Here is a 137785-nt window from a genome sequence, read left to right on the forward strand (position 1 = left end):
AGAAGAGCTTAAAACATTTTTAAAAAAGCAATTTAGAGAAACAGAAAAAAAAATTTTGGAAAAAGAAATGAGAGTAATGCATGAGGCTTATGAAAAAAGAGTCAATTGCATGAGAAAAGATATACAAAAAATTTACTAAGAAAAATAACTCCCTAACAAATAGAATTGGCCAAATGGAAAAGAAAGTAAAAAAGTTCAGTAAAGAAAATAATTCCTTCCAAATTTGAATTGAACAAGTGGAAACTAATGACTATGAGACATCAAGATATGATAAAACAAAATTTAAAAAAATAAAAAAATAGAAGAAAATGTGAAATTTCTCATTGGAAAAACAATTGACCTAGAAAACAGATCCAGGTGAGATAACATAAGAATTATTGAACTACCTGAAAACCATGATTAAAAATAAAAATAAAAACAAACAAAAACAAAAACAAAACAAAACAAAACAAAATTAAAAAAAAAAAAACTTGGACAATGTCTTTCAAGAAATTATCAAAGAAAACTGCCCAGATATATTAGAACCAGAAGGCAAATTAATTCAAAGATGAGAGATGAATAAAAAATCTGACCTCCAAAAACAAGACTTAAGAGAAACATAGAAAGATAGAAAAGAAACAAAAGAAAACATAAGAAATTCAATAAGGTTAAATCTTTATATTTCTCTTTGGCAAGATAATATTTGTAAGTCTTAACAACTTTATAAGAGCAATAAGGAGCATATATACTTTTTTTTTGTGAGGCAATTAGGGTTAAGTGACTTGCCCAGAGTCACACAGCTAGTAAGTGTTATGTGTCTGAGTCTGGATTTGAACTCAAGTCATCCTGACTCCAGGGCCAGTGCTCTATCCACTGCACCACCTAGCTGCCCCTAATAAGGAGTATATATAGACAGAGGGTGAGGATACAAGGTGACTTTGATTGGATGATCCCCCAAAAAACAAAATAAAGGGTCAGAAAGAAAATTGCAGTGGAAGAAAAATGAGGGGGAAGATTGAATGGGGCAAATTATACCACATAAAAGAGTCATGAAAGAGCTATTGTAATGGAGGTGAAGATTGGGTGGCAGGCAAAACTTAAACCTTAGTCTCATCAAAATTGACTCAAAGAGGGAATAACATATACACTTGGATATAAAAATCTGTATTGCCCTATCAGGAACTAAAAAGGGATGGGGATAATAGAAAGGGGAGGAAGGACTGATGAAAGGCAATATGGGGAAGGCAGTGATAAGAAGTAAAACACTTGTAAGGAGGGGAAGAGTTGGGGTAAGGGTGGGAGATAAACAAGCAAAAAATAGCATAGATGGAAATACATAGTTAGTTATCAGAACTATTAATGTGAATGGGATAAACTGACCCATAAAATGGAAGTAGATAACAGAATGACTTAAAAACCACAATCCTACAAAATGTTGTTTACAAAAAACACATTTGAAGCAGAGAGACACATACAAGGTACAGAGAAGGGGCTAGAGCACAATCAATTATGCTTCAGCTGAAGCAAAGAAAGCAGAGGTAACAATCACGGTCTCAGACAAAGCAAAAGCAAAAATAGATCTAATTAAAAGAGATAAAGAAGGAAACTATATCTTGCTGCAAGGTATCATAGACAATGAAGTCATGTCAATACTAAATATATATGAATCAAATGGTATAGTGTCTTAATTTTTGAAAGAGAAGTTGCATGAGTTGCAGGAGGAAATAGATACTAAAACTATGCTAATGGGGGATGTCAACTTTCCCCTCTCAAAATTAGATAAATCTAACCAAAAAATAAACAAGAAGTTAAGGATGTGAATAAAATTCTGGAAAAGTTAAATATGATAGATCTCTGGAGAAAATTGAATGGGAATAAAAAGGAATATATCTTTTTTTTAGCAGTATATGACACCTATGCAAAAACTGACCATGTATCAGGACATAAAAACCTTACAACCAAATGCAGAAAAGCAGAAAAAGTAAACTCATCCTTTTCAGATCATAATGCAATAAAAATTACATTCAATAATGGACAATAGAAAGAGACATTAAAAATTAATTGGAAATTAAATAATCTAATAAAAAAACAAGTGAGTCAAAGAACAAATCATAGAAACAATTGATAATTTCATTAAAGGAAATGACAACAATTACACAAACATACCAAAATTTATGAGATGCAACCAAAAAGGTACTGAGTGGAAATTTTACATCTCTAATTGCTTACATCAATAAAATAGAGAAAAAGCAGATCAATTAATTGAGCATGCAACTAAAAGAAAACTAGAAAAAGAACAAATTAAAAATTCCCAATTAAACATCAAATTGGAAATCCTGAAAATCATAAGAAAATTGAAAGTAAGAAAGCCATTGAACTAATAAAAGTAGAAGCTGATTTTATGGGGGAAAAAACAACAAAATAGATAAACCATTGGTTAATTTGGTTTTAAAAAAGAAAGAAGAAAATCAAATGAAGAGGAAATGAAGACAATTGTTAGGAGCTATTTTGCCCAATTATATGCCAATAAATTTGACAATCCAAATGAAATGGATGAATATCTACCAAAAAAAAATTACTCAAATTAACAGAAGAAATAAAATACTTAAATAGATCTTAGAAAAAGAAATTGAACAAGTCATCAATGAACTTCCCAAGAAAAAAACTCCCGAGGACCAAAGAGATTCACAAGGGCTTTCTATCAAACATTTAAAGAACAATTAATCCCAATACTATACAAAGTATTTGGAAAAATAGGCAAAGAAGGAGTATTACCAAATTCCTTTTAGGACATAAATATGGTTCTGATACCCAAACCAGGAAGAGCCAAAACAGAGAAAGTAAATTATAGAACAATTTCCCTAATAAATATTGATGCAAAAATTTTAAAATAAAATACAAGCAGAGATTACAGCAATGTATCACAAGGATCATACACTATGACCAGGTGAGATTTATACCAGGACTGGTTCAATATTAAGAGAACTATCAACATAATTGACCATATCAACAACAAAACTAACAGAAATCATATGATTATCTCAGCAGATGCAGAAAAAGCCTTTGACCAAATAGAGCACCCATTCCTATTAAAAACACTGGAGAACCTAGAAATAAATGGAGCTTACCTTAAAATGATGAGTAATATTTATCTAAATCGATCAGCAAGCATTATCCATAATGGGGATAAGCTAAATGCCTTTCCAATACAATCAGGGGTGAAGCCAGGATGCCAATTATCACCTCTATTATTTAATATTACGCCAGAAATGTTAGTTATAGCAATAAGAGAAAAAAATTAAAGGAATTAGAATAGGCAATGCGGAAACAAAACTATCATTCTTTGTAGATGATATGATGTTACAATTAGAAAATCCTAGAAAATCAACTAAAAAACTACTTGAAATTATTAACAACTTTAGCAAAGTTGCAGAATACAAAATAAATGCACATAAGTCATCAGCATTTCTATATATTACCAACAAAGTCCAGAAGCAAGAGAAAGAGAAATTTCAATTAAAATAACTGTAGACAATGTAAAATACATGTGAGTCTACCTGCCAAGATAAACCCAGGAATTATATGAACACAACTATGAAACACTTCACACAAATAAAGTCAAATCTAAATAATTGGAAAAAATTTAATTGGTCATGGGTAGGCTGAGCCAATATAATAAAAAAGACAATTCTACCTAAATTAAAATATTTATTCAATGCCATAGTAATAAAACTATCGAAAATTATTTTATAAAGCTAGAAAAAAATAATAAAATTCACCTGGAAGAATAAAAGTTCAAGGATATCAAGGAAATCAATGAAAAAAAAAGTGAAAAAAGGTGGTCTAGCCATACCAGATCTCAAAATGAATTATAAAAATTATCAAAACAATCTGATACTGGCTAAGAAATAGAGTGTTGGGCCAGTGGAATAGATTAGGCATAAATTACATTATATAAGCATAGTAATCTAGCATATGATAAACTCAAAGATCCAAGCTTTTGGAACAAAAGCTCATTATTTGACAAAAACTGCTGGGAAAACTGGAAAACAGTATGGCAGAAATGAGGCGTAGCCCAACATCTCACACCATATACCAAGATAAGGTCAAAATGGGTACATGATCTACACATAAAGGGTGATGCCATATCTAAATTAAGAGAGCATGGAATAGTTTATGTCAGATTTATAAATAAGGGAAGCATTTAGAACCAAAGAAGGTACAGATAGCTTTATAAAATATAAAATAGATAATTTTGATGACATAAAATTAAAGTTTTTGCACAAATAAAACCAAATGCAACCAAAATCATAAGGGAAGCAGAAAACTGGGAGGAAATTTTGTAAAAAGTATCTCTGATAAAGGCCTCATTTCTCAAATAAATAGAGAACTGAGTCAAATTTATAAAAATACAAGTCATTGTGGTATATGGTTGTAATGGAATTATTGAGCTATAAGAAATGACAAGCAGCATAATTTCAGAAAAATATGGAAAGATTTACATGAACTGATGCATAGTGAAGTGAACAGAACCAGGAGAATGTTGTACACAGCAACAATATTGTTTGATGAAGAACTGTGAATGACTTAGCTATTCTCAGCAATACAATGATCCAAGACAATTCCAAAGGACTAATGATGAAGCATACTATTCACTTCCAGAGAAAGAACTGATACTGACTGAATACAGACTGAAGCATGCTATTTTTCCCTTCCATTCTTCCTTTCTTCCTTCCTTCCTTCCTCCCTTTTTTTCTTTCTTTCTTACTTTCTTTCTTCCTCAATTGGGGAGGGGAGACAGAGAGACAGAGAAAAGTAGAGAGAGAGAAACACAGAAAGCAAAGGAAGCAGAAAAGAGAAAAAGAGAGAGATCAATCAAACTTGTAAATAAACTTTCTCTACAGAAAAAAAAAATAACCTAGTGACATTTTGGTTAAAATGTTCATTCAATTCAATATTCCTCTCTCTTTCTCTCTCCCTCCCTCTCTCTCTCTCTCTTTCTCTGTCTCTGTCTCTCTCTCTGTCTCTCTGTCTCTCTCTCTCTCTCTCTCTCTCTGTTTCTCTGTCTCTATCTCTCCCTCCCTCCCTTCTTTGCTCTTTCCCTCTCTTTCTCTGTCTTCTCTCCTCTCTCCATCTCCTTCTCTTTGTCTCTGTCTCTCCCTCTTTCTTCCTCCCTCCCTTCTTCACCCAGTCTTAATTTCTTCATTGCATAGAACTGAGGCCCAGAAAAGTGAAATGAATTGCCTATGTCCACACACTCAGTTACAAAGCCAGGAAAGCCTGCTTCTGACATATACTAGCTGTGTGACCTGGAAACATTGCTTAACATCTCAATGCACAACTCTCTAAAGGTATAAGTTTCAGAGAAGATACTGACCTATACAGGTAGAGAGAGTTTCCCCACCTTGGACTTTCTTATATCATTGAAATCACACATCCAGTTCCTATCCCTATCCCCTAATTCTTCAATAGCTTAATTCTTCAAAAAAGTAGTAGGTTCATCTATGTGGATACGCACTCCACTGAAGCAGATCTTACCCCTCTATACCTTAATAGATGATTTTCATGAGTAGGTGTGCTCAAAAGTCTTTATCATCTTGGAGCCAGTCTTCTGAATTTAATTAGGCTGATCTTTGGATAACGTGTTTTCAGCCCATACCAGTAGCTTTTCTGGGTTTGTATAACCTACCATATTTTATACTTTGCTGGACTGGCCTGCAATTGTGCACCATGATGAAGCAATAGAGTAAGGCCTTAGTAGATGAAGTGATATCATTAGATGTACTTATTCTTTCAAAGTTCTATGCTTTCATCTGCATTGGTACTCCCTTCACTGACCTAGATTGTAGCTCTTCTAACATCTTAGTGCTATATTCAAAGTATTTGCTACCTGATGTATAACCACTGAGTTGGGATGCAACGTGGAATGGTTGTAGGCAGCTACGATAGTATACTAGATGGAGTGCTGGACCCGGAGGGCCCTGGAGGGGCCGGGAAGACCTAAGGTCAAATCTGGCCCCTGATGCTGTATGACACTGGGCAAGTCACTTATCCTCTAGTTACCTGTTTCCTCAACTGTAAAATGGAGACCTATCTCACAGGGCTGTTGTAAGGATCAAATGAGATAATTTTTTTTGTTAATGAATTGCCTACTTTTATTATCTCTCTATGACATAGAGTCAACTTGCACCTTAAGGATGTCACTCAATTTTTTGCAAAGATAAAAGCAACCTCATTTAGCTGCAATTAAAGTGCTTTCAAGGAGAGTTTAAAAAAATACAATACCCAATTAGAAAAAAACCATATTTTTAATATTTGTACAAGAATAAGCTGCTGAAACTTGTGTGTAATTGGAAATATGACATCTGTACAACAATTTACAATAGAACTTAAAGGGATCATTTGATCATTATCCTGTTATCCTGCATAGAACTGGTCTGCATTTGGTTACATACTATCATTTACTTTTTATCACAAGGCCAGGAAATGAATTATAAAATACTTGTTCAAATTCTAACATTTTGGCAGAGCCAAAAGAACATTGTACAAGGTAACAGCCACACTGTGCTATGACTGACTTTGATAGACTTGGCTCTTCTCAGAAATGCAAGAATCTCCAAAAGATTCATGATAGAAAATGCTATCCACATCCAGAAAAAGAATTATGGGGTCTGAATGTAATATTATTTGTTTTCCTTTTCCTTTGTTGTTTTGTTTAATGGTTCCTCCCATTAGTTCTAATTGTTCTTTACATCATGACTAATGGGAAAATATGCTTAAAATGAATTTATAAGTAGAGCCTTTAGCACACTGTCTTTAGGGAGGGAGAGGAGAGGGAGGGGGAGAAAATTTAAAACTCAAAATCTTATGGAAGTGAACATTGAAAACTAAAAATAAATAATTATTTTTTAAACAATTCTAACATTTTGGAAACACAGCAAATATAATTTAGCTAATTCAACAAGATTTCAAAATACACAGCTCATTTACTGAAGGGTTAAGTTACCTATGAATAGCTCACCATTCAAAATGATTACCAGTAAGGGGGAATGTGGTTTTGAGTTATAACTCTGCAAAAGTCCAAAGAGGCAAAAAAAAGTTTAACTCTGTCTGAAAAGTCTATGATATTCTATTATTCCATAACGTAAGGTGACTATCACTCACTTTTAGTTTGTTGTCAACAGAATTCCTGCTGAATGCCTAATGCATAGACACAGGCACTGCAGTTCTTGTGTTTAGAATTTCTCTGATATTTCCTTCACAAGGATATCTCATTGAGATATCTTAGTGCATTTATGATTTGCATAAAAATGGACCTTTCTTCCTTCTCTGACATTAATTTATGTTGTTTGAGATAGAAATCCAAGTCATTGCCTTCACAGTATTCTAATACTGTACAAATGTGTTTGGATTCAAGGAGTAATAATCGTATGGTTTAACTATCCTGGGGTGGTCCAGTTCTTTGTGTAGTCTATGCTCTCTACAGACATATTTGTGGTAGTTTTCCTTCTCATCTTTTCAGCTCTTATTAAACTGGTGAATCTTCCCAGCAACATATCTTTGTTCATAAAGGTCAAAAGTCTTATCTACTTCACTAACACCACCTCTACCAAGCAGATGAAGTAACAAATATCGTTCCTTTTTTGTGGGATGATCTTTAAACTGTGAATTATCTTCATTGTTTATCCTTTTGAATTCCCCTACGTGAAGATTTCTGACTCGTTCCAAACATTCAAGTTCTGCCTGGATTTCTGATTCTTCCTTTTTGAGATGTCCTAGTCAAAGTTTGAAAATTTCTTCTTGTTCATGGTATTCTGCTAAAGTCAGCAGTTGTGATAAATTAGGTCTAACAAAAGGATCATTTTCTGCTCCACTGACAACTTTGATTTTTCTTTGTTTTGGTTCAGAATTGGTAGAAGGTGCCTGAGAATTATTAGTAGTCGGTGGTTTTCCAGGTCCCAGGAGCTTTCTTTGCCTTTCAATATCCTTTCTTTGATGATTCACCCATTCCTGTTGTTTCACAAGATTCTGAAAGGCAAAACCACCTGTCCGTTGTTCAGTAAATGAAGCGCTGTGTCTAACTGCTGCAAAATGGCCAATGTAGTCTGTCTTGCATATACTCTTCTCTCAGCTTGCCAGTTTTTTTCTTGTGTGCTGTTTTCTATTTTCTTACTCATTGAAATGCATTTATTTAATTTTTCTTTGTATTTTTCAAATAGTTTATGCTGTTCATCTGTTTGAGGTCTAAGATCACAGTTAGCCCTAAGCAAAAAAATCTATAGTCTATACCACCTTCTTTCTTTTTCAGGTCCTAGTTTTTATTACTTTCTAGTACAGCTGATTTCAGCATTGTGAGATCAGTCTGAATATTTTTCAAAGAGAACTGCTTTGGCTGTGTAATAGGGTGGTCTCCAAAAGCTAATGTAGTAAAGGGCTATTTGGCTACACACAGGAGGAAGGAGTGGACTATGAATGTGAATTCTGAGGCAATTGGATTGCAGGAGGTATTCGCCTTACTGGACTGGAGCCATTCCCGCCTTGATATTCAAAATAGTCACTAATTTTGTGGCCACATCCCTGCTACTTTTCCCCTGACCGCTTTCACTTGGGTATTTTGCTTTCCTTTTTCTTCCTCTGAATGGCTCTGTTTCTTCTCTGGAGTCTCAAGGGAGCCTACTGCAAATAACGTCCCATTCACTTGTACAGTGTCCTTTCAGCTGCCTGCCAATTGTCTCTCTGATTCTCTATCACTTAGAGATCCCAAGCTTCCAAAACTGTGATTAGAACCTTCATTATTTGTTGAGACTTTAGATCCAACACTGCAACTTTCTGTGTTTCCACTCACAACTCCTATAAATCCAACTTCCAATAATTCTTGTCTTCTTGGATCTAAGCTGTAAAGCTCATCTATTGCACCTTCTTTGAGCCTCCTGGATGGTAGCAGGGTCCCTGATTCAGGAGGGACCTAGCTGCCAACACTAAGCCAGGGATTGGAGACATGGAGAGCTAAGAGCAAGAGAGAGGCCTCTCCAAACTTCCACTGTTACTTTGGAGACTCATCAAGCTACTTTCTGGGAAGCAGATACCCCCAGAGGCAGTAACAATGGCACCAGCATCCACCTCAGTCCAAAGGAGAGAGAGGGCACAGAGAAGATGAGATAATATTTGTAAAGCACTTGGCACAGTTCCTAGCAAATAAGAGGCACTAAATAAACCCTTATTCCTTTCTCTCTCTTCCCCCCCTATAGCTGAAAAAGAACTGGATTTGAAATGTCAAGGCATGGATTTTAATCATAGTGTAGTGGATAAAAATCTCTCCTCTAAGCCAAGAAGATTTGGGTTCATATGTTGCCTCTGACACATCCTGGCACTTAAGCGATCACTTGGTCTTTCTGGGCTTCAGTATCTTCATCTATGGGATTAGGGGGATGAACCAGATGGCCTCTGTGGTCATCTGCCAGGTCTAAATCAATTATCCTATCTAGCAAGCCTGCCCCAAATTGCTTAGCCCATTGTCTAACAACAGATCTTTGTTCTAGCCATACTACACATTGACAGGACTTCTCAAGCTCTGCTCCAGTAGTTTAGCCTTTATATACCAGTCTGAAATTACAATTAAATAATTACATAAAAGATTAACTAGAAAGAAAATCCCTAAAGGCATAATGGAATACACACTACAAAAATCTATCCATTTTGAAATTTCTTACAGGCAAGCATGTTACACTGTGGAGTACATAGGCTGTCAAGTCAGAGAACCTGTGTTCAAATCTTGGCTCTTCCACTGTCGTACATTGGGGTCTATGGGGTATTCAAGGAGAACTAGCACCTCTTGTGTGAGCGCTTGCCAAGCCCTTTTCAGGGCTGCTCATCCACCTTTGGTGTCTACTTGGCACTAATTTCTCACCTGTGGCTCCAAGAAGCTGTAGCAGGCACGTGGCCATAGCTCAGTAAACCATCTTACCAGACAGGATAAACAAGGTTGAGGGTAACCAATAGATGACAAACCTGTCGGTGAATTAAGGGGGTGATGAAAATAATTGTTCCAATAGCCATGAAGGCAGCTGAAGAAGGTGTTGTGGAGCACTTAGAGCTTGGTCAGACAATGAAGACGCCAAGATCATTCATTGCAACTTGGGCAATTGCCGGTCATCCTGACATTTGTCTTACCACTGGATTTCGATGACTGGAACAGTGAAGCTAATGTTTCTGTGCAACTCTACCTCACTTAAATCCAATTCACTCACAAGTCAAGACATCACCTGTGATATCATTGGTCCTCTTCAAAAACAAAGGACAAACAACAACACAACATGCTAAATAAATTGTTTAACTTTTCTGGCCCTTAGTTTCTTTGTCTGCAACTTCATCCCACCACTATGGTCTCTCCCAGCTCTGATCCTATGAATTTAATGTATTTGTGCTTTCTTAATATTCATCATGTTCAGATCGTTTAAATAATTGAACCAAATTTTCTAATCCTCCCCCTGTTTTCTTTAGGTACAATTATCTATTCGATTGATATACTTTCCTGTAAATTCAATTCTAATATAACAAGTTACTTTATCAGAAAAGTCTAAGGTTTAATCAAGAGTCTTCTATGCCTATGGAAACATTTTAATAATCCAAATTAAAATCATCTAAAATAATGCATTCAGTGTTGCTATCATATTTAACAACTCTAGAAGGGGTACGTGCCATGGCATTCGCATTGATCATATTTGTATTATAGGATCCCAAAGTAATTTTCTTTAACTGCAACTTAAATTATCATTTTAATACTTTCATAGAGTTGTACATAGGCAAGGGGAAAATATAAATGATCAACCAACTATATTTGGTGTTTTGAAAAAGAATATAGAAATATCTTCCAGATAAGGGAGAAGACAACTGCATTCATTTAAAAGTACTTATTAACCATCTCATGTTAAAGGATACTGTATTAAGTGCTGGGAGATATTCAAAGTTTAGACAAGACATAGTTCTTTTGTTCATGGAACTTAGATTCTAATTGGATGGAGGGGAAGAGTCTAAGTATATGATGAGTAGGAAGAATTGCACTAAGAAGATGGCATTTCAAATAGATTTTAAATCATAGGAAGGATTTGGTGGGGGATTCTCTTAATCAAGAGAAATGGGACCTCTTGGGAAAGGCACACATGTCACTGAGTGTTCAATGACTTTAGGTAAAAGTTAGGAGGCCAAACTGAAAGCAAAGAAATTTATTAAAATGCTTCCTAGGGTACAAATTTGGTTTATATACTCTTTCAGACCTACTTGGAGTACACAGACAATCATCGGTATTCTACAGTAACTTAGGATAGATACATAAAGCATTTCACAGAGAAGGAGAGAAAGAGGGGGATCATCTGAGGGAGAAAATGAGAGTATATGGAAGGTCCCTGGTAAGATTTATTGTGAGAAACCATTCCCTGTTCAAGGACAGGAGACAAGAGAATTAAACAAATACTTTTACAATTGAAAGAAGTGCTTTTAGACAAAATTACAGGATCTCTTGTCCAAAGACAACAAACAGTTGTAACATCAGTGGATGTTAGCATCCATTTTACCATACCCTTTCATAGTTTGTTGTATTTGGGAAACTATGTGTATTCTACCTTGACTGGAGCACAAAGTGTCTGAGAGGGGGTAAATAGGCGATCTGGCTGGTAAGGTAAATGGAATCTTACTGTCAAGGCCCAGGAAATCCAGGCAAATGAGTCTGATTTTTATTCAGCAGGCACTAGGGAAAAAACTAAGATTTTTTTGAGAAGAGGAATGATAGAACCAGATCTATGCTTTAGAGAGATTATTCTTGCAGTAGAACAAAGGAGGAATTGGAGAGGAAAAAATAAAGTCTGAAAGATCAATTAAGAAAATGATGCAAAAATCAATGAGAGTAGCCACTGGTGGTATTTAGATTAGAAAGGGAAAAGATATGAGTTGTTTGTGATGTGTAATCAAGAATAGTTATTAACTGCATAGACATTATAGAAAGTATAGACAATAACGGCCAAATAACCTCAAGGTTTAAAACCTGGGAGAATGAATGAGAAAACTTGGTAGAGATACTGATAGAAATAGCTAAGTCAAGACAAAAAGGTTTAGAACTAAAGACAGTAAGCTCAGTTTTAGAAAAGTTGAGTATGTGGTTTTGGTATGCTGATGGAACAACTGGAAATGTGGGTCTAGGTCTCATACGAGAGATTCAGACTAGAAATACAGATTTGGGAGTAGTAGTCAGAGAGGTAGTAGCTGAAGCAGGCTAACCAACTGAGATTGCCCAGGTAGAGATCATAGAGTCTTTTTCTCTAGAATCAAATACTGAAAACCATTTACGTTAGAGTGTTAAGAGAAAGAGAAGGGACAGGAAGTGAAGTAGCAGTGGGTAAGATGGGAGGAATAGTAACAAGAGAATGTGGTGATCAGAGCTGTAACTAGGAATTCTGGTGCCCAGTACAAATTCAGAGGGGGAAAGATTTTAGGATGCAAAGTGAGAGGCAAAATTTGGGACACAAGGCCTAGTTGGCAGAAAAGTCTCAGGGCATTGCCCGTGGTGAAGGAAACATACACCTCAAAGACCATCTCTGTGAGTGGGAAGGCTGTTATGGATGTCATCTGTAGCACCCCTTCCAGGCTCCCTCTCTCCAAACTCCCATTCTTACTGGCTGGCTAGGTCCCTAGAAGAGAGTTGGCTACTTCTCTTAGGGTTCTAGGGGTAACCCCACAGGGGATGACGTTTCTAAGACTGTTGCTGATGATCTCCATACAGTGTGCCCACACAAAATCAATTAACCAGTTGATGTCAATTTCCTTTTATAAAAGACTATTTAATGAGAAAGTATAGCAAGGACAGAAATTACTGAAAGGAAAAAAAAATCCCTCACACCCCCAGTCAAATCCTTCCCCTAGGAAAAGATGTGGTGAACTTGAACTTAGAGTGGTGGTATGAAACATCCCCCCCTCAACCTAGGGGTCTACTCTCCCTCCCATACAGACATACAAGGTTCCTGTGGAGCCTCCTAATGTATCTTCTTACACTTCCTTTCAGGATTACCAGCAGTATAAAAGAGCTAGTCTTCTCTCCGCTTTTGACTTTAGGGAGTATGATAAGAACCAGAGAGAATCTAGAAGAACAAAGAGAGAGGTGAAATATCAACAATCTCAGATATGTAAACATACTACTCTGAAGGCAGAAAGTGAAGAGGGATTAAGAAACCCCTTGATGAGGGTGAAAGAGGAGAGTGTAAAAGCTGGCTTGAAGACTAAAATTAAAAAACTAAGGTCATGGCACCTGGTACCATGACTTCCTGGCAAATAGAGGGAAAAGAAATGCAAACAGTGTCAGATTTTACATTTTTGGACTCAAAGATCACCATAGATGGCAACTGCAGCCATGAAATTAAAAGATGCTTGCTCCTTGGAAGGAACCCTATGGCAAAATTGGACAGAATACTAAAAAGCAGAGACATCATCTTGCTGACAAAGGTCCATATAGTCAAAGCTATGGTTTTTCCAGTAACAATGTATGACTGTGAGGGTTGGACCATAAGGAAAGCTGAGCACAGCAGAATCAATACTTTTGAATTGTGGTGCTAGAGAGGACTTTTGAGAGTCCCTTGGAAAGCAAGGAGGTCAAATCAATGAGTACTTAAGGAAATTAATTCAGTCTATTCACTGGAAGGTCAAATACTGAAGCTGAAGATTAAATACTTTGGCCACATAATGAGAAGAAGGGACTCATTGGAAAAGACTCTGATGTTGGGAAAGATTGAAGGAAAAAGGGACAGTGGAGGATGAGATGGATAGACAGTATCATGGAAACATCATGAACTTGGACAGACTTTGAGAGATAGTGAAAGATGCAAACATACCACTTTGCCAAGGGCTTGGCATGCTATGGTCCCAGGGGTCACCAAGAGTTGTGAATGAATGACTGAATAACAAGAAAGTACTATCACTTCATTTGCCAGGGGCCAAAGTTTCATTGGCCCCTTTGGCAGTCTTCCAAAGCCTAGGGAGCTCTAATCAGAATAATGTTTTTAAATAATTAAAGGAAAATGCTGTTTTATTTAGAGATTATTGAAAGTAATAGTGTATATTTTTTAGCCTTTCCAAGTTTATAGTTTCCCTGAAATCCACACCTTACTTCTAAAGAAGTAAAAACTAGTAGCAAGATGTCTAGATCAGCTACCTTGTCTAGAGTCCACGCAATAAATAATTACTCATATGGGCAGCCTTCTATCACCCTTCCTGAGAGAGGTGCAGGATCCTAGAGTGCAGTACAAGAAGGAAGCAGCACTCTCCCTTACGTGCCACTTTTGTTGCCAGTGAAAGGACCTGAGGAGTATGTGGTTCAGGGAAGATCCCTCATCACAACCATAGTGTCACACAGAATAGGGAAGTCTTCCTGTTGGGGAAAAGGGCTCATGGTTACAACTCTTGCTTTCTACATTCTCTAAATCGTAGTTTAGGAAGTAGGAGTGGTTACCAGCCCTGGTCAATGGTTCATGTTTCTAAAGGAGAAATCTGGCTCAAGATGGAACCCAGAAGATGGAAAATGAAGAGAACAGGCTTTATTAAGAGGAAATTGTTACAATACAAAGGGGCAATAAGGGAGGGTAGAACTGTCAGTTCCACCATGGTGTCCAATGGGTGCTAATGGGTGCTAAAACTAGTAAAAGGAGGGGGTTTTCCAAGACCAGACATTGGAGGGAAGGAGTTGGGAACCTGGACCTCATGCAAAGGTCATAGTTTGGGGACTGATGCTGACTCAGCTGGGGGATACCCTGGAGAATTAGCAGGCTAGTTTATAAATAAACTTCCCATTAGTGGAAAAAAGGGGCTTTTAACCAGGAGCCTTACTTGGGCAGTATTGATTGGGAGGATTTCAACTTACCTGGCTTCCTTATTTGGCAAGATGGGAATACTATTTAGATTTGTACAGGCAAGTACCACTGTATTGCAATGGGAGTGATTATTGCTACCAGTGTGGAATTTGGGGACATTTAGCTTATGGATTGCATTTAGATCTAGTTTCCTGACAGGAGATGGCAGTGGTGAAAATGGCTGGCAATTATTAGATCTAGGTTTCAAATCCCCAGCACAAATCCATTTTGAACAGGACCCAAGTTGCAGTTTTCACTAGGAGGTCCAAGTCTTTTAAGATGTTGGTGTGAGTAGCTATTCCAATGAAAGCAATTCAGGACCCCAAAAGAATTGGGGCTGAGAGGAGTCACAAGGCAAGGCTAAGGTAGTGATCAGCCCCTTGGAGGTAAAGCATTACAGAGAAAAATAGATGAGAAATTTGAGTATGGGTCTCCAATAGAAAAGAATAAGACACATTGAGTCAGAGGTGGGAACAGAAATAGAAGGGGAGCTGTGAGGAGAATATTAGGATTATATGAGTTGAAAATAGCTGTATGTGGAAGTTCATAGAGCAAGGGTTCTTAACCTTTTTGTATCATGGGTCCCTTTGGCAGTCTTCCAAAGCCTAGAGAACCCTTATCAGAATAATATTTTTAAACAATTGAAGGAAATGCTAAGTTTCATTTAGCCATTAGTGAAAATAATGAAGCATTTTTTATCCTTTCCAAATTTGTGGTTTCCCTGAAATTTAACCATGCACTCCATGGAACCCAAGATAAGAATCCTTACTTAGAGGCACATGGCCGCCCACAGCTGTTACAAATATTCCAGCTATTTAAGAAATATAAGTACGCTCCTTCGACCATGGTGATCAAGCATCTTGGTTTGGTGTTAGCCCGATTCAGATCCTGACTCTATTGGTGATGGAACTTGGAGCAATTATAGAAAGAATCAGGTATAGATGCTGTATTTGTATTAAACAATTGGCTGGTTTCTGAGTGAGCAAAATAGAACGGTGGAGACAAAGCAAGAAGGAGAGAAAATTATGTGAATCCATTTGAGTGAACATAGAGAAGTAAAGTGTTGTGACTAATGTGAAATCCAACAGTTTGGAAACCTCTAGAGAAGAAAGATGAATTTATGGGAGTATGGAAAGAGTGGGCACTGGGGCTAGCAGAGTTTGGCATGCTCAGTTGATTCTTTGAATCTTGAAGTTATTGTGTGCTTTGGGTTCCATCCCTTTTCCTATAGAGCAATGCCAGCATTAGAAGAGTAATGAGGAGAAAGATTTGACAGATATAAGTACCTGTCTGTCATATTCTAAAAATCTTCATATAGAAAAAAATAGAACCTTCATGAAAAAGTCAATGGATCCAGTAATTGTATGTGAGAGTAGGCATAACTGTGTTGAGTGGGAGATAGATATTCCATATCATATGACATGGTATACTGGCCAACCTTTACTAGCCTGCCAGGGTTCTTCTTCAAATGTGGTTCCTAGAACATAATGTTCTGGATTTGGTCTCACCAGACCAGAGTACAATGGGACTCTAAAGTTCTTCATTTTAGATGACACTATTAGCCAATGGAATCACAGGTATAATCCCTATCCTATCTTTATGCTCCTAGACTAAAATCTCTTTGGTTGTTGGTTGGTTGGGATTTTTTATTTGTTGATCTGTTCATTTGTTTGTTTTTGTTTTGGTAGGCATTCCTACCAAATTCCTACCATATTTAATAGTTCATTGCCTCAGAGGTATATGATTTTTGCAACCCCTCTATAATTTACTTACTAGACAGTCTTTGAGAAGTTCTACAACTGAAAATTTCACTAACCTACAACCTAACCAAAGAGGAGTCTCTTTGAACTTGGTTAGGTTGGTCCTCAGATGACAGGCACAGTGACCTTCCATCACTCGGGCCCTAGTAAAAATTTTTCCCTTGGCAAGACTGACTAGGGCTTTCACTCTGAGGTTACAGCCTTTGGGAACTCAGGTCACCTCCATGCCATGATGAGACATCAGAGGAGGATTTTCTTCCTCACCAATGTTAACATTTTTAGATATCTTTTTTCTTCATTGTTGTGTTACACTTTAAGAGATATCTGATTTGTATTGTCCTTGATGAACACCCCCACCCCCCATCCCCATCCCTACCACCAGATGTTTAAGCTTCGTAAGGGCAGGAATTACACCTCAGTTTATCTTTATATCCAATTCTCATTCTTTATCTGAGGGTATACCAATGCTTTGCCCATAGTAGGTACTTTTGAAAAATTGCACCGTTAGATGAATTAATAAATACATGAGAGATCTTAAGCCTCATTGGGAGAACTCACTAGTCTAAATGCCTGCTTTGCCAGGATTCAGGATGCATCTTTGAGGGTTTATGATCATTGACACCTATTTTTTTTTTTTTTGTAGTCTAAGAAATGGATTAACAACAAATTGGCCGATTTTTCTCTCAATTGATTCAGCCAAAGAAATCTTAAAACCTTGGAAATAGGCTTAAAAGCACATAATATAAACCTTACTGCAAGGTAACTTGTGAGAACCCTGTGAGTAAATGACTTAATGGGTAACCTTTTATTCTGAAAGAGATGCATCAGGTGTTAAGTATAGCTCAGTTCTTAATATAATATCACCTTTTCAATGAAAAGCCATTTATGAAAGGGCTAGCATGATTACAGTGGTGACTCTAAATATTAGTCATTGTACTTACATCTCTGTGATCTTAGAACTATGAAAACCCCCTCCCACTTCCCAGTGGATCTATACCAATAAAGCAAGACGGAAACCTTAAGCCATTACCTCCAACATTCAGACAAAACCCCTGTGGATCCTAACTAATGGGCCCCCATTCAGTTTTTCCTGAAGGAGCTGGAGAATGTCCTTAGGGTTTTGCTCCAAGATTGGCAGAAGAAAAGAGACAAATCCCACGCTGTTCAAAATGGCTTTGATTAGGAGTCGCCTCCAAAACCTGCTCTTTGCTGCGGGGGCCTCTGGTGAATCTGTGCTCAGCTCGACAAAAAGCTCGGGCCCTCCCGTAGTCAAAGCAGAGAGCCTACACAGCAACAGATGGCTGTCTTATTGGCTCCTGCTTTTGACATTTAGGACATCAATTTAGTTTTCATTCTTGTACTTTAATGCAAATCGATGACTCAATTGCAACCTCCTGCTAAGATTCTAAGTTTCATGAGAGCAGGCACCAAGTTTGATGGAGGCCCTCATTACCACTTTTCTGAAACATTGCAACAGTCTATTAGCATGTCTTCTCATTTCTATCCCCCCCCTCCAAACACTATTAACCCTTGAAACTATTTTTCAGACATGAACTCTCTCTAGTATGTGCCACAGAAGGTGATAATCACAGAGCAATAAAGGAATCAAGATTTTGACTTTTTCTTTTTAACATAAGTTTTCATTCATATTTTCTGCTTCTCACATTACCAAAAAATAGCAACGCTTCATGAATTTGCATGTCATCCTTGCACAGGGGCCATGATAATCTTCTCTGTATTATTCCAAATTTACCATATGTGCTGCTAAAGTGAGCACAGATCAAAGCTTTCAAAGATGTGTCTATAGAGCTTTATTGTCTCATGTGATTTGGCCTAGTCACAGAGGCAGAGAGCACCAGATGCTTACCACCCAACAGAACTTTCCAGAGGCCACAAAGAATTCTCGTGACCTCCTTTCTTATGGTGAACACAGGAATTATTCAATACTGCCCCTCATTGCATTGGCCCTCCATCCTGTCCCCCCACCCCAACATCACTTACTACAATGGTAGAGGGATCTTATCTTACTGCACATCATAAGCTTTAAGACATTATACATTCCCCAATACCTATCCATTCCTTCTCCAAGTTTATCTCATTTCTATTGAGGACACCGCCACCATCTCAACTACCCAAATTTACAAAGTTGGAATCATTCATAACTACTCCCTTTCCCTCAACCTCCATGTGTAACAGTTGTCTAATCTTATTGATTCTATGTCCACAGTATCTCTTGCATTCTTTCCCTTCACTCCACTCAAATGGCCTCCATCTTAATTTCTACTGTTATCAGACTTATGTCCTTCGATCTGAACCAAATTTTCCTCAGTCCTACTTTGCTCACCTTTAGCTAGCTTAACCCCTGGACAACCACAATGGAAACTACTGCCTGATTTATCTTCCTGATGCATATGTTAGGGTAGAAGGATCACAGTTGACCATACCTCCTGCCTCATTTCTCCATTTCCCCCTCCCCAGGATTATAAGCAGAGCTTCAAGATCTTTTCTGAGCCCAGGTTCAGAGTAGAAAGAGTTATTATTAAGCTAGACTTCAGGTAGTTGAGTAGAGTTGCAATGCTCAAATTTGAAAGAGTGGTTTACCTGGTCATGAGTTGTACTCGAGTTGTACCCCTCTGGAGTTACTTCCCCAGTGCCCATTCATGTTGGCAGAGAGTCCCCAGAGAAAGGTGACTATTATTATCAATCAATCAGCATTTATTAAGCACCTGTTATGTGCCAGGCACTGGTGCTAAGTACTAGGGATACAAAAAGAGGTAAAAAGCAGTCTCTGCCCTCAAGAAGCTTACAATCTAAGGAGAAAGACAACATGTAAACAAATACATACAAAGCAACCTCTATACCGGATAAATAGGAAATAATTAACAGAGGGAAGGCACTAGAATTAAGAGAGTTAAGAAAGACTTCCTGTAGAAGTAGGATTTCAGTTGGGACTTAAAGGAAGCCAAGAAGGTCAATAGTCAGAACAGAGGAGGGAGAGCATTCCAGGCATAGGGTACAGTCAAAGAGAATGCCCCAGAGCCAAGAGATAGAATGTCTTTTTTTTTTTTTAGTCAACTGAGGTTAAGTGACTTGCCCAGGGTCACACAGCTAGTAAGTGTCAAGTGTTTGGCCTGAGGTCAGATTTGAACTCAGGTCCTTCTGACTTCAGGGCTGGTGCTCTATCCACTAGCCACCTAGCTGCCCCAAGATAGAATGTCTTGTTCTTGGAACAGCCAGGAGGCCAGTGTCACTGGATCAAAGAATTCATGTTGGGGAGTAAGGTATAAGAAAACTGGAAAGGTAGGAGAGGACTAGGTTGTGAAGGGCTTTGAACGCCAAATAGCATTTTGTATTTGCTCCTGGAGGCAATAGGAAGCCACTGGAGTTTGTCGAGTGTGTGTGTGTGTGTGTGTGTGTGTGTGTGTGTGTGTGTGTGTATGGTGGGGGGGTGATATTATTGGACCTACATTTTTAGTGGCTGAAGGATGCATTGGAGTGGGCAGAGACTTGAGGCAGCAGACCTACTAGCAAACTATTGCAATAATCAAGGCATCAAATCATGAGTGCCGGCAGTGTCAGAGGAGAGAAGAGGATATATTCAAGAAATGTTTCAAAGGTGAGATCAACAGGCCTTGACAACAGCTTGAAAAGGAGGATAGTGAGGGAGTGGTGAGAGACAGTGAGCAATCCTGGATAACTCCTAGGTTGTGATCCTGAGGGACTAGGAGGATGGTGTTGCCCTCTACAGTAACAGGGAAGGTAGCAGGCAGGGAAGGTTTAGGGGGAAAAATATTGAGTTCTGTTTTTAACTTACTGAGTTTAATATGTCTAATGGACATCCAGTTTGAGATATCTGAAACACAGTTAGAGATGTGAGATTGGATCTTTCAGGGTATATAGGGTTGGATTTGGATGTAGCATAATTGCCTTCCTATAACAAATACCAGGCCCCTACATTTAATAAATGTATTTCATATAATTTGCTCCCAGACTGAGCTGACAGAGTCTGGGTTAGATAAAGTTTATACAGGTCAAGGTGACCCACCCTACTCTCAGGTAAAAGTTGGTTAGGGCTAGGTAAAGTATCTTTGGTAATAAAACACCAGTGAAGAATCCCAAAGGGGCCTGTGCATAAGTTATCCACATGGAGCAAAGCAGTAAACTCACAACTCTTGTACTGGAAGTCCTTTTCTCTCTTCATAGATATTCCCCTTAGGCGTAGTTCTTTGCTGCATTCTGAACAGGGTCCATACCTGCTACTTTTCTCCATGATGATGAGTCCCAATTCCTAAAGATGCTGCTGTCCTCAAGTGAATACCTTTCCACATATGTCTGTGGTCATTTCCTCTATCATTGGCACACATTTAGGGTTCACTGTGGGTTCAAAGAGGTGGGGCAGGGAGAAAGATTGATCTCTTCTCAAGGGCTTGGTTGGAGCTCCTCTACCATTTGGTTTGCTGAACTTTTTAATCGAAAACTGGCTTCCTATTATATCCATTGACCCATAAGAGTATCTGAATCATTCAGCCAATTACAAGGTATTTCCTGTGTGACATATTTCATGTTTTTATCTAAAGATACTTTATTCCTCTCAAATTGATTAAGAACTTGTTCATATCTAGTTTATACTTTTGTCTAACTGATTGACTGAATCAGGTGCCTCACCTTTTGTGATTATATTAACTGGAGTGGGGTTATGTTTGTATAGATTTAAACAGTACGTGTATCTTTGATGTGATCAGTGAATGGATTTGTTTGTCAGTATAAGCTATGAGTTAGTGCATATGTCTGAAAGTATCTCATTAGAAGTTGTTTGTAAGTGCATATTTATGGACACATGCCTAGGTGTAGTCAGCTAGGTAAAGTTAGGAGGTTATTGGTTCTTCAATCACCCTACTGGGTTAGGGATACTGTATGTTTGAAGTGTGAAGTTTGAAGTCTCAGGTGTAGACCCCTAAGCCAGTAACCAACAGAGAGCCCAGCAGTATGGGAGTTCCCAGAGTTGGGTGTTGAGTCTAATTCTGGAGGACAGTCATTGTGAGTGTACATCAAGGCAGTTCCAGGGACAGGACAACCATTACAGTACATCTGCCAGAATAATTCATAGGATCATAGATTTAGAGGGACCCTAGAGGCCAAATTATATGGGTCAGAAACCAGTCCCTATGGTAGCAACATTTGAAACCAGGCTGATAAGCTCTGGACAGGCTTGATATCTGAGGTGACAAGCTTCTGAGTCCCCAGTAGAAGATTATGAGATAAAGCCTAATAAGAAGGTGATAGATAGACACAGGGTCTAGATATGGGAAAGCATGCATGTGGATTCATTTAGCAGTGTAGATCTGAACATCTCATTCTTTTGTTAAAATCTTTCACTGGCTCCCTGTTGCTGGTAAGTTAAAACTCTTTAAATTGGCTTTTAAAGTCACTAGTAATCTAGTACCACTCTCTATTTCCATCCTTATCTCATGCTACTCTCTTCCATGTCCTCTTGGCTATAACCAAACTGTGACCTATATATGTCCTGGGCTTTCCTACATCCATGCCTTTGCACTTACAAATGAGCCTTGTTCATTGATCATTTTATTCCTAGAAGATGCCCTAGTCCATACTTCCTCTACTTGTTGAACTACTATTCATTCCTTGAAACCCACCTCAAATGCCACCGGCTTTATACTATTCCTGATACTGCAAGTCAATAATAAGTGGCCTTTCCTTTACTCATTAGGAGGACCTGAGACTTGACACTTACTGTCTCTGTGACCCTGGGCAAATCACTTTACCATGATTGTCTCACCAAAAAGCAAAAAAAAAATTATATATTATTTATATATTATATTATATATTATTTGGTATTACAGTTATTTGTATAAATGTTGTATGTTCCCACTATACTGGAAGTTCCTTGAGAGTAGGGACCATGGCTTGTCTATACTTGTACTTCCCCCATTGTCAAAGGGTCTCCTGGCAGGATTCTATAACTTCTAGGAGGTCATATTGAGGTTCAAAATTCTCTCAGCAGTAGTGGTCTTTCTAAACACAGAATCCCTGCAGATTGTACCCTTTATAAGGTCCCCATCTCCTGTTATAGATTATCTCTTTCCATCCAAGATTAAATGGAACCCCTTCTCACCACTAAACTGAGGTTTCCCTCTTTCTTTTCCCATGTCAGTCTCTCCTTTTGTCACCTCTACCTATTCTTCCACAGCCTCTCTTCTTCCTGAGAGACTATAGGATATTTTCCCTTCATTGTTTTCCATTAACTTCTTCCTCCCTTTTGCCCTTGTATGTATCCTCCCATTCTGCAATTTAATCTCACAAAACATTGATTCACCTGCAAGTGAAACATCCTAAGGTTTCAGGATTGTTCCTCTACCTTCACTTCTACATAAATTACACTTTCACCCATGTCTCCTTACTCACTTTTAGAAAGAAATCTCCTAATGGCCCCTCTGTTATTTTGTTGTTCTTGCTATTGTTGAACCCCAGATTTGTCTTTCTATAATTCTTTTCTTCCCTTTTTTGTTAGGGGATAATTAATTTCATTAATTATCTCTTCTTTGGTTGCTATAATTGCTTACCTTTTTTTTTTTCGGCCTCTTGTCTGAGATGTTTGCAAAGCAAACTTACGTGTTTTGTTTTGTTTTTGGTACTTTTGTCCTATTGAATGTCCATCTTTTTTTCATTAATGATTGGGCTTGGGTGTGCAGAGTATATACCACATTGGATTGTACCTTGGTTTCTATGTTCTTAGGAATATATTTTTATTTCTTTCTGTATTTTTTTTTGTGAGTACGGAACAACCTTGTGTTATTCAAATTTTTTCTCCTTTATGTTTGAAGATCTTTTTTCCTGGTCATTTGCTGAATGTATTATTTGCTAATGGAATTGTTAAATTTATACACTTTGTGTCTTGAAGTTTGCAACATAGACTTTGTTTGTTCATTTGTTTCTTAACGCAATCTGTGGAGTCTTTTGATAGGTTCTTTGTTTTCTGTGTTCAGAAGTACCAGGCAGTTTTCTTGTATTATTTCAAAGATTATAGTGTTCAGCTGTTTTTATTTGTTATGTTCATCTGGAAGATCTACAAACCTTAAGTTCTCTCTCTGCATTCTGTCTCAGAGATCAATAGCTTTTATTTGTATAGAGATTGTGTTTTCTTTTAATGTTATTGCTTTTTGCTTCTTATCTTACAAATTGTCCTTCATTTTAGTGCATTTGCATTTACAATCAGTTGAACTCTCTTTGGTCTCTTTGGTGAGATTTGCCACTGTAAACTAAATTTTTTTCTATTCTCCCAATTATTTCTGTTTTCACAATTCTTATTTCCCTTTGAAGCTATCTGGGAATATCCTGCTGTGGTTCTGTGCTTTTTTGGAAATCCAAAAACGTCCTCTGCCTTTTCCTTTTTTCCTTTGCCTTAAAATAATTATTCAGTAATTTTCCTTTGCCTTAAAATAATTATTCAGTGATGTTTGGGATCATTTACATGTCCTGGAGGTCATGCTTCTGCTTTTTATATCTGGGTTATTTATTTGTGTTCAAAGTTCTTAACTGAGTTTTCTTCCTCCTGAGATCTTTGGAAATGTCAGTTCTTACATTGCCCTATCACTCATTTTCTGACTCCTTCCTCTTGGATGGTAGATCACCTGAGGGCTGGACCTCAAAGCTGTTTCAGCTTCTTCCATACTGGGGATTTTCTAGTCATATATTCCTGGGTTCTCTGACTGATTGCTGCCACCCCAGGCAAACACCCACATACCTATACGTCAACGTCTTCTGAGTAGGGGAGTGGGAAGGAGGGTGGGAAGTTGGGAGGGAACAGAATTGAGTTGTTCTGGAAAAGATTACAACAGCAGAAAGGAAATTGTTGAGTGAATTCCAAACCACAAGCCTGTGGGTCTCATTGGGCAACCCTGTCAGAGCATGGAGAAGGGTGTAAAAAAGGTTGCTGAGTGAACATTTTAGGTATTAGGGATTAGCTTCTTCTGCTGTTAATTCAACAGGTTGTTGCCTTCTTAGGGTTCTTGGTGTCTTGGCCTGTGAAGACAGCTAGAGTTCACCTCTTACACATAATTATTATTTTGTAGAGGTTTGAGAGGTCATGAGTTTCAAAGAATATGTCTAGTCTTCCACTCTGTTGGTCACATGATCTAGAAGTCTCATTTTAGAAGTCTTAATGTTCTTTTTAAAGCCTAAATAAACAGTATCTGCGCAACTCCCCTGTTTCACACAAGACTTTGATCAATTGACTCAAACTTCTTAATTCTGGAAAACATTCTGCTTATGGTCAAAACTTCAGTGCTCACAGCAGCCCCAATTCTTAGTCTGCCCTACATTCTTGCAAAGCTATTCTGATGATGAATCCCCTTTGTAATCATTAGCAGCTCTGTGGTGCAGTGGCTTTATTAGGGACTCCCTCATGGGGTCTTATCCATTTTTTCTGCTCCTACTTGAGAATGAGATAGCAAAAAAAAAAAAAGTTAGACTGGACTTAGACTAGAATCCTTGGAGAAAACCCCTAACAGCTGCAAGGAGCAATGGATCTTTGGAGAAATAATCTTTTTCTTCAAAGCTCACTAGACTTGGAGTCAGAAGGGACATGTAATAATGGTTGAAGAGTTTCTGATGATGTGGCTCTTTGTTGAACCAATGATAACAGCAGGTTTACTGTCTTCCAAGGACATAATAGATGACTTCCAAGGACTTTTCAAACCAAAATCATTACCAAGAATTTTTGGTGATCCATGTGGACCCAAATGATACTGCCAGATTAGGAAGCATTGGACAATAGTCTAAAATCTTTATGTTGCATAGGTAGTACTTTCATTCTTCTGCTAATTAAAGGCAAGGGTTTCAGAAGAGAAATGCAGACTTGGTAAGTGAAAAAGTAGTCAAGAAGATGGTGTCTGAGACTGGAATTTAGATTTCTGGGCCCTGGCTAAGGATGAAACATGCCCAGCAAGAGCTAGAAAGAATTCATTTGCTCAAAGTTTTACAAATATAATTAAATACATTTATAATATAATTAAATATAATTATAATACAAATATAATTAAAAGTGGAAAAGAAAGGGTGAGGGAGAAAAATGTTTATGGATATCCACTAAGATGGCTTTCCCTTCTCTTATCCCCTTCCCCTTCTATTTTCCTGTAGTGCAGGATAGATTTCTATACCCTATTGCCTGTGTATCTTATTTCCCAGTTGGATGTAAAAATAATTTTTAACATTTCTTTTAAAACTTTGAGTTTCAAATTCTCTTCCCTTCTTCCTCCTCACCCACCCTCATTGAGAAGGAAAGCAATTCAATATAGGTTATATATGTGTAGTCTATCAAAGAGAGTAACTAGAACAGTAGAACCTGTCAATGAGTACATAGAGACTAAAAGTAAGGGAAGGTAATGAGGGATAAAAGCAGAAGAGTAGCATGGCCCTATAAAAATAGTGTTCAAAGTACTAAAAGGCTCAGAAAGCTAAGGCTAACCCAATGGAAATTTTTAATATAATATTGGAAAAGAGAGGAGGATCAAAGATTGCTGCATGGATGAATGGGACAGTGATAAATGTCAGAAGGAAAGCAGAACTGCTTAATTTTTATTTTCCTTGTCTTCCCTCCAGAGCAGAGTGATCTTTGGGAGAAGAGAACAAAAATAGCTAATTAAGGGTTGATGTATATGGTAAGAGGATAGTAAGAAGGTATCCTTCTGACCTGCTTTAGGTGAAAAGATCTAAACGTTTAATTGGGTCAATCCACTATAAATGGAGGGATGGTAATAGTTAATTAAGTTTCTAGTTCGTCATAAACTTCAGCTGTAAAATATGCATATGTACCTTCTAATGAATTAGGAACCTTATACAAAGTCAGCACCAGTCATGTTCACTGGCTAATATCCAAAGTATTCAGAAAATCATCATTTCTGTATTTTGCTGAGTAAGTCTGCTTCAGCTACCTGGCTATAATTCCCATTATTGAGTTAGATCTTAGAACAGAGCTTTTTATGTATTGTTACAGGTCTTAGCTGGCCATTTTGGCCATTGATGTTAACTGATTTATATGGAGAATCACTCGGTAATGTAAAAGATGAATCACTTCCGGACATTAGTCCATATATATGTGTGTATAGATACACACATATATATATGTGTGTGTGTAGACACACATATGTGTATATATGTATCCATACACATATTCATACATATATATACATATACATACATACATACATGCACACACACACATGATTAAATCTTGATTCTTGGCTTCTTTGCACCAGGCTAAAGCAGGGCCCTAAGGATAGCAGCAAGTTAAAAAGAATATACATTGTGTATGTTTTTTTCACTGTGTGTTTTTCATATGAGAATGTCCACAAAATTGATTTGTATGCCATAACAAACCTAATAGTAAGATCAATTTAGTGTGAAGCTTCAATATATGTTCCCTGAAATCCCAGACCCTGACTACAACAGTTGGAAACAGTAGGGAATCAGTGAGAATGTGTCTGTGTGTATTTTCCCTGAGAATATTCTGCAATTAAATATAAATTATTCAAAGACCATTCTTTGTATTGTATACTCTTTTCCTCCTCATTAGCATAGATAAATGAGAGTTGACTAGGTATATGATAAAAAGTTCAATTAAGCAGAATACTTAGGGAATATTATACTCTGGAAATGACCTATCTCCTCCCACCCCTGCATTGTGGAAATGACCCAGAATCCCTACAGAGGGCCGTGTTCTGATGTCCAAGGTTTCCTCCAACCCCCGAATTAAACATGTCTTACTAGTTGGCCTAGATGCATTATGTGTTTCTCCCGGCTACCTGAATGTCTAGTTGTGGCTCTGTCAGTGACAGGCAGCATTTCTGTTCTCTGAGGACCAGCATAGCTGGAGAAGTCAGTTACCAGGTTGGCCACAGGGCATTAAATTTTGGGTCACAACAACTTGCAAAGACCAACAATGAAGAAGAAGTGGAGTTGCCATCTATATTGGTAGAGTGAATACCTAGACCAATGAAATCACTGATCCTTTAAGTAATGAAATAACTAAAATGTAGTGTTCCCATTTCCTGCCTTATTAAATGTCATGTAATGCTCATAGAGAGACAGTGAAGCGTAATGGATAGAATACTGGACCTGAAATCCAGAAGACCTGGGTTCAAATTCTACCTCTGATACTTACTTGCTGTATAACCATTGGCAAATCACTTAACCTGTCTGACCCTCAAGCAGTACTCTAAGTCTATCCACTAAGTTATAGCCAAGCTGGGACCTGTGTTGGTGGAGAGAGTTCCCACACTGACAAAAATCAAATAACTTTGATATGTAGTGAATTCAATTTGAACTTTACGTGATAACTAGAAAACCTTCAGTACCACCAAGTCATCCTTTAGGACACCAATTATCATAACGTTAGAAAGGCTCACCCTCCTTACCTCCTAGGATTATTATTAGAAAAAACATCCTGCAAACATTAAAATGATGTGTCAATGTGAGTCATCATTATTACCATTATCTCTATGGGTGATCATGATGTAGGAGAATAGACCAAAGGATTTCAACCCAGGTCTTCCAAGTCCAAGCTCCAGTCTGGGGCCTTTTCCCTTACGTCACTCCTCCGAGGTGAAATATTCACAGTGACTACCCTAATCCCTGGCTGATTCACCCCTGATATCCTGCACCCTCTGCTTCCAAGTCATCTCTCTCTACTTGGCAGACGTCAGCCTTCCAGCTGGGGTATGAGGCGAGGGCTTAGCCAGCCTATGGAGGGGTGCATGTACACATGGAGCCTGACAGTGAAGCCAAGGACAATCGTGGGGATGAGGGAGGCTAGCTGAGTCTATGACAGCTCTGAAAGCTTCAGTAAATTCCCTTTTAGTTAAACCAAAAATATTAAGAAATAAACATTTCTCCAGCCTAAAATCCTTTCCAGACAGACCTGAACTGAAGGAAATCTTATCAGTGTCTAATCAAATTTCTTAGAAAACAATGCTCTCCACTAAAATCCTTGAGTCCCACCCCCTTTCTTTCAGGAGTGTATAAAAGGAGAAGAATGAAAGTGAAAGCCCCAGAAAATGGATTCATGACGGTAATTAAACACACTAAGAAATACCCCGTGCTTAATTAAGTTCTCCTAGACTCAGAAGAGCAACATCTTTCACATCTTTGGGCCTCTCTACAAGTCAGGTAAAGCCTGTGGATCCTTTCTCAAAATAATGATTTTTTTAAAAAAAAATTCATAATTGAAGGAAATGCTAGATTTTAGTTAGAATTAGTAAAAATGAAGATGTCCTTTTTTCCCCCATCCAAATGAATGTGGTCCCTGTAACCAGGTTACAAACTTCTGGATTAGAATAGTAACCAACCTAAGAGCAGTCCATTCTTTCCCCATTTCCTGACTTGATTAAGCAGTGAAGGCAAAAAGTTCAAATGGATCCCCCTCCCCCTAGCCCACACATTGACTTAGAAAACCACAAATTAACATTATCTGTGTTGTATTATATTTTTTTATTAATTTTGTTAAATGTATCCTAATTACATTTTAATCTAATTTAGGCTGCACTTGGGAGTTGCTCCTCAGGAGATCTCTGGAATTCTGGAGAACCCAGACAGGGGTATTCAGAGTGAGATTGAATGGTTTTGGGAGAATGATTCTCCAGAGGCATTTCAGAAAAATTAAAGTAACTAATGTTCTATGTGTTGAAGCAAAATGTGAACCTTGAGTTTTGTAACTGTATTTTATAGCATATGTGAGATTGTCCTTGCTGCAGGACACTCTGGCACACACCTGTAATTAGGAGGCTGAGGCTGGTGACTAGCTTGAGCAAAGTAGAGATCTGAGCTGCACTATGACCAGAATCAATCAGGTGTCCGTACTAAGTCTGGCATCAGTATGGTCAGTCCCCTATAGAGGAGAGGGAACCAGGATACCTAAGGAGGAAAAAACTGGTCCAAGTTGGAATCAGAGCAGGTCAAAACTCCCTATGATCAATAGCTGGACTATGCCTGTAAGTGGCCATTGTATGCCTAGTCTGGGCAAGATAAGGAGACCTAATCTCAAAATAAATAAATAAACAAACAAAAATTCTTTTTATCCAAGATTCCTATAAATGTTACTCCAAAAATGTCCTAGGTTAGAGAGGTGTTTGAGGGCAGGATGAGACTGTCAGTTTGGACATTTCTCTCTATAAACTAGAAATGCTAGAATAAATTAAATTAATTAATAAATTAATTAATTAATGAATTAAATTAATAAAAACTATTTCAGAAATAGTTGTGCCTACAATGCAAAATATAATATTTACATATGTGTGTATCTAGATGTAAATATACATACATGTGCACACACATAAATATAGGTTTGTGTGTGTAGACCCATAAACACAATGTACATATGTGTGTGCATGGGTATGTACACATACGAACATACATGCAGACATACATATAGATACATCCATCCATCCATCCATCTATGGAATCTAGCTATCTGTGTATTCTCTGCACAGCCCAGATGGGTTTTGACAAGGCTACTGTTCCTCCTGAATCAAGGAAGTGAGTCCAGTGTCTTAGGAAGCTGAGGGTTCCCTTTTTCATGTACAAGAACTCTGTGTCTCTGACAGTCTCCCTCTGAGTTGCCAGGAACATGTCAGCATCGGTGGAAAGTAGCAGCAGGGTCCATCGCCGATCCTAACCATCTAGGTCTGTAGAACAGTCAGCAAACACAGCTAGAGGCATAAGGGTAAAGCTGCCCAACTATTTGTAGGATTCACAGATCTAATGCTGGCTGAGACCTCAGAGGCCACCTAGTACAGGGATGGGGAACCTGCAGCCTCGAGGACACACATGCCCTACTCCAACTCTCCCATTTTACAGACTGAAAAACTGAGGCCCAGGGAGGTGAGATGATAGCTCCCCCAAAGTTCTTCAAGTATTAAAGCCCAAAGCCAGCCTTTTTTCCACTATACCTGCTCCCTCTACTTACCTGTCACCTACAACCTGAGTCCTTCTTACCCGACCCCAGGGCAGCAGCAGCAGCAGTCCTAGTACCACTCCCCACCCCACCTTGCCCCAGAATATTAGTTACCATATGTTCAGCGAATGAAAAATAAATTTAAAATAAGCCTAAGCAAAGCCCAAGTGAGAAAACCAATCCTTCACCAAACCATCATGCATTGTGAAGATAATGGAGAAATCAATACGTTCACCACAGATTAAGCTATGCTGTTTTTTCTTGGGGTTGTCAAAATGGGGTTTGTTCAGAGATGCAGTCACAGAAACTGCTTGGGAACCTGCTGTGCTTAAGGGTTGTGTTTCTCCGGGGTTTTAGCACCTCTCTCTCTAGGAACCACATTTAGAGATGCCTCAGTTGCTTCAGGGTAGTTCTTTTGAAGCCTAAAGTCACAAGAATTTGTGCTTCTGGAGCGATCTGTACTTTGCAAAGAGCTCTCCTCCCCACGTGCCTGTGAGTGAAGTGGAGTGGGCTACCAGCAAGGATTTGCCCAACATCTAGTCACTACTAAGTGGTAGAGTGGGAGCAAAAATGGGAGTCTGCAGCCGCCCCTTGCGGTGCTCTATCCCCTGTAACACGCTGTATAGACTCCTTGGTGACTGCAGGAAATGGAACATTGGCTGCATTTTTGGTCTGAGTGTCCCCCTGCGGAGAGGCAGTGTGCTGGAAGGAAAAGAACACGGGACTCCAGAGTCAAAAGATCTGGGCTCTATTCCTCCTCATCTCTGCTCATAATAGCCGTGTGACCTTAGGCAAGTCTCTTGGCTGGAGCAATATTGGATATCAGTTCCCTCACCTGTAAAAGGAGGAGGTTGGATGGAAAGAGACCCTTTCCAGCTCCATCTATGAGATGAGCTCATCGATTCCTATGGTTTTATGATATATGAACCCTAACAATTCAGTCACTCAGATTCAATCTACAATTCAAAAAGTGGAAAGAAAAAGTCTTCTTATTTTCAAATGTTGATTTACCACTCAAATTGTGAATTTCATATGTGGGGGCAGGGCAAGATTATCACTATATCTGTCTGTCTGCCTCACTGTGTATCTATCTATATCATAGGTATGATTGGTTTTTCAGTGCCTGGAATAATAATAATAATTACAATAGTTCACATTAGACTGTGAGCTCCCTATTAGGCTGTGAGATCCTAGAGAACAGAGACTATCATCTTTCTTTGCATCCCCAGCACTTAGCACAGTGCTTGAGATGTAGTAGGCGCTTAAGCGTCAGCAAGGTGGCACAGTGGATAGAATGCTGGGCCTGGAGTCAGAAGGATTTGAGTTCAAATCCAGCCTCATATACTAACTAGCTGTGTGACCCTGGGCAAGTCACTTAAACCCGTTTACTTCAGTTTCCTCATCTATAAAATGAACTGGAGAAGGTAATGGCAAACCCCTCCAGTATCTTTACCAAGAAAACCCCAAAATGGGTCACAAAAAATCAGACATAACTGAACAACAACACAAATGTTTATTGACTGACTGATATTTAGAGAGTGATTTAAAATTACAAAATGTCTGAGAAGGCCCAAGAAAAAGATCTTTCTTTAAAGCAACCTAAAGCCTTTGAGATCATCTAGGCTATGTGTGTTTAACCTTTCATGTGTCATGGACCCATTGGAAGTCTGCTGAAACCTATAGACCTCTTTTTGGAATAATGCACAAAATAAAATTAATCGAGTTCCAAAGAAAACCAATCATGTTGACATATGATTATCAAAATAAATCTACTTTTTTAAAAGATGAGATCATAGACCCAGGTTGAGAACCTTTGATCTAGCCCAACCCCTTCATTTTACAAATGAGGAAACTGAAGCCCAGAGAAGGGAAACCAAGTTGATGTAGCCAGTAAACAATAGAACTGGAATTCATAGCCAGGTCTCCTGTGTTCTCACACAGTATCTCAAGGCAGATCAGCCTCATTGTGTGAAAGGGATAGAAAGATCACTCCAATATCAATGTAGGATGAAAATGTACCATTCACATCTAACTTAAGGTTGTCCTTCTGAAGCTCTTTAGAATCTTCCTAGAGGGGTGCTCCCCTAAATACTTGGCAAGTCAGGGAACACTTTGATCAAATAATAAATATAATAATCATTCCTTGATTGAAACTATGCTCTACTCTCATACTGGAGCATGGCTTCAAAAAACTGTTCAATAATGTTTGGTAAGGTCAATATATAATTCCATCACTGGTCCTACTCACAAAATACGTATGTAGCCGTGGGTAGTGGGGCATCATAATAACCTGTCCTTACTTACCTACCTAATTGACCACTATCTGCTTGCTAAGTATGTATGGGCACTGCTACCATGAAAAAAATGTCATTCAAAAAATGTTATTGGCTGAATCTAGGTAAAAAAATTAAATTATGAGCCTGCCGTTGGGACTTGTTGTCCATTTAGGAGACCTGTTCAGTCTGTTGTTGGGAGCCCTCCAATTCTGCCATTCTGCTTGCGAAACCATTTTCCTCTCTGAGATAACATTTTGTCTGCTCTGGATAGATCTCATATGTACCTGGCTATGTTCATGTTTTTCTCCCCCACAGAATGTGAGCTCCTTGAGGGCAGGGTCTGTTTTTTACCTCTCCCTAGAACTTAGCACAGTGTCTGCCCCATAGTAGGAGCTTAATAAATACTCGTTGACTGATTGAATGATTTCTACCTCTTTGGCCCTTTAAATTAAAAAAAAAATCATTTACTTTATTGCAGCTATAAATAAACTTTATTCGATTTAATGTAATAAAACATTTGCAAATGGAACACAACATTTATCTTACTATAGTTAATCCTTTAAATTATGAATATAATTATGTACAGTCACTCTATGAAGCCTGCAGTTAAGATATTGATACAGCTTCGTCTAGAAGGTAAGCACCCATCTCCTCTTTGTCTGAGATGAAGGTGCTTCTCTGGTTCTGGTAAGAGTCAAAGCCGAAGCAAAGTCATGCACATCTGGTCTGGGGCCTCTATTAGAAAGCCGCAAAGTCCTGGGGTTGCATCATCTCCTGTACTGTGGGGAAAATCCATCTGCTGGTAGGATTCTCCATCCATCACCTGGGCTCAAGGCTTCCTCCTCTCAGGCCTGCTGTCTCAGGATTACTACCATTTTTGTAGCCTGTATTTATTGAACCTCATAGTTTGACAAGTCAGATCAATGACAGGTTCATTTCTGTTCAGCAGCCTGCTCTGATTGTTGACCTTACACAAGATAGAATTGCATCACTCAAGGCACACATTTGCTTTAAGATGCAGGCATCACAGTGAATTAGTCTAATGGCCTTCTCAGGAGCTTTCAGCCAAGGTTCTAGGGCACTCCAGCTCTTCCTCACTGCTTTTTCCATCAAACTCATATCACAAAGTTGGGCACAATTATGCTCAAAGGAAGTAGGTCTTCCCACTGAACATTCAGAAGCATGCAGGGGACAAGCATACCAGCCTTGAAGTGCAATCCCACTGGTCACAAAATGGCATCTACCAGTTATTGGAACACAAAGCATTTCAAGGTTTGGAAAACCCATTCTGTTCTTTCTTCTCTTAGTATCCCCAGCACTTACGTACACAGTAAGTGCTTAATGAATGCTTGTTGACTGACAGATTGCTCCCAGTGTAGCCTTTTCTCCCCCCTTGGATTGCCAAGAACCTTGGGAAATTAATTACCCTAATCTCTCAGCACCCTGAGGAAGAACTGTTAGCAAAGGGAAATCTATAGCCAAGCTTTCTGGCCCTTTCCAGCCTTAGATCCATTCATGAGTCCTACAGGAACAATAAGTAGATCAAGACATAAAGTACTTTTGTGGGAAAGACACAGGGGCCTCTGTAAAAAAGCCAAACTACCTGACAGGGGCTTTAAATAAACAATGCCTTGGGACTAGGTTTGTATTAGCGGACTACAGTAGTTTTGTTTTCTAACACGAGCATGCAACATTTTCAACACTTGACTTACCAGCGTTTGCTCAAAAAATATCTATTTGTTATACAACAAAATACAGCTCTTTTTTTCACCAATGATCCCTGAATTTTCATAATAACATCTTGCCTCAGAAGCATGGGGACAGTGAATTAGGACTTCCTTTCACTTATACATATTTAGACAGATGTGAAGCACTAGAAACTGTGTTTCCATCTTCTATGGAACTCAGTTTTGTCGATGTGCTTATTGCTAAAACATGATCTTGCTGTCATACGCAGACATTGATTTTCATTTGTACACAAGAGCATTGATTTACAAATGGAGAGCAAGCAAGAGAGAGTGAGAGATCATCCCGCTCCAGATCAGCGCATGTCATACAATGGATCATCCATGTTGATGTCACATTTGAATGGTTCCTCCCACAGGAGAAGCTGCGTTTTGAAAGCCAGAAACTTCTTCACCAGGAGTGAGTCACCTCTTTCACCCCTTGTTGATTTCAGGCTCCATCATTCTGCTCTGCATCATGAATCATGACTTTTTTTCCGACTGTAGTCAGAGTTTTGTCTACAAAAAAAAAAAAAATAGGAGACAGGAAAATAATTTAGCAGAACCATAAACCTGATTTTTCATTTTTTGGTAGATGGATTTAATTCCTATGGAATCAAAGCAGTTGACTCAATTGTGGCTTCTAAAGAGGTTAGAAGTGCTTCTAAGAAAAAAAAAGTGTGCCCTTTTTCATCTTCTTCCCGATTTTCGTAAGCTGCCAAGCACTCAGCATATTTATGAAGCAGCCCTGAATAACAATCTAGAAACTCACTTTTGTGATAGATCTGTAGCAAAAAAGAAAAAAAAAAGAACACTTAAAATTGCCTACAAAATGGAATGGTATTTACCTTGTTTGAAAAGAAAAATGATGAATAATAACAAGCCTGGCACATAAAAGAGGCATTGTGGAACAGCAGAAAGAATACAGAATTCAGAGTTTGAGGACCCAATTTTTCAATGTAGTAAAACCTCTCTGCAACTCATAGCACTGTTGATTTAGAGTTGGAAGGGATCTCAGACAAGCTAGTTCATATAAGATATATGGACTATATGAGAAATTTTTTATTTTTATTTTATATTATTTATTTTATATGAGATATATGGACTATATGAGAAAATATTTATATATGAGAAAACTGAGGCTCAGAGGAGTTGTTTCTATATTCTTTCTCAGTCAGTTAACAAGTATTTATTAAGCACCTACTGTATTCCAGGCACTGTGCTAAGTGCTGAGGAGACAAAAAAATAAAGCAGAAGACAACCCTTGGTCTCTAGGAGTTCACAATTTCATGAGGAAGCCAGTTTAGCCTGCTGTTATTTATCTTTGCATTTCCAAAATTAAGAGGCAGTATGACCTAGTGGGTAGAAGTCCAGCTTCAAAGCCAGAAAGATGAGTAGAAGTCCAGCTTTTGAAACATACTGGCTTTGTGACACTGGGCAATTCATTTAGCCTCCAGTGTTCTAAGAATGCACTAATTCATATTGGTAAAGGGAGTTTCCCTACCTGGGAGTTCGCTATACCAATGAAATCACAGGTGTACTCTCTATCCCTGGCTCTAAAACTAACTAGCCCTAGGGCCAACATAGAATAAGTATATAATCAATATTTGCTGAGTTAATGCTAAGTTGAAAGAATGTTTCCAAAAATGCCTTTATTCCTCTACTTTGTCTTTTGTTGTTGCTGTTATTGTTTTTAGAGAGAAAAATGTATCATGAAAGCCTAATTTTCTGGAACGAGGCCACACATCCTACCAATAATTCTACTATAAAATGGCCTCCAAAAAGAGCAGAAAATCTAAGGAAAGCTAAGACTGAAAACAAATATTTATAAATTCGGGATCAGAAGGCATTGGAGCGAGGTTTGAGGACTAGACCTGTGATTAAATTCTTTCTGGATCTTGGAGTCCCTGAGTAACAGCTTAGAAATGGGGTCTGGAAACAGATAACTGCCATAGGTCTTCAGCAGCATGAACAGACTTCTTTCACCTACCTCCAGACCACATTTTTATGAACCAAAATTAAGTGTGTAGGGAATAACTTTTCCTGACTGTTTTATAACCAGAAATGTGACTGCTTTGAAACCTCAGGAATTCGCTGGAATGGAAAAGATGCGCCACATAATCATAGAGTGGCACATAGGAAGTATTACCAGCTCTCTGTGCCCGAGATAATGCCTGCTAAGCTTCTCCAAAATAGAAGGGCCGCATTATTCCTATTCATTCAAATCCGCTATGGAAGCCAAAAGTTGCGGAGGCTTATGTCTTCCTTCCTTTTTTCATTCTCACTTCCTTCCACATAAATTTCATCTTGCATAACCTCAGGATTCATAAGCTCAGAAACACAAGCTTTCAAGACAGAAGGAAATTTGCAAGTTATGAAGTACACCACTTCATTTTACTGATGAGGAAACTGAGGCCAACAGTGGCAAAGTGATTTATCCATGATGGCACAGGTTGTAAGTAAGTGGCAGAGTCACACATCTGAATGAAGTTCCTCTGACTCCAAATACAGTGAGTGCTCATTCCTCTACACCATGATGCCAACTCAGGTCTAGATAATTATGATAACATAAGTGCTGCCCAGCATTCCTCCTTCCAACAGGCCTTCCATACCACTACGAGATTAATCTTCCTAAAATACTCCTCATCATACTACTCTTCAACTCATAACTTTCCAATGGTTTCCTACTACCTACAGAACAAGGTCCAAACTTCTTAGATTTTTCATCATCTGGGCTCCAACCTATCTTTATATCCATGTCTCTTATTGTTCTCCACTAAAAAAAACCCTGTTCCATCCAGGATTTTCTCAAAAACAAACCTTGGCCATGTCCATCTCCATACATGAAAAGGCCATGCTTTTCCCTCTAGCCGGAATTATCATCCCCTCTCCTTTCTGTCTATCCAAATGCCACCCATTCTTCAAAGCCCAGCTCAAGCCACACCTCCTCTGTGAAGCCTTTAACTATCTCTCTCTCTCTTTCTCGTGAATTCTTATTGCACTTACTATCTATCCTACCATCTAGCACTTTTTTTGTCTTTTACTGTCTTTTTAGCATGATTTAAATGTTCTTCTGAGTGTCTCATATAGACAAAGAGATTGCAAACTTCTGGAAGGCACAGAGTATGCCTTAGACTTCTTTTTTTATCTTCTGCAGTGTCTAAAACAATGACAAGCACATAAAAGGTACTCCACAAATATTGCTTGAACGAATGATTTTTTTTCTCAACGAGGCCAACCTTACAAATTGCATATATATGCATATATATATACACATATATATATATACATATATACACAGAGAGAGAGAGAGAGAGAGAGAGAGAGAGAGAGAGATTATCCAGAGCTGCTACTCTTTCATCTTCCATGACCACACATTTTTCAAAGATGATAGATATTTTAGGTCAATCATCCCAAAATTACTTTCAATAACATGAAATATAAGATGTAAAGAAAGGGGAATCAGAAGAATATGTATCAAAAACCCAACAAGTTTAAATTAAAGAATTAATTAACTAAGGAATTAAATTAAGCTTTAAATTAAAGGATGACCTACGTGATCCCTTATAACCCTAAAATTCTCTTATTTTCTCAGTCTTGCCAAGTCAAAAAGACAAATGTTGGTGGACTTCTTTAATTTGTTATCCTATCTATGAGTTTTATAAACTTAAAATCCTGTTAATTTTATGTTTAGGAAAAATATCAAGATTTGAGAAGAGTCCCAACCTTTGGCAAGCAAGAATTATTAAATATCTTCAATGACACTTAAAAGTGATTACCAAGTACTTTGAAAATATAAGTTGCAAATTAATGCAATTGAATTTGCTTCAAATGGTGCCTGCCCACACACAATACAATGCAGGGAGAATATTGCTCACATTACAGCTTAATGCTGTTGCTCCTTAAAGTGAATACATTCCCAAAAGACAAATGTATCCAAGAATATTATGTTATTGAGTACAAAGTGTCTTCTCCTCATCCCACTTCCAATTCATTTCATGTATTCTCCTAACACCAAATAACAATGAAAAGGTAGTAAATGGGTAGAGGAATGTGTTGGACACCATGAGAAGCCATTGCAGAGTTTGATATGAAAAGTCATTTCCAGACTACAGTGATAAGGTGATTTGCAATGCAGAAACATGTATGCCAGTCACAACGACCCAAGAGTCAGCTCAGTATAGAAACTCCTGAAATCAGTAAGGGTACAAAATGAACAGGGAGTGCCTAATGTCTGGTCACATTTTTAAGAAATGCCTCAGAGGGTTTGCTTCTCAGGACTGCTAAGGTCTAAGAGTCCCCCAAAAGATATAATAAAGCCTAAGAGTCTTTCTTCCTGGAATCATAAATAACTAAGTTCAAACCAGGCTTAAGGTACTTACCACTGGGGTGACCCTGGGCAAATCACTTAACTCTTATTTGTCTCAGGTTCCTCATCTGTAAAATGAGGATTAATAATAGCATCTACTTTGCAGAGTTGTTGGAATGATCAAATAAGATAATATTTGGAAAGTGAAGTGCCTGGCACATAGTAGGTGCTATGTAAGTTCATATGCCCTTCCCTCCCTTGACCCCCAAGATAGTGCCAGAGTTCAGAGTCAGTCCCTGAGTTTGTGGCAGATATAACAACCCCATACCTAATTAATCCCCCCCCTTTTTAATTTACATATAGCACTTTGGACCTCTACTTTATAGAGGTAATATAATTTGTAATATAGTTGTTTGTGTATGACTTATCTTCCTTGCTAGATTATCAAGGACTACATCTTAAACTTTTGGGTATCCCTCCCTCCCTAAGCACTGTGCTTGTACACAGCACATGATCACCATATGTCTGTAGTACTGAATTTGTTGAACAGGCATTCGTAAGAACCAAGTTTCCCTTTATGGAGATTGGCTTCCTCAAACCCCAGAAGAATCTAGATTAGGAAAATGTAAAGCCATTTCACTGAATACAAGCTAGACCAAAAGAGGTGTTAATACAGAGGCTCCCAAAGTGGACGATACTGCCCCCGGGAAGTAGGGGAGGGTGCTGGAACAATCCAGGGGAGTGGCAATAGCTTCTCGTACAATTAGTAGGCATTGAATAAAAATAAGGGGGCAGTAGACACATAAGGAAAGAAAAGAAGGTAAGAAAATTATGAAAAACCATTGGTACATGTTTCATCTGTTGTGTAACAGTTAAAGTCATAATGATTACATTATTTTCCAAATAAACACACAAAAGGCAAGTTATAACATATCAGTGGTCAAGTCTGCTGACAAGTCTTAGCAAGCAAGTATTGGCAGGTGAACATGTTGTGCATTGTCGGGAAGACCAGCATGCATCAGCAGGAATATATGTGAGTAATGACTTGTTTACAATCCTATACTATGTGGTTACATGATGCTACATTGTGTCATCAAAATTTCAATGCAGGAAAAACCCCACAAATTTACAATAAATTCTTAAATTAAAGATGTCATGTTTTTAAATTCATATATTTTCTTGAAATGATACAAATTTCAAAAAAATTAAAAGGTTAAAGGAAATAGATTTCCAGAAGGGTGCTGAGTAATTTTTTTTTTGAAAAGGGGGTGGTAGGCCAAATAAGTTTGAGAGCTTCTGTGTTAATGTTTAACAAAATGGTGCAGTATTGGTATTAGCCTAGATTCCCTTTGGCATGTCAGCATGAAAATTCCCTTTAATTGGTGTCCAAGATTCTGGGATTGTATGGGCTCCTTGACCTTCATCAGAACCACCACCAACGGCTACCTTTATTAGCATTTGAGCCAGAGTAAAAGATGAGAATTGGAATCTGTATTCTTTCCTACAATGAGAAAAGTGTACCATTATTAGAACTTGAGAGCAGAGTCCAAAATATTAATTGATAAATTTATAGTTCAAAATGTGAATTGATATATTTATGATATCCATAACTATTAATACAAAAATTATAAACATAAATATTTATATATTTATCAATTGACATCTTGTAACTTACTCAGTGCAAGAATTTCAACTACTATATTCCTGACAGGTTATTACCTGTTAAAACATTACAGTCCCTACCTAGCAAGTCAGCCTGATCCATTTTTTTTAGCAGCTATAATACTTACAAAATGTTTCTTTATATGTGGAGATGAAAATATCATATTTTATATAATATTTTCATTGCCACCTTCATTTTTTTCTTTTTATATTTGACTTTTCAATTGTAAACATCACTGTCATTTCCCAATTGCTCACCAACTCCCCCCTCCTCACTGAATCTGCCTTGTAATAAATAAGTAAAGTCAAAAGAAAAAAAACAGCCCATTGGCCGCGTCTGGAAATGGATGCCTTATTCTACTTTATAGTTCCCTAGTTTCCAACTTTCTGCCTAGAGGCTATGTTACATTTTTTTCTTGAGTAATAAAGTAGCATGAGGGGGTGACGGGAGGACGAAGAGGATAAAGGGCCAAAAGCTTACTTCCTCGTTTTGCCCAAGCTTAGCCCTGCCTACCATATCTCCCTGAGAGGGATAATACCAGAGCATTATCCACTTTGCTGCCAACTATGGCAAAGAAGGTTCAGAGAAGCCCCTAGTTCTGCTGCTACAGAATCACAGGGTTCTAAGACCTATGCAAACAAGGGAGGGGCCCTATGGTGTGGCTCTTTCCCCCCGGGCTCGGAAGCTTCCTGGGGTGACTCTAAAGTTATGTCCCTTCATGGTACACCTAGTCATTAGCCTGCCACTGGGGTGAGGAAGGAATAAAGGAAGGGGAGGTAACAAAGAAATGAGGCAGTAAGCTCTAGGTCAATGCTCTAAGCACCCTGCTTTCCATTCCACCAAGATTGCTTGTTTTTTCTCTGGGAAAATTGCTGCTGTATCCTTTGGAGCTCCAAGAAAGAGGGCAAGGATAATCCTGAAATACTGCTTAGGAAGAAAAGGGCAGGGAAAAAAAAAAAAGGCAAACAGAAGAGGGCTAAAGAAGAAAAAGAAGCGGTAAGGACTTGCGTGCTTAACCTGATACATTTTCAGATGCAGAGATGCAAGTTCCCATGATGCAGTCTGTCCTGAATGTTTGATTCTGGGCATGTTCTCTGACCAGTTTGGTAAAATCTCATTAATTTGCTTTCCACTAATTGGAAATTAGTGGTGCTCCAGATGTAGGGCTAGGCTGAAGATTACCTTTGTGCTATGAAAGATTTACTAAGCAGAATAACCATGTAAGCAAGATTGCATAAGGAAATGCTAACCTTCTTAAGGAAATTCTTTTGGGTACATTTTAAGCACAGATCTGCATATTTTTCCTCCTCCTCCATTTTCATTTTCATCTCAGCTACTCACTACCTGTGGTATCACTAAAAGAGCTCTGAATTTGAAGAGTGAGAAGATATGAATTTGAATCCCAAATCTAACATTGATAACAAGACCCAAGCAGATCAATTCACTTCTTTAAGATTCAATTTTCCTATCTGTAAACTAGGGAAAATAAGATTACCAGCACTAACTTCTCAAGGATGTGAACTTACAAGGAAAGCCCACTATAAGTCTTGGAGCATCCTGTCAATGTGAGCCTCTGCCTAGGTCATTTCCTACTGCAGTTATTCCAACCCTCGCTACTGTATTCAGACTCTAATCCTGCTCTCCCCTTTCAACAAAGTTCTATGGCTTTATCTGCTCCTGCCATGCACAAAGCAATAATGTTGAATGGCTCATCCACCCCCATCTTCATTTCCTCATATCTCTATTTATATATGTAGAAGGCAGCATGATGTCGTGGAAACAATCAAGGCACTACTCTTGGATCTTCCAGTAATTAACTATGTGAAGTTGGACAAGTCTTTTTAACTCTCTTGGTCTCAGTCTACTCATCTGTAAAAATGAAAGAGTTGGGCCAGATTATTGCTAAGATCTTTTCCAGTTCTAACAGCTTATAATTACATTCTTTATCTTCTTTATCTTCTTTTCCCTTCTTGTCATTCTCAGAAGAAGTCATCCACACAATTTAAAGGCATTTTCTCCACCCAGCTTCTTGGCCCAAGTCCTTCTGACATTATGGAGAGGGGAGGGGGCAGAGAAGGGAAATTATTTCATTATTTTCCCCCTTCTCAAATATCTTCAATCTCTCTGACATCAGTGGCCCCGTAGCTTCTGCTTTCAAACATACTCAGGCCTTCCCAATCTTGGGGAAAAAAAAAACAAACAAACCATTTCAATGATCCTCCTGAACTTTCTAGTCACTTACAGAAGCATTTTTCTTCCACATACTGTCTTCTCTATCTCCTATTCCCTACCAAACTTCTTAAACTAGTGAACCATATTTGAAGCTTCAGTTCCCTCACCACTCATTCCCTCTACCTTGTTACTCTAAAGTTCCTACCACAAGCCAGGTATTATAGAGCTGGAAGAAACTTCAGGTCATCAAGCTCAATGCCCTCATTTTACCAAGGAAGAAACTGAGGCCCAGTAAGGTTAACTTGTGCCTTGCACACAGTCAGTGCTTAGTAAGTGCTTGCAGATTGTCCAAGGTCATACAGATAAAAAGTGGCAGAGGCGGGAGGAGAACTCCATCCTCTGACTCCAATGCAACGTTCTTTCCATTGTCCTATTCTGCTCCTCTACTACTGACCACCTTCTCCTTGAAACTGTCATCTGTATGTTTACATGACACCAAAGACTCCTTGTCTGCTTTTCTTTTGATTTCTCAGATTTTTCCTTTTTAACTCCCATACTATAGGCATCCCCTACAGCTCAGTCTTTAGACCTCTGCTCTCTCAAGTCCTTGAGGTATCATCCTCTATCATACCTTCTACTTTCACCTCTAGCCTCATGACTCTCAATTCTGCTTTTTTCAGCTCAAATTCCAAACCCATATTTCCAAATGTCTGGGGCAGCTAGGTGGTCCAGTGGATGGAGGGCTGGACCTGGAGTAAGGAAGATCTGAGTTCAAATCCAGCCTCAGACACTTGCTGGGCAAGTCACTTAACCCCTATTTGCCTCAGTTCCTCATCTGTAAAATGGGAACATACTGGAGAAGGAAATGACAAATCACTTCAACATCTTTGCCAAGAAAACCCCAAGTAGGGTCACGAAGAGTCAGTCATGACTCAACAACAACAAGAACATTTCCAAATCCCTGATGGACATTTCCACACAGATGACTTCATTATCAACGTGTCTAAAATGGAAGTCATTACCTTCTTCCCTAAACCAGCTTTCCTTTCCACTTTCCTCACATCCACTGGTGGTATTGCCATTCTTCTAGAATCAAAATCTTGGAGTTACTTTCTATTCCTCTTTTTCTCCATGTTTCTCTACCAGTCACCAAGTCCTATCATTTCTCCTTCACAGTCTCTCTTATTCACCACTTTTCAAGCCATTTCTCCAGCTACCACCCTAGAATAGACCTCTCTCCCCCATCTAGGAATATGACAGGTCTCCTAATCTTGAGTCTCTGCTCCTCAAACAATCCTCTACTTCTAGGTTAATCATCTGGGAAAAAAAATGTCCATCATAATCCCCTCTCAGAATCCTACAATGACCAAATCCCTCAGTCTACCCTTTAAAAGTCTCCATAATCTGGCTCCACCTTAAATCCTGCTTTTCCTCAATACAAACCTTTTCCACAAGAGCCAGTACTAGTTACTTAATATTTACCACCAACCTACACACCACATTAATCATTGCTTCCATGCTTTTGCAAATGCTATTCATGTTTGCTAAAATACTCTGTTCTATCAAACTTCTACCTGTCCTTTCAGATTCAGCAAAAGTACCACTTCTACCAAGAAGCCTTCCCTGACTCCTCCAACTAATGGTGATCTTCACCTCTAAATCCTGATCCATTTCACCTCTAGCACACAACTAACTTTATTATATGTTGTCTCCTTCCCTAACTGTCTATCTGATGTTCTCCCAACTAGAGAATGAGTTCCTTATCACCAAGGATCATCTTTATTTCTGGTCTATCTCTACGTGGTTAGTAAATGCTCAATACCTGCTGACTGATTGCAAGAGTTAATAAGCATTTACAAATTATTCTCCTCTATTTTTAAATTCTGCTGCTGAAAAATGTCTGCTCCTCTTGTCAGCTTGGTTGGAGTTATTATATGCCATTGAAAGAGTAAAAATTGTATTTCTTCTAAAATATTCCATGAGTCAGACTTTTTACTGCTATAATTCACTTGAATTAGTAGAGCTTTATACTCAGTACTTAACCTCATCCTTCATTTTTGATACAGCATTCAAAGTACATGTTAACCTACATTTTTGGACATAGTCAAAGAAGAAATTTATTTTTGCTTGACTATATATATATATATATATATACCTATATATGTATACATATATATGTATATACACATTATGTAAATTTGATTTTTTGTTGTTTTTTTTCAGTAGGGGTGGGAGAAAGATAATCTTTTGCTAACTGAAAATGATACATTATATACACATGTGTATATACATACACACACATATATATGTGTATATACACACATGTACATGTCTGTGTGTGTGTGTGTATGGTTTTGGAGGAATTGGGGTTAAATGACTTACCCAGGGTCACACAACTAGTAAGTGTCTGAGACCAGATTTGAACTCTGGTCCTCCTTACATTAGGGGCAGTGCCCTATCCACTGTACCACCTAGCTACCCCAGCATACATACATTTTTTTAAAGTACATATTAACTACCTTCAGTTATAAAAATGGCATAAGGGGCTGGGGAGGGGTGAGGTCCTAGCAATAGGGGGCTTATAAATAATTCACTTTCTGGCTTATAGTCCTCGGAGGCCACATACACAAAGATTGACCCAAAGACACTTAAAGAAACCCTGTATTTCCCTACCTCATGGAAAATTTGGGCTGATACAGATATGGTCCTCGAATATAGAACGTTGTAAACAGAGGGGAGTGACAACTAAAGCCTGAAGCACCATCTCTTGGTCACAGGGTGATAAGGGGAAACATTCATTAAAATTCCTTGTCTTATTCATGTGGGTGGCAACTTTCCTCTTTGGTTTATCAGCTCTGCAAGCTATTAGAAAATTAAACTGCTACCTTTCATAAAGCATGGTATCATAGAGCAACAGACTAGAATGAGTATTAGAGATTGTCTAGCCCATCTCTCATTTTTCAGATTAGGAAACTGAGACCCAGAAAGTTTAGGTGACTTATCCCAGGTGAGAGTTAGGGTTAGGTTAAGTTGCAGAATCAAGATTTGAATCCAAGTCCAGCACTCCTTTCACACTGCTTCAGAAATTTATCCAATTTCTTTAGTCTAACTTGGCCTTTGAAGATACATTGAAATTTGAACATGATAGGGGCAGGGATGGGGATGGCAGATGAGATCTGAAACACTTAGAAGATAATAAAAGGGCATGAAGGATGTCAACAACGACAAATGACCTTACAGCACAAATTCAGGTCTCTCGGCCAGCTTCAGAGCTTCGTGCATCCCTGCAGCTGAAAGTTTCCGGTTGATATTCCTGTATCGGCACTGCAGCAGGTTGCGATAGGTGGTCCTCAGGTCTCGATTGAAGAAGGCATATATAAAAGGGTTAATGAGGGAGTTTGCATAGCCTAGCCACAGGAATGTTCTCTCCATCCACAAGGGGATGCAGCTACAGGAAGTCCCACAGATAAATGGTCTTGCTGTCGAGAGGATGAAAAACGGTAGCCAACATATAGTAAAGGCCCCGACAATAATCCCAAGGGTGGTGGCTGCTTTCTGCTCCCTTTTAAAGATGGAGATGTTTTTCCTCTCCTGTTTAAGGAGTCTGGAAAAATTGGCACACTCTTCGGGATCCTTGTGGAGCTTCACCATGCCATTGACTGAAATGACACCTTCGTTGTTTTCTTCAACCCGGGGAAACCCGGTAAATTTATGTTTAGCAGCACTTCTCTTGGCAGCCTTGTAAATCTGGTAGTACATGAAAAGCATCACAGACATGGGGATGTAAAATGCAACTGCAGTGGAATAAATTGTGTAGCCAAAATCCTGGCTGATTAAGCAAACTTTATCGTCATTAACATTCTGAGCCCAGCCAAAGAGAGGAGGTAAAGTGATCGAAGCAGAGAGAAGCCACACGGAAAGGATCATTTTGGCCATACATTTGCCATTCTGTCTCACCGGATATGTCAGGGGTCTTGTTATCCCTAGATACCTGGAAAAAAAAAATGCAAAGTTACTGTGTGAATGAATGGGTGCAGAAAGGAGAAATAAACATTATCCATTTCACATTATCTGTAAGACTCATACTCAACCAAACCAAATCCATTGGGCTCAAGGGTTTTCCCTTCATGCAGTATATGGGTCAGTCATGCTCTACAGTATCATTGTTATTGTCATTCGGTTGTTTTCAGTTGTGTACAACTCGTTGTGACTCCATTTGGAATTTTCTTGGCAGAGATAATGGAGCAGTTTGCCATTTCCTTCTCCAGCCCATTTTACAGATAAGAAAACCAAGGTAAATAGGATTGAGTGACTTGCCCAGAGTCACACAGCTAGTAAGTGTCTGAGGCCAGATTTGAACTCAGGATGATGAGTCTTTCTGACTCTAGGTCTGGCACTCTATCCACTGTGCCACCTAGTCTCTAAAAACACAGTAGAGTCTAATATAATTCTCTTTAAAACCTTAGTTTATATTGAATACATATGTTCTCTATATAGTTCTACGGTTCATATAGAGAGGTCTCTAGAGTTGATCTATGTGCACCAAGGTTTTCAAGATGATCATATTAAACCTTCACTTATTTCTTCAGTAGTTATATTGTCAGCTGCAGTGAATTCATTTTAACATCTTCATCTTTGGGGGTGAGATGAAAGCAATTTTGTTATCAGACCATATCAAACTTTCAAAACAGGAAAGAATAATAACTTGGAATTTCAGAAGATTCAGATCACAATGCTTAAGTCACACATGACAGTATATGTCAAATGGAACCTCTGAGGGTTACCCTAAGTTCTGAGGCTACCAATACAAAGGACACATCTCCAAAAATCTACTTTAAAAAAAAATCTTTATCAACTCTAACTGGATACTAAGTAAAATTTTAAAAAAAACTGCCGTCTCTGTCCTTAGGGATTTTATAGATTGCTAAAATAAAATAAAATAAACCTTCAGAAAATAAAAATGAATAAATATATACAATAATTCACCTTTGCCCAATTCAATTCCTTTATAGGTGTCTGGGTTTTGTTTTTTTTTTTTCCATCTTCCCTTGTATTAGTATTAGACATGGTAAGCTCCAATAATGCCACAACTGGTTTGAGAGTTGATTTGTTATTATGCTTCATTTCAAAATAAGGCAGAAGGAAAGCAGAGATAGTCCCCAACTTACAAACAGGTTAAATTCCCAAAGTTCACTTGTAAGATCTTATTTGGAACCTGGAACGTATTTTTCCCTAGAAACAATGGTATAAAAAGTGTCCCAGGTCAGCAGGGATTCTTAAACCATTTTTGTGTCATGAACCCCTTTAGAGCTATGATAAAGCTTGGATACCCCTTCTCAGAATAATGCTTATAAATACATAAAACAAAATACATGAAATACCAAAGAAAACCAATTCTATTGAAATACAGTTATAAGAATTTTTAAAAAGTAAGTTCCCAAACCCCAGGTTAAGAATCCCCAATTTAAACCCTAACATAGCTGAAATAACACACGTTTTCCATCACCCTCCCTGCCCCACACACAATAGGAGAAAATTTACTGTTGCAATACTAGTAAACAAAAGAGAAAACCAATAAAATTGCATAAATATTTTCATTTATCTTGAAATCTGTTACTCCAGGAAAATAAGATTTCATTAAATCCAATTAAAGGAGGATGAGGAGGTAGATGGAAGCTTACTTAAGTGGCAGTTCTGAAGGAGCCTTCTAGAAGCTTTCAAGGATGATGGCCCTGGTTCTGTTATATCTAATTTCAATTGAAAACTTATGACTTCCCTTTTCTTTGATACAGATGCATCACTAGATCTCTTTTCAAGCTTGCCAGCTATAGTTTGTGTCATTCTTGGCTCCTGAATGGAACAGGGGAAAGAACTGAAAAGGCAGAAAGATTTTCCTGAGGTAACAATGAAGACCGAGAAATAGAGGGGAAGGCAGAAGTTGGTTCCAGAGGATGGGTGTGCATGTGTGAAAAGAGATTACTGGAGGTGGAATTAACATGAGTTACGAGAGGTACAAGGCAGGGGAAAAAGAGAGTGTGCCTAACGCAAGAGCTCTCTGTGAGAAAGTAAAAACGGTGATGAAGATACAACAATCACTTCCCTGCACCAACCTCCAAACAATGCTATCAGCTCCCCAGGACAATTTGGTTGGTGGATCAGCACAAGCACTGAGAAGGAAAAGGAATCCACAGTCAGTTTTGTACCTTCCCAGAACTGAGTTCAAATGTGAGGACTTTAAATGGTTTCTTCTCTCTTTGGTTCTCTTGCCTAAACCCAGTTAAAAAAAAAAAAAGCTGAGGATATCTGAAGTTGTTAGATCTAGATGTTTAGTAGTTCCCTATGCTATAGACCCAGGTCACCCATAGTATTTAAATGATAATAGAGTTAATCAAAATGGAAATGAATATAATTAAAAAAAAATCCAGCAAAGTATATCAGCATACATTTCCAAAAACATACAAATTCACCCCCCTTCATTCCCAGGGTAGCTTGAGAAACAAGTTCTTCCAAGACTCACAGATCAGAAAGATGGAAGGCAGAGGGGGTGGGGGTTGGGGGTTGAAATCTCCAGTGAGACAGCCTTGATATTATTGATTGAAAACTGATCCTACTAGTATTTGCTACCCATCTCTCAGATTCTTAAGTCTCATATGGTTCCCAACTAAATTGGAATCAGACACTATTCATCCTCCTAGTCCTGGTCACCTCCATGCTGCCCCAAGTCTTTCCCTCCTCCTGGTCACAATTCTCAGAAGAGATCACCATTCTTCCTCTTCTTCTCAAGAAGTCTTCTACCAATGTAATCAACTTGCACCATTGATCAGTGGAACAGATTAAGTACCTAAGAGCCAGAAGCAATGTACATGATATTCAACAAATCCAAGGACAAGAACTATTTGGTGGAGAAGGGGGCAGCGGGGGGCTTACAATTTGACAAAACTCCTAGAAATTAATTAGCAAAGTAGCCTGGTAGAAATCAAATTTAGATTAATATTTCACATAGATACCATAACAAATTCCAAATGGATATACAACTTAAATATAAAATGTCATATCAATAAACAAAATAGATGAGGAGATACCCTTCACTACATTTCCATATCAAATGATAGTGGTGATAATGGATAATCTTTCTTTATTCCTGATCTTACTAGAAAGACCTCTAGTATTTCTCCATTAAAGATAAAGCTATAATTATCATTAAGATAGCTAATCATGCTTTATTCACATAATAGATTTAGATCCTACTTTGAGAGACTTTATATTGGGAAAAGTGTAACACCAGAATGACATTTCTTTTATTCCCTTGATGGAATTTACTAAGGTAGAATAAGTTATACTTTAAAAAATGAAGATAATGCTATATCTTGGTTTTAGATAGACATTTTTACCACTTACAAAATAGGCTTCATTTATTTCTATATCTTAAATTTTTTACATAAATAGATGCTGTATTTTATCAAGTTTTTTAATCTACATCTGTTGATATAATTTTGTGATTTTTAAAATTTTTGTTATTAATACAGTCTATTATATTTATCATTTTCTTGAAATTGAACCAAACCTATGTTCCCAGTATAACTCGAACCTAACATATACCACATACTATACAACTTAATATCTACTATATACTAATCACATATAACCAATTTAAACATGTAGTTGTTGCATCTTTGCTCATTTTTAATTCAATTGTTGCATGAATATTGATAAAGATATCGGTCAATAGTTTCCGTCTTTTCTCTATCTCCCCCTGGTTTAAATATCAAGACCATATTTTCTTTATAGAAGTTTAGTAGGGTGTCTTCTTTCTCTATTTTTAAAAGCAATGATGCAATTTCAGAGGTAATTGTTCTTTCAATTTTGGCAAGATTCACTTGTAAATCCATCTGGTCTTAGTCTTACTGAGTTTACTTTAGTTCATTTTTTTTTTCCTGAGACTGAGCTATTTAAATTCTCCATTTTTTTGTTTTACAATTTTGAGTGTTTAATATTTTTGTAAATAATTATTCATAACATTTGTTATCAACTCTTGGCACGTTCAACAAAATAGTTTCATATAATTTCCATGATTTCTTCTTCATATGTCATAAATTTTCATTTTATTTTTGAGTATGGTAATTTGGTTTTCCTTTCTTTTTATCAGATTGCTTAAGGTTTATCTATTTTATTAGTTTTTTTATGTTCTTGATTTATTTATCACTTCAATTTTTTTGCTTCATTTTTGTTTCTCTCTAATTTGATTTTCAGAATTTCTATTTTTGTGTGTAGTTGTAGATTTTTTTACTTGTTTTCTTATTCTTTTTTGCCCAATTCAATGCTCTGTTCTTTATCTCTAGAAAGCATTTGATAAGAATAGACATTTTTTCCCTAATAACTGCTTTGACTGCATCCCAAAAGTTTTAGTGTGTTTCATCATTAATAGTTTCTTCAATAAAATTATGTTACTTCTATAATTTGTTCTTTGACTTACAGTATCCTTTAGAATTATATTATTTAGCCTCTCTTTAAATTTGGATTTTTTGTTCAATTCCCATTATTGATTAAAATTTCTATTTCATTGCCTTTTAGTCAATAAAGAATATGTTTAATATTTCTACTCTACTACATTTAATGGGGCGTTTATGCCCTAACACATATTCAGTTTTTAACAGTAATGTGCATAGATGAGAAATATGAATATTCTTTGATTCCAATTCATTATTCACCAGAGATCTTGCACATCTAGCTTTTCTAAAATTCTATTCAATGTCTTAACTTCTCTCTTCATTTATCTTCTCAGTTACATTTATTTAGGTCTGTAAGGTGCTCATAGAAGTTCCCAACTATTTGAGTTTTCTGTCAATTTCTCACAGTAATTTAATTGGTTTTTCCATTCAGTACTTAGAAGCTATGTATGCCATTTGGAGCCTATATGTTAAGGATGATTTTATTTCATTATCAACAGTGACTTTAAACACAATCTAGTGCCCTGCTTATTTCTTTTAACCATGTATTTTTAAAATTTGTTTTATCTAAGATTATAATTGTCATTCCTGCTTTTTTAAAAATTCTCCTGAGACATGATAAATTCTGCTCCAACCTCTCATTTCACCTCTGAGTCAACCTTTATTTTTCAAGTTTATTTCTTGAATAATATAGTTATCTCTTCCACATTGCAGGGGTTAGGGGCATGGCACCCCCATGATCTGGAAAATCTGCGTAAAATTTTTTGACCCTCTTTTTGTACCAGAGAAAAAGTCTGAATTAATATGGGATTAAAAGATAAAATATGTTGATATTATATAATACTATACATATATTTTATGTATTTTTGAGTTTCTAAACTTTTTCTGTGTTGTCTGCTGGCCTTCGCATGTTGTCTGAGGCTTCCAAAAAACTCCCATTTAATTCCTGTTTAATTTTTTATGCTGACCCACAATATATAGAAACCACAACGGGGAAAGTCATGATGTGGAAGAGATAACTGTATATTGTTGGATTCTGCTTTCTAATCCATTCAGCTACTTTCCACCACTTCATGAGTAAGTTCATTTCATACACATTCAGTTACAATTGTTGATTTTGTTTATTCCTCCATCATATCTTTTTATAATATTCCCTCTCTTTATCTCCTACACTCCCCTCTTTACACAGAGGTATGTAGGGAAAGAAGGAATGTTAATATTAATAATCTTATTATTTTATCAGAAATGCTAGAAGATCCTCTATTCCATTAAAGACCTATTTTTCTCATGTATAAGTATATTAAATTTTGCAGGGAATTTATTCTTGGTTATAATTTTTTTCTTTTACATTTTAGAATATCATATTGTGGTAGAGTAATGACACCCAGTCCATTAGGATAGATATTACAAAATAATATTAGGACAGTACTTTGTTTGAAGTCCTTGGTCCCACTTAAATGGAAAACCTTATCAATTCTCAATCAACATCCTATCCTGAAATCTTTTTTATATCCTTTTCAAAGCCTAACCTGTATCTATTAATAAATCAAAGTTCAAGGAAAAAAATCTGCTCTCACTCAGAATGGAATTAGGTCAATGACTAAACAAAGACAAAGGGGTCTTGATTTATCCACTGGAGAGTAGTCCATGCTTTGATTGGATTAAAGTAATGATTAGACTAACAGAAGGAAGAAGTCTTTGGCTAATTCAAATTAATTGATATATCTCTTGAATTCATTTTGACTAGGTCCCACTCCCAATAAAAGGAACAGCCTTAGCAAGAGAGGTTAAAAACAGATTCAAGGGTTTTAGAAAATTGATCCTCCAAGATATCCCACAAGTTAACTACTGCTCTATCTAATGAATCAGATTATTACTTGAACTTCATTGCTATGCTTCATCTTATTGTGGAATTCTTTTTCTTTTATTTGGGAATCTACAAATTGTGAATGGAAATAGCATATGTCAGAAAGAGATTTTCAAAAGCATGGAAAATCCCTGTCCTTTTTGAATTCCCCTTTCTCTTTCTCTTAGCAAAGATGCTTAGGACTTGAATAATTTTATTAATAAAATTGCCACTACCAAGTTTCTCCCCTCCCATACTCTTAAATGAAGTAAGCAGGCTCAGTGTGATCCTGTCCCCTCCATAGTTCGGGTGTCACTGCACCAGCATTTCTAGATAAGGCATCTGGAATTAAACCTTACCCTTTGCCACTAGCTCTAGCTTCTGCATTTGTCTCCTGGTAGCCCAAGGTAGGTGTTGGTCTCAGAACCCTCTCTTGTCTCTTTCTCCTTGCAGAATTTCCTGCTAGAAGTTCTCACTAGACCCCAACCAAATATTAGAAATAATGCTGGTCTCAGGCTCCCTGGAGGGCACCCCACCCCCAACCCCCAGCACATGGGCTACCTCAACAGTGTACTGGTTCTGTTCTTTGCTGAAACTCCTAGAGAAACACTGAATTCCGGTGTCTTGGGGTGGGAGTGGCAATCATATCTTCAAAGTATGAATGCATTGTCTGGCCCTGTCTCACAGTACAGTATATAGTGACCTATAAGAGGATGACTCCTACTCTCCACCCCGACTATTGCTTTGACAACCCAAGCTTGAGATCCTATTAACTTTAGGCCCTGTCTATCAGAGTTCCTGCTGGCTTCTGCTTTCCCTGGTCTATAGTGCCTCTACAATTTTCTAGACATTTTCTTGTGAAGTTCTGGGTTGAATGGAAGAGCTTACTAGTATTACTAGTATTTCTCTTTAGTTTTCTTGATCATTGTTCCATCTTGTTCCCCTTTAAGTATTTGCTGGGGCATGTGTCAAGAGAGCCGGACACCCCTAGGACCTTTCACATTTCCATCTTAATCAGTGGTTTCATGGCATTGGTTCTTATAAGGGTAATTGCTGGAGCAAATGGAAGCTTCCTTTTGACTATTTAGAGATGCCAGGGAGCATGAAGGGGACTGGTGTACCAGTTATTTGGTGCAAATAAAGACTCAACTTAATGGTTAGAATACATTTAGTAATAGTCAATAGATGTCATGATGATATCTATTATAAGGGGGGAAAGATTGATGGAGACTAAGAGGCATAGAGCACCAGCATCCTTAGTATTCTAGGACCTTCTCCTTTGGTGTCAGCATTGTGGGTGAAATGGAGAAAAAGTATTCACGGGTTCATGGATTGTTCGGTTCCAGCAACTACATATATTGTTGAGTAAGACCACAGTGGGCAGCTAGATGGCTCAATGGATAGAATTCCAGGCCTGGAGTCAGGAAGATTCATCTTCCTGAGTTCAAATCTGGCCTCAGACACTTACTAGCTGGATGACTCTGGACAAGTCACTTAACCCTGTTTGCCTCATTTCCTTATCTATGAATTGAGCTGAAGAAGGAAATGGTAAACTTCCCCAATATCTTTGCCAAGAAAACCCCAAATGGGGTCATGAAAAGTTGGACACAACTGAAATGACTAAACAAAAGACCACCATGATAACAGTTGAGGTCAGATCCAGTCTAATCATGTCATCTGATCTATACTATCAAACTTGCTTCTTATTTGCATCCTAAGAGAAAAATATTTGGATGGTTGAGAGCATTTGGTAATGTGAACAGAAGAAACTTTCAGTTTTCTTTTTCATTCTTTGATACTTTGCTTTAGCCTGTCCTAAAGGATTCCATTGACCAGAAAATGTTCCAAGTTTCCTCCTTCCACCACTCTTCTCTATCCTAGGCAGCCAAAATCTCATCTCAAGAGAGAAAGGTATAAGTATTTCTCCTTCTTATAAAACCTCTCCATTCACCTTGAGAAACTGTGCAATCCTTAAAGGACCACTCCACACAAGCATAGTTATTTAACTACCTTAAATATATACTTGGTCTAATTCTGAATTCAGGTAAAATCCTTTCATTCATGAGATTCTGTGCTCCAAGGATGTTTACTATGGCACTGGGAGGCAAAAGATAGGGATAGAGGGGTATCACTGACCAAAAATGGTTAATATGCTTCTTCAAACACAGGAGAATCTGACCCTCAAAGCCTTCTAAAGAAGTATTGATCATTAAATATCATATAAGAATCAACTGAAGAAAAAGAGTATGTTTGGCCTAGAGAAGCCCATGATCTCTGTTTCGAAATATAGCAAGGGATGTCGGGTAGAAGAGGGATTACATCTATTCTTTGCAATTCCAGAGGAGAAAAAACTAGGGCCAATGAGTGATAGGGAAACATATATTGGCTCAGCAGAAGAAACATCCTAATAATTAGTTATTAAATACTGGAATGGGTCTACCTTATTGAGGAAGTTAACTCTCATTACTAGGGGTGTTCAAACATAGACTACATTTGTTAGAGATATTTCCTGCATTAGGTAAGAGATTGGGCTAGGATTTTGGCCAATGTCCCTTTCAGGTCTGAGATTCCAGGATTCCAAAGCTCAAATTGTTTTATTTGATTAACTTTAGATATTTTCTTTATTGCATTCAGAAATCCACATAAATAAAGTTATACTTGATGACATTTAAGACTAGAGTTAGTATTGAAAGCAACACAAGGGTTCTAATGAAAGCCTATTTTCCTTCAAAGTGCAGATTTCATTCTTTCTACTCTGTGTGGTATAATTCTTAACATTATGATTCAAAGGAAAATCTACAGTGATTCTGTAAGTTTTATAATTCTAGTGTTTAATACTTCTCATATAAATACTTCCTATTAATTAGATATGGTGGATACTGTTGGCAGCTGTCTGGAGTGGTTTGTTGGGTTTTTCCCCTAAAAAAAAAATAACAAACTTTTTAAATACAGTGTCTGGGGCAACAAAAGTGCCCAAATACTATCTGCTCCAGAACTGAATGCTTCTAGCACTACGGGTACCATTAAGCCAGGAGGTTAAGAGCAAAATAGGCTTAGGAAGTTATAATCTGTGCCTACATAGAAAATAAGATCTGCTGCCTATGCCCCCAGTCCCATTCCATGTGAATTGTTGGGAATGGTTTTTTAGATCAATGAATTCTGCTGGGCTTTCATTATTATAGATTAATAATTCAGGCAAAAGTAAAGAGGATCTTGTCAGAAGTTTGGAATATAGTAAGGCTGAAAACCCCACTTATAGCAGAATGGGAAGGTTACTTCCCCCATCTCCTGCCATTTGGGAATGCCTCCCACAGTGTAGCCACCACCAACTGAGGGACTCAGGGACCCTTGACTAATTGATTTTCCCCTGCTCTGATTGATGCAGTCTTATAAAGAAAGGGTGGTAGAGGTGCGGGGAATCAACTAGTCAAGGACCAACTCAACTACCCCCCTTGACACAAAGAAACTGAGATCCAGGAGGGTGCCTTGACCATGGTCACACAGATAATAAGTGTCAGAAGCAGAGTTTGAACACAAATCTTCCTGATTCCAAAATTTGGCACTCTATCCCAGAAACAGGGGTCTATATGGAAGGGAATGCCTTATTTAGCCTTCAGAAAGGTATTGGACATAAGAGCAAAGACAGAAACCAGGAAATGTAAAGGAGAGGTCATTTCAGGTACAAATAAAGTATTTCACACCTCAGGAAAGACTGAGGCTTTGGATTAATCAAATGAATCTAAAAAAGGCCAGCAGAGACAGTGAACTTGCGCCTAGGACACAGACTGACTCCAGGCTCTCTTTTTGCAGAAGACTCAAGACGAATCTGAGAAATGTAATTGGATAATTTTAGGATGGGGTCCTTCCCCAAGGGAAACTAGCTCTCATCCAGGAAGAACTAGAGTTAAGGAGAGGATATATCTTTGCCACTTTCTGCCTAGGAGTTCATAAATCTTTGAGCTGAAGCCCCAAGGGAGCAGAACTGAAGACGCTTCTGTTAAATTTGGGCCAAGGGTTTCTGCCCTTTATAAAACAGCACAGTAGTACTCTGGTTTAAAAGACCGCAGTTAACACACCAGAAGAAAGAGCACAGTAATATCCAGCCAAACCTAAGGCTAGAGAAGGTGAAGACTCCTGTACAAAATGAAGAGCAAAGCCAGCGTGCCTGACAGATCAGGCTAGCCAACACAGACATACCCAGAGGATTCTGCCCAGCAGCCAAGGGACTTGCCTGGCCTTTCCCCAAATAAGACTGGCCATGCAACAGAGAGCCCATACGCTCCAGGAAACGAGCCCCTCTGAGCCAGCCAACCAGCCAGCTGAGTGAGATATCACGCTCTGTGGACAGTTAGAGCAGCAGACCCACAGAGTGACTCGTCCGTCTCCAATACCAGCATTCTGCCCACAGCTAACTCTGTGAAAACTCCTTGGAGAAAGAAAGAGCATGGAGTCCCCTTTGTTCCAGAATTCTGAGTTGCCTTGGCCACATGTATTCTCTACAGATGTGCCTCATTACCACTGTGCTTTTAAGTTTGTGTCTTCCCTCTCCTCTGAGTCTATGCATATTTGTGAGGAAGTATGCTCCAGGTGGCTATCAAAAACAGCTAATGCTCTGTAACTACTGTGCTTGCTATATTGCTTGTGTCAATGTCCCTGACGTTGCTTGCTCATGAATCTGCTGACTTAATGACAATCACATCAGTGGGACTCGTGAGGCTGAAGGTTAGGAGCAGTCCATAGAGGCAGCCAAGTGGCACAGCAGGTAGAGAGCTGGGTCTGGAGTCAGGAAGAGCTAGCACAAATCCATCCTTAGAAACTTACTAGCTATGTGACCCTGGGCAAGTCACTTAACCCCATTGCCTAGCCAAAAAAAATAAATAAATAAATAAATAAATAAATTAAACAAGATAGAGCACTTGACCGACCTTAAAACAACATGTAGAAGCTAGCTTTTATTCTCAGTCACCTATAGGTTTACCTCTAGAACCTGAGGTAGCATTGGTCCATCTGGGACCCACCAATGCCAGTGTGAGCTGGGAGAGTGAGCCCAGAGGATGCTATATACACTTCTACTAACTACTGGAAGTTGTTATTTAGAAGCAAGTAGCCTCAGGCTGGAATCTGTCTAGTTGGACAAATCTGAGAAATGTAGCACAGTAGTATGAGAAGATTTCAGTGAGAATTAAGCAAGAAAACATGAAGAAATAGCATGTCCTGAGAGCGAGTCCGTATGGGATTAGAAAGTGACAGAATCTGTAGAGATTATAAGAGCTAAAACACAAAGTTCATAGAGAATGAGCACAGATCCCATGTAGAGGCAGCTAGGTGGCTCAGTGGATAGTGGGCTGGGCTGGAGTCAGGGAGACCTAAGTTCAAATCCAGCCTCAGACACTTACTAGCTATGTGACACTGGGCAAGTCACTTAATCTCTGTTTGCCTTACTCCACGGGAGAAGAAAATGGCAAACCACTACAATACTTTTGCCAGGAAAACCCCAGTGGACAGTGTGGCCCATGGGGTCCCAAAGAGTTGGACATGACTGAACAACAACATAGAGCCATATATTGGGTTTGTACTATTGTCAAACTCCTAGGCCTTCCCTTGACCCCTGTTCCTTAGCATATGCCAGTATCAAATGAGTTACGATGAAAAACCATTACATTAATTTTTTTTTTCAGTACTGACCATCTGACTTAGGGACTTTTAAGTCCTTCTAATTTTTGTTTCAAGATAATATTCCCCAGGAGGGTGAAGGTGGTTACACTGGGTGAGCTAAGACAATAGACATCGTGATAACCAGAATAATTTTTAGGCCTGACCGTATTCTCTCTAATTTTTTTTTATTCTGAACTTAACAAACACCAAATGAAATGTGCATTTCCATAAAAATAGTAGAACAAGGAAAGAGGAATGTATGTGAAATTGTGAATCTCTGTTACACACAGCTTGCTTTTCTTTAAATATATACACAAATTCAATGTGTAACTGTCAAAGATGTCTCCCTTATCTGTGATTCTTTCCAGGCCTGACCTTTTTCACATTAATTGCTCAGAAAAGATGCACATATCAGGAGACTTCTTGCTGGTGGTTAGCTGTTCCTCTTACATATGCACACATAAGAAATGCATCTATATTACAAGAATTTGATTTCATCCATGTGAATACTCCCTTTACCAATGGAGATCACCATTCTTCCAGGTGGGGAGAGGTCTACTAGACTTGTGATTTCATTGGTGTAGGGATCTCTCTAGAAGGAAACTCCCACTACCAAGGCAGATCTGCAACTCTTCTGCAAACTACTGTCTAAAACCATTTGGGAGGAGATAAGAATACAGAGGAGGGCTGAGAGAATAAACACCCTTCCAAGGGTTACATAGCCAGTATGTATGAGAGACAGGATTTGCACCCAAGTCTTGCAGACCCTGAAGATATCTCTCTACCCAGCAGTTCACAATATTCATAATTGTTCATGATTGGCTCTGTATGAGGTAGGAAAAATCACCTGACTAACTCTCTAGGGATGAGCTTCTCTGAACTTAGCAGGAAGGGCTGGTCTTCAATGATGGAGACAGTCTATCACTGGTCCTGGACTCAAAGGTTTTGGTAAGATCTGTAGGGGGATCCCATGGACCACACTGTCCACTGGGGTTTTCTTGGCAAAAATACTGGAGTGGTTTGCCATTTTCTTCTCCAGTGGATTAAGGCAAATAAAGATTAAGGACTTGCCCAGTGTCACATAGCTAGTGTCTGAGGTTGGATTTGAACTCAGATCTTCCTGACTCCAGCCCAGTGTTCTATCCACTGAGCCACCTACCTGCCCCAACTTGGGATCTGTGCTCATTCTCTGTGCACTTTGTGTCTGGGCTCTTATAATTTCTACAGATTGGTAGGATCATTTTGGTAGGATCTAGAATACAACCTCCTTGAGGGCATTTTGGTCCTTGTATATCCCCAGTTCCTGGCACATAGTGGGTGCTTAATAAATTCTTGCTGATTGATTGACCTGGTAGAGCTTATGTTTTGCAAAGCATAGGCTTTGAGAGAGTTGACATTACAACAAAATGAAGCACCCTGGAAAGTTTTAGTGGAGTATTTAGGAGACAACTTCTACAGCTTCTGCACTGAAAGCATTTCAGGGTGGTGGGAACATCAAGAAGTTCCTAGGATACTACTGTGTATTTCCCACTGACGATCAAAATTTAGCTGTATGGTCAGAATGACCTCTTTATTAAGTGACCATAGTTGAGATATTAGGAGACAATAAGAAGGTCAACTACCTCAAAAAACTTCCCTCTTGCTGAAAGCTTCAGGCTAAAATATCATTGTTGAAGCATCTTCCTTTCCTTTAGCCTTTAGCTTGAAGGTCTGAAACATTAAATACACTTGGGGACAGTAACCCTAAAGGCTATTACCATTCTTTACTCCTCCTGATCTTCTCTTCCTGGAAAGAGAGGATATGGGCAAAGGATAGAAAGACAAATTCCACCAACTTCCTAATTTTTGCCTAAGGTTGGTTTTGCCTATGGGTACTCTATGGGCACAATGGATAGAGTCCCAGGTCTGACGTCAAGAAAACTCATCTTCCTGAGTTCAAATTTAGCCTCAGACACTTACTAGCTGGGTGACCCTGGGCAAGTTATTTAACCCTGTTTGCCTTAGTTTCCTCATCTGTAAAATAAGCTGGAGAAGGAAATGGCAAACCACTCTAGTAGCTCTGCCCAGAAACCTCAAATGGGGTCATGAAGGGTTGGACATGACTAAAATGAACAATAACAACAATTCTATAAAGGAAACTCCAACTTAATTTTATTTGATATGCTGCCAATTCTTGATTATTTGCTCATGATTCACTCTAAGATGTTGGGAAAGTCATACCATCTCTGTGGATTTCATTTTCTCTTTTTCTAACATGATGAGGTTGGATTAGTTGATTTCTAAGATCCCTTCCAGCTCTAACAACCTAGGATTCTAAAATTATCCAGGAACTCTGGGGTCTGCCCTTCTTCTATCCCATGACCTTGGCTGCTGCCAGATGCAAAACTCGGCAGAAATCTGTACTCCTCTGCATTAAAATATTTTTTTTTGTTCTTAACCAATATGTCTCTATTTGTCTTAACAAAACTTTTACAATTACCCACTGGTGAGGAAACGGTGAATCAAAGAAACCTAGGCTTGAACTCTCAGTTTCCTCATCTGTAAAATGAAAGGGTTGAATCAGATAGAGTCCAAAATCTCTTCCTATTCAAAATCCTATAATCCTTAGCCACTATCACTTACTAAAATTGCAATACTACATAAGTCAATGACCCCCTAATGAGTCCTACTTTCGTTATCTTTCACATGCAGATGATAATATTTATACTACCTAAATAGTGGTTATAGAAATCAAATGAAATAATAATCACCTACACCTATAACTATAGTGCTTCCTTCACAAATATTATGTTTGTGCTCTGTAGAAAGTAGATGCTTAAAAACAATCTGTTGAATTTGAAGATAAATAAAGAGGAGTCATCTGAACTGCAGGACCGGAGAGAGGGTTTGATTCATATATTCAATACATGTAAGCTAGCCATTGTGCTGGGCACTGAAAGAGGGTCAGAGGAATTAAAAGATATTGTCCTTGCCCTCCAGAAGCCAACAATCTAGTCAGAATGACAAAACATTTACATTTACATTTGCATGCATGTAGCAAAGTTAAGTGGCAGTTAGGTGGCACAATGGATAGAGTGCCAGGCCTGGAATCAGGAAGACTCATCTTCCAAAATTCAAATCTGGCCTCAAATATTTATTAGCTGGGTGATGTTGGGCAAGTCATTTAACCCTGTTTACCTCAGTTCCTCATCTGTAGAAGGAAATGGCAAACCACTCCAGTATCTTTGCCAAGAAAACCCCAAATGGGGTCATAAAGAGTCGGACACGATTGAACAACAAAAGCAAAGCAAAGTCAAATAAGACAGCATATAACAAGCAAAAGGGGATTTAAGAAGAGATTATTTCTGGCTGACAGGAAGGCAGAGATCAATGAAAGCCTCCTGGGAAATCTAAGTCTTGAACTGGGCTTTGAAGGACAGGTTGGAAAAGACCTGGATGTTGGGAAAGACTGAAACTAAAAGAAAAGGAGATGGCAGAGGATGAGATGGATAAATAGTATCAGGGAAACAAGGAACATGAACATGGACAGAGACAACAGAGGATAGAACGGCCTGCTGTGCTATGGTCCAGGGGTTCACAAAGACTCAGACATAACTAAACAACAATAAGGACAGACTTAGAAGAGAATGAAGTTTTTAAGGTGAAGGAAATGGTATTTAGCATAAAAGCCTCCCTGCATTGGCATCTCTCTTTGCCACTCTCTCTCATTATTCCATCTCTCTCATTCTGGAATACAAATGGTCTTGTGGCCTTAAGGGAAGTCTTGGTATACTGACGACAGTCAAGTTCAGATTCGTGAAAGCTTTTTTCCATCGTCATGGTTTTTTTTTTCCATCATCACCATCACTCTCAAACCTTCTGTCTATATAACTTTGGGCAGTTGACAGAATACTTTCATATTCAGTATCTCAAATGATCCTCCACCTTGTGACCCAGGCACGGCAGTAGCATCAACATCAATCATCATCATATTTCCATCCTTTTTTACAGATGATGAAACTGAGGCTCAGAAAGGTGAGATGCCTCACCTAAAGTTACATAACCAATTAGTAAGTGGCAGTCAGACCTCAAACTGAGATTTGACTCTACCACACCGTCTCTAGAGGTAGCTACCAGGACTATTTACGGCAACTTTGTGAAAATCTATGAAGCATCCAGAAAAAGTGTAGAGAATTCTATCCTTTCTGAAACATTAAAATAATCAAATAATGCAAAGTTGATTTTGTTTTAGCCAACATTTAATGACAATAATAATAATAACTAACATATGTAGCACATTAAGATTTTAAAAGTGCTTTCTACATATTACCTCACTTGATTCACACAACCCCAAGAGTTAGGTGCTCTTATTACCCTTCCTTTTACAAATGCAGAAACTGAGGCTGAGAGGAACTAAGGGATTTGTCCAGAATCAAAAAAACTACTAAGTTGTCTGAGGGAGGATTTGAATTCATACCTTCCTGCTGTGTGATGTGGAAGGTGCATAGTAGGCACTAGGAATAGAAAACAAAATTTTTAAATATGTGCTCTAGACACTATCTGAGCAACAAAGTACAATCAAACTAAGGCTCCCTATGGTCTGAACACCATGCTTCATTAATACAATCTGTGACTGAATGTGTCCACTTCATTCCTACTCCAGTGTCTCATTAAGGATAGAAGTGGCCCTGGGTTCTTGACTGTTATGCCCATTTATTTCAAGTCCTAGCAATTTCTAAAAAGCTGGGAATGATGCAATCATGGAACCAGCTACAGACTCATCTGAACCAGTTTAGCTAAATTTGGAGTTATTCATTTTAAGAAGTTTGACCACCAGGTAATACAAATTGGGAGGGAAGGCGAAAAGGACAGCAACTCATTAAGCCATTTGCTAATACTAGGAGAGGTTGTAATTTGGAATGACCGAAGGGGACAAATTCAATCATAGACTATATTAATAGGCTTCCAGACCATGAGCAGCTCTAGTCTAACTGTTCTTTGTGTTGCTCATTAAGCCTAGAAAATTTTGGTTTTGTATATCCAGTTCCTAGTACAGTGCCTGCACATAGGAAGTGCTTAATATTTTAGATGAACAAATTGAATTTGTATTCTATGATCTTTTCTCTTAATATTATTGTTTAAAAATAATTCTATGCATTTGGTAAGTGATTTCCCTAGCTAACTGGTAGAGAGTGTACCTACCTAGATGAATTGAATAACATCTTTTGAAGAATAGGAAGTATAGGATTTGAGTTATGACTTTCAGTAGCTGCACCCCACTGTTGGCTCATGTTGGGAGGCTGAGGAGACTCAGGAAAGCTCATTGTCATAGAAACCAAAGAAAGAGAGAGTTTCAACAAGGAGGAGGTGATGGACAATGTCAGATGCTGCAGAGAAGTTATGGATAATGAGGAATGAGGAAAAAAAGGCTCTTGGGCTTGGCAAGAAGGATATCACCGGTGACCTTTGAGAGTGCCATTTCCATAGAATGGTGGGGGGAGGAAGCCAGATTGCAGGAGGCTAAGGAGGGAGGGAGTGGGTGAGTTTGAAATGGAGGCAGCTGTTATAAACTACACATTCAAAAGTTTGGCAGGGAAAGAAACAAGAGAGGCTAGATAGTATCTAGAAGATCAGACTGGGGTGAGCTAAGGTTATGTTGTTTTTAATACGAAGAGAACAGAATATATTTAAGGATCACAAATTTCCAAACCTATAATTAAATTTAAATAAGAAACATGACTGATGTGCAGGATTAGGATATTAAGGGGAAATTTTATCACATTAGAAGCACAGAATGTAAAAACCAAAAGGGACCTTAGAGATCATCTAGCATGACCAACCCCTTCATTAAATATACACTTTTTAAAAAATGGAATGAGCCCCTAATCAAGGAATTTAAATTTTAAGAAAAACTAGAAAACCAATAAATGACCTAACCTTTGAAAAGGACAGTACCTTGCCCAAAGAGGTTCTTAATAAGTATTAGTCAAATTGAACCGAGCCTACAATTACTATACTACAAATCAGAGGAGAAATAAAATACTTATGTAAAAATCAGAAGCCAAAATAATTGAAAGGAAGAGTAGGTAGTTCAAGGAAGGATGCAAAAATTAACACACAAAAGAGACAATCTACCTAAAAGGAAAAGGGAGAAAGGATGTTTTAAGGAGAAAGCTAGTTTTTTTTAAAGGAAATAGGAGGCAAATGTAAAAAATTTTCTTTTTTTAATACATTAAGATGTCATTATAGTTTCTCTTCTCTCAAAACGGTGAGGGAAAAAAAACACCCCAAAAGGACCAAAAGGAAAAATAGGAAATGAATAAAAAGGAAAATGTAGCTGCAAATGTGAAGAAGCTTTCAAAGCAAAGCAGCCAGAGAACCCTGCCTTGCCCCAAGGAATCAGTAGATATGTGATATATTCCCCAAGAGCCACGTACAAGCAAAAATATCCTACACCGAAAACCAGGATTGAAAGGAAAAAGAAAAAGATGCCTGCTATTATCTCAAAGCCAGTTGGTGGTGATAAGAATGGAGGAACCCAAATGGTAAAGATTTGTGAAATGCCTAGGTATTACCCTACTGAGGATGTTCCTAGAAAGCTGTTAAGTCACGGCAAAAAAAGCCCTTCAGCCAGCATATAAAGAGATTTGGAGCTAACCTCACGCCAGGCACAGTTCTGATCATGCCTCAGCAGAAGCAAATAAGTGGTTTTCCTTAAGCAGCTGGCCAGTGGCTCACTACTGGTAACTGGCCCTCTGACCATCAACTGTGTTCCTTGGTGAAGGACCCATCAGAAATTCATCATTGCTACCTCTCCCAAGGTCAACCTTTCAGGTGTAAAAATTCCAAATCATCTTACTGATCAAATCATCTTACTTACCTTATGAAGCTGCATAAACCTAGACACCAAGATGGAGAGATTTTTGACAGAAAAGAGAAATACGAGATTACAGAGCAGCATAATGCGTATCAGAAAACAGTGGGCTTTCTGATCCTGCCCCAAACCAAGAAAATTCCTCATCTCTGTGGCTACCTAGCTTCTATATTCTCTCTCTCCAATGGAGTTTATCCTCACAAACTGGTGTTTTAAATGCCTTGCAAAGAACTCTTATTAAAATATTTGGAATAAGAAAAAAAGACATCATTCCAGACATCCCTTCATGGAAGAGACTAGAACATGTTTAAATCTTGAAAGTAGCATATGTGTACCCATAGACTATTAAACCTGATAGCATGAAAACCTGGCTTCCATTTTGCCTCTGATGCTTCCTAGCTCCTACTAACCTCTCTGAGCCTCAGTTGCCTCATTTGTAAATTGAGTTAGACTAGATGGCCTTTAAGTTTCCTTGCAACCTTAAACCTATGATCTTATGTCCTAAACTGACGAAACTCAAGGAAGTAGCCAACAATCAATAAGCTTTTATTAAGCACTTAGCATGTGACAAGTACGGTCTGTACTGAGTGCTAGGGATAAGGAACAAAAAAAAAAAAATGAAATAGTCTCTGCCTTCAAGGAGCCATAAAAGAATCCAATCACCCTTTAGATACTGAAGAAGCAGGGCAGTTAGGTGGTGCAACTCTGGAGTCAGGAGGACCTGAGTTCAAATCTGGCCTCAGACACTTGACATTTATTGGCTGTGGGACCCTGGGCAAGTCACTTAATCCCTTTGCCTAGCCGCCACCACCCCCCTCCAAAAAAACAGATACTGAAGAAGCTAAGACAATTTGGAAACACCTAAAAACAAAGCTTCAGGTGCAGGCAGTGGTAGAAATCACACATGATTGTAAATTTAGAGTTAGAAGGAACCTTTACTGTTCATCTAATCCAAGGTTCTTGTATTTTTTTTGTATCCTAGACCCCTTTGGCAGGATTCTTTCTTAGGATACTGTTTTTAAGTGAAGAGAAAAAAATATACAGGATTACAAAGGAAATCAATTATAGTGAAGCAATTATTACAATTTTTTTTAAAGTTCATAGCCCCCAGGTTACAGAATTTCTGACCTAGTCCAATCCCTCACTTTGCAGATGAGGCAAATGAGCACCAGAGAAATTAAATAACTTGTCCAGGGTCCTACAAGCAATAAATGTCAGAACCAGGTTTCAAGCCCAAGTCCTCATACTTCAAATCTCCCATTCTTTCCACCATGCCCTGCTGCTTCTTTCTTAATCTTGTCAACAGAACACTTTCTAAATGCAAATGTACATGTTATTTAATTCAGTATTATCTTCTTCTATTTGCCCATGTCTTCTAAGCTCGTGCTCAAAACATCCACTCTTTTATTTTAAAGCCAAATATAGTCTGTCCTTTACTAGTGTTGAAAATAGTGTTTATATTTGTGATCGGGTCCAATCTGTTGTTCATTATTTCAGCAGAATAAAAACTCTAAAATTAGGGAATAAGCAGAGGTTTGAATAAGCTCCTTTGTTTCTGGGAAGTAATTACTGCACCTTCCAGAGCTCATGATATTTAAAAAAAAATTTTGTCTAAAAAGTTTTCTCTTTTAAAAATTGTATTCTATTAAATTTCTCCTCCCTATCTCCCAAGACCCTTTCTAATGTGAGTACATCTTTATTCTGATGCCAGATTCTTCAGAAGCATTGGATTGTGGTTGAAAAATTTCCATACTCACAGCTGTGAGGAAAACCTTTTTACCTATTTAAAAAACAAGAGAGTAGCTACAGCAAATAGATTTGGCCAGAAACCAATATATGAGCTTCCTCAGTGAAATATTTATTTTCTAAGTTTTTTCTAGAGTAGCTATTGCTAACTATGGAAGCATCTTCATTAATTTAGGCCAGATGGGTAACTAATCAAATACTTTTTAAGAGTTTGGTGGGAAGCTATGACTGGATGATCCACCTACCTACCTCCAACATTTAGCATACTGCCCTATACACAGCAGGACAGAGGACAAGATTGTAGTCCAATTGCCCACATACAAGAAATACCCTCTTAAGGCCTCCCTGAAGGATGGTCATCTAACTTCTGCTAAAACCCTCCCAGTGAGAGGGAGTTTATTGTCTTATGAGACAATCTATTCTACTGTTGGACAGCTCCAGGTTGGTTTTTTTTTTTTGTCTTATTTTAAATTCAAATTTGACTCTGACTAAATTCAACGTGTCTTCCTCTCCACATGAACCCTTAGCTTGAGCCTGGTGAATGTTAATATTTAATCAATTTAATTTAATAATTTTAATAATTAATCCTGAAATTCTGACCTTCCAATGCATCAGCTGCTTCAACTCCCATGATTTATGTCTATATTCACCACCCATAGGTATCCTAGACTACTTCATCACCAGATAATATCCCACTCCTACAATCTTGAAATCGATTCACCTTTTTAATCACAATGTTATGCTTTTCTATCTCTCCTGTTGCATTATTCTTCCTGAATGTGTTTGACCCCTTTCCTTGACAATTTCTTCCACTCTTATGGGTTCCATTAATCATCTCTAAGCAATTGACCCCTAAGTCCATATATCCAGTTCTTATCTTTCCCCTCAGTTTTTACCTTGCTACTCCAATTGCCTGCTGGGCACTTTCACCTGGGTGTCTCACCAGCTTCTCAATTCAACTCCTGAAGTCTCAACCTTTCTCTGTTGATGCCACTTGAAAAGTCCTTCCAGGCACCCAGGCTCAAAATCTCAGTGTGACCTTTGATTCTTCTTTGATTTTTTCATCATCCCTCCATCAAATCAAATTCCACATCTTATCCCAATTTTGCCTCCACAACACTTCTCATATCTATTCCCTTCTCCCCACTCAAACATCTAACACTCTACTCAAGACCCCTAACTCTTCTCTTCTGGACCATTATAATGGTTTCCTAATTAATCCTCCTGCTTCCAATCTCTCCCTTCTCCAATGCATCCCCATAGTTACCAAAATAAGCTTCCACAGGCAGAGATCTGATCCTATCATTCCCTGGCTCCAAAATCTTCAGTCATTGTCAATTGTATCCAGGATTGAAAAAAAAACTCTTTAGACTGGTGTTTGAAGCCCTCCACAATCTGGTTCCGACTTACTTTTCTAGGTTTATTTCACATTACTCCCCATTTATTTTCTCTAAGTTTCATCTGGACTATACTAACTGTTCTCACCTCATCTATATGTATCAAAATCCTTCTCTTCCTTCAAGACTCACATCAGTTACCACCTCATCCATAAATCTTCCCATGATCTCCCCAGGTGGAAGTGTTCCTTTCCTCTTCAAATCTTCCTATAGATTTGGTTTATATCTTGCCTTTGCCCCATCACACTCTACTTATAATATCATAATTATAATTGTAACCTTTATCTGCATGCATTTCATATCCCCCATGCAGAATGCAAAGTTTTCAAAGATAAGTTTTCATTTTTCATCTTTGCACATATCCCACAACACTTAGCACACTACCTTACACATAGTAGGCATTTATTTAATACCCACTGAACTCTATTGTAGTATTTACTAGGTTCCCACCACTGTGAATACAAATATGAATATAACATAGACCCTGCAGTCAAGGAGCTTATGATCTAATAGTTGAAAGGGCAAGGACATCAATAATTATGATAAAAAAAGGAAGAATGAGAAAAATACAAAGGACAGATCCAAGTAGAGTGTTATGGGAATATCTGAGGAAGAAAAGACCATTATCATCTGAGGAAGCAAGAAGCAGTTTCATGGAAGAAGTGGCAGTTGAGTTGGACCTCAAAAGAAGAGAGACATTTCAGAAAACAGATTGGTGAAGAGTTCCTTCTAGGTACAAAGGAAGGTGGAAGGAAGTACAGTCACGTAAATGAAGGAGGGCAGAGTGATAAAGAAGTAAACTAGCCTGGCCAGAATAAAGAATACATGAAGGTGAGTAGTATGAGATAAACCTGGATAGATAGATAAGGAATGGACATTGAAAGGCCTTGCATGCCAGAGTCAAGAGTTTTTCAATTTGTTTTGTAGATGATTGGAAGCCAGTGAAGGTTTTTTGAGTAGAAGAGTGACAGGTTCACAATGATGCCTTAAGAACATTTCTTAGAATGGACCTTTCTATAATAAGAACAACAAAATCTATCTAAAACTAAGAATAATCATTACTGAAAATGGAGAAACATTAAGAACCTCGAATATAAGAAAACAGGAAAGCAAGAATATCCATTTTACAACCATTATGTAATACAGTTCTAGAAATGCCAGCTATAGCAATGGTGAGAAAGAGGGAGGTAATAAGCAAAGGCAAAGAAGAGGCAAAATTTTCTATCTCTACAGACAATATGACTGTTTACTTGGAGAATTAATCCAAGGAATTAAATAATTAATTAAAGAATGCCAGAGAATTAACACAAAAAAATTAAATAAAAAAATAAAGTAGCAGTTTAACAAATAGATGCACAAAAATCAATAGTCTTTCTGTATATTTGAGCAAGAGAAAATTGAAAAAGAAATTCCATTTAAAATAACTCCAAGATGCATAGAATAGCTGTTAATCCTCACAGGTATGCACAAGATTACTCATATGAACTGACACAGAATGAAGTAAGCATAGAACCAGGGCAACAATTTACAAAATGACCACAATAATACAAAGGAAAACAGCATTCCAATGCTTCAGAGCAACACTATGACTAATCTTGATTTCAGGGGACTCATGATCAAACATACCAGCCTTTTCTCAGTAGAAATGTTGTGGATTATAGGTATGGACTGAGACATATGTTGTCAGATTTGCCAATGTGCCCACTGATTTTGTCTAACTGTATTTTGAAGTTACAAAAGAGAGTTCTACTTAGGGAATAGGGAATGGGATAAGAGAAGAATTGTTGAGAAGTAATAGTGATGTATAAGAAAATATTAGTAAAACATGTTTTTAACAGTATTAGTGATGTGAAGGATAGATTAGAGAGGAACTATATTGAAAGAAGCTTCCTTCTTTCAGTTAAAAGGACGTTATAACAGTCTACGTAAGAAGTGACAAAGACCTGAATTAGGTTGGATTGACAGTGGAGAAGAGGGACTAAAGAGCTATTTTGGAGGTAGAAAAAATTTAGACAATTCACAGAATCATAGAATCAGATTTAGACCTAGAAGGGAATTTAGAGGTCATTGAAAATAACCTCATCATTTCACAGACAAAGAAACTGAGATACAGATCAGTTAAGTGACTTAGTGACTTGCCTAGGGTCACATAACTAGTAAGTTTCTAAGATGGAATTTTAACCCAGATCTTACGAATCCAGATCCAGTGCCCTATCCACTATACCATGCCCCTTACGATTGGATGTATGGGATATAAAAGGGAAAAAAGTCAAAGATGGCTCCAAAGTCATGAATCTGGAAAAAGGAGAAGATAGAGATGTCACGAATAGAAATATATACATAAAAATGGGGGGAATGTTTAGGGGCAAGTGGGCAATATATTGCACTTGAGGTGCTAGCAGAATACCCACAGTGGAGGAATCCATGATGCAATTGGAAAGATGGGACTGGAACTCTGAGAAGAGGTTAAAGATGAGAATTGATCACCTTTTATTAGGTCCTTTTATCAACAAGGCAAGCATATTCTCTCTTCCATGTGACCATCTTTCATATATTGTAAAACCACTACCATATTACCCATTAGTTCTCTTTTCTTCAGGTTAAATACCATTGTATCTTCAACTGCTCCTGTCTTTAAATGGTTTCCAGACCCCTCCTCTGGATGTTCTCTAGTGTGTCAACCTAAAAATACAGTCCCCAAAACTGAACACAGTTGTCCATCCAGATATGATGCAACCCACACAAAGTATAATGAGATATGGAATTTTTTTCTTCTTTTGCATGTGGCTAATGTCTTTATATAAACTAGTCATTTGTCCAGATATATTTTGAGAGGGATATTTTTTGTTCAATGTTCTGGGAGCCCTTTCAGTGATAATTCCATTGCTAACTTGCTTGCTTGGGAGAAATATTCTGGTGATATTTCTTATTTCTTCTATATTTCATTATAATTTTCAAGCCAATTACGTTCCACAAAGATTTATTAAACCACTGCTATCTTATAAGGCATTAGCTTGGCACTGAAAATACAAAAACAAAAGTTTTACTCTCAAAAAGCTTAACATCTTGATGGAGTGGGAGGGGGGGGTGGGAGGAGGGGAGGACAGAAATTTTCACCAATAACTGAAACATGTTAGAATATGATTAAGTAATATAGTAATAATAATAATAACAAACAAGGAAGTAATATACAAATGGGCATGAAAGATCCAAGGAGGATGTAATCACTTCTAGGCAATGAGCTGAAGGGTAGAAACAGGAAAGGTTTCATGGAGAAGGTGATACCTAAAGGAACATAGAGAGACACATGGAGGAAAGACACAGGCATTCACATCTAGTGGCCTCAGTCTTCTCAGTAAAGTAGAAAGCAAAATCATCTATTAAAAAAGACAGTGGTGGGGATGGAATTAAAGACTTAAAAAATGGGAAGTCTGAGAACAACCACAGTGAGGAATGTGACAGGAAGTCAATAGAAATGAATAAAAGAAGTTCCAGGAAGCAATGAGGGTCTAGCCAAGGTTAAACAGTATAAAGTTGTATGACATTCAGCACAGTTTTGTAATATCTTCTGTCAACACTACAGTGTTCAAGAGGAGAAGCAGAGAAGGTAGGTGGTTGGGGTTATTAAGGGCTGGGGATCATCATGGGGGAAGTGAAGAAAGCCAAAGGGGTGAGAGATTCAAGAATAGAAGGATATTGTATATGTGAATGCTATGAACTTCAACAGCAACAGCAAAAGATTGAGTGATGCTGGCCAAGTTAAGGCTTAAAGATGGCAGTGTAGAGCAATGAATACTCCACTTCTTCCTCTGGGCCCAGTCAATCTAGGAATGAATGGGATGGAGAATGGAAGGATGGAAAGGGATATAATATCCTCAGAAGAAAGATTGTTTTAGTGCCAAGGGGTAGGCAAAATTGAAGAAGACATGGAAAATGAGTGTTTGTTGAACAGAGGGGGGCTCCAAAGGGAGCAGGCAGAGGGAGGTAGTAACTAGGAACTGGACAGAAGAGGGTTAAGATGATTCAAGATGAGAGTTAGGGAACTATGACAGGAAAGGGGTTCACTCCATTTTGGAGGGTGCGGAAGAGGGGAGTAAGATAGTGGGAAAGCTAAAGGGATTTACTAGCCGTAGAGCAGAAAGACTGCTGAATTGGCAGAAGCTTCCCAAAATCAGTCCCTAAGGCTCTTATTAGAATGTTGATGTGATGGAGACTTCCCGAATTGGTCCCCTAGATGCCATCTGGACCTTGGCCATAGGCTCCATAGGCAGGGGCTGAGCTGCTCCTAGGTCTGCTGGTATTTCCATTTATCAGAGGTTATTTTACTTTCAGCAATTTTCATGGATTTCTGTATTTTTTAAGCTTTATTATTGCCTCATTGATAGAAGTCATGCTTTCTGCTTACTGCCTGCATATTCCCTCAGTTTCAGAGAGTCTGTATCCAGTTCCTTCTATTAGATTATTTTAAATTCCTATTTGTTGTTTATTATAATGCACTTCTTATGGAATGTGGGCACCTAACTTGCTAAGCTATTTAACTTTAAAAGGGGACTGGCCTATATCCTTCCATCAACCCTATTCTCTCTCTCTTTCTCTCTCTTTCTCTATCTCTCTCTCTCTCTGTCTCTCCCTCTGCCTCTCCTCCTCCCTCCCTCCTTCCTTCCCTTCCTCCCTCCCTCTTTTTCTCCCATTGTCTGTTTAGAATTTCAGACAATCTATTTTAAAGTAATGTGTTATTTTAAGCATATATATTGGTTTGCAGACTGGATTTTTTTTTCAGGGGAAATGTATACAAAAGTGAAAAATGAAATGGAAAAATGAAAAACTACAGCCCCCGGGCTCATTCTTTCAACCTGTGCTGGAAAATCTTACTGAAATGTATGGGTCTGCTATCTTACTTCCACAAACATAAAAAACTGTAATAGAATGTTTCCTCACTAATTTCAGATCTTGTAGAGTCCTAGATTCATCATAGTTGGTTGTTATCAAATAATAAAGTAAGAATAAAAGATAATAATTCCAGTTATTTGAATGTTATGGTTAATTGAATTCCCCAGGGTAGGACAACTTGGGGCAATTAACCTGGCTATTTACTTGGGGGGTGAGGGGAGGTGGGGAGAAAGAGTTTCTTAAAGGGCTATGTAAAGAAATTTACATGGATGGAACCCCAGAAATATTTATGGAGCACATAAAAATATAATGAGAGAGGATTACTTCCTCTCTTTTTCTATCCGCCAGCATTATTGACTGGCTGAACTATCAATCAGTATCAGGCTGGCAAACAACAATTTTAATTGGCCATTACCCTCTGCTAAATTACCTCATGCTTATTGGCTTAACCAGCCAGTGATAGAGGATTTGGGAATGGTACAATGCTGAACTCATCCTTCTCCTGGCATCTCTCTTCCCTTATAGTCTCTTAGGACTTAGAGCTGTGTTGAGTCAGTCGAGCTTTTCAGGAGGGTGACCATGAGAAGAAGACAACTCAAAACTGTCATGTAAGGGGATAGGCTAATGTTACTGGAGATAAACTGAAGAAGAAGAAAAAGAAGTGGGGGAAACACTATTACTGACCTCAAATGCCACAAATATCAAATATCTGGAAGTGGAGAGGCACAATAGGAAGTAACTAGAGAGTTGGACTTGGAGCTAAGAAGACCTGGGTTCAAGTCCCACCAGTGACACAGATTGGCTGTGTGACCTAGGGCAAGTCACTTAACCTTCCACTGCTTTAGGCAGTGTTCTAGGACTTCCAGAGCAGTTGTTGTGAGTTAAACCTTGTCACACATATTTCCTACAGGTATGCCTCACTACCATTATGGTCTAAGTATAAGCTTACTCCTTCCATGAACACTGCAGCATGTATTTGTGGGAAGGAGTGAAGCAGGCTCTTAGGAGAATGTTTTGTATTAACTGTCTTTACCATGTTATCTGAGAGTAGTAGTAAATGCCCTCTGGGGACCCAACCTGACAATTGGAGCAGAAGTTGGAGAATGCTGCTATTTCTTCTCCTCCTCCTCCTTCTTCATTGATTTATTTTTACTATTTTTTTTAAGTTGGACAATTTACTTTTTATCCTGTGTGGTTTTCATTTTTGATTTCTTGAAATATAGATCTAGAAAGACAGGCTTTAAGCAAGCCTATTGTGTTTTAAATAGAGCTACTTAACTATGCCTTTAAATCCAAATCACTCTGGCTTTCATTAAATGGCCAATAATAGCCCCAATCCAAGCCTAGTGGCTCATTGTTTAGATTTTAATGGCATAGAATGAGTGTAAATAGCAATTGTTGTTTGTTCCAGCCAGAAACTCTGGAGGGTCTTCCCTTCCCAGATTGATATCTTTGTGATGGTAAATTGAGCTACCCTCTCAACTCTAACCTAACCATTAGTCATAGAATGGGCATAACTGAGACCTTGGAAAGACCTTAGTTTAGAAAGGCCAAGGTCACCCATTGTATCCTGGGCCACTGCCAGTCGTCTTGACCTTTGTCTTGCCTTTCGACTTCGACGACTCTGGAGAAGAGAATGAGGCTGACAACTTTGCTCAGCTCTGCTTCATTTATATCCAGTTTACGAGCAAGTCAAGACATCACCCTTGTGATGTCATTGGTCCTCTTTGAGAAGGAAGGATGAACAACAACAACAGTTCTAGGCAACTCTCTAAAACTGTACATTGCAGAGGTGGTGCTAAACTGCACTAATAGAGGAAGTTTCCTCATCTAGGAGTTCTGCACATCATTGAAATCATAAATCCCATCTCTATCCCCCTTAGGCTTGGGCATAAAGGAGATAACCAGGATCAATAGGTGGAAGTAACAGAGAGGGAGATTTTGCTGCAACCTAAGAAAAATCTTTCTAACAATTAAAATTGTTTAATGATGGAATTCAATTCCATTCAACAAGAGGTAAATGCTTATTATGGGCAAGGCTGATGCCTTGTCTACAGATTAGGCACTATAGATACAAACACAAAAAAGAAACAGTCCCTGTCCTCAAGAAGCTTACATTCTACTGAAAGGATATGACATGCCCATAGCTAAGTACACGCAAAATAAATTCAGGAAGCAGAGAAAACTAAGAATTAGTGAGTTAAGCCTTGAATTAAGATGATGAACAACACAGATGAAATCACAGATCTTTCAAAATATTAAATTAAAGTATTTTCAACTCAATTTAATAAACACTTTTGGATCATTTCATCAAGAAGATGGAGAACTAAATATTTTCTCCAATCCTCTTGACCTCTCAGACTTCTCCAAAATGGTTATTATACACAGGAGATGATGCAATTTCAGATGACCCCATAGTATAAGACACTAAGAATCCTCAGGAGGTAAAAACCAATATACTAACAGCAGAGAAGATTAATCCCTCAGCACCTCTTCCCTCATGCCTACCACTCTCCTACAGCAGGGCTTCAAAAGCCTAACAAAGGCTTAGAACAACTCAACCTAACCTCACTCCTCTCAGTACCAAGGAAAACCAAAAATCAGAGGCTTAATCAACAGAGACAACAGCTCTCTGTGCTGCAACAGAGCTCAGACAGAGAACTGAGGAACAGAGGGGCCTGGAGCAGGAATGTGAGTATGTGGATTCTACTAAGCATAAGGGGAAGGACCTAGCATCCTGACAGCTCAGTTCTATGCCCCCAGAAGTCACTTGGGGCAGAAACTAAGACTAGTGAAATGTGAATTGCCCGGTATGGGAGGAAACTGAGATGACTTAAAGGACTAGCCCCTAGGGAAACTGAAATCAAAGGGGAAAGAGTCAGAAAGTAAGCAATAGGTGAATATAAGTTAAGGGACTGGGGGGAATATATTACCAAAAATCTCAGGAGGAAGAAAATTCAATTTGATAAGTGTTTATTAATCTGCTATTTGCTAGGTACTGGGGCTACAATAGCAAATTGAAACTTTTGGGAAATGAGTGGTGGGCATAATTACTATTATAATTTCTTACAGTTTGTCTTGCATGCCTATTTTAAGTAAATGTCTTTTTGTATTATATTATGTCAAGCATATACTACTGGCTGTTTAAGATTCAGAGAAAAAATGGAAGATCATGATCATGACATGAAGAGATGCCAGATACCTGCATTTAATGATGCTAAAAGAATAGAAGGGAAGGCTGACTTGGTTTTGGGAAAGCTCACAGAACTGCTAACTTTCTCCCTGAAACAAAATTCCACCCTTGAACACCATTTATGCTACATGTATTTGAAGCACGCAAAATCACACTCTCTAAAGAATCAAAATTAAAGATCAGCCAAAGAGTGATGGAGACATACCTGGTGGACATAAGTAACCAGCTGTGTATAGCCAACAATGAATTTCATATAAAAATTAACGTAAAAGATATCATCAAAAAGATGTACAACCAGAAAAGAAAGTGAGTCAGGGAGATAGAGAAGGTAAAGGATAGATAGATAGGCTTCAGTTGTTCCTGTGTAATGACCAAAGATGAAAACAAAATCCAGCCATTCTGTAAAGCAATTTGGAATTATGCTAAGAAAGAGATTAAAAATGTCTTTATCTTTCGATTCAGAGATTCCACTGCTACACATACACATCAAGGAAGGGGGAGGGAATAGGTATAGTGTGTGTGTGTGTGTGTGTGTGTGTGTGTGTGTGTGTAACACATACTTTGTGGCAGGCTAAGTGGTTTTGGGTTTTTGTTGTTGTTTTTTTTAAACAAATAGTATCTTATTTGATCCTCACAACAACTCTGCTTAGGTAGGTGCTAACAAAAACATGGTTAGATATATATGAACTGATACAAAGTGAAGTAAGCAGAACCAAAAAAATAATATAAACAATGACCATAACATGGTAAATGGAAAGAACAACAACAAAACAATCACTATTTGGGGTCATTGACAGCTCTTTTCATTTTCACAAATCCAAGCCAACCTTTCCTCCTATTCCCCTAACACCATTAAATGCTACTTGCAGGTATATGGCATCTCTTCATGTCATTAAAATTATATTAAAAATAATTTTTTAAAAAAGAAGATATATCAGGATGCATCTCCCTCCCTTCTTTTCAGGGGTAGGGGGTATGGAACACTAAATATAATGTTAGACAATAAATGTGTTGCATAGTTTTGATGATTTCTTTTCTGCTTCTTATGTTATTAGTATGGCACTCTGGGAAGAAGAGGAGATTGATAAATTGGGAAATGAAGGTAATGTGAAAACAAAAGATGTCAGTAAAAATTTTCATTAAAATTTTTAAAAACCAAAGAAATACCTCCTAGCACACTGGCCGAATGGACCTTACGGATATTTTATGGAAGGACACAGGTAAGAAGCACAGGGTAAGAATGAGTGGGAGGGCTATGATCTGTACTGGTGAAGGGAGTATCTGCATCAATGAAATCACAAATTCATTAAGTAACCACTATTAAAAATGCTTGCTACTTCTTTGTAGCTGTGGACATCATATGTCTTTATTTCAGTGCCATTTCAAGCATTGCCCATTCCAGGCCTTTTATTAAAATATAAGTTTAACAGAGGAAAGGGACTTGTGTGACTTCTCATTTTATGTCCCCCAGTCCAGAGTACCTCTCACAGTAAACCCTCAATAAATTAACATATGTAAAGTACTTTGCAAATCTTAAGTGCTACATAAATCCTAGTTATTATTATTATCATTGTTACATGTTTGTTCAGAAGATGAATGGGACAGCTCATAGAATTCCAATCCCTTTTAATTCTAATGCCTTCCCTGTTAATGATTTCTTATTTATCCTGTATATAATGGTTTGTACCTAGTTGTTTGCATGATGTCTCTTTCATTAGACTGTAACTTCCTTGAAGGCAGGACTGTCTTTTGCCTTTCTTTGTATACCCAGCACTTAGCACAATGCCTGGTTTAAGTAGGCACTTAAATATTTACTGACCAACACATTCATTAGTTTCAGATCTATCCTTGAACATAGTTATTCGAAGTTTCTTAGAAGACAAACAATTAAGGAGTGCAAGCAGAGGCCAATCAAATTATCACTCAGCATCATAACTTCCACAAGTATCAATATACATCGCTACCATCCAGACACTCAGTGCAGTTACCAAATGACTAGAGAGACGATGCATCCACCTCATAAAGGGGCTCCATCCATCACCTAAGTAGAAGTGTTTACTTGTATTTCTTGCCTACCTGCTGCTAAATATCTTCATGTTTCATTATGTAGGTCAGTAATTTCCCTACCCAACAAATCCACTTGGGTCTTTGAAGTTAATGAGGAAGCTGGAAGTGGGGTTTAAGTTAACATTTCTCCATGTTTTATCATTGATGTTATGTTATCCTGGAAAGGCCTAAGAAATGCTTAGACAGAAGAAAAGCAGATTATGGAATCATAAAGTGATAAACAAACATTCAGAAAGCCCGATAGAGTTTAACTTTCCTCATTCTCAGTTATTACCTGATTTCTCTAAAATTCTGAGATTCATGAATAATACAGGAAATGTGTGAAATGCCACTTCTCTGGAATAAGCAGGGCATTAAGATGCAAATTGCAGCCACACAGCTCTTTGATTTAATGTGACAAAATCAGCTCTTCTTAATTCTTTATCTTGACATTTGCCTTGAAGGGCCCTGTCCAACATAAAGGGGCAAGAAAAAAGGAGATGCAGGGCTTGAACACACACACACACACACACACACACACACAGCCACATGATTCCAGGCCACCAGGGACAGTTTCCCAGACTGAGTCCCAGAGCTTCCTTGGCTTCCAAAGTCAAGGTCTTGCTCTTTTGTCTGGCAATCAAGCCCCTCTACAATCTGGTCCCCCGCCCCAAAACCTTTTCTGATATTACTTCACTCCATATATACTTTGTTTCAGTCAAACAGGATTGCCCTCTGTCCTCCAATACACCCCATGCTGCCTCTATGTCTTTGTTCACTTTGCTCCTACATCTGGGATGTCAACCCTCCCTCTCTTTAGCTACTGAATTCCTACACATCCCTTGAATGCCACCTCAATTTACACCTCTTTAATGAAACCTTCCCACAGCAGAGTGGATACAGTGCTAAATTTCAAGTTCAAATCCTACTTCAGATACTTAATTGTGAATTGATGTGATTAAGAAATTTGTTGTGCCTCCAAACTTATATTTGGCTTCTCATCTTAGGATGACAAGTAGAGCCCATCAGCAGGCCTGAAGCTGAAGCCTTGATAATTTGGCATTACCTTCTAGAATTTGTATTCCATTGGCAAAGCCTTTGAGCATTAAGTCACGGCAATGAGGCATTGATACCTAATAGTTATATGATACTGGACAAGTTGTTTAATGCCTCTGGGCATCAGTTTCCTCATCTGTAAAATAAGGAGGTTGGATTAGATTGGGGCTTCTTAAACTTCTTCCACTTGCCACCCTTTCAGTGACCCACAGTTCAAGAAGCGCTGGACTAGAAGACCCCTAAGGCCCCTAAGCTCTGAATCTACGATCCTAAGATGCTACTGATAATAATGTTCTCCCTTGGACTCATATAACCCTTCATTTTGTACATCTCTAAGATGCTTGCATGTATCACTTTGTATTAAAGTTATTTTTCCTCCATTCAAGTTCTACTACAATGCCTCATTGCTGTGACTCAATGCTCAAAGGCTCTGCCAATGGAACATCAGTTCTGGCAGGGAACACCAAATTATCGAGGCTTCAGCTACAAGACTGCTGATGGACTCTACCTTGTCATCCCAAGACAAGAAGCCAAATGCAAGTTTGGAGGTGCAATGCATTTCTTAATCCCATCAATTCACAAATAAGAAAAGTTATATCTGGGGTGAATATTCACATTAAATAACAGATGCTTGAAGTATTAAGAATCATAAATTTGAAACACTTTGCAAACCTCAAAGCAATATTGAAATGTCAACAATTTGTGTCAATGTACGGCTTATACCCCTACTTGAATGAAGCCCGTGGAGGCTAACACTATGTATTATCTAAACTCTGTGTCTTCCCTAGCACCTGACACAGTGGTTGTTGGATTAAATTGGAGCCCCCTAATTTTTCAGATGAGATAACAGACTGAGAGAAGCAAATGACTTATGTAAACAGTTGGTATTATAGAATACTCCTCAGCCTACCATTAATGCTCCCCATTTATGACAGAAGTCTGGTTGAAAACTACAGTCATATCTTGTGGGTTTTAAGCTTCATTATACTTACTCAAGATAGACTTATGGGGGGGTGGGGGTGGGGAATAGTATTCTTTAATGAAAAAGATATCTGCTTAAGAATGGTGCAGTCCTCGCTAAGAGAATCTGGGTGAACTAGATACTCTTTGAGGTTCAACTGGATTTATGATTCTGTTATGAAATTACCCAGGCATGGAGCAGTAACAATCAAGTATTAGCACCATCTAGTGGTCAGAAACAGTGAACCGAAGTCCAGATTGTTTTTTTCTGAATTTCAGTGTTGACTTGCTATTCGTCTCTAAGTCACCCAGGTATCCCCAGACATAGCCAAGAAATAGTTTATAGCAGTTATCTGGATAATTCAGGCGAAAGACTTCCTTGAGATCAAAACCGTGCTGGAGAGCCTTTTTTTGTTTGTTTTTGCCAGAACTATTCAGACATATGTCCCATGTCCCATTACTCCATTTCATGTTGAAGAGATCATCATTGGAACAGAGATTTAAAGCTAGAAAAGACCAGAGAAATCATCAAATTCAAATAATTAGGAAACTGAGGACCATGAAGATGAGTGGAAATTGAGGGCAATGAATATCAGTTAAGTGACCCTCCCAAGATGGCACAGGTAATAGGTAGCAGAGTAGCCAAGATTCAAATCTAAGTCTTCTGACACCTAATTCAGAATTCTTTCTTCCCTCCTCTTAGGGCAGAGCTCAAATTCTTGTGGAGAAGGTATCCTTGAAGGAAGAATCTAACACATTTGGAGATCAATGCACCAGTGTTGCCAAAGCAGATTAATCTGGTTGCAACCCTGGATGGATCTTAGAGAGCTGTAATACCTCATAGATACAGATTGCTCTTACCTCTGCTCTTATATTCCCCTTACCCTTCTAGAAGTCAACAAAAATATGTAGCGCCATACTACTATACTAGTCTTGGAGAAAACAGCCATAGCCTCTACTTTCAAGTTGTTGTTTGTTCTTCTTTCTAGAAGAAGACCAGGACAACAGGAAGATGATGCCATGATTTGCAAGTGAATTGGATTTAAGTGAGGGAAGGCTGAAGAAAAAGAACCTTGAAGTGGTACATAAAAGAACAGCAATCTGCATCAATGGAGGAGTTTCCTCTCTGGGAGTTCCTGATACCAATTAAGTTCAGACTCCCCAGGATATCATGACTGCTTAAAACCGTTAGGGACTGGAAACAAAAGCTTTGTCTACATACAAAGACAAATGGAGAATGGAGGAAACTTTTATTCAAATGAGATTATGTGTTCAAAGTGCTTCATTAACTTTAAGATGAAATATAAACAACAGCTCTTATTATTCAGCCTCTCCCCACCCTATTCCACCCCTCCAAAAAAAAAATCCAATCTGCCTCAGTCATAAATCTGAGAACAAAAGAGGTTTATAGCTTAAATTTTCTAGAGAGGTACCTTAATTCCTCTCCTCAACTTGGGTCAAGGTACATTTAATATATAATAAATATTAATGGAAATGATATTTTGATAAAGTAAATCTCTTATATGCTGTCATATATCTCTATCTGTGCTATCTCTACAGATACATATAGATGCATATATATACATATATGTATGTATAGCCAACTCTTATTGAAAAAGGACTACATCTTTTACCTTCAGTTATCTAGAGACTGTCTAGATCTGCATCCAGAACCATCAGCTTTCTACAGAATTCTTTTGATCTGGGAGCATTATTCTGCACTCTATACTTCAAGAAGTAGGGACCAGGAAAGGATGAGAAAGATATTAGGGGATGTCACTGGGAGTTGTCAGTGGGGTTTCAGTTAACTATGTCACCTCTACCTCTTGGTAGAGCTCCCTTCCAAGGTTCTCCTCAGGTACCACCTCCTTCAGGAAGACCTCTCCCTAGCGGTTTGTGCTCTCCCCACTATGCTCCCTCAAAGGACTCTGTACTTGTAGCAGAGAATTGAACTGGAGCCTTCACCATGCAGTCAGAGTATACACCTAGCTCCAGGAGAAGTGATCTAGTTGTAGTATAGGGATGGTGGGGCTGGATTGGAGTACTTTCAATGAGCTGGGCATGAACCCTGACTCCATGGGGAAGGCTCCAATTCAACCACCTTGAAACAACACTAAGTCTTTGGAGGTACTTTTTATTTAATATTTACTCATTCATGTACATGTTGTTTCTTCCCTAGCAAAATATAAGATCCTTGATAGCAGGAACTAATTCACTATCTTCTTTGTCCCACTAGCACCTAAGACACGGCCTTGCACATAAGAGTCAGGGATATGGGCTATATTATCATTTCACTGGAATAGGGAGCTCCCAGACAAGGAAACTCTTACCAATGCATGTCCACACTTCAAGTGAGATCCTTAGAAAGTCACCTAGAGCACTAAAGGTTAAGTGACTTACCCATGGTCACATAGCCACAATAAGCCAGAGCCAGGACTTTCTGGCTCCAAGACTCACTCTCTATCTATTCTATCCTGTTATTCTCACCCATGTGCTCTGCAGAGAAGTAGATGATTAATACATGTTTGTTGAACTGAACTGAATTAAGTAATAGCCTCAAAATATTACAGCTAGGAGGGCCTTTGGAGGTTGCCGTGTCCAACCTCTTTATTTTTAAATTAGGTGAAATGGAGGGATAGAAAGAAGCAATGACTTACCCAGGACTTCAAGTCTCACTATGGGCCGTATGTCTACTCTTCCAGACTAGTTCATAACAAGATTGACTAGAGATTGATGAAATTTTTTCAGCCACAGCAACTCATGATGACTTTCTACTAGGGCATGGAAAGATTGTGAGTGACATCTATTGAGGAAGGATACTGACTGAAAAACCCTTAGTTCCTCAATGCCCTGAAGTGGGCATTGACCACAAAAACATTCACAATGAAGGTGTTTAGCATGTCTGCTGCCAGCCAGGCTATTAAAATAGGAATAAATGAAGAACATCAGCTTGAGTTAACATGTCATTCCTTTCTTCTTGAACTTTGCTCCATGGAACAGGGTATAAAGAGTACTTCAAAACAGCATTACTAACCAGCTGTTCTGACAGTGACTCTACTGGTGCTCCTTTCTTTTTTTTTTCTTTTTCTTTCTTTTTTTAACCATTTCTTCTTTTCTTTTATATCTGCTCTTCCAGACTAGTTACCTTCAGCAACAGACTGTGGGGGATCAATGATCACTTGAAAGACTTAGAGAAAAATATAACCAAGGGCTTTGCTTGCATGCTATTTTGGTACATTCTACCCACTATAAAACTAGACAAGAGGGATTATCTGGCATGAATTCTTCCAGTTGAACTGAAGATCCTTGGCAACATCACCCTCTGGAAGCATCAAAACTACTTTCTAAAGCCAATGCCCACACAGAGTAGCGCTTTCTTTGAATGACAGGTGAATCAGTTAAACAGCTAATAGGAACTGCTGCCATTCAGTGAAAATGAAAAACGGAATGGACAATTTCCTTTTCCCAGCTGTAGAAAATAACCTGCAATATGGTTCTCCTAAGAAAGGATCTGTGAAAAGCCTCCAGGTTCCAGCTTCTCTATTCATTCCAGAAAAACCTTTGAATGAAATCTCCCAGCCAAGAAGCGCATTTAGAGGAAGGATGTACTTCTGAGTGACAGGACTGCATTTTCTCTTTCTCTGACCCTTGGATGAGCCTAGAGATACGAAATGTTTGTTTCTGAGCAGGGATGGTAAGTTCATTTGGGCCCCCTCCCAGTTCTTCTTTGAGTCTAGGCCTTATTCCCAAGAATTTACAAGAAATATGAATATGTATAACCCTCCTCTCCTCTGACTTTTCTATCAAATTTAATAAGAAACATCTCTGGGATGGGGAGAAGTTTCATTGTCTCAGACAGGAAAGCTATGGGATCAGCTTTGCAAATCCTTCTGTCCTTACCTAGGAAAAGTTTCCAGGGACTGTTCTCCAGTTTAGTACAAAAGGATGTGAAAGAACAGAACTAGAATCAGAGAACCTTGGTTCAAATCCCATCTTTGTCATATACTACAAGTGTGACCTTAGGAAGTCACTTAACCTCTCTGGGCCTCAGTTTTCTCACCTGTAAAAAGACTAAATGATCTTTAAGGTCCCTTTCTGCTCTAAATCCATGAGCCTGTAAACAAAGCTACCTTGTATATTTCCCTATATTAGGCATTATGGAAAATGTAAGGAATGAGATATGGACAGAAACTATATGCTAAGAGATCTCATAATATAGTCAAGGTGATAAGATGTCGATACATAAAGAATTAACATGACAAGGTAACAGGCAAATAACTGTCCCGTACTTTCATCCCAATGTACCTCAGCCTTACTCCTCTAATGTCCCAATACAGATCTGAGTGCTCCTTCCACTGTGCCCTCCAGAACTCCCATTCATAATTAAGAAACTTCCCTTCATCCTAGGACTCTTCATACTATCTTCATCTGTATCACCCCCTTGACCCCATACTGAGTGGGGAGTACCTCCTATGACCCACAAGAGAGAAATGGATAGATAGACAGACAGATGGGTAGATAGGTAGAGACAGATCCAAATACATACTCTGCATACATGTTTAATACATATATATTGTATATACATACATGTACATGTGTACATATGTATATATAGTGTTTCTCTAACAGATTGTCCTACTACCTTATTCTCTCTACAATCTTTAATCCTTCCTCATTTACTAATCTCATAGTTTCTTCCCTTCTGCCACAAGTACATATGAGCCACCCCTACCCTTAAAAATCCCATTATCAATGCTATACATCACTGTCTCTCTTCCCCTTCTCAGCTAAATTCCTTGGGAAAAAACTATCTGTACTTGTTGCTTCCTCTTCTTCTCCTCTCACTGTCTTCTAAACCATCTACAACTTGGCCTCCAACTTCATCAGTTAACTAAAACTGCTCTCTCCAAAGTTGCCAGTGATCTCTTGATTGACAAATCTAATGTCCTTTTTTCAATCCTCATCCTTCTTGACTTCTTCAAAACATTTAACACTGCTGATCACCCACCTTCTAGAGCAGGAGTTCTTGAGTGGAGGTCCATGGGTGGATTTCAGGGGCTTCTTGAATTTGGATGGGAAAAAATACATCTTTACTTCTACTCATCTCTAATTGAAATTTAGCATTTCCTTCAAGTGATTTTTTTCACTTCTGCTTACAAACAGTTATTATTCTGAGAAGAGGCCCATAAGCTTCATCAGATTGTTAATGGGGTCTATGACACAAAACAGTTAAAAACTCCTGCTCAGGAGGCTCCAAGATACTCTCTTCTCTGGGTTTTCATGATATTGCTCTGTGTGTGTGTGTGTGTGTGTGTGTGTGTGTGTGTGTACATGCACATGTGCATTCCCTCCTCCTCTCTCTCTCTTTCATTTTCTGTCCCTCTGTGTCTGTCTCTTTGTCTCTGTCTCTGTGTCTCTCTCTGTCTCTGTGTCTCTCTCTATTTCTCTCTCTGTCTCTGTCTCTCTGTCTCTGTCTGTCTGTCTGTCTGTCTCTCTCTCTCTCTCTCTCCCTCTCCCTTTCTCTCTCTCTCTGTCTCTCTCTCTATCTCTTCTCCCCTCTCCTCTCCTCTCCTCTTCTCTTCTCCATTTACCAGTCTGATCACTGCTTTTCAGTTTCCTTTGCTAGATCATTGCTATATACCTAACTGTGGGTGTCTCTCAAGGCTCTCTCCTGTTTCCTCCTTTCTCATCACACTCTCTTATCAGTACCAACAGGCTCAAATATCATCTCTATGCAAATGACTTTCAGACACATATATCCAGTCCTAGCCCTCCTGAGCTCCAGTCCCAAGTCACTAACTGCCTAGTGGACATTTCCAACTGGATTTTCAATTGGATGTACATTTCCATTGGATATGCACAAATTAAACATATCTGAAAGTAGAAGTCATTATTCTCCCTCCCCACCAAACTCACCCTTTATTTCCCCAAATTTACCTATTTCTATCAAGGAAGGAGTGAATTCTAAGCATAGGGGATGACCAGTACAAAGGCACAAATGGGAAATGAAGTGATGGGACTGAGGAACATAGTGTGGGAGAGTGAGTCAAGTACAATAACACTGCAAAGGTAGGTTGGAATCTGGTTGTGGAGGGATTTAAAAGTTAAACCTAGGAGTTTATACTTTATTCTCCAAGTAATGTGAAATCACTGGAGTTGATTCATTAGGAGAATCATATGGCAAGGTTTGCACTTAAGGAAAACTACATTGGCAGCAGTGTGCAGAATAGGTTAGAAGGGTGAGAGACTTGAGGCAGAGAGACCAATTAGGAGACTGTTGCAATAATCTAGGCTAGAAATAATGAGGGCCTGAACTAAGGTGGTATCTACGTGAATGGAGAGGAATGGTCAAATTCAAGAGATACTGTGAAAGTAGAAATGGCAAGACTGGGCAACTGATTGGATAAGTAGGCTAACAGTGAGGGAGAAATCAAAAATAATGTTGAGATTATGAACCTCTGACACTGGAAAGATGGTGGTACTTTCAATAGAAATGGAAATGTAAGGGGGAAGGGGTAGGAAGATATTAAGTTCAGTTTAGACATATTGAGCTTAAGATTTCTCTAAGACATGCTAATTTAAAATATGCACTATAGAGAGATTGTTAATTCCAGAATTTCAATACCAAACAACAAATTTTGCAAGCAACCAAGAAAAAAACCTTTACCTTTCTAGAAATTGGCTTGAAACTATGTGTAAAAAGTCATGAAATTGTACATATCCTTTGACCCCTATTCCCTAAAGAAATAAAAAAAGAAGAAGAAAAGAATCTGTATGTATAAAAATTTTTAGTACAACCTATATCAAATTGCTTGCCTTCTCAATGTGGGGTGGGTGGGGAGGGAGAAGGGAGAGAGCTTGGAACTCAAAGTTTTAAAAATTAATGTTAAAAATTGTTTTTACATGTAATTGGGGGAAAATAAAATGCTAAGTAAAAGCTTAAAATTTAAAAAAACATTATGGCATATGAATATAATGGAATACAATTGTGCTATAAAAATGCTAAAAGATAAAAAAGATTGTTCCAGAGGAATCTCAGAAGCTTTTTCTTGTTGTTGTCAAGAAAATTGTGATTAAGCGATTTGCCCGGAGTCACACAGCTAGTGAGTGTTACGTGTCTGAGGCCAGATTTGAACTCAGGTCCTCCTGACTCCAGGGTGAGTACTCTATCCACTGCACCTCTTAGCTGCCGCCTAAGAAGCTTTTTATCAATTGATGCAAAATGAAGTGAGCAGAACAAGGACAACTTATATAATAACCATGAAATTATAAGGACAAACAACTCTGAAAGACTTAAGAACCTTGGTCAATACAGTGACTGATCATGACCCCATAAGATACTCAAGAAACATGCTACTTACCACTAGACAGAGAGGTGTTAGCTTCAAGACATATTTTTGGATGCAGCTAAAGTGAGAATTGTTCTTGCTTGACTATGCATATTTCCTACAGGGGTTTTGTTTTATCTTTTTTTTTATTCCAATAGATGGGGGCAGTAAAGAGGGAGATAATTTTTTTGTTAATTTAAAAATGTAATTTAATTTTAGAAAATACCTTGAGCTATAAAAGAACATTAATTTTAGTAATTCAGAAAAGCTCTATAGTCACCAAAAATCAAAGAAATTAATGGAATGGAATATCACAAAAAAGCAAAGGCTTTATTAATAGAAGAAGTGCTAAAAAAAAAAAATCAAGCCCTGCATTTGAAGTCAGAAGAATCCCTGATCTGTCACTTTCTAGCACTGGGAAAGTCATTTCCCTTCACTGTACCTCCATGTCATGGCATCCCCTCCATGATGTCACGGTCCTCTTCAAGACCGAAGGACAAACAACAACAAGAAGCTCATTTCTTCACCTATAAAATGAGGGGGTCAGATAAGATGATTTCAAAGCTCCCTTCCATCTCTATATCCCATGGCATTACAATTTTAGTAATTCTCAACACCACTAAGTTGTATTATAACATTCCTATGTTATTTTCTACTCTGAACATCTAACCAAATAAAGCAGCTAAGAAGTGACTCAGGAAACAAGCTAAAGGGATATACAACTTTTCTGGGGGTCCTTCTGTCTGCATTATTCTGTATAGGGTGTCTCAGGAGGAGGATGCTCACTCAGGGCTGCTCCAGTCATCCTCTGAATAAAAAGACTGGATTTCCAGGAAGCCGCTTGAGTTTTCTAACACAGCATTGTGTGGCTTTTGTGTTATTCCCTACCTTTTGGCTTCTCTTCTGGTGAATCCCTTGACTTTGAACTCTCTGATCAGCTCCATTTCTCCTACTTTTCTCAGCTTTTGAATATCAGCTCCCCAGTCTCTCTGGTTATAGATTGGTTTGCACTTCACATAATGCCTACTCTCCTCCCATCCTGAAACTTGACTCTGCTTGGTCTGCCTGAAGTGTAGCCTGATGTGTTTAATTCATTATATCACATTTTATACAGTAAACATTTCTAGAACAGATGCTTTCTCTGGCCCTGTAGACATAATACCCAAACTCTGTAACAGAAGAACTAACTGTGTCCTATATGCATTTTTAGCAGGAAGACCTGAACTCTGAATTATGGACTTGGAGCTTAGTGGCCTTTGAGGTAATCTAACCCAAACACTTGATTTACAGATGAAGAAACAGAAATTTTGAGGGGTTAAGTTACCTAAGGTGACATAGAGGGTAGGTGGTAAATCTGGGACTCTAAACTCTTTATGATTGTATTTTCCCATTATCAAGTCTCAATTATCTTTCAATTCCCGCTCACCAACCTCACTTTCAAATTTAATGATCCCCTAAACAAAACACACCCCAATTTTTAAACCAGTCACTATGATAGAATTACGCAAGTAGGGAAAGAAAAAGGCATAAAGTTGTGTTCATGATGATACTCTGCTCCTGCACATGTGTTCAAAGCATTTCTTTTCACTTGATTCACTAGAGATGCTGTGTCACCTCTTTCTATGCTGGAATGAGATTTCTAGCAACATATTAACTTTAACAAAATTCCACTATTATGAACCAATGTTGAAATTTCATGGAATTCCTTCTAAAGGCATTTAACCCTTATGATATAGAAAAAAATCTAGAAGGATAGTGGAAGACAGTTCCCAAACGCATATAAAGTACAACATCCCAAGCCTAAAAACTACCCAGAAGGAATAATAATAATTAATAATAATAATTGGCATTGATTTATACAACGCATTATTGCCATAAAATACATCATACTACCTTTTTCAATCTTCACAACAACCTTGTAAAGCAGATAAGAGAATTATTATTCTTGTTTTACAGATGGCAACTAAAGCTCAGAGATACTCAAAGGACCATGGATTTCAAGTTGGAAGGAAGCTTAGAGGTCAACCCCTAATTTTATAGATGGGAAAATGGATGCCTAGAGAGGTTAAATGACTTCCCCATCCCACAGCTGTCACACAGCTAGTAAACAGCAGTACTCACATTTGAACCTAGAACCTCTGACTCCAAATCCAGGGCTCTTTCCAGTGTCCCTTTCCCATCCAAACTAAAAAGAGATAACAATAACTCACATTTATGTAGTGCTTTGCTATTTACAAAACAGTGCCCAAAGAACATCCTTCTGATAATTCTAACAATCAGGGCCATGCAAAGAGGAGGGGGCTGCCTCAGGAATTGGGGAGTTCCCCCACTAGAGGCCTTCAAGTGGAGGTTAGATGACCACTTCTTCCATATATTGCAGAATGGATTCTTGGCCAGATATGATTTGGTTTAGATGGTCTCTGCGATCCCTTATAATTCTTAGTTTCTGTAATACTGAGAAGGAGTTAATTCAATTATTACCATTTCCATTTTACAAAAAAGGAAACTGAATCTTGGAGAGGTGGCATATCATGTCCAGGATCCCAAAACTAGTGAGTGTCAAAGCTGGGCTTCAAGAGCAGGTCTTCTGACTCATAAGATTCCGTTGTTCTTTCCCCTGTACAGCATTGCCTCTAGAGACAGTACCTGAACTCTAGGCCCCTGCTTCCTAGGTTGATGCTCTTCTGAATTTAAAAGTTGGGAAACATGAGTTCAAAGTCTGATTCTAACACTTACCAAGTGAGAGTGACCACGATCAAGTCACTTGACTTCTCTGACTCAGTTTCCTCATCTGTAAAACACCCAGAGCACCTACCTAACAAGGTGGTTGTTGTGAGACTCAAACGACATAATGTATGTGAAGTGCTCTGCAAATTTTGAAGCACTGAACAAATTGTCAGTTGTTTATTATTTTTGTTATACTAACCTATCTGTAATTACGAGATAAAACCCCATTTTTGTTGACAAGACAGAGAGTTTTAAATCAGGAATCTCATTTTCAAATTTTAAGCTTTAAAACGTTCAGGTAGCTGAGAAGGAGCAGCTTGTTTAGAAAGTCATTCAGGACTACCCATCCTTACCACCAGAATGGCTGGAAGGGACCTTATAAGATGTCTAATCCAATCCCCTAATTTTTAGATGAAGAAACAGATTGCCATAGAAGTTTAATGATTCCCCCCGAGTCACACAGTTAATGTGTCAGTAAAAGGACTTCAACTCAAGTCTGCTCATTCCAAATCCAACATTCTTTCTACAGAAACTTGTTGCCCCACTAGATCCCTCCTGAAGGCTCAGGGTCTCCCTGGTCTGAAAGGAACTGCGTGTCTCCCAGAGCATGAGTTCTTCTGGAACATTCCAGATGTAAGGGAGGCAGTAACTACTGCCACTAGAGTTGTGACTTACCTAAAGGGTCTGTCCTGAGGGAACTAGGTATCTAGTAGCAGAAATAGGATGCCCTGAAGAACATCTACCCTACCTACTCATATGAGGAAAAGCAGCTGGTAGTCATATGCTTTGTTCACATAACCCCCATCCCAAAGTCCAACAGAAAGAATCCACTGGTTCAATGAAGTAAATAGTAGTATTTGGAGCATAAAAAATAGTAGATACACAATCAAATTGTCTAGAAACTTAGAATGCCCAGTTTAATGGATCAGAATAGAGATTATAATGAAGTGAACAACAGAATTTCAGTTGGAAAATACCTCAGACGCCATCTAGACCAACTATCTCATCTAAAAATGATTCTCATCTGCACTACACCCCACAAATGGCCGTCCAGTCTCAGTTAATTAATGAAGCCCATCCTGTTTTGCAATAGCTCTATTTGTTAGGAAGTTTTGCCTTACAAAAAGCCTAAATTTGCCTCACTGTATCTTCTACTGATCACTCCTAATTCTTCCCTCTGGAATCAAGCAAAACAAGACTCTCTTTCATGACAGTTCTTCCAATACTTGAAGAGAGATATAATGTGCCCCCTGCCCACTAATTCTTCTCTTCTCCAGACAAAATTCCCAGTTCCTTCAACTGATTCCCCATATGGCATGATCTCAAGGCCTGTTTCCATTGTGGTTACCCATTTCCAGGTTCTTTCCACATTATAAAGGTCCTTCCTAAAACTTGGCACTCAGACTCGAATACAATATTCCAGTTGTGGTCTTACCAAGACAGTAACATCACCTGCCTAATCCAAGATAATAGGTAGCCTTAGACTAATACATTAGCCTTCTTAACTGCCATATCACTTTGTTGATCTTTTTTACACAGACTGCTATCTAGCCACACTTCCTCCATAATATACCTGTAGAGTTTATTTGTTGAACCCACTTGCTTATAAGATTTTATATTTGTCAGTATTAAATTTCATCTTATTTGATTTAGTCAGTATTCTTGCCCTTTAAGCTCTTTTTTATCCTAGCTATATTATCCAATGTGTTAGTTGTCCTCCACTAGCTTTGTGTCATCTACACATTTTATAATCATGTCACTTAAGCCTTTATCTAAATCAATACCTGTTAAAATAGAAAGATACACTCACTGGTTCAACAAGAACAGACATTTCCTAGCTGAAACAGTTGTTCCCGTGCCCCCAGGAAACAAGTATCCTTTAATATAACATGAAAAGCATAGTAATGGGGCCCTTTATCCAACCCAGCAATTACCATTTTTTTTAGTCCCTTACAAGTCTTTTTGAGGCACAGGAGAGTCACTAAAGACCACACAGTACCTCAGTTTCTTAGAAAGGGAACAAACAAATGACTCCTCAAATATTTGCAATCAGAAACCAAAATGGCCACTTCTTTTACAACAATAGTAACGATTATGACAACAATGATGATGATGACAACTCTCTTGATAAAGGTTACATAACACTGAAGTTTACTGAAAAACAAGACAGGTACTCCAACTTTTAAAGCTCACGATTTACTGATGTCTCAATAAAATAACCTCAATCCCTCCTGCTAGTTCCTCGAGATCAAGGACTATGTCTTATTCATTTTTGTATTTTCCACAGAGCTTTCCACTGTTTAATACATGGTAATTACCCAATAAATATTTTAAATGAATCAGTCAATCAATCTAGCATACACTGACTACAAATCAAGTCTCTCTGCCAGGAAAAATAGGTTGAGAGAGGAATAGAAGGAAGTGAGAATTATCTTCATACTGAGAAAGACAGAAGGAAAATAGCTAACAAGGAGTAGAAATGCAAGATAGGAGGGAAGATAATGTCACAGTGGTGCATACCTGTAATCCCTGCTACCAGAGAGACTGAGCCTGGCAGATGGCATGGGAGAGACTGAGGCTGGTGGATAATTTGAGCTCAGGAGTTGCAACAGACTAAGCCAATTAAGTCAGGTGGGTGTCCACACTATGGGAGGAGGGGGAGGAGAAGAAAAAGGAGAAAGAAGAGGGGGAAGAGGGTTGGGAAAGGAAGAAGGAAGGGGAAGGAGAAAGGGAAGAAAGAGAAGAACACCAAGAACAAGAAATGGAACAAAAATAAGAAGAGCCTTAGTGTTTTCCATGATTTAAATTATACCAGGCCCAAACCAACTAGAACCTCTGACAGAAAAAAATCTGACAAGATATAATTATCAAACTACTAACAGAAAGGCCCGGAGAGATGCTCCAGTTTTGGAGATGGGAAAATCTTACGCTGATTTTCATCAAAAAGGAAGAAGGTAGAGTCTACAAACTATTAACTGATAAGCTTGACTTTGATTCCTGGCAACGAGAGAAAACAGATTATTAAAGGGATGGTTTGTAAGCATTTGGAAATCCCTAAGACCCAGCGTGGTTTTATCAAGGAAAGGTCATGCCAGACTAGTCCCATTTCCTTCTTTAATGAAGTTACTTCATTGTTACATCAGGGAAGTACTATAAACATCATGTCTAGATTTCAGTAAAGCATTTGACAAACTTTTTCATGATAATCTTGTGGAGGAGGTAGAAAGATGCTGGCTACAGTATAGTCCAGTGAGGTGGATTCTGAATGAGTTGAATAACCAACATCCCCAAAATAGTCATGATTGGGTTAATATCAACCTTAAAGGATATGTTTAGTGGAGTAGTACAGAAATTTAGTTTAAGCTTAATGCTGTTCAACATTTTTATCAATGATGTGGATGAAGCCACACATGGCATATCAATTTTCTATAAAACACAAAGCTGAGAGGGATGGGTAACATACTGAATGACAGGCAGCACACAAAAAGATTTCAAAATACTGGAAATATAGACCAGATTTAATAAGTTCATTAGTCAACCAAAAAACAGTTTTTAAGTGCTTTCCACTTGCCAGGCACAATGTAGGACAATGAGAATTCAAAGAAAGGCAAAAATAGGCCCTGCTGTTCCCTCAAGGAACCTACATGCTAATGGAAAGACAACATGTAAATAACTAGTTACATGTGTAATAGATGGAAGGCAATCTGAGAAGGGAAAGTATTAGCCTGGGCTAAGGGTGTGGGGAAAATGACAAAGGCCTCCTGGATAAGGCTAAATTTGAACTGAGTGTTGACTGAGTCCCAGGAAAATAATAGGTAGAGATGAGGAGACAGAGCATTCCAGGAGTGGAGGACAGCCATTGAAAAGGTTCAGAGATGGGTGATGAAGTGCTGTGTTTGAAGAAATGAAAGTAAGCCAGCACTGCTGACTCATAAAGTACATGGGCAGGGAGGTGGGAGAGGGTTTGACTGGAAAGGGAAGAACAAGCTATGTTAGATAGACCTCTGGAGATGAAGCCAAGATGACACAGAAAAAACTGAGCTCTCCTAATATTCCCTTCAAAACATCTTAAAAACAATGCCTCAGATCAAATTTTGTTGTGGCAGAGCCAACAAAAAGCCAGAGAGAGATGTTTCTAGCCCAAGATAATATAGGAAGTTGGAGAGAGAGATTTGTGACACGGGGGCCCAGAGCCCACATGGATGAAACACCAGTGGTAGGATGATATGGTGGAGACAAAATCCACAGCAGCAGCTTCTGGAGTTCTTAAACCTAATTTAGTAAGGGGGTCTGACAACTGGTCAGAAAGAGATTACAGGGTACCCCCTGTGCTAGCACTGGACACAGGACCAGATGCTGTTTGGCAGTTCCATTGCCTATACCCACTTCTGGGTCATAGTTCAAAGGTAGAGAGGAGCACTTTGGGTCAAGAGAGAGTGGGAAGCTCTGAGGGGCAATATCACTTCCAGCCCCCAAGGGACCCTGAGGAACAGCATCATTTTTTATCTCAAGGGAGAAGGAAACTTGAGGAGCAGTATAGATTGCAATCTCAAGAGAACAGGAGTAAGGACTGGGTACAGACCAAGGGAGCAGTGATCACACCTCTCCCCAGACCACACCAACTTAGAAGCACTTAAAACTTCCCTCAAAACTAACTCTGAAAATAGTAGTGTGAAAAAGCCTGAAGCTTGAGATAAAGTTCCTCATCCCCACCCCCCCCATTCCAGGAACAGAGCACAACATTAAAATAAAATTCCAAATCAAGAAATAAGCAAGAAAAATGAGGAAACAACAACAACAAAAGAACCTGACCATAAAAAGCTAATATGATAACAGAGAAGATCAAGATACAAACTCAGAAAACAATGAAGTCAAAACAGCACCAAGTAAAACCTCAAAGAAAAATGTGAATTGGACACAAGCTTAACAAGAATTCCTGGAAGAGTCAAAAAAAATTTCAAAATCAAATAAGAGTGGTAGAAGAAAAATCAGGTAAAGAAATGAAAGCAAAGGAAGAAAATTATAAAAAGACAATTAACAGCTTGGTAAAAGAGGCACAAAAATGCTAAAGAAAATAACGCCTTAAAAAACAGAATTGGTCAAATGGGAAAAAAATGTACAAAAGCTTAGTAAAGAAAATAATTCCTTAAAAATTAGAATTGGGCAAGTGGAAGCTAATGATTCCATGAGACATAAAGAAACAAACAAAATAAAAATAATGGAAAAAATAGAAGAAAATACGAAATATTGGGGAAAAAAACAACTGACCTTGAAAATAGATTGAGATAATTTAAGAATAATAAAACTACCTGAAAGCCATGATCAAAGAAAGAGCCATGACATATTTTAAGAAATTATCAAACTACCCTAATATCCTCAAACCAGAGAGTAAAATAGAAATTGAAAGAATTTACCAATCACACCTGAAAGAGATCCCAAAATGAAAACTCCAAGGAATATTATGGCCAAATTCAGAGCTCCTAGATCAAAGGAAAAATACTTCAAGCAGCAAGAAAGAAAGTATTCAAATACTGTGAAGCCACAGTCAGGATCACATAAGATTTAGCAGCTACCACATTTTAAAAAATGGAAGACTTGGAATATGATGTTCTGGAAGGCAAAGGAACTAGGAATACAACCAAGAATAAGCTGCCCAGCAAACTGAGTGCAATCCTTCAAGGGGAAAATGAATATTTAATGAAATAGAGGACTTTTAAGCATTCCTGATGAAAAGATAGGATCTGAAAGGAAATTTTGATTTTCAAATACAAGACTTAAGAGAAGCATAAAAAGGTAAACATGAAAGGGAAATCATAAGGGACTCAATAAGGTTAAACTGTTTGTCTTTCTATATGGGAAAATGTTACATGTACCTTCTAAGAACTTTATCATTACTAGGGCAGTTAGAAGGTTTCTACATAGAAAGAGTGTGCAGGAGGGAGTCAATTATGTTGGAATGTTGTAAAAAAAAATGGATAAGTGAGAAAGAGGGATTACCTGGAAAAGGAGGGAAGGGAGATGAAAAAACAGGAAAATTATTTCACATAAAAGAGGCATTCAAGAAAGAGCTAGTACAGTGGAGGCGGAAATGGTGGTGGGGAGGTGGGAGACATTGCTTGAATCTCACTCAAACCTAAAGTGGTTAAAACAGGGAAAATTACATCTACAAACTCAACAGGTAAGTAGGAGAAGAAAAAGGTAATAGAAGGGGGGGGTGATAAAAAAGGGAGGGCAGATAAAAGAAGACAATGGTCTGATGAAAAACAGATTTTAGAATAGGGACAGGCTAAAAAGAGAGAAGCACAAACAGAAAAAATATGGTAGACAGAAATGCACAGTTAGTAACCGTAACTATGAATGTGAATGGGATGAGCTCACCCATAAAATGGAAGCAAACAGCAGAATGGATTTGAAACCAGAATCCAACAATATGTTATTCAGAAGAAATACACTTGAAACAAAGAGACACACACAAAGTTAAAATGAGGGGCTGAAGCAAAATCTATTATGCTTCAGCGGAAGTAAAAAAGGCTGGGATAGCAATCATGACCTCAGACAAAGCAGAAACAAAAAGAGACCTAATTAAAAGGGATAAGCAGGGAAACTACATCTTGCTAAAAAAAGGAACAATAAATAATGCAATAATATCAATATTACACATATATGCACCAAATGGCACAGCATGCAAATTCTTAATCAAAAAGTTAAATGAATTACAATAGGAAATAGACAGTAAAACTGTACTAGTAGGCAACCTCAACTTTCCCCACTCTGAGCTAGATAAATCTAATTATGAAATAAATAAGAAAAAAATCAAGGAGATAAATAGAATTTTAGAAAAGTTATATATGATAGACCTCTAGAAAAAACTGAATGGGAACAGAAAGAAACATATCTTTTTCTTAGATGTACATGGTACCTTCATAAAAACTGACCATGTATTAGGGCATAAAAACCTCACAACCAAGTACAGAAAACCAAAAATATTAAATGCACCCTTTTCAGACCATAATATGATAAAAATTACATTTAATAAAGCATTTAAAGCATAGATTAAAAATTAATTGGAAACTAAATATTCTAATACTAAAGAATGAGTGGGTCAAAGAACAAGCCAAAGAAATAATAATTTCATTAAAGAGAATGACAATGATGAAACAACATTCCAAAATTTGTGGGATACAGCCAAAGCCCTGCTTAGGGGAAAATTTATGTCTCTAAATGTATATATCAATAAAAGAGAGAAAGATCAGATCAATGAATTGAGCATGCAACTAAAACATTAGAAAAAGTACAAATTTTAAATTCCCTATTAAAGATCAATATGGAAATACTGAAAATCAAAAGAAAAATTAATAAAATTGAAAGTTTAAAAATGAACTAATAAATAAAACTAGGAGCTAATTTTATGGAGGGGAAATAAAATAGATAAATCATAGGTTAATTTAATTTTAAAAAAGAAAAAATTTCTAGTATCAAAAATTAAAATAGTGACTGCACTACCAATGAAGATGAAATTAAAACAACTATTAAAAGTTACTTTGCCCAATTATATGCCAGTAAAACTGACCATTTAAATGAAATAAGTAAATATTTATAAAAATATAAACTGCCCAGATTAATAGAAGAGGAAATAGAATGCTCAAATAACACTATCTTGGAAAAATAAATTGAACAAGCCATCAATGAGCTCCCTAAGAAAAAATTCCTCAGGACTAGAGGGATTCACAAGTGAATTCTACCAAACATTTAAGGAACAATTAATCACAATAATATATAAACTATTTGAAAAAAAATAGACAAAGAAGGGGTCCTACCAAATTCCTTTTATGACACAAATATGGTTTTGATACCCAAACCAAGGAGAGCAAAAACAGAGAAAGAAAACTATAGAATAATTTCCTTAATGAATATTGACATGAAAAATGTTTAAATAAAACATTAGCAAGCAGATTACAACAACATATCACAAATATATATGATCAAGTAGGATTTATAGCAGGAATGTAGGACTGGTTAAATATCAGGAAAACCGTCAGCATAATTGAGCGTATCAATAACAATAACAACAAAAATAATGTGATTATATCAATAGATTCAGAAAAAGCCTTTGACAAAATACAACATGCATTCCTATTAAAAAAAAAAAAAACAATGCTAGGAAGCATAAGAATACATGGGGTCTCTCTTAAAATGATAAGTAGTATCCATCTAAAACCAAGAGAAACATTATCTGTAATGGTGATAACTTAAAGCCTTTCCAATAAAATCAGGAGTGAAGCAAGAATGTCCATTATCACTACTATTATTCAACATTGTACTAGAAATGCTAGCTATAGTAATAAGAGTAGAAAAATATATGAAAGGAATAAAAATAAGTAATGAGGAAACAAAACTCACTCTTGTGCAGATGAAATGATGGTATACTTAAAGAACTCTAGAATCAACTAAAAAACTAGTTGAAACAATTAACAACTTTAGTAAAGTTGCAGGATGGAAAATAAACCCACATAAATCATCAGCATTTTGATATACTACCAACAAAACCCAGTCGGAATAGATAAAAAGAAAAAATCCATACAAATTAACTGCAGACAATATAAAATACTTGGGAGTCTGTTTGCCAAGAGAGACCCAGGTATTATATGAACACAATTACAAAACACTTTTCACAGAAATAAAGACAGATCTAAACAACTGAAGAAATATTAATTGCTCATAGGCAGGCTAAGCCAAAATAATAAAAAAATCACAATCCTACCTAAGTTAATTTACTTATTCAGTGCCATATGAATCAAGCTACCAAAGAATTATTTCATAGAGATATAAAAAAAATAACAAAATTCATCTGGAAGAACAAAAGATAAAGAATATTAAGGGAATCATGAAAAAAATATGAAGGAAAGTAGTCTAGCAGTTCTAGATTTCAAACTGTATTACAAAGCAGTAATCATGAAAACAATTTGGTACCAGCTGAGAAATAGAGTGTTGGATCAGTGTAATGCATTAGGTAAACAATACACAGTACTAAATGGCTATAGTAATCTAGTGTTTGGTAAACCCAAAAATCCAAGCTTTGGGGTAAGAACTCAACATTTGACAAAAATTGCTGGGAAAACTTGAAAACAGTTTGGCATAAACTAGGCATAGACCAACATCTCACACTGTATATCTAAATAAGGTCAAAATGGATAAATGATATAGACATAAAGGGTGATATCATAAGTAAATTAGGGGAGCATGGGAAAATGAACCTGTCAGATCTATGGCTAAGGGAAGAGTTTATAATCAAACAAAAAGTGGAGAGGATTATAGGAAGTAAAATAGATAATTTTGATTACATAAAATTTAAAAATGTTCACACTAACAAAATCAATGCAGCCAAAATTAAAAGGAAAACAGGAATCTGGGAGAGGGAGATTTGTAGGAAGTTTCTCTGGAAAAGGCCTAATTTCTCAAACATATAGGGAACTGAGCCCAATTTATACCAATAAGAGCCATTCCCCAGTTGATAAGTGGTCAAAGGATATGAAGAGGCAGTCTTCAGAAGAAGAAATCAAAGCTTTCTATAGTCACATGAAAAAAAAAAACCTCTAAGTCACTACTGATTAGAGAAATACAAATTAAAACTACTCTGAGATACCTACCAGATTGGCTAACATGACCGAAAAGGAAAATGACAAATGCTGGAAGTGATATGAAAAAATTGGGACACTAATGCGCTACTGGTAGAATTGTGAACTAGTTCAACCATTCTGGAGAATAATTTGGAACTACACCCAAAAGACTATAAAACTGTACATATACTTTGACCCAGCAATACCACTACTAGGTCTGCATCCCAAAGATATCAAAAAAAAAAAAAAGGAAAAGGACCTACTTGTACAAAAATATTTATAGCAGCTCTTTTTGTGCAGGCAAAGAACTGGAAACTGAGGGGATGGATGCCCATTAATTGAGGAATAGCTGAACAAGTTGTGGTATATGATTGTGATGTAATACTATTATGTTATAAGAAATGACTAGCAAGATGGTTTCAGAAAAACCTGGGAAGACTTAAATGAACTCATGCAAAATGAAGTGAGCAGAACCAAGAGAGCATTGTAACAATGATCAACTCTGAGAGATTTAGTTACCCTGACGAAGACAATAATCCAAGACAATTCCCAAGGAGACATGATGAAAAATGCTATCCACCTCCAGAGAGAGAACTGATGAACTCTGAGTGCAGTTTAAGGCATACTTCTCTTTACTATCTTTATTTTTGTTGTTTTATTTTGTTTCTGTTTTCTTTTGCAACATGGTTAATATGGAAATATGTTTTGCATGACCTCATGTATAATTGAAATCAAATTGATTGACTTTTCAAGGAGGAAGGAAGGTCAGGAAAAAAGGGAGAATCTGAAATTCAAAAAATTTTTAAATGATTGTTTAAAAAATCTATGTGTAATTGAGAAATATCTAATGAAATAAATAAAAATAATTAAAGGAAAAAAAGAAGCTAGGTTAAAAAGAGCTTTTAATGTCAAATAAAGGGGTTTATATTTGATCCTGGAGGAAATAGGTAGCTCACTGAGCAGGGGTTAACATAATCAGAGCTACACTTTAGAGTAAAAGAAGGACTGCACCAGGGAGAGACTTGAGGCAGAGACTAATTAGAAGGCTACTGCAATAGTCCAAGAAGAGGTGATAAGTACTAAAAGTAAAATGAAGTTTAATACAGAAAAATGTAAAATGCTATATATGGGTTTCAAAAACCAACCTGACATATATACAATCAATAAAGTTGTTCAAAAGGGAAATGAACTGCATCCAAGATTAACAATCATCCATCACCATCACCATCACTACCGCTCCTTTTTATTCCCCTTCGAGGCTTCCAAGGCACTTTTGTTGAGGCAGTCCTCATTGCAAGGCACATGCTGCAAGTCTCTAAGAAGAAACCGGAGCTCAGGGAGATTCATGGAGTTGCCCAGGATCACACAGGAGTGAGGCAGGGGCTGCATGAGCACGTGAGGGAGTTTGTGGAGGACATCTCTATCCTAAGGCTCCCTCTACAGTATAGATTGGACTAGCCAGCTTCTGAGGCCCTTTCCAATTCTGGGATTCTCCCATAATGTGCCAGTCTATGCAGGTGTTGACCTTGTCACCTCATCAAGGCGCTGGCTGTTACTGGAGCAAGTTCTTACCCAAACTTTCCATGTACTTTCTTACCTTCATCTCCCACCACACATATAAAAAAGACTCACAAATATACACACATGTATTATAAGCCCTGAGTGCAAACAATCCATGCATCCACCTGCTTCAGCACCCATCAAAAGCCACAGAAGGAATGCTTATAGCAAAAAGCAGTCAGCTTACGTTGAACCATAAAACCACATCTATGAGGCTACTGTGGGTTTTTTTCAATCTACCAACAATTTTGCTTGTCTATGGATCACTTACCATAATGATAAATATTATTCCATAGGAAAGGCAGCCCAGTGGAGAGGAGAGACTACTAGATTGGAAGTCAGAACCATCTATGTTCAAGTCTTGCCTCAGACACTTATTAGCTTCCTCATCACAGTAAAGTCACTTAACCTCCCTGAAATTCAGGCTAAAGCAATGTTAGAAATGAGTTGAGATATGGGTTGGGGAGGAGAGTTCTAACATGAACAAAATCATAGGTACGTTACAGTTTATAAATCACTTTCAAAAACACTCATGGAGTCAGAGCATCTCAAAATTGGAAGGAAACTCTGAAATCATCCAGTTCAACCCATATGTAAGCAGGATTCCCCTCGGCACTCCTCTGGACTTGGCCATCAAGACCCAGCAACTTTAGCATCCTCCAGAATCACTCCATCCCTGGAACTCATACCTCATCAGTTTCCCTTCCCCCTACCCCCTTGGGCACATTCTTTTCTTCACCTAGAAAAGGTAGGGATGGAGAGCTCCTCCCAGAACCTCTAATTAAGGAAGGCTCCCAAGTCAGCCATCTCCTCCTTTCCCCACCTGACAGAATTCCTTTGGATTTCTGCTTCATGTCCTTCCTTCACCTTACCCTTCCCCCTTTTCGGCTTCCTTTTTTGTGTCACCTTCCCCTATTAGATTGTAAACACCTTGAAGGCAGAGATTGTCTTTCTTTTTTTTTTTTATTTCCAGTATTTAGCACAGTGCCTAACACAGTAGGGGCTTAATAAATGTTTATTGACTGACTAAATGATCACCCAATCTCCTCTTAAACACCTTCAGTGATAGAGAATCTTACTACCTTCTAAGGGAACCAATCATGATAGATTTTCCAATCATTTCTAAATAAGACGTATGCATTTCTATTCAGATAAATATAGTATGTTTAAGATTTTTTTTAAATCAGTACAAACATCAGAGGAAAGAGTATGGTGTAGTAGAAAGAGTACTTCTTTTGGCATCAGGAAACCAAAGTTTCAATTTCAGTCTTGCCATTTGCTAGCTATGTAATCTGAATCAAATCATTTCCTCTCTCTGATCCCCAGCATTCTCTCTTGTGAAATGGAAATAATAATCTGCGTTACCTACCTTATTGTTAGTGAAGCACTTTGCAAATTATAAAACACTACAGAAGTGAGGGTTATTATTACTATAAGTGAACATTAACAGGGAACCAAGAGTAAGTATTGATTAGCCAAAGATTCATATTTGGATTAAATCAGAAAATACTACCTGATGCTCATGAGATGATATTCTATGTCTGACATTACTATCAGTGAAGTTCAGAGTTCTGTGAACTAAACCCCCATTGTATCCCAAGAAATGCAAAGGTAATGGCTGAAATGTTGAACATTATTCTTTTACCCCACCTAATCTATTGTAATATTCTCTGATCAGGCCTTTGAACCTACAAGGAGAACTCTCTCCTCTCTCCAATTCATCTTATATACCACCACCAAATTTATCTTCCATAGACATAGATCTGGTCGTATCATTCCTCTGCTCAAAACCTTTGAATGACACTCTCTTGTATGTGATGTAAAATTCAAACTCCTTGGCAAAGCCCAAAAGTCCCTTAAAATCTACTTTTCCAATTTGATTTCATAGGATTCTTTTCCATATTCTCTATACTCCAGCCAGACAAAACTATTCCCCATTCTCCATACTGGTCCTAAACTCTCCAGCCTCCATGCCTTTGTTCCCATTCTTCCCTATGCCAGAAATGCCATCCCCTCCCAACCCCTCCAAGCTAGTGAATTCCCTGACTGCCAGTAGATAATGACTTTGCCCCACCCACCCATCCACCCTTATTTGAACCACTTAGCACTTTGCTGACACTTCTCTATTCTCAATATCATTTAGTATTATCTGCATATCTCTCATAAATCTCTTTATTAAACTGTGAGCTCCATGTGGACATGGGTCATGTATTTTCTCCCTCCAGCACCATAGACAATTCTCTGGCACATGGTAGGCACATAATAAGCTTATTCTTGAAGTTGTTTAATTTTACCCCGTAAAGAACATCTCCTGAGTACACAGCACCAGAGCCTTCAGCCAAAAGCTTTTGTTTTATTAGCATCCACCAATTTTTACACACCCACAATATGAACAGTATGCACTTGTCCCTACATTTCCTAAATCAAATGTCTCTGTTGCCAAATATTTTTATTCATTGAAAATTACAATAAATGAATGGTTTAGAAAGTTTTATTTGCTTTCCTCCCCATTTTCATCCTGCACCATAGCACTGATGATGACAGAAAGCCAATTCCTGGAGGTAAACTACTAATAATTTAGCCACACAAAACACATTGCTAACGCCATTGCTCTGCATATTTGTATAGCACAGGAGGGTGACTCATCGGGTGGCCACAGATTGATGGAATTATTCCATAAATACCATCCATTTCCCTTGGCTCTGATTCTACATCTCTCCAATCTTCTGAGCCTCATTTTGCTTCCCAATTAAACTTTTTTTTGGTAACACAAAGATATAAGTAGCAACAGGGTCAGAGTAGTCTAGAAGGTCAGGACTGAGAGAAGGCTGGGCATATATCTGGAGCCAGCAAAGCAGGGATGAAGCCAAGAGTCAAGACAAGAGTCAAGAGCAAGTCAAGAGTTGGAGATCTAGAAGTCAAGAAAGTATCTCAGGAGTGCAAAGTATCAGCCATCAGGCCAAGGATGTAGGAATTAGGAAGGCAAAGTAGAAGAATGGCCATAAATTAAGCACAATTTTTCTCAATCATAGAATTTTAACGCTGTAAATAAACTTAGAAATCATCTAATTTAACTTCCTCATTTTCTTGATAAGGAAGCTACGCCCAAGAGATATCTAAAGACTCTTCCAAGATCACAGAGTGAGTAAGTGACATAGAGTAAGTGACAGAGCTGGGATCATAATATAGTTCTCCCAGTCTAGTGCTCTTTCTATCAATGGTTCCCAACCTGTTTGGGTATAAAGACCCATATTTAACATCATAGAGCCTTATACGACAGCAGTTGCAGCTTTCGTATTCATTGATTGAAGAAATAATGACAAAAAGTTACTATGAATTCTTTAAAATGAATCTGTATCATATTAATCTCACTAGCATCTACATTTTTTTTTTTGTTCTAGATTTGTGATATCATGAATGGGAAGAGGAGAAGAACTCCTACTCTAGAAATTCCCTGGACCAATGAAGATCAGTACATCTGTCATTTATGGCTTTGAGAGAGATGCTTGGGCACTAAGGGGTTAAGTGAATTGACAACGGACGTGTAGCTTATATATTCAAGAGGCAGGACTGAACTCACATCTTCCTGACTCTAAGGTTGGCCATCTATCCATTTTGCCATGCTTTCGGTAGCATCCACATACATTTGAAATATACTAATGAATTTATGTTCAAGGCCTTATTTATTCAGTCTAGGGGAGATATGTTTGTTTATTGTACTGAGTCACACTCTATATTTTACTGGAGTTAAATAAAGGTTGGAATGACAATACCTAGTGCATATATGAATTCATAAGCCTCTTGCAATAATTCCATGGACCCCAGGAGTTACTGTGGTTTTGCAGCCACCAGGTTGGGAACCACCACACTTACACTATACTACCTCTCGTGGAGATTAAAAATGTAACTAAAAAGAGTTATTTGAAAGTCGGTGCAAATTCAGTTTAATGTACTCGAGTATGGTTAGTTCATGTAGCTCCTGAGAGAAGAACTAGAACCAATAAGAGGGAGTGACAGAAAGGTGAATTTCTAACAAGAGCTGTACAACCATGGAACAACCACCTTTGGAGACAGTGAGCTCCCCCGTTTAAATCACAGGATCACAGATTTACAGCAGGTGAGGACCTACAGGTCATTTAGTCCAATCTTCTCATTTTACAGGGGAGTAAGCTGAATTACAAGGAGGTGAAGTAATTTGCCCAAGGTCACACAAGTAGTAAGTGTCAAAGAAAGAATCAGAGCCCATGTATTCCTCTGCCCTTTTTCCATGCCCAGGTGTTAGTTATGACTTAATGACCATCTGTCAAGGTTACTAGAGAAGAGATTCTTGTGTTGGGTAACAAGTGAGAATAGACCTAAATCCCTTCCAACTCTGAAATTCTTTAAAATTCCAACAAAAACTCAGATAACTCAAAGGACAGGTTGTTTAAAAATTTTTGATAGACTGTATTGTATTTTTAAGTTCTTTGACTCTCCAAGAGCTAAAAACTATGGAAGTACTTTGATAAAAATTAAAACTACAATACAATTGCAAAGTGGTATTAAGTTTACCCAATATCCATTAAAATCTTTTTGTGCCCCAGGTCTACAAAGGGCAGCAAGATGGTGCAATGGAAAGAGCACCGAGCCATAAGTCAGGATGAACTGAGTTCAGATTAGTTCTCAGACACTTACTGACTGTGCAGCAAGTCACCTAACCCCTATTGGCCTCAGTTTCTTCATCTGTAAAATAAGCTATAGAAGAAAAGGGCAAACCATTCCAGTATCTTTGCCAAGAAAACCCCCCACACAGCATAATCCATAGAGTAATGAAGAATTGGACACAACTGAACGACTGAACAAAAACAAAGCAAACACAATGAATTAATATCAATCCTGAACATGTATACACAAATGGCATAGCATGCAAATTCTTGAAGGAAAAGTTAAATGAGATGTAGGAAGATGTAGACAGTAGAACTGTAGTAGTAGAGGATCTCAACTTTCCCCTCTCAGGGGCAGATAAATCTAACCATAAAATGAAAATGAAAGAAGTCAAGAAGATTCATAGAATCTTAGAAAAGTTAGATATAATAGACTGTTAGAAAATATTGAATAGGAAAAGGAATCTATCTTTTTCTCAGCTGCACATGGCAGCTTCACAAAAACTGGCGGTGTATTGGGACCTTAAAAGTTCACAAACAAATGCAGAAAAGCAGACATATTAAATTCACATTTACATTTAATAAAGGTCCTTTAAAGAATTAATTAAAAATTAATTAGAAGCTGAATAATCCTAAAGAAAAGGTAGGTCAAAGAACAAATCATAGAAACAATCAATAATTTCACCAAAGATGATGACAACAATGCAACAATGTACCAAAATTTGCGGAATGAAACCAAAGCAGTATTAAGGTGAAAATTTCTACCTCTAGAAACTTGTATCAATAAAAGAGAGAGGCCAAATCACTGAATTGGGCATGCAACCAAAAAACTAGGGAAAGAACAAGTTTGCAATTCCTAATTAAACACCAAAATAGAAATCCTGAAAATCAAATGAGACATTAAAAAAATTGAAAGTTAAAAAAAATTACACTAATAAATAAAACTAGGAGATAGTTTTATTGGAGGGCGGGACAATAAATAGAGAAACCATTGGCTAATATGATTTTTTTAAAAAGAAAGAAAACCCAATTGCCAGTATCAAAAATGAAAAAGAGTGAATGCACAACCAATGAAAATTAAATTAAAGCAATTAGGAGCTATTCTGCCTAACTATATACCAATAAAACTGATGATCTAAATTAAATGGGTGAATATTTACAAGAATACAAATTGCCCAAATTAACAGAAGAGGAAATAGAATACTTAAATGGCCTCTTCTCATAAAAAGAAATTGAACAAGCCATCAATGGGTTCCTGGGGTGGGGGGTGGGGCATGGGGAATGGGAATGGGAAGAGAAACAAGACCAGGCGGAATTATAAATGAATTCTACCAAACATTTAAAGAACAATTAATTCTAATATTATATAAACTGTTTCAAAAATAGGTTTAAAAAAAGATCCCTACCAAAATATGCTTTTAATACTTAAAACCAGGAAGAGCAAAAATGGGGAAAGAAAGCTATTAACTAATTTCTTTAATGAATATTGACATATACACACCACAAAAATTAAATAGAATACTAGGAAGGAAATTACAAAGATCATACACTTTGACCTGACTGGATTTATATTAGAAATGCAGGGCTGGTTCAATAGTAGGAAAACTAGAAGCACAATTGACCGTATCAATAACAAAAACAACAAAAATCATATGACTATCTCAATAGATGCAGAAAAAGCTTTGGAAAGTACAGTAACAATTCTTATTTTTAAAAAAAGCACTAAAAAGCATAGAAATAAATGGAGCTTTTCTTAAAATGATATGTAGTATCTATCTAAAACCAAGTGCAATCATTATATGTAATGGGGATAAACTAAAAGCCTTTCCAATAAGATCAGGGGTGAAACAAAGATGTCCATTATCACCATTATGATTCAGTATCGTACCAGAAATGTTAGTTATAGCAATTAGACAAGAAAAGAAAGTAAAGAAATAAGTGGAAGTAACAAGGAAACAAAATCATTACTTTTTGCAAATGATATAATGGTTTACTTAAAGAACCCTAGGGAGTCAACTAAAAAACTAGTCAAAACAATTACTACCTTTAGCAAAATTGCAAGATATAAAATGAACCCACTGGGTAATCAATATTCCTATATATTACCCAAAAAATACAGCAGGAAGAGATAGAAGGAGAAATTCCATTTGAAATTACTATAGAAATTATAAAATACTTGGGAGTCTACTTGCCAAGACACACAGGAACTGTATGAATACAATTACAATACACTTCACACAAATAAAGACAGACCTAAATTAATGGAGATATATTCATTGCTCATGGGTAAGCTAAACCAATATAATAAAAATGACAATACTACCTAAATTCACCTACTTATTCGGTGCCATACCAATCAAACTGCCAAAGAATTGCTTTATAGAGCTAGAAAAAATAATAGCAAAATTCATCTGGAAGAAAAGATATCTATCAAGGGATCCAATGAAAAAAAATGTGAAGGAAGGGGGCCTATCAGTACCAGATCTCAAACTATATTACAAAGCTATAATCACCAAAACAATTTGGTACTGGATAAGAAATAGTGCGGTTGATGCATGGAACAGATTTGGTATACGATAACATAGAGAAGCAAATGAGCACAATAGCCTAGCATTTTACAAACCCCAAGAGCCCAACTTTTGGAGCAGGAACTCACTATTCAATAAAAACTGCTGGGAAAATTGTAAAGTAGTCTGGCAGAAACCAGGCATAGATCAATATCCCACTCTATATAACAAGAAAAGGTCAAAATGGGGACATGATTTAGATATCATCAGCAAATTAAGAGAGCATGCAAGAAAATACCTGTCCTGTCAGATCTATGAACAGGGGAAGAGTTCATGACCAAACAAGAGATAGAGAGGTTTATAGGTGATAAAATGGATCATTTTGATTACATAAAATTAAAGTTTTCACACAAACAAAACCAATTTTACCAAAATTAGAAGAAAAGCAAGAAACCAAGTGACAAGATTTTATAGCAAATTTTTCTGATAAAGGTCTCACTTCTCAAATATGGAGAGAACTGAGTCAAATTTATTAAAATGGAAGCCATTCCCCAACTGATAAATAAATAAAGGATATGAACTGGTGGTTTTCAGAGGAAGAAATCAAAGCCATCAACAGCCATTTGAAAAGTGCTCTAAGTTACTAATAATTACAGAAATGAAAATTAAAACAACTTTTAGGTACTACCTGATATCCATCAGATTGTCTAAGATGACAGAAAAAGAAAATGACAAATGTTGAAGGGAATGTGGGAAATTAAGTATATTAACGGACTGTTGGTAAAGCTGTGAACTGGTCCAACCATTATGGAGTACGATTTGGAACTATACCCAAAGGGCTATTAACCTGTGTGTACTTTTTAACTCAGTAATACTGCTACAAAGTTTATACCCCAAAGAGATCAAAGAAAAAGAAAAAGGACCCCTATATACAAGAATATTTATAGCAACTCTGTCTTCTAAAGAATTAGAAACTGAGGACACGGCCATCAATTGGATAATGGCTGAATAAGTCATAGTATATAAATGGGATAGAATACTACTATACTCTTAGAAATGATGAAGGGTATGGCTTCAGAAAAAAACTGAGAAGACTTATATGAACTGATGCAAAGTGAAGTGAGCAGGAACAGGAGAACAATTTACTCAGTAACAGCAATAATATAAAGATAATCAATTGTGAAAGAATCAGTAACTGATCAACCACAGAGGACTCGTGATATAAAGTGTTATTCACCTTCAGATAGAGAACTGATGGACTCAGAGTGCAGAATGAAACATTTTTTCTTATTTACTTTTCTTTCTCTTTTTCCCTCAGAACATGACTAATGAAGAAATGTTTAGCATGACTTCGTATGTATAATGGGTATCATACTTCTTGCTTTCTCAACGGGCAAGGGGAGGGAATGGAAGAAGGGAATTTGGAACTGAAAGTATTTTAATTTAAAAATTAAATTAATTTAAAAAAGACCTTAGGGTTATCTTTTTCCTTGTGCTCAATGGGCCAGGCTATCCTCTCTAATATCTTATCCTTTCTATTCCATTTTTACAGTCATCACACAGGAACTTATCAATTCATACCACAAAAGCCTCCAACCTAATGTTCTTGCCTCAAGTCTCCAATTTCTAATTCATCCTACACACAACTTAGAGACTTTTTCCCACAAAGACTGTTTTCATCATGTCATTCCTCTGGTCAGGAACCTGATTTCTTTTTATTTATCAGGAAAAAAAATCCAAACTCTTCAGGCTACTAAATACTTGATCAACGTATTTCCCACTCTAGTTGGTCACCTCCTCTCTTCTATATCTCAGTAGAGTTCCCTCTAGTCAAAATTGCTCCTACCTCCCAAGACCATCTTGCTCCTCCTACTTTTATCAAACTAGCCAACTAAATAAAATACTTCTTACTGAGTGATTCCAATATTATGCTAAGTGCATAAGGGAGGGATTTAAGGCACAGGAAGATACTAACCCTGATCTCAAAGAGCTTAGAATTTGAGATGAGACATAAACACCTAAATAGTTCAGTCATGAAATTGACAAAAACTGTGGAAGATAATGAAAAAAGAGCTGTCAATAGGAAGCACGTGCTGTCAAACTGATGGTATAAATAGTAAGTGCTTTGTTGTTGTTCAGTCATGCCTGACTCCTCGTGATCCTATCTGGGTTTTCTTGGCAAAGATACTGGAGTGGTTTGCTCTTTCCTTCTCCAGCTCATTTTATAGATGTGGAAACTGAGGCAAATAGGATTAAGTGACTTGCTAAAGGTCATACAGTGTGTGAGGTCAAATTTGAACTCAGGAAGACCATACCCAGCACTCTATTCAGTATTGGTGCCACCTACCTGTCCCACATAAATAGAAAGTGCTACAGGAGTTTAAAGAAGAGAGAGAGAAAACTGATTTCCAGAATGATGGAACAGCTAGGATCTGAGCTATGTTTTGAAGGATGGTTAAAATTCAAATGGGAAAGGCATTCCAGGGTGGGGAAATAAAGGCTTGGATAAAATTCTCTCTAATCTCCTTCCAGTTCTAATGATTCCAGGAAAGATCCTAAATTCCAAAAATCTAAATTCTAAAGGCTCTAGGAAAGATGGGAGCAAATGCACTTAAGTAAGAAAGTACAAGGGTCTTTATTCAGAGAGAGAGAGTGAACCAATTTGGTTAAAGCGGAGGGCTCTAAAGGAGTACTGTGAATAAGGTTCAAATGGTAGATTAAGGCCAGACTGTCCTTAAATGCCAGTCTAATGAGTCTGTGCTTTATCTTATAGGCAATGGAGAGCCTCTGAAGGTTTCTGAAGAGGCAAAGGGCAACTCAAAATGGTGTTTTAAGAGAAATCTGGCAACACTATGCAGAGTGGACTGGAGGAGGAAACAGAGACTAGAGTCAGAAGACCAGTTGTTAGACTATGGCAATTTAGACCTGGAAAGGCAACTAGGTGACAAAGTGGATACAGTGCCAAGCCTGGAGTTTGACTGTGTGACCTTAGGCAAGTTCCATAACCCTGTTTGCCTCAGTTTCCTCATCTGTAAAATGAGCTGGAGAAGAAAATGGCAAACTGCTCCAGTACCTCTGCCAAGAAAACTCCCACTGGACTGGGGAAAAAAAAAATCTTTTATCCCCTCATGCCTTTCACTGCGCTATTCTTCCCATTTAGAAGGCTTTCCTCTCTTGGGCCTGACCCAGCATTTTGTCTGAACTTCTCTTACATAGTTGTTAGGCTTTATTTTAGATTAGATTTGTCTGCCTGTGTCAGTAACTGGTCAATAATAAAAGGGAATCTATGAATCCACACCCTTTTAGAGGTAGTCCAGCAGACACTAGACACGGATCTACCTTGAGACACTGGATCCGCTGCCCAGATAATTTTGGAGCAAAGGATGTTTTGTATGAATTATGACTTTTTGATATGTCAACTTGGCCTCTTACCATGAAATCCAGTGAGACAGAAAGGAAAGTTTGCTGCACTGAGAGACAAGAGATCTTGTATCCAGTCCTGACTCTAAAACAAATTAGGCAAATGATATTGAGGAAGTAATTGACCCTTTGTGGGTTTCAGTTTCATTCAATAAACTAAGAGTACTGGACTAGCAATGAAGTCCCTCAATAATTTGGGCCTCAGTTCCTCATCAATCAAATGATGGAACCAGACTATATAACTGCCATGATCCCTTCCAACTCTAAGACTATGATTCTATGACCCAGTCATTAAAAAGAAGCCTTCCAGCCCTAATGATCTAGACCAATAGTGTGAAACTCAAATGGAAAAGGCTCCCTGCTAGACACCTATGGACTTAGAAAACCACAAATTAACATTAACTATGCTGTATTCTATTTTTATTTATTTTATTAAAAAATTTCCCGATTATATTTTTTAATCTGTTTTAGGCCACATGTTACCTACTGACCGAGTTTCACCTCTGGTCTAGAGTGATTTGAATTAGCTCTAATCCCAATTCATGACCTGATCATGCTATTGGATAATTCATTTTACCTCACTAAGTCTCAGTTTCCTTTTCTGTAAAAAGAAAAGTTGGTCTAAATAAATGTCCTCCAAATTCCCATCTGACTTTAAATCTATTAACCTTTTTGATAACACAACAGAGGCCAAATAATAATAGATGCATTTGTGTAGCCTTTCACAACTCACCTGGGGCTATATAAATACTAGCTGACTCTAATCTCAGAAAGCCCTGTGGGGTTGATGGTAGTAGTAGCAACATTTTATATCTGTTTAGTGCTTTAGAGTTCCCAAATCCCTTTCATCACAATTACCCTGTTAGGTAGATGGTGGAAGTGTTATTGTTCCCATTTTTCAGATGGAGTGTCTGAGGCCCAGAGAGGAATTTTAATGACTTCATAAAGATGATATTGTGATTTGCCTCAGGTCACACAGTAAGTAGACGTTAGGATTCAAACTGAGGCCGTCAGACTCTAAATCCAATGACCCTTCCTGGACATCGAAGTCGCCTGCTCATTCTATAACTATTTTTCTTTTGCTCCCTCTTCTCAATAGCCTATCCTGTATTACTGCTTTAACAAGTTTCTCAGTTTCTCTAAAAATGTGTGTACAAGCTGAAAACTCATTTTGAAGGTGCATATGGACAGTTGAATTGCAAAAGAAAGGCTATCTCAGGGAGCTAGATAAAAAGACTGCTCACTGCCCAGCAGAGCACAATAGGACAGTGAACAGAAACATCAAAACAATAATCCAAGTGAATGACTCACAGTACCTGGCTTCCAAGGAAGCACAGAGAGAGTTAGGCATCAGCTCAAGTCCATTACCACATAAAACTGCATTTTCCAAAGGTCAAGACAGCTTTTCCAAATTAGTTAGATCAGAAACTTGTAAAAATGAAAACACAAGGAATGTTGGGAGTTGGGGAGGAGCAGAAGGGGAGTTGGGGAGTTGGTAGTATTCCGGGAATTCACCTACGCAGAATAGCAATTCATCTGTAATTAATAGTCTTAGAGGATTTCCTGGAGACCTGGAGAAGTTAAATCACTTGCTTATGGTCATATAGCCAGCACATGTCAGAGGGAGGACTCAACCTAGGTCTTCTGGACTTGGGTAGAATCTCTATCACTCATTACTCAACTGTGCCTCTAATACATGGAAGGACTGCTTATGAAACTGGAAATTATTTGCTCCGGATAAAACTAAAATAATCAGGTTCTTTCACTCATCCTATTTCTAGAATCAATATGCATGTAGAAAAAAAAATACCAGCAAATGCTTTCAATCTGCCCAGTTTAGGATCAGAAATTCCATTCAGGGGAGATAGCTTTGGGCCTCTATGACAGAGGTTCATAACCTCTGTTTGTGTGTGTGTGTGTGTGTGTGTGTGTGTGTGTGTGATGGACCCCTCTGGCAGTCTGATAGACTTCTATGGATTCCTTATCAGAATAATGTTTTTAAATGTATAAAACAAAATATGTAGGCTTGCCAAGGAAATCAATTATATTGAAATACAGTTATCGAAATATGGGAGAAAGAAAAGCAAGTTCACAGACACCAGGTTAAGGAACGCCTTCTCTAAAGTCTTCACCTAATCAATGACTTGTCAAGCCAATAGTAGCCTAGAATCAGTCTTTCCCATTTGTAAGGGAGGTCTAGGGGTAGAAGGTAACTATGTTTAAAGCAGAATTAGTGGGGTATGTTTCCTCTTCAGCAGTTGAGAAATATTCCCAGAAAGATTGTGTTCTTCTACAAGTATCTTTGAATTTCTTAGAATGTCTGTTTGTAGGATAGAGAATGCTTTAAGATCTGACATTTACATAATGTTTTCAAGCTTGCAGAGCAAGCTTTCCACACATTACTTTATTTGATCCTCACAAAAACCCTGTGAGACAAGTACTACAGGCATTATTATCTCCATTTTACAGCTGAGGAAACTGAAATTCGGAGAGGTTGTGACTTGTTCATGATTATACAACCAGGAAGAATCAACAGCAGAGCTCATCAGATTCCAAGTCCTGCAACTAAATAAATTCTATATATAATTATATTATATATAATTATATTATGTGATAGATATATTTATATATATATATATTAATCAATTCACACATAATGGGAATATCTTCAATATGTTCTTACTTGAGTCCTGTTGTTTAGGCCAGAAGCCCTTCAAAAGGCACAAAAAAGGGAGGAGTGAGGAATTACAAGGCAATTCATCCATGCATTTGAAAAGAAAGTGGCAGCTTCATTATCTCTGCATTACAACACACTGTGGAAGTGATGTATTTTCCTCAGATTTCTATTTTATAGACCATTTGCTAACAACTGCCATTTTTCTAAAAGGTAGGTGATAGCAAACCTTTGAAAAATACTCCCTTTAGAAATAATTCATTTCAAGAAAGAAACAGAAAAGAGCGTTTTATATTTTTCACCCAGTGCAGTCCAAGAAAATAAGTAGTTTGACTCTTCTGATTTCATCAATACCTCAGGCTCAACTAAAGTCAGAATCCTCAGATTCAAAAAGGATAGTCAACAATTTTTAGTCAAAATTCCCCATTGAAAGGCTGCCTCCCCTCTGTGGGGTGACAGCTCATCTCTCTTTGGAGCATCAGCTCATGCCATGAACAGAAGACTTCAGATGCCCAATGACACAAGAATACATCAGAGGATCTGCTAAGGAGAGCCAAGCTCCTCTCTAGCTGACTACATTCTTGTTAATGCCAAAAGTTACCCTTGCATATTGAGTGAAGAATATCTTCGGTTAGTATAGCACTCAGAGGGTGCTCCAAACATCAACTGGTTGTGCCAAAAGAACAGTGTTACTGCTGCATATACATAATGAGATGAGTGCATAGCTTTTTACCAATTATGTAATGAAAAAAGATTACAAGCACAGCATTTGCTGGATGAATTTTTTATATCTGACTGTACTTCAATTACCTTTAAGAGGACTCAGTCTTACTGATAATTTTTTTGGCCTGTACAGTTGTCAAGCTACTGCCCTTAAAATTCACTTATATTTTTTGGAGCAGTGGTCAATACTGTTACCACACACAGTTAATACCATATACTCATATGTGTCTTATCATTCTTAACTATAGCAATTCAAAACTTTATATTCCAAGCTGGGAGCTAAATTTCAAGTGTATGCAGTACTCTTAAAATAATTATTTTTTTTTCTATCAGAAGCTTCTACTATAATTATAAAATGAGAGAAAGGTTTTTTTTTTCCTAAATCTAGTTTCCTAACTATAGAACTCATTTTTTTCTATAAAAGATACCCTTTTCTATCTTTCTCCTCATTTGGTAATTATAAACTTTGGGCAAGCTTAACATAACTAAAATGTGTCCAACATCAACAACAGATAAGGAACTTTATTTTTTAAAACAAAATTGAGAGAAATCATCATAAAGCATAAGATCCCAGAGGAGCTCTAAAGGCATCAATTTATTTCTCAAATGTTTGTAGTTCTGAAAATTTTAAGGGTTTACCATTCTTAAGTAAAAAGCAGTTCTAATTAATAGCCTTCCTCAGGGAAAAAAATACTTTAAAAGCACAAAATTAGTTCACTGCAGTTTTTTTAATTGACAAGCATTTATTAAGCACCTACTATATACCAAGCACTGTACTAACAAAAGCAAATGCAGTTCTAAGAAAACAATTATATCTTGATGCTAAATTATTTGGGGGCCAAAAGACTATCCTTCCCTCCTTGTAATTCTCTTTACATACTTGTCACCAACTAATTTGTATTACAATATATGTCCCCCATATACATGTTATCTCCTCTGTGAGACAGCTTCATGCAATGCACATGACTGCAGAGACTATATTGTATTTAGTCCCTCTACTTCCCCCAGTGCCCAACACAGGGCCTTGCACATAGCAGGTCCTAAATAAATGTTTGAATCAATGAATGACTCCAGTACTCCATGTTCCTCATTTTAAAGATAATTCTAGGTCCAAAGAATTCTAGGATCATGGAAACTTAGTTTTGTAAAATTCCTTAAAGATCCTTTGGGATGACTGCTTACCCCCATGCTGGAATGCAGCATCCCTAACAGATTATCATCCAGTCTTTGCTTGAACACTTCCAGTGATGGGAAGCTCACTGAGAATGATCACAAGGGAAATGACACTATAAGGCTGGAGCCAAGAAATTCTGCTTAGCCAATGATGTAGTCATGAGTATATAGTCTTCTGTTTCTAGTGGGAAAACTTGCAATACATGAGCTCAGTACTACCAATCACTACAACAGTGCGATGGAAAGAATGTTACGCTAAATCAACAGTGATGTTGATGCCAAAGCTTCAGAAAGTTTTGCTTTCACCATTTCCCAGATGATAGCTTAGTGAGTACAGATTGGTCCCTGGAGATGGATTGATTATACAAATGTTTAGGATTGCAGTCTTTTCTTGACCTATTTCTTTTTTTAAATAAACTTATTTACTGACTGCTGTTTGTACTGAAAGCACTGGGAAAAAGAGACCTCTGGTGGAAAACTGAAAGGACTCATTTTGGGTTGGGTGAGGAGAGGGAGGGAAGTGGTGTGAGTGTGTGTGTGTGTGTGTGTGTGTTAAGTAAATGGGGAAAACCCATTTCTCAATCCTACCCTGCAGCCTCCCCAGATCCAGTTACTCCACTGTACAGCCTGAGTCTGACTGCATCCCTGAAGGGCCAGCGGGCATTTACTTCCACCTTCCAGTGGCTCCTGACCGACGGCGCCGACAGGCTCCCGCTGGCCTCCTGCTTACCTATCAATGCTGATCACACAGAGGGTCATGATCGAAGCCGTGCAGCACATAACGTCCATGGCGATGAAGACGTTGCAGAAGAAGTGTCCGAAGATCCACTTGCCTCCGATGAGGTCCGTGACGCTGACGAAGGGCATGACAGCCACGGCCACCGAGAGGTCGGCCAGGGCCAGCGACACTATCAGGTAGTTGGAGGGCTGACGGAGCTTCTTGACAAAGCAGACGGAGATCACCACCAGACAGTTGCCCGCGATGGTGAGCAGCGTGATGAGGGACAGGATGGCCCCGATCACAACTTTCTCGGTGTTGCCGTAGTTGATCTGCTCCCCGCAGCCGGTGTTGTTGCCTGGGAGGAATCCTGGCTCCGGACTGGCCGTGACCTCCTGGATCACCTGCAGCAGACGCGGCTCCCAGGAGCCCGAGATCATCCCGTCACTGCCACCGCCGCCGCCGTCGGGGCTCAGGTCGCGGAGACCTTGTCCCACCTCCTGCAGCAGGAAGGAGCGGAGGCTACTGTAGTAGCTTGGGTCCGAGACACCGCCGCCGCTGCTGTTGATGTCCATCACCATGTCGGTCTGCGCTACCCATGGAGTCCTCTCCCGCACTCCCCTAACGCTGCGCTCCGGCTGCTGCTGGGCTGGGGTCCTCACTTAGCCTCCTGCCCGAAGCCAGGGCCAGAGCCCAGAAGCTCAGCCATTTGGGGAGGGGGGGCACGAAGATACGGGGCGTCTGAGCCCGGCCTCGCCTGTCGGAAGCCCCAGAACTTCGGGGGTCTTTGCTTGCAGGGCTGCGCTAGATGGCTGTGCTTCTCTACCGCCTAAAGATCCCGGTTCCGCTGGGATCTAGGGTCCGTCGTCAGCTCTCGCAACTGCTGCTGCCGCTGCTGCTGGTGCCGCTGCTGCTGCTGCTGCCGCTGCTGCTGCTGCCGCCGCCGCCGCCGCTGCTTCTAGTACCCAAGTGGCCGCAGAGCGAAGTTGCCGCGTCCCGTCCCGCCCCGCCCCTCTCATCTCCAGCCCCCCCAGCTCGCAGTAGCCTCCTTCCGCTCAGGACACGCTTCTTCCCGCCCCCCAGCAGCCAGTGGCCCCCGCCGGCGCCCTGGGGGGAGCGTCTAGCCAAAACAGGCTTTCCTTCCTAACCACCCCAAAGCTGCCCGATTTTCTTCACAAGTGAGAATGGGGTTTGTGCGCAATCCTGAACAGCTCCTCCCCTGGGATCCCAGGGCTGGAGCCTAGGGGCAGGCAGCCTTTGGGTCAAGGCTGGAGACATTGGGTTTTCTTGTTTCTTGGGTTTGGTTTTTTTTTTTCTGTTAAGGAAGACTAACGCACTTGGGGGAGGCGGGCTCCAATCCTATCACAGACAAGGGAAAATTCCTTTTAATTAGTTTCCTGGGCTGGGGGCCCAGATGGGGGTGGGAGAGGGCAGGGAAGCAAGGCTATCATATGTTCAGCTCCCCCATTGAAAAATTGAGAAGAAAGAGTACAAAACTTGATTGCATAAAGACAACAAAATTATGTATCTGTTGAATATTGGTGTCCTTCAGACGGAGAGGTTGAAAACATGAGAAAAGAAAGGCCCACATGCAGACAGGAGAGGAGAGGAATAAGAAAAGGAGAAAAACAGCAAGAGAGCAGGGTCTATGTCTTTTTTTATCTATTTATTTCATCTTATTTCACTATGGTGCACAATAGCTCCTTACATCAGCCTGTAATGTGTAAGCACTGTGAGGGCAAGTCGGTGTCTTTTTTTTTTTTTTGACCATGTGTTCCTTATTATTTTCATTACCTTGAGTAAATTACCTCTCCCCACTGGACTTCAATCTCCTCATCTGCAAAGTGTGGGGTTGGAACTTGGTTATCTCCGTTGTCTTCTGGCTTTAAATCTTAAGATTCTATACATCAATTTGAATTTAATTGAGAATTTCAGTAGGTTAAGGTGTGCCTGAGTCTGTATGTGGTATGTGAGGATACCAAGAAAGGTGAAAAAGAAAACACACATTTTCTGCTCTCAAGGAGCCCATATTCCATACAGAGTAGATCAAGGTCTTCTCAAAGAGGAAGACACTAGTAGCTGGATGTGTGTATTTATGGGGGAGAGGGGAGAGGAGACAAAGAAAGAGAGACTGAGGCACAGAGAAAGACACAGAGACACAGACAGAGGCAGAGAGAGTTGAAAAAACCAGGTAAGGGCATTCCAGGCGTGGAAGACAAGCCACTGCAAAGTTATGGAGTTGGGGGGGGGGGTGGAGTGTCCCTGTTTGAGGAACTGCAAGTAGGTAGCTGGATCATGGCGGGGAGGATTAGGGAGGGAATAAAAAGGTAGGAAGGGGTCCAATTACATATAAAAAAACATGGCAAAAAAAGAAGTTTCCATTTCCTCCTGGAGGTAACAAGGAGACAACAAGAACTCTTTGAGAAGAGGGGTGAAATTGTTAAGATCTAAGCTTTAGAAAAATTAGCTTGGCAGATGAGTGATGAAAAGGATTGAAGCGGAAAAACTTTGAGGTAGGAAAACTGGACTATTATAATAGTCCAGGGAGAGATGGTGAGGACCTGAACTAAGGTTGTGGCTGCATGAGAGAAGAGATGGGGATATAAAGGAGAGATGTTATGAAGGTAGAAACGAGTTTTGTCAATGATTTGGATATATGGGGTGAATGAAGTACTTACCTTAGTGCCTGACACATAATAGATGCTTAATAAATGTTTATTGATCGAGTGAAAATGAGCAGCCAAGGATGACTTGGATGGGCCTGGGTGACTAGGAGGAAGTTGGTGCCCTTGACCTAAGAAGATTGGAAGTATGGAAGTTTGGGAGGTAGGTAGAAATAATAAGTTTTGTCTGGAAATATTGAATATGAGATGCCTACCTGACATCCAATTTGAGATGTCCAAGAGGCATTTGGAAATGAATGATTGTATTGCAACATAGACACAAGGGCTGGACATATAGATCTTGGAATCATAAGCACAGAGATGATAATTGAATCCACGGGAGCTTATGAGATCCCCAAGTGAGTTCATATGGAGTGACACGTGAGATTAAAGATATGTGTCTGGCTACCAAAAAAAAAAAAGTAGGCTACATTGAAAACCACACAGTGTTTATCTTTTTAAAAAATTTTACTTAGCTGTCCAGCGATTTAGAAGCAGTCTTTTCTATACCAAGAACTATTTTTATTTTCAAATTTCTAATTTTATTATTTAAAAAAGGGGGAGAGGATTCTGGGAAGATGGTGGAATAAGTCAGAAAACTTTCTGTTCTCCAAATTTCCTTCACAACAAATGACAGAACATTGCCTCAGTGGGAACATAGAGCAGCAGAAATAAAAAATGTTAGCATAAAGCGGTTGTTCTAAGACAACTTCAGAAGACCACAAGAAAGACCTGACCTCCAAGGGCAGAAGTCCAGCCTAAGTGAAGTGCAAACACATCCAGGACAACTCTGCAGAATCAACGAACAACAAGCCCTGGGGGCAGCTGGGGTTAGAAATTCTCATCTCACTGACAGTGTGGGAACCCTGCTGGTTGTGGGCACTTGCAGGAGAGCAGAGTCCCTGGTTTCAGTTCCAGGGCAGAGAGGACATCTGTAGTTTTCAGCCATCAGAGAGACCACAGAGAACAAGATCATTTTCGCAAGAGTCTGGCTGGGGGCCTTCACCTTGGCTTAGGAGTAGAGAGGAGAGCCCATGGATGGGCCACAAGAAAGACCTCAGAATATAACAGTAAGAAGGACCTGAGGCATGGGACATCATTCCCCATACCTTGAGACTGCAACTTGATTACACTAGTAACAGCTAAAAGCAAAATAAAACAAAAAATAAATAAAAATGAGTTAAGCAAAGGAGAAAGAACTCAACCATAGATAGTTATTATGGTGATAGAGAAGATCTGGGTTCATATTCAGAAGAAGATAATGGAGCTAAAAAAGTCACTCCTTTTTCAAATGAGAAATGTCAAATGGTCACAAGCACAGAAAGAGTTCTTGGAAGACCTTTAAAAGACCTTTAAAAATCAAATAAGAGAGAATTGAGGAAAAATTAGGGGAAAAAATAAGAGCAATCCAAGAAAATCAAGAAAATTATGAAAAGAAAGTCAACCAACTGGAAATAGAGAATCAAAAACTTAAGGAAGAAAATAATTCCTCGAAAACTGGAATTGGGAAAGAAGATGTTAATGATGTTCTAAGACACCAAGAAATCATAAAACAAAATCAAGAGAATGAAAAAATAGAAGAGAAAGTAAAATATCTCTCAGAAACACACACACATACAAACACACACGCACACACACATATACATGAAGGAAATACTCTGGTTATGGAAATTTACCTTGGAATCCTAGGTTGGTTGGAGCTTTTTAGTTTTGATTTGATTTTGTTTTTTCACAATCTATTATTTACTGCCAGAAATACCCTTTGGTATATAAAACCTGCCATGTTGCCTTATCTTTTTACTTTGTAAGATTAAGATTGTTTTTATTTGGAATCCACATTTATTTCATTGGTCTAAGGTACTTTTTTATAAAAATTAAATTCATGGTGTTTTTTTAAATCTACTTGAGTTTTAGTAGATTAATGAATATATATATTATATCTATCTATCCATATATATATATATATATATATATACACATATGGGCAAATACATGCCTCTTTCCCCTCCAAAAAAAATAATTAAGTGAAAATAACCTTTCAAATATAAATAATATTAGGTACTGTTCAGAGCTCCTCAGCTACTCTTATCAGAGTATTAAAGACTACAAAATAATATTACTCTATAAAGTATCTAAGGTGATGGATGAGTAAAGGAAGTTTTCTTACTGTATTTAGGTATGTTGTCTCAAACCTGACCTTAGACACTGAAACATATCATTAGAATTCAGTTTTTAGGGCATGCTGACATCCATGATACATACATAGGGGTATTAATTTCCATAGCTAATAACTATGGAAAACAATGTTTGGATGGAAATGTTGGAAATGGAAGGATATATGTAAAAAAATTTTACTTACATTTTGTAGTGCTTTTTTTCCTTCTAAGTCATTTTTCTTTCACTAACTTCTGCATTAGATTTTAAACACACCCAGTACAATTCACTATCATTTTCATGCAACTTTCACTTTCTTTTGTATGAATAAACTGCCCAGTGGATTGGGGAGTGGATAGAATATTTATTTGCATTTACCTTTAGTAGAATTAGAATGAGATTCCAAGCTTTTCCCTCTCTCCACCTGCATCTACCCTAGCTTCCTCCCAGACTAATTATATTCTAGAGCTGTTTCTGTTGTTTTTCAATCTGAGGACTTTACAATAATTTTTTAAATTTCTTTCTCTTCCATTTTTAGTATAGCATCATTTCTAAGCTCAGTGCTCACAAAGCAACCAGCCATCTCTGTTGCAATATCCACAGAGCTGCCTGGATGTACTTTATACAGAACCTACATATAATTCAATTCCCAAGTTGTCAAAGTGAGTGTAAATATGAATGTTGAACCTCTTAATTCTTGGGGTATTATTTTACTTTGTTTGAGTGTCATATACTATTGCTATGTCCTAACAAACCAACCAACCTGGAGGAAGCAGATGTGAAAAGAATAGCTGGTATAAGACAAAAAATAGAAATCAGAAGATTCAAGTTTGAATCTCAGATTTGTTGCTGGCTAACTGTATGTCCTTGAACAGGTTATTTAATCTCTCCCTTCTACAAAATAAAAGGGTTGACAAAGCAATAGCTAGGATGGAGTTTTGTTCCATGGCGCTAAAATTTAGAGGATACTCATGGCACTTAACAATCCTTTAGTAGCATAGAAACAACTGAATTAGCACTTAGGTAGCAAGAATTAGTTAAAATTATAGAGGGAACTTCTTCCACCCCACTCCCTAGCGCTATCCTTTGGCACCATTATCTCTCACAGTGGCCCCCAGAATATGTCTCGCTCTTGCCACCACCCCAGTCCTTATCTACTCAAATTTCATGATATTTACCCTGGTGACAAAAATTGCTCATTACAGCTGAGAGTAAATGTTATCTAAGATAACTAATACCTCTAAAATTCTATGAATAAATTTCCCATATAGTCCTAAATAAGAAAGTTTGTATTTTTAGTAAATACAAGAAACCATACTTACACATACTTTTATCAAACTCATGTTCCTTCACAAGATATCCATGAAAACTATCCAGTTGAGCAAGCTAATTACTCTTGCTGGGTCTCAGTTTCCCCATTTACCAAATGAGTAAGTTAGACTAATTGACCTCTACTATTTGAGTGCATGACCCTACTATAAGGATGTGTAGCAAATACTCTTCTGTGACTGCCTGGGCACATTATTGCAAGGTGGGGATGGGAAACTCCCTTTGGCTCCATAAAAGGCAAAAGCTTTGGGAAGGCAGGTTGAATCAGATAAATAATCAGTTTGCCAAGAATAACTAAAGATCTTGTGCTTTATGTGTTACTGACAACTCCAGCTTGAGTCTTCTCTCCTGCAACCAACTTTCTCTTCTTACTTGGTTGACCCTTACATGTCTGTGTTCCAGAAAGTTCATGATTCTGACCTAGCCCAGTCTTTGAATCACTACTTATATACCACCACTATGTAAAGATATATATATATATATATATATATATATATACACACACAATATATACATATATACACCTCCCTCTACCCCCCCACCCCTGCCCCTTACCCCAAGGAGTGTTTGTTGTCCCTCTTGTCTTGAATTGTTGATTCCAATGCAGAGCAAGTAACATCTAAGGTCCTTTAGCAGCTCTAACATTACATGATTTTGTATAAACTTGTTGATTTTAACCACTAGCTTATTATTAATTCTGTTTTTATTCATTCATTCACTCATTTAAGCAGAATTTGATTGTAGCCATTTATTCATTCAATAAATAGTTCTAAAGTGCCTGCTAACATTGTGCCGAATTCTGAGAGAGATATAGAGACAACTAAGTTCTAAATTGCAGTCCCTGCCCAAAAGGAGCTCACAGACTAATAAAAGAAGGCTTTTTTTTAAAAGGCAATTTTTGGACTGGATCTGTTATTTCCTTGGTATGAGGAATTCTCAATAAAGAATCTCTCTTTTGGAGTGATTGGCACCTTTTCTGCAATTTATACTCATAGAGAGTTGTCTGTGGGTACTGAAATCTTAAGTGATTTGCCTAGGGTCACACTTAAAGGCCAGTTGTCTATGCCGCTCTGACACCCCACCTCTCATAATAATGATAAGACTCCTCCCCCTCAAAAAAAGATAAATATGACACAAACTAGAAAATGAGAAATGGACTCCAAAGCATTATGAGGTTAAACTATGGGGATATCCCTTCCAACCAGGGTATCATAGAAGACATCATGGAGGAAATAATATTTGAGGTGAGTGCTGAAAGATGATTGGCAACAGATAGTGATGATAATGAATGAATCCATGTATCTATATCAAGGCTTTGTTTATCTTCTCTTCCTTGACATTTACAACAGAACTTAGTTTGGGGGATTTTTTGAGGGTGAAGGATTTATCTAACAGTTGTGTCCCTTTGACTTCATTCTCATTGTTTTGTGAGATTTTAAAATAATTCAAAAGGCACTGTACCCTAACTTAGAATCTGATCAAATATGATAGCATTCTCAGGTCAAGAAAGCCAACCTAGCTGAAGCACAAGGAACCATGACAGAAAGATGGGAGGCAGCATATGCCAAGCAAAATAATCACCACCACCTTGACTACCATTATCCTTCAGACCTTGTTGGGGAAATCAAGAGTTCTGGAAATAGTGACATTAAATGATGATATTAAAGAAGTATTATTACTCATCTGCTTTGCTGCTGTACCATAAGGACTGTGGGCCTATTCCATCTGACTTGTGGCTAAAACATTCTTTATGTGCTGTCTCCCCAGTTAGAATGGAAGCTCTATGAGGGCAGGGACTGTCTTACTTTTCTATTTCTGTCTCTAACACTTAGCACAGTGCTTTTGCGTATAATAAGCTCTTAATGCTTTGTTCACTCATTTTCTTAAGACCACTTTCTATTTACATACTTTCTATTGCATAAATACACACACACACACACACACACACACATATATTTTCTATTTACCTAAAAGACAAAATTCAGATTATCTAACTGTGAGTCTCTTAATACTCAGGAGTGCCCTGTGGGAATATGGGAAGAGCAATATAGGACTACATAAGTATCCATACCATATTTCCTATATGACTTTCCCATTAGAACTCTTAATAATACTCACTTAAGTTTAAATAAGTTACAAAACGCTTTTACAACATAGGGTGATAGATTTGGAGCAAGAAAGGGACACACAAGTGGTCTAGTCCGATCTCATTTTACAGATAAGGAAACTGAGGCCCACAGAAGTTAAGTGATTTGTTCAAGGTCACATTGGTAAGAAGTGGCAGAGCTGGGATTTGAATGAGGACCCTCTAATCCCAAATCCATCATTCCTTCTACTGTCCCATGTTGCTTTTCATGATTTATTCCTCCCAACACCCTTCTGAGGTAGGTGGTAAAAGTATCCTCTCCGTCTTGCACATAAACAAACTTGGACTCATCGAGGTTACATGATTTACCCAGATCAAACAGTGAGTCGGCGGTACAGCTGAAGACTTGACCCAAGGTCTTCTGGCACAGAATGCGGTGCTCTCTCCATACACTAGGCTACGGCTCTTTGGGGAGGTAACGGGATGCAGCAGCCAGTACTCCTGTAAGGGTTATCTCATCAATGTGGACACTTTCTCCGCAGGTGAAGATCTTAGCATACCCACGCTTTCTCATGGGATGAGCTTTTCATATGTGTTCTTCTGTACATTTGGAGCAAGAGAGTCTGTGTTGCTTGTCCATAATTTCTTAAGATCCTAGATTTAGAACTAGAAAAGACCTCAGGAGCCACCTAGCTCCACCCCTTCATCTTACAGCTGGGGAAGCTGAGGCTCAGAGAGATTAAATGACTTACCCAAGGTCACACAGGTGGAAAGAAGTAGAAGAGTCATAATTTTAACCAAGGTTCTATAACTTCAGAAGTTTCCACTGTGCCCAATTGCCTGTACTCTAACCGCTTTCTGTAATTTCAAGGAGTAAATATTCTAATCCTTGGTTCACAAAATCAGGGTCATCCTTCATTCTCCACTTGCCCTTCCCTCCTCATGTTAAAATTGCATTTTGTTCTGGTCCCCCTGACCACCAGCCCCACTTCTAGTAATTAGATTTATGAGCAACCAGTATAAATTAGCAACAACAGGAAGTAAGATTGCAAAGGGGAATTTAGAAGTCACACACAGACTGCCCCAAAGATCAAAAGAGCATAATTTGCAAAACTGTATCACATATTAATCGAAAATTGCATCCTGAGACTATGTACTAAATCAGGGGAAGCCATCTAGGCTTTGCTGTCAGGGCCTTTTGATCCTACAATATGTAAGCCTCAGATAAGCTCCAAACATCCGCAGTAAGAGCAGCAGAACACCATCTTTTAAAATTTTATTTTTATTTTATTTTTTCCACTTGCATGTAAAAACGATTTTTAATATTCATGTTTTAAAATTTTGAGTTCAAATTCTCTTCCTTCCTCCCCTGCTTTCTCCTTGAGAAGGCAAGCAATTTGATACAGATTATACATGTGCAGTCATGCAAAACATTTGCCATGTTGCAAAAGAAAACACAGAACAAAAGAAAAAGAAAGTTAAAAAAAAGCACAGTCATCCCTTCCACATTGCAGCTTTCCCCATCATGGTTTTGATATATCACAAGTTGGCATAAGAAATTATATGGAAATTTGGGGGAGTATTGTGGAAGCCAAAGATGACACAGAAAATGTTTAGAAATTCAGAAATGCATAAAATATATGTTTAGTATTATATAATATCAACATATTTTATCTTTTAATACCACAATAATTCAGACTTCTTCTCTGGTACAAAGGGAGGGCCAAAAAAAATTTATGCAGATGTTCCAGATCATGGGGGGCACCATACCCCTAACCCCTGAGATGTGGAAAGGATAACTGTATACTTCAGTCTGCATTCAGACTCCATCATAGAATACCAAACGTTACTGATACCTTTGAAATGACTTGGATATGTTAACTTTAAAGTTTTACTGACAACTTTGACAAGATATGAATATGTTAATGAACTAACTCCAAGATGGCACAGAGAAGAGTCAGTTCGTCCTCCCCCAAAAAACCTATTAAAAATCAGACCTCAATGGGCAGCTAGGTGGCGCAGTGGATAGAGCACTGGCCCTGAAGTCATAAGGACCTGAGTTCAAATCCGGCCTCAGACCAAACACTTGACACTTACTAGCTGTGCGACTGTGGGCAAGTCACTTAACCCCAATTGCCTAAAAAAAAAAAAAAGACCTCAAACTCCCCCTTCTTCCGCCCCCCCCCCCCCGCCCAGTAGTCTTCCATCTCCATCAGGGTCCACGCTTCCAACTCTAATCCATGGTTACACTGGTGACTCTCTGTATCTCTCTTCCTGTCCCCTTCCCCACACTGCTTGCCTTCCAGCCCATCCTTGTCACCATGCCATCTACCTCAGCATAACTCTCCTCTCTTTTTGCTGTTCACCGTTACACCCTCTGTGCCTTATTAAAGTGTGATTGCAGTCTCACTTCCCACTGCCATGTTGGTCTTTCCCGTGAATATTCAAAGAACCAAGCATGCTTGCTTCCCATTTCATAATTACATAAATTAATTAGCAATTCATGTTCCCCACTATATGCACATTATATTAACTTGAATTCTATGAGGTACCACTAAAAGTCGCTAAGTGGCACAGGGTCTGGAGTCAGAAAGATCTGAGTTCAAATGTGACTTTAGATACTTACTAGCTACGTGACTCTGGACAAATCATTTAACCTCTGTCTACCTCAGTTACTTCAACTGTACAATGGGACTCAAAATAGCACCTACATCCTAGGGTTATTATGAGAATCAAATATGATAGTATTTATAAGGTGCTTAACATGGCAACTGGCACATAGTAGGTACTTAATAAATGTGTTCTTTTCTCCCTATTTCTTTCATTTATCCTCTTCTCTCCACTCACACAGCCACCATCCTAGTTCAAGGGCTCATCATCTCTTACCTAGGCTAATGCAAAAGCCTCCTTATTGGTGTCCCTGTTTCAGATTCCTCCCCTTTCGAACCTGCTCTCCACACAGTTACCAAAATAATCCCTTTAAAGTAAATTCTGATCATGTCACCACCCTGCTCCAATTCTTTGGTGGCTTTATATTGCTTCTTAGAATAGAATACAATAGCCTAGGATTTAGAGTCTTTCACAATTTAGATACAACCTGCCTTTTCAGACTTTTTCCTCTGCTCCTCCTCAAATTCAACATTCCATCTTCCTTCAACATTGAATAAGCGGTATATTACATCTGGCATGATGCGGAAAGCTCCAGTGGTCTTCCTACCCTATGATAGAGGCAAATTAATAATATGATATATTAGGTAAAAGAAGCAGTTCGCAGATCATTTTGACTCTCCAGATGGCATCATGTAGCATCATGGCATCTAATGAGGGGTGGCCTCTTTAACATCAGCAACATGGCAACCCTGATTTCTTGACAGCTATTGCAAAGGGACTAGGCATACTTCTGCCTAGTTTCCTGCTACCTTTTCTGCTCTTGTGTTTATTGTTTCCTGGACTTAGATAAATGAGAATTGTGATATAGGTACTGTCCCTTTAATGTTTGTTGCTGTTAAGTCTGATCAGAATTATAAGAGAAACAATTACTGAAACATTTATACACTGATTTCAGAGTTCTGAGACAGTTGCATTCCTTTTCAATGTGATAACCTGCTATATACTAGAGAGAAATGAACAACTTCCCATATTATTTCAGGACAAATGTAATTTATTCAATTATAGACAGAAGCTGAAATTTTGGTGCTCTTCACAGACACAGAAAGAGAGAGAGGAAAACAGGGTGGGAAGAGGTTTCAGGGTGAAAGGCAGATTTCACAACTGTATTAGCTAAGTATGAAACCGGAAGTGATGAAATTTACAGTTGCTAAGGACTTAAGGATTAAAGTCTGGTTGTCCTGACTGAACAGAGGAACAGATTGGAAGCAGAGAATCAGAAAAGTCACTAGGCAGATCAACTAATTTGGCTGAGATATTCTGCCCAGTATGGAATAAATCAGATTAATTTCGTTTAGCTGTGGAAGCATCTATTCAACACAGAAATTACATCCACCAAGGAACTTTTATGGACAGTTCCTGAGACAGAAAGAGAACACTGAAGTTTACATTTCTCAGAATAGTGAATTATTCAAAGCACACAGATTTTCCTCACTCATATGCTTTCTGGGCAGATTTCTGTATGTGCTCAGCCTCGTCTCACAGATACTAAATGCATTAGTGGAATAGTATAACTCAGATGGAATAGTGTGACTCAAGTATAAATTGTGACGTATTTATTATTTCTGAATTCACTTTAATATAGGAGTGCCTGTGATATTGTTATCACTTCTTTTATGTTATTATCAAGAAAATGGTTATTATGTTTGAGATCTAAAATCATCATTACTCCGAATGTCTGGGTTTGTGTAAAAGTAAGGGAATCAGTGGAGGCTTGAGATAGAGTAGTGAGGAGGCCAAGCGTATTTCCCCTCAAAAAAATTACAATTAATGCCCTGAGTGTAACCACATGGTGATGGTTCTTCTCTGGGAACCTAGACCAGCCAGTATAGGAGCAGTTTAGTTTGCAACCCAGAAAGTATGTTTGTGTTCAGTTGTTTAAGTCATGTGGGACTCTTCGTGACCCCATTTGGGGTTTTCTTGGCAAAGATACCGGAGTGCTTAGGTATCCACAAGCCCAGATGAGAGTTTCAAAGTACTAGAATATGGTATCCCCTGCACCCATTATACTGAGATGAGGCATCCAGGCTTTAATTGTCTGGAAGTGTTAGGTCCCATAAAGTCAGAGCTAAATAACCATAAAGGAAGAGTTCTTAGCAACTACTCCAGCATTCATGAAGAAGATGGCCACTGACAAGAAGATTAGTACAAGCCTGATCATTTTACCAGTAGACTCCTCACCTGGGAATTGTTTGGACAGTGCAGAACTCAAGTGAAATATAAAATGCCTAATTAATAGTCCTGCAAATTGTTTTGTTGTTCTCTGAGGTTTAAGCATCATCTTCTAGCATATTATCATACTCATTGTATAACAGTGGTTACTGAATCCTGTTTTAAGCTGCTGAGAAATGTTTAACATCTATTATGTCTAGTACCATTTTACTCCTTCTCCTCCTCCCACCCCCTCCTTTTGGAAGAAGCCCTAGACATAAACCAATTTGTTCACTGGGGTAGGGGTATGCTGAGCTGAACAGTGTATGGAAAAAGAGCCCAACCCCTCTCATTAAAGGTCAGGCTCCCCCAGGACTGTACAGAGTCCCATCTCATACTTGGGTCCAATGAAGAAAGGCTCTTCATCGAAGGAGGGAGAGGCACAATGCTCCAGTCCTTATGGCCCCAGCAGCGGCTCCTCAAATGTTAGAACCTAGGTCCTTCCTCACCTCCATCTTGTAGAATCTTCATTTTTTTAAAGACTAAACTTCTATGCAAAACCTTTGCTGATCACCTAATCAACGACTCTCTCTTCTTCCTTCAACCTTCAATTAACTTGAATTTACTTTTCTGTGACATATCTTATCTTCTCAGTGGAATGCAAGACGCTCAAGGTCAAGGGATGTTGTTGTTTTGTTTTTCGTTTTTTTTTCTCTTTGTATCCCTAGCACCTGTGTGCCTTGATTTGTATCTAGCTAACACTTAACGAATTTTTGCTGAATTGAATTGAATCAAATCCTGAACTGATTCCATGGCCAATGCATCTATTAATCAGTGAATCATTTATCCTCGTGTGAAGTTAGGACTTGGTAAAAGTCCAGAGCCTTACTTAATTTCTCCAGGACTATTGTGCCACTTCAAATATCTTTAGCCATGCTCCTGAAAGTTCCCTTCCTCTTTCTGACATCCCATCGTTTCACTTAATTAGGCTGTATTATATCACCCTTTTATCTCTGTATGTTGCAGGGACATTTTTAAAAAGACCTTAATACTTACCTCTGCTTAGCCTGCTACAACCTGACTAAATATCTAATTACTATCCTGTTAAATAAGAATAATAAGATCAAGAAGGGATCCCAGAAGCCATCTAGTCCAATTCCATCATTTTACATATAGAGAAACTGAGGCCTAAGGAAGTTACATGACATTTCCAAGGTCACAAGCTAGTTGATATCCTCGTCCAGATTTGAACTCAAGTCCTCTGACTCCTCCGTCATCATTCTTTCTTCTGTGCCAAGCTTATATAACAACTGAACTTGGAGTCTGAGAGACCTAGGTCTGAGTCTCACCTCTGACACTTACTGGCTACATAGTCATACAACCTCTTGGGGATAACTTCCTAAAATTTGTCTACTGAGTTATTGATGAGTTGTGATCACAAGTATGTGTAGATCATGATCCAGTTGTTCCTGGTATACCCAGGAACCTCTATGCCTCCTCTATGCCTGGTCATGGTTGTGATATATATGATACAAGGAGTTTACACACCAGAAAAATCACTGCTCCTTAATGTGCAGATGTAATAAATATCCTCCTGAAAGCTCTGATTATTTGGACACTGTGTTCTTGCTAGTTCATTAAAAATCAGAATAAACTATCTTAAATAATACATGGTGAAAACTGTGTCCCCAGACCCCACCAATGAAATTACCTCTTATTTACAGAGCACACAAACCACAAATCCAATAACAAAGGCATTTAATTAAGGTATAAGAGCAATGAAAATAACAAGAGAAATTCAAGTAAACACACACACAAATAAATATAATCTCTCCAGATGAGAGGTAGAATAGACAATGCCAAAGGAGAAAGAGGAGGGAGCGGAAAAACCATCAATCATTCCCTTATCTCCTCTCAGCATCTCTTCAGTAGCCAACACGGAAATCTTGTTAACCTCTTGGGGCTGGCAAGAATCTGCTGAAGGACTTGGCATAGCTCTGGAGACACTGAGATCCTACAGGACACCAGGGTCTAGGAATGCCATATCAGTACCACTTCATACATTTCCCCTCCCATCTCAGCTGTCTGACCACAGCTGGAACATTGCCACTCTCTCTCCGCTTGCCATCAAAAGATCATGGCTTTTCATACTTTTTTCTTCACACACCTCCCCTTTGCTTTCTTCACAAGTCTGTGCCTCTTAATGCAATCAGTGTATACATAGGCACAAGGCTGTACAAGAGGCTAATATCCTGGAGCTTTCTCCAACTCCCTTTCCTTGCCACAGTTAAAGGGTACTTGTAGGCTCTCAAGAGAGTTCCCATTAAGGGAAGAATCTTTCTATTATTCTAGGTGCCTACCAACAATTTCCACAGCAAAGTTTATCTAGGCAGCTAATGGATATATTATCTAGGCTAGTGGATATATTTTCTAGTGGACAGAAAACCAGTCCTGGAGTCAGGAAGACCTGAGTTCACATCTGGCTTCAGATATTTTACAGCTGTGTGACCTTGGGCAGGTCACTCAACCTCTGTTTGCTTCAATTGCCTCAACTGTAAAATAGAGATGATAAAAGCACCTACCTCCTAGGTTTATTATAAGGATCAATTGAGATAATATTTATAAAGGGTTTAGCACTGTGTCTGGCACATAGTAGGTACTTAATAAATGCCTGGTTCCTTCCTTCTCAACCATCTTTGTCTGTAAGAGCTACTAACATTCATTGGTTTTTTAATATTTTCTTCATAATCTTATACTTTTTAAAAGCTAAATTCATTTTGTAAAGCCACACAAAATCTTATCCAAACCTAAAAATTAATTCAGGGGAAACTGTCTACCAGAAAGCTATTTGAATCCTAGATTTCTTCGATTTCCCTAAGCAGGTAGTTTCTCAAACCTAAAGTAGTGCATGTGCACATCCTAGTGGTGAATGAGATTAGTTCCACAAAAATTCAGAGTGGAGTCTCAATGCAAGTTTCTGCTCATACTTTGAAAGAACAAACAAGAAGGGACTTCACCAAGTTTCAAACTATAAGAGCTATTCTAATTTAAAAAGGGAGGAGAGTTTCAAAATTAAAAGATAAGGTTATTTAGATATATTTAGGTTAGAAAAAATACAGTATGTCATCGTAATGACATTAGAAAGGGTAGCAGAGAAGATAGTCCATTTGATTCAATTCAATAGACATTTATGTTTATTAAGCACCTCCTGTGTGGTAAGCACTGTGCTAAGAAAGGAGGAGATTAAATAAAGTTTAGATAAGATAAATTTCATCTCCTCGTGAGGTTTACAATATAGTAGAATAACAATAATATATACCATGTGAACTCCAAGGGTGAAAAACCATTACCAGATGCAATAGGGGGAAACAGGGACAACTTTATAGAAAAGTGGACATTTTCATCGGGTTTTAAAGGATGGGAAATAATTCAACATTCAATCTATTTGAAAATCTAATAAAATTACATACGGTATTTGCACAGCTATCATGCTGTATTATTCTGTTTTCTGTAGTATTCTAGAATGATTCTATTATAAAATAAGGATCAATAAACAAATATTTAGTAAGAACCTGCTACATGTAGGATATTATGCTGGGTACTAGGGATGCTAAGATGAAAATGAAATTCTTTGCCCTGAAAAATTCTATTAGGGAAAACAAGATGTACATAAATAAATATCTGTAAAAATTAATATCAGATAATTTTTGTAGAGAGGGAACTAGCAACTAGGGAATCAGGGAAGGCTTCTTATAGAAACTGGTACTTAGGCTGAGTTTTGAAAGAAAAAAGAGATTCTAAGAGGCAGAGATGAGGAGGGAGTGCATTCTACACAAGGGAAGACAGCCAACCCAAAGACTGGGATCTCTGGGAAGCGGGGTAGTATGTGAGAAAGAGCAAGGAGGCTAGTTTGATAGGATAGTAGATTGTGGAAAGGGAAACAATGAGACTGGAATAATAGGCTGTACCCAGGTTGTAAAAGGCTTTAAATGTCTAACAGAGGAGTTTATGTTTGATTATAGTGGCATTAAGGAACAGCCAAGAGGCCTCTGTCCACCACAGGTTCAGTCAACAGGACAGTTCAAGAACATCTATACATGGTCTAAAGTCTCTCCAACTCACTTCCATTCCATTCCATTCCATCTCCTCTCCTGCCTCTCCGTTTACTTGGGGACTTAGATCATCAGAGAGGGGACTGCTCTTAGCATTTAGGGTTGGGAGCCAGAAAGGAAAGTTAGTGCTGGAGGTATGTCTTAAAGAAGGAAAGGGATTCTGCTGTATGAGGCTGAGAAGAGGAGGGAAGATATTCCAGGAGTCAAGAAGAAGGGGTATAAGGGATGGAGGACAGTGAAGAACATAGAAAAGACCAGTTTGGTTGGGACTAATATATGAGTCTTGAAAAATAGGTTGGGGCAGGAAGGAGGGAGAGAATTTGGAAATCAAAATTCAAAAAATAATAATAATATTTTTTTAAAAGGAAAGGTTGGGGCCAAGCTGTGAAGGACTTTAAAATCTAAAAAGAAGAGTTTATACTTTATCTTAGAGGCAAAAAAGAGACTTCATCATTTCTAGATAAGGCACAGACAGTAACTTACCTGGATTCACAAGGTTATTAAGGAGCTGTTAGTCAGTGAACATTTATTAAGTGCCTACTATGTCCTACATTTGGGGCTCTCGTGCAATATTGATCTTGGCAGCATCAGACTCTCCTCTCATCACCAGACGCATCCACAGCTGAGCTTCCGTTCAGCTTCAGTCCAGTTGTTTCACTCGCACTGGAACTACTCATAGTTTTCCTCCACTCTTTCCCAGTAACCTATTGGATGGGAATGGGTAAATTTAATTCAGGTGACCATTACATATACTACTGTGGACAAGAATGTCATATCAAAAGTGATAGAATGATATTTGTTTGAATATAAGGCAAACTGTTCAACATCACAGTAATACAAGTCTGTTCCAAACACTGATGCCAAAGAGGCCAAAGTTGATAAGTTCTATGAAGACCTACAACATCTTCTAGAAATAACACCAAAAAAAAGACATCATATTCATCTTAAGGAATTGGAACTCGAAAGTAGGGAATCAAAAGATAATTGGAATAACAGGCAAGATTGACCTTGGAGTACAAAATGAAGCAGGGTAGAGACTATTAGAGTTTTGTCAAGCTAACTCACTGGTCACAGCAAACAGTCTTTTCCAACAACCCAACAACCCAAAAAAGTGACTCTACACATGGACATCATCTGATGGTCAATATAGAAACAGACTAATGTATACTTCACAGCCAAAGGTGGAAAAGCTCTATACAATCAGTTAAAACAAGACCTGGGGCTGACTGTGGCTCAGATCATGAACTTCTTATTGCAAAATTCAGACTTAAATTGAAGAAAGTAAGGAAAACCATCAGACCATATAGGTATGACCTAAATAATATCCCTTATGAAGTCGAGGTGATAAGTAGATTTAAGGCATTAGTATGTTAGACAGAGTGCATGAAGAACTACAGAGGGAAGTTCACAATATTGTACAGGAGGCAGCAACAGAAAGCATCCTAAAGAAAAAGAAGAGCAAGAAAGCAAAATAGCTGTCTGATGAGGCCTTACAAATAACTGAGGAAGGAAGGAAAGTGAATGGGAAAGGAGAAAGGGAAAGACATATCCAAATGAATGTAGAATTCCAGAGAATAGCAAGGAGAGATAAAAAGGTTTTCTTAAATGAGTAATATAAAGAAATAGAAGAAAACAATAGAATGGGAAAGGCAAGATATTAAGAGAAGGTGGCAAGAATACAACAAAGAACTATACCAAAAAAAAAAAAAATCTTACTATCACCAATAACCACTGTGGTTACTGATCTAGAGCCAGAAAGCCTAGAGAATGAAGTCAAGCGGGCCTTAGGAAGCATTGCTAAGAATAAGGCTAGTGGAGATTATGGAATGCCAGCTAAACTATTTAAAATCCTAAAAGATGATGCTGTTAAAATGCTGCATTCAATATGCCAGCAAATTTGGAAAACTAAATAATGGCCACTGGATTGGAAAAGATCAGTTTACATCCCAATCCTAAAGATGGCCAATACCAAGGAATGTTTAAATTACCGAACAATTGCACCCATTTCACACATCAAGGTTATGCTTAAGATTCTTCAAGCAATATGTGAACCGAGAATTATGAGAACAGGCTGGTTTTTGAAGAGGCACAGGAACTAGAAACCAAATTGTTGACATTCAACAGATTATGGAGCAAGCAAGGGAATTCCGGAAAAAAAGTCTATTTCTGCTTCATTGACCACACTAAAGCCTTTGACTATGTGGATCATAACAAAATGTGGCAAGTCCTCAAAAAGATGGAAGATCATCTCACTCATCTCCTGAGGAACTTGTATGTAGGCCAAAGAGCAACAGTTATCTAAATATGGAACAATTGATTGGTTTAAGATTAGAAAAAGAGTAAGACGAGGCTGTATACTGTCACCCTATTTATTTAACTTTTATGCAGAGTAAATCAGGTGAAATGCCAGGCTGGATGAATCAAAAGCAGAATTAGAGCTGCTGGGAGAAATATCAGCAATCTCAGATACGCAGACAATATTACACTGACGGCAGAAAGCGAAGAGGAATTTAGCCTCTTGATGACATAGTGTTGTTGGAGAGTTATTGGAAGAGAGTATAAAAGCTGGCTTAAACTTAACAATAAAAAGACTAAGATCTTGGCGACTGGTACCATCACTTCCTGGCAAATAGAGAAAGAAGAAATGGAAGTAGTATCAGATTTTATACTCTTGGACTCAAAGATCACTGCAGATGGTGACTACTGC

The 137785-nt window shown here is 38.2% G+C and overlaps 1 protein-coding gene, 1 non-coding gene and 1 pseudogene across 3 annotated transcripts; all 3 read right to left on the reverse strand.

The window, feature by feature from the left end:
- Positions 1–7237: 7237 nt before the first annotated feature.
- LOC114026193 lies at positions 7238–9923 on the reverse strand (annotated as a pseudogene).
- Positions 9924–18297: 8374 nt separating this feature from the next.
- Positions 18298–18404, reverse strand: LOC114026237. Its single transcript, XR_003567105.1, has one exon. It is a non-coding gene; the product is annotated as a U6 spliceosomal RNA (small nuclear RNA).
- Positions 18405–33349: 14945 nt separating this feature from the next.
- HTR7 (5-hydroxytryptamine receptor 7) lies at positions 33350–118584 on the reverse strand. 2 transcript variants are annotated; one of them, XM_027839820.1, is made up of 3 exons: positions 117929–118584; positions 45976–46728; positions 33350–35112 (listed from the first exon to the last, which is right to left on the reverse strand). In XM_027839820.1, exons 1-3 carry the CDS (start codon positions 118495–118497, stop codon positions 35070–35072), a joined length of 1365 nt encoding a protein of 454 aa, XP_027695621.1. In that variant the 5' UTR covers positions 118498–118584; the 3' UTR covers positions 33350–35069. The 2 variants fall into 2 exon arrangements, with proteins under 2 accessions (XP_027695621.1, XP_027695622.1); XM_027839821.1 differs by having other exon boundaries at positions 45971–46728.
- Positions 118585–137785: the final 19201 nt, after the last annotated feature.

Source organism: Vombatus ursinus, unplaced genomic scaffold (genome assembly GCF_900497805.2).
Source record: "Vombatus ursinus unplaced genomic scaffold, bare-nosed wombat genome assembly UNPS02014833.1, whole genome shotgun sequence".
Lineage (NCBI taxonomy): Eukaryota > Metazoa > Chordata > Mammalia > Diprotodontia > Vombatidae > Vombatus > Vombatus ursinus.

Coding starts and splice junctions, on each gene's coding strand:
- HTR7 (XM_027839820.1), bottom strand. CDS start 118,497: ATGGTGATGGACATCAACAGCAGCGGCGGCGGTGTCTCGGACCCAAGC. Junction 46,729..117,928: donor TGTGTGATCAGCATTGATAG/GTAAGCAGGAGG, acceptor TTTTTTTTCCAG/GTATCTAGGGATAACAAGAC. Junction 35,113..45,975: donor GAGAGACCTGAATTTGTGCT/GTAAGGTCATTT, acceptor TTTTTTTTGTAG/ACAAAACTCTGACTACAGTC.